Source organism: Phoenix dactylifera, chromosome 14 (assembly GCF_051530095.1).
Source record: "Phoenix dactylifera cultivar Ajwa chromosome 14, Ajwa_hap1_PhDact_Kaust_v1.1, whole genome shotgun sequence".
Lineage (NCBI taxonomy): Eukaryota > Viridiplantae > Streptophyta > Magnoliopsida > Arecales > Arecaceae > Phoenix > Phoenix dactylifera.
This window is the reverse complement of record NC_143203.1, coordinates 22641702-22785880: the sequence shown is the minus strand read 5'-3', so window position 1 is coordinate 22785880 and position 144179 is coordinate 22641702. Positions and strand designations below refer to the sequence as shown.

At 38.1% G+C, this 144179-nt stretch overlaps 9 protein-coding genes, 1 long non-coding RNA gene and 1 pseudogene across 21 annotated transcripts in view; 7 read left to right on the top strand and 4 right to left on the bottom strand.

Moving 5' to 3' along the window:
* Positions 1-9302: 9302 nt before the first annotated feature.
* LOC103705107 (BTB/POZ domain and ankyrin repeat-containing protein NPR5-like) lies at positions 9303-11866 on the top strand. Its single transcript, XM_039132292.2, has 2 exons — positions 9303-10001; positions 10568-11866. The coding sequence occupies exons 1-2, from the start codon at positions 9501-9503 to the stop codon at positions 11606-11608; spliced, it is 1542 nt and encodes a 513-aa protein (XP_038988220.1). The 5' UTR covers positions 9303-9500; the 3' UTR covers positions 11609-11866.
* A 16819-nt stretch (positions 11867-28685) lies between these two features.
* Positions 28686-42365, bottom strand: LOC103705108 (uncharacterized; annotated as a pseudogene). The gene is made up of 8 exons (XR_015973283.2): positions 41676-42365; positions 41456-41580; positions 41306-41372; positions 37302-37405; positions 37086-37188; positions 36694-36989; positions 29521-29826; positions 28686-29455 (listed from the first exon to the last, which is right to left on the bottom strand). The product of XR_015973283.2 is annotated as an uncharacterized LOC103705108 (transcript).
* An 8310-nt stretch (positions 42366-50675) lies between these two features.
* Positions 50676-57000, top strand: LOC103705109 (putative magnesium transporter NIPA4). The gene is made up of 9 exons (XM_039132291.2): positions 50676-51082; positions 51162-51218; positions 51387-51477; positions 51573-51733; positions 51875-52002; positions 52170-52307; positions 54502-54594; positions 55994-56111; positions 56226-57000. Exons 1-9 carry the CDS (start codon positions 50953-50955, stop codon positions 56354-56356), a joined length of 1047 nt encoding a protein of 348 aa, XP_038988219.1. The 5' UTR covers positions 50676-50952; the 3' UTR covers positions 56357-57000.
* Positions 57001-64585: 7585 nt separating this feature from the next.
* Positions 64586-67412, top strand: LOC103705077 (uncharacterized). 2 transcript variants are annotated; one of them, XM_008788674.6, is made up of 2 exons: positions 64586-64761; positions 67066-67412. In XM_008788674.6, the coding sequence occupies exon 1, from the start codon at positions 64586-64588 to the stop codon at positions 64730-64732; it is 147 nt and encodes a 48-aa protein (XP_008786896.1). In that variant the 3' UTR covers positions 64733-64761; positions 67066-67412. The 2 variants fall into 2 exon arrangements, with proteins under 2 accessions (XP_008786896.1, XP_088566521.1); XM_088710395.2 differs by having other exon boundaries at positions 65856-67412.
* On the top strand, positions 64635-80838 carry LOC103705078 (E3 ubiquitin-protein ligase DIS1-like). The gene is made up of 4 exons (XM_088710394.2): positions 64635-64761; positions 75271-75480; positions 77636-78022; positions 80210-80838. Exons 1-4 carry the CDS (start codon positions 64729-64731, stop codon positions 80531-80533), a joined length of 954 nt encoding a protein of 317 aa, XP_088566520.2. The 5' UTR covers positions 64635-64728; the 3' UTR covers positions 80534-80838.
* A 2035-nt stretch (positions 80839-82873) lies between these two features.
* Positions 82874-102064, bottom strand: LOC103705079 (protein LNK2-like). Of its 5 annotated transcripts, none has more exons than XM_008788679.6 (11): positions 101755-102064; positions 93645-94029; positions 93430-93550; positions 93146-93251; positions 92939-93010; positions 92762-92857; positions 90736-91482; positions 90476-90633; positions 83553-83695; positions 83339-83428; positions 82874-83221 (listed from the first exon to the last, which is right to left on the bottom strand). In XM_008788679.6, the coding sequence occupies exons 1-10, from the start codon at positions 101779-101781 to the stop codon at positions 83340-83342; spliced, it is 1944 nt and encodes a 647-aa protein (XP_008786901.3). In that variant the 5' UTR covers positions 101782-102064; the 3' UTR covers positions 82874-83221; position 83339. The 5 variants fall into 5 exon arrangements, 4 of the variants coding, with proteins under 4 accessions (XP_008786901.3, XP_038988217.2, XP_088566518.2 ...); XM_039132289.3 differs by having other exon boundaries at positions 93430-93545; positions 101755-102058; XR_003385277.4 differs by lacking the exon at positions 90476-90633 and having other exon boundaries at positions 101755-102053.
* A 3280-nt stretch (positions 102065-105344) lies between these two features.
* Positions 105345-120793, top strand: LOC103705082 (2-isopropylmalate synthase A-like). 6 transcript variants are annotated; one of them, XM_088710978.2, is made up of 14 exons: positions 105345-106160; positions 107658-107871; positions 107961-108041; positions 110095-110184; positions 110255-110341; positions 112632-112732; positions 115365-115398; positions 115496-115570; positions 117534-117617; positions 117710-117844; positions 119023-119168; positions 119306-119603; positions 120194-120361; positions 120529-120793. In XM_088710978.2, exons 1-12 carry the CDS (start codon positions 105454-105456, stop codon positions 119445-119447), a joined length of 1896 nt encoding a protein of 631 aa, XP_088567104.1. In that variant the 5' UTR covers positions 105345-105453; the 3' UTR covers positions 119448-119603; positions 120194-120361; positions 120529-120793. The 6 variants fall into 6 exon arrangements, with proteins under 6 accessions (XP_088567104.1, XP_088567103.1, XP_088567108.1 ...); XM_088710977.2 differs by having other exon boundaries at positions 120182-120361; XM_088710982.2 differs by having other exon boundaries at positions 105349-106160; positions 117682-117844; positions 120529-120731.
* Positions 120794-124332: 3539 nt separating this feature from the next.
* LOC148700122 (uncharacterized) lies at positions 124333-124750 on the bottom strand. Its single transcript, XR_015973281.2, has 2 exons — positions 124624-124750; positions 124333-124521 (listed from the first exon to the last, which is right to left on the bottom strand). It is a non-coding gene; the product is annotated as an uncharacterized LOC148700122 (long non-coding RNA).
* Positions 124641-129370, top strand: LOC103705081 (annexin-like protein RJ4). Its single transcript, XM_008788681.6, has 6 exons — positions 124641-124780; positions 127868-128013; positions 128128-128343; positions 128430-128639; positions 128757-128846; positions 128948-129370. Exons 1-6 carry the CDS (start codon positions 124705-124707, stop codon positions 129140-129142), a joined length of 933 nt encoding a protein of 310 aa, XP_008786903.3. The 5' UTR covers positions 124641-124704; the 3' UTR covers positions 129143-129370.
* A 6230-nt stretch (positions 129371-135600) lies between these two features.
* On the top strand, positions 135601-137836 carry LOC103705110 (two-component response regulator ORR9-like). Its single transcript, XM_089927163.1, has 5 exons — positions 135601-135896; positions 135993-136084; positions 136207-136284; positions 136419-136489; positions 137254-137836. Exons 1-5 carry the CDS (start codon positions 135794-135796, stop codon positions 137534-137536), a joined length of 627 nt encoding a protein of 208 aa, XP_089783289.1. The 5' UTR covers positions 135601-135793; the 3' UTR covers positions 137537-137836.
* Positions 137837-140711: 2875 nt separating this feature from the next.
* LOC103705083 (hydroxyproline O-arabinosyltransferase NOD3-like) overlaps positions 140712-144179 on the bottom strand; it is a 4998-nt gene continuing 1530 nt past the window's right edge. The window contains exons 2-8 of the mRNA XM_008788684.5: positions 143994-144061; positions 143706-143907; positions 143334-143431; positions 143148-143217; positions 142966-143037; positions 142647-142760; positions 140712-141178 (exon numbers count right to left, since the gene is read on the bottom strand). Coding sequence (XP_008786906.4) covers positions 141113-141178; positions 142647-142760; positions 142966-143037; positions 143148-143217; positions 143334-143431; positions 143706-143907; positions 143994-144061 — 690 coding nt within the window. The 3' untranslated portion in view covers positions 140712-141112. The remainder of the gene's footprint in view (positions 141179-142646; positions 142761-142965; positions 143038-143147; positions 143218-143333; positions 143432-143705; positions 143908-143993; positions 144062-144179) is intronic.

Genomic DNA, 144179 nt, shown 5'->3' with positions numbered 1-144179 from the left:
CATCCATCCTTCTGGATATGTTGCCAATCTTCCGCCAATTCCGCCTCCAAAGTCTACGCTTGGCAAGCTCCAATCTATGTGTCACCTGGTATATAGCACCACCGTGAACAATATTCTAAGATTGGGGGTAAAAGTCCCAAAACTTCTCAAACAAGAAGGGGCTTCGATAATCAAGGCTGGTCTCCATACTAATAAGTAGTAGACAATGGTCATATGCAATTTGTGGAAGGTGGCAAACCTAGTAGTTGGAGAATTGTTGCATCCATCCAGCTATAATGAAAATCCTGTCAATCCTCTTCCATACTCTGGCTCCACCTAGACGATTGTTTTACTTAGTAAACCTCAATCCCGAGAAGACCAAATTAAGCAGATTGTTTAGCCCGATGAACTCCTGAAACTTCTGGAACTTAAGCTTATCAGTGTAAGGCCTACCTCCTCTTTGCCCCTGAAGACCATTAATGCAGCTTAAGTCGCCCACCACCATCGAGGGGATGCCTTGCTCAATTAGGTTAGAGACCTTCTTTCAGAACACAGGGTACTAACTATAGTCAATACTCGCATAAACTCTAGATAAGAGCCAAAGATTATCATTGGATTCAGAAATCACAATAATAACATGTTGGATAAACTTGTGGAACACATCCACCCTAGCAACACCTCTCCTCCAAGCTACAACAATACCCCTACAAGACCTTGGGAATCAATGCCATAGAAGCCCCAAGACGCTAGAAAGTGGCGTTGAACCTGGGTCAAGCTCTTTCTAGATAGATGCGTCTTTAACAAAATGCACAACTTAGGGGCATGCAACTGCACAAGTCTTCAGAAAGTAGTGAAGAAGGAGGGATTACCAGCCCCCCCGGCAATTCCACATTAGAATCTTTATTGATCGGTGGTAAGAGATGACCTCCGAGCTTCATCCCCCATCTCAGCCATGACAATACGGGCTCGTTCAAAGTGGGCTAAGCTACTACCACTGTTTGCACTAACTGCCTCTCCACCCTTAATCCCTCTGACCTAGCGGACCACAGCTTCATGGGAGGATTCATCCACACTAGGCCTCCATTAGGGATCACTGCCATTTTTTTCCTTTTCACCTAATGTACTAATGGTGGCACCACCCACCAGCAAATCTGCTTGGGGAGCATCAGGCCCTTCCGTCTCGGAAGCTTCCAACCAAGCTGCCGGAGGGACTGCAGGGGATGACGAGTCCTGACCCAAGGCAGAACAGTAAGGCAGTGCTAGGATGCTGTCCTCCTTCACCTTGTGGGGAACTTGGCTGAGACGATGATGATCCTAGACTGGATGACTTCGACACCAACTCAGAGCCCCTCCTAAGCCGATGTCCCCCTTTTGCAACCTTGGGTTGCCGGGCCTTCACCGTTGCTAACAAGAGGCCAAACACCATTCATCGGATTCCCTCCTTCGGATTACCCACCGGGTCACTCGTCTCCCCTGGTCGACTAGCACCCTGGCCACCACTATAGGTGCATCCCTGTCGGGCACATAGTTAGCAAAGTTCTTCATTTGAAGAAGTGATTGAACACAGTGTCCTTTCCTCAATATTCGAGTGGAAAGTTCGGTATCTGGATCCAGACCATGTTCGCCTTCACCAAATCCGATCCAGGGTTGAAATCCGGGATCCACGATTTCATGTGCAAGATCCGGCCGGCCACTAACCACCACTACACAAAAAAAGGAAACTTCCGACTCTTATTTGCCGACGCTTATTCCAAGCGTCGGCAAAAATTTTTCTCCGTCAACATTTGCCGATGCTTTTTAAAAGCGTCGGCTAATGACGACGGTTACAAGCGTCGTCGAAGTTAATATGTAATTGACGACACTTTTAACGACGCTTTTTAGCGTCGTTAAATAACAACGCTTAAAAGCGTCGTTAAAAGCGTCGTCGGAATCCAAAAAACCACCTTATTTTAGTCCCACATCGGCGGATCTGAAAAAAAAATAACTGTTTATATAGCCAAACCCAACCACTCCGCACGGATAGAATGAAGGTACCGATCGAGGAGGTTGTTTGTATTTCTGATTGGAGGAGAAGATGCAGACAACAAATGGATTTAAAGAGCGATGCTTTAAAGCGTCGGAAATTAGCGACGCTTTTAAAAGCATCGGAAAATGTTTTTTCCACTGTAGCATACCGACACTTTGAAAATCGTCGGGATGGTTTCTACCGACGCTTAAAAGTATCGCTAATAGCAAAAAAAAATATCACTAATGTCCAAATTTCTTGTAGTGCACGGAGCCGCATTGCGGTCTTCCAAAGAGCCCTCTGCCGTGTTGCCTCCTGGCTCACCCATGCCACTTGCAAGGAATGTGTTCGAATACTAAATGTACAAAAGAAGGCACGAATACTAAAGCACTAGTGCCACCAGACGGCTTTCAAATATATAGATGCATTGCACTTTTCAAGAGGAAACTTTAGTGCATCCATGTCATAATAACTTCACATGTAGCTTGTTGCTTCATTTTTAAGACTTACGTACGAACACGTTAAACATGTCCATTTCTTGTGGTCTCCGCCTGACTTGGACTATTAATAGTCCAAAACGCCCCCTTGAATCTTTAACTATGACCTCTGTGTGAACAATAAAGCTGGTCTCTTTGCCACACTGGTTAAAATTAAGAAAAATACTTCGAGGCTCAACCTTGGTCGATTGTTGCATGGTGCCACGCACTCATCTCAAAGCACTCCAAATTTCCTCCATCATTTCTCTGTTTGTATAGGTCTAAAGCAGCCATTATACGGTCCAACGCTGGATCCATGCGGAGGACGGAAAATCTTGTTTCTTTTTTTTTTCTTTTTTTTTTTTGCATGAAAGATGCAACCCAAGTACTGCTAAAAGTGCTCTCCAAGCTGGCATGCCACATGGCACAAGAGATTCGGTGTTTGACACGACATCTATTGCACCAACTCCACGAATTGTAGCAATTGCTTTTTGCCACATGATCTACAATAGAAATTTAGTACTGAAAAGATCAACTTAAAAATAAAAAATTAGCTCCAAATCATCTCTTTCCATCCAAATTTTAAGCCACCAAACTTTAAAGAAAAGATGACCCAAGGCGCCCGTAGATGATTGTCGCCAAATTTGGAATGGTTAAAGTTGACGTCGCGCCAACCTCTTGGACAACATGGGAGGCACCACTTTTGTAGCCAACCAAGCCATCCTTTCGGTCACATCCCTCGGTGGTAAAAACTCATATTATAAACCTTTGCCCAAAAAAGGTTAGGTTTTGAGGTGTTACTGTTTTTTTTTTTTTTGACATGAATACTCTTTTAAATATGGAATTTTTTATTTTATATAAATACTTTTTCAAAATTAATATTTACATATATATTCCCTCGTAAAATACTTATTTTACTATTTTATTCTTTTTTACTTTTATTTTTGCATATGTACTTTTATTTTTACTATTAGATGAAGATGAATCTTGCAAGCCTGCAAATTAATATGAACCCAGTGGCTAATGATACAGAAGGCATGGTGAGTTAATTTGTCCGAGAATGCATTCCCACCTGAGGCTTCAGGAGTAGGGAGAGAGAGATGATAGTTTCGCTCCTTGAAAGAGCCAGCCGGTGTGGCAGCCATTGATGTAACAGTAGCACCGTCCTGCTTGGATACTGCATTTGAATAGTATGCTTGATTTGCCAAAAAAAAGCTTAAACGCGATGCTCCATGGCAAAATGCTCGTGGGAACAACCCCAGTACGCTCCTGTCACGTATGCTTTCCAAGGGAGGCCCTATGCAACATGATTTTTATGTGCCTTACAACCTGGTGCAATAATTTATATATTTGCAATCTTTTTTCTGGAGGGTGTGTCAAGAATAGACATTTTAAAAAGAAGCTGCATGCCCCCGTATAGCTAGCAAGATTCCTAGACAAAGAATGTGCGACAAAATAGTATGGAAGAAGTTTTTTGTGTGGCTCTGCATTTGAAGCAAATGCAATAGTCTCTCTACTGCGCCGTAACATTGCGAAGACAAAACGTAGCTTTTCGTATCTGGATGAAAAAAATTTATATGAGGAATGAATTTTTTATCAGACGTCGAAAGGATAGGCGGGTCGATAAGATCCCTTGGTTCAGAAAGCAGTAGTTTCTCGAAATGTCGCCTAAGAGAGAGGTACTCGTTTTTTATTGATATGATTCAGAAGATCCATTGATGAGTCCATAACAGATTCCTTGAGAGATTCTTTCGCATTGCTCTCCTTTGTATTCCCCTTGCGAATCTTCATGGAGATGGATTTGTCTTTGAAGTTTCATGAGTGTTTCTACTGCATGTTACTTGATCTTGGTGCCTGATAAAGTGAAAAATTTGTCGCGGCTTGCTACCAGAAACAATATTCTCGTGAAAGAGAATTTGAGAGAGAGAGAGAGAAAGGAACGTCCCCAATGGTCCCTCTGTGTGAATAATATCTTGAGATTGTGGACCCTCACTCATCTACCAAACGTAGATGAATTAAATGTTTGCAACTTTGCTTCAAACATAGGCTTATTGAAACTTAGGATCCGACATTTTACTTCTAGAGAGAAGACACTGATACGGGCATCGATCAAGTCGTTGCAGAAAAAATGATAGGATTTTTTCTTATTTAGTGGTTGCCGGGATCGTTTGGACATGGTAGTGCTGTAGCTTTGGAAGATTTAGTTGAGTTTAGTTCTTTATTTTTTTTCATATTTTTTTAATAAAAAAATATGCCAAGGTGTAAAAAATTATTTTTTAGCCTACTCTTTAATATACAAAAAAGGTTACTGGTGTCAGCGTAATTTTAGAGATCATGTAACTATCTATATCAATCAATACTATTTTTCTTTATTCACATGATTTTATATTTGTCTGTATTATTTTTTTATTAGCATGACCATGTTAGAATGATTTTAGAAATCTATAACAACTTATATCAACTAGCAATTTTTTTTTTTGTTAGCACAATTTTATAGCAATATTTTTTTTTTATGGAGTCTGTATATCAATATATATAACTTTTAAGAAGAAACAGATGTGATGGAGCATAAATATAATTAATTTTTTAAAATAATTTAATAATTGAAATTTTTAACCCCTTATTGGGAAAAAAATAAATAAAAGAAAATAAAACTTCATATTGCATCATAAATTTGACAAGGAATTGATGGGACATCTATGTAGCCTGACATATAGCAATAACGATGCCATATGCACCCCCGATATGTGGGTTTCAACATCATCAAAGTGTATCTTTGAGTCATGGGTCTTTTGCAACACTACCCCTTCTTTTGCACCACTGGCCTCTTATGGCTCGCTAGCTCGACAATGTAATGTAGATTTCGCTCTATACCACTGAAATATATGGTTTAGTTATGTTTTTTTTTAGCTTTCTTGATGTGGTCTTAATTAATGAAAGTAGGTTGTTCCTGCGCTGTGGCACGATCCGAGCAGAGGAGAGACTCTGGTGGGAGTCTTCTTCCTCTCCCGATTCCGACGGAGTCAGAGACCCCTAGAGCAATTTGAGTTTATCTAGAATTTTAAAGAGTTCATTTATTTAATCCTCCTCCTCTGTTGAAAACTGTCCACAATAAGTCGAAGAATCGCCTCCGATCCTTCTCCAAATCTTCTTCTAGATTCCTTGCTGGACCACTTCACCGGACCGAGGTTATTGCCCTACACCTCCTTCTCTTTATTTTCTTGATTTTGTAGCTGCTGCCACATTGATTTGAACCGGCAAATCGTTGGAATATCTTCCAAAACAAGATGCCCTGTTTGGGCGTCCTTCCAAGTTTCGGCCCTACCGAGTGCCGGATTCGGCTGGGTTTTGCTGCCATCTAGGACTCCTGAGAACGTGTGGCTGTTGGTTAGGGAGATAGCCATGGTTCAGGATCAGTTTGATCGGTTCTTTGATGATCTTCTTCCTCTTTTCTTCTTTTTGGCCGACCGGCCACCATCACCAACAATCCTGCAACCAAAGGAACTCCCTTGGCCGCCGCCACCGGAGCTTGACCACTCTTGGTCACGCCACCCCTTAGTTTGAGCAGAGAAAAAGGAGAGACAGACTCTCTCCTATTTTGGAAAAGAAGAGAGAGCTCTCTCTCTTCTTTCTCTATCTTCATTTTCTCTTCCTTTGTTTCTCTCTCTTCACATGGTTCTTTGGACCCAGTCGGAGGGTCCCAAATGTTTCCTTTATGGACATAGATTGACCCCATTAGAGAATCCTGGTCTAGTGTTGCTGCGACTACCCGTTGCGCTAGCATTAGTCGACAATTGTCGAGTACAGTCGGACTCTATCACTATGAATCTCTATTGTATTATTTGTACCATGATCTGATTCTTATATCATGATTTGACTGGTTGGATTGGCCAGAGGAGACCGGCCCAAAACATCGGATGCTGCTACCTAGCCGATCCTGTCTATTTCACTTCCAACTGTTGTCAGCTACCATTAGACCCATAATTGATAATTTCTAATCTATTGCCTTTTTTTGATTGGATATATGTTTCTTGATCGGATAGATTCAATTATGTTGTGATGACCGATTCGAAAAATTAGACATTATCATCTTGCTAGTCTCGTATATCTTTCTATACGAATCTATTTTCATAGTCAAACCTTGATTTTATATAAGGCTACAGTTATTCGGACAGAAAGAAGCCCAACAAGATCTTCTACTCTAGTTCTAAATTGAGGAAGGCCCTGACTCTTTATTTATTTGAAGTTTTAATTAAAAAAGGATAAAGAATCTAGGTAATTCAAATATTAGAAATTTAAAATTAGATAATTACTGAATAATTGATTCATTAATATAGCGAGTGATTGATAATAGATAAGTTAGTATTATATTGATATTAACTTGATTGGACATGTTAATTGTGGATTGGTAGTGTTGTAACTGCGTTGAATTATGATAAAAGTAAGAATTCCTATACTTGGTTACTAGTTATATATAGGTGTGTTTATTGGTTGATACCACTGAATTTGTATCATGAGATTTACAACTATAAATTTGGTTTGGCACGTGATAGCATGTTTTATATGATTTCTAGTACAAATAAATTCATATGGTTATTATACGTATCAGATATTAAAAATATATATATGTGAACAAAGATACCTTGAATTTGAGAGAAATTTATTGTATAAGTAAAAAATTATTTGACAAGAGTAACATTTAAATTAGACGGATAAGATATATTTGGACTAACCTCATCATATGATAGCCTCTATGACCTTATTCATAGGATAGCCTCCATGAGCTTACGGTGGGATAGCGTCCATGAACTTATACATGGGATAGCTTTTACGATCCACGGGCTTATGCGTAAGAAAACCTCTATGAGCTTATACGTAGGACAGCCTCCATAGGCTTATACGTGGGATAGTCACTACGAGCTTATGCATAGGATAGCCTTCACAAGATTACGCATGTAATTTTGTTAGTCTTGGACTGGGTTATGATCTTGGTTAGTCCAAAGCCAGAAGATAATTGATATAAAATCTAAAAATCAAAATTAATGAGAAATAGATGACACAAAGTTCATCGTCTCAATACCAGATTACATACCGGTGCCATACTAGCACGGTGATGATATAGTACGGTACGAAATTTTTTGGCATACCAGTCTTGATATGACACCCGTACCGAGTGCCAGTCCAAACTGGTACGGTATATACGGTACGTTCCGAATCGGTACGGTATATCCCATACGGCCCAATTTGGATCGGTACGGGAATGGCATGATATAAAAAGCTATTGTTGAACAATTGATTATATTTTATATATATATATATATATATATATATATATATATATATATATATATATATATATATATATATATATATATATGCTTCTTTGATGAGATGATAATGAGAACTTATGTGCATATTATATGTATGAGCTTTCTGAGTGTTGATACGATCTTCATTTTATCTGATAATGCTAATTGGTTTTTTTTTATTACTTATGGTGTAGCGGTTCGAAATTTTTATTGAGTTGTATATCTCACCACTCTATTTTTTTTCTTTCAAAGTTACAGATTGTAAGTGGCTCAATAGTTAGTTATGGTTGAGAACATATAAGAAAGAAATAAATAGATAGAGACCACTGATATTGGTTGGATGATTAAATATTGTAATTGGACTTGTTTTGTTATTTAATATGAATTAAGGTCCTCATTGTTCTTGAATATTGAGGTTATGATAAATTTTTTAAGCCCAGCATATTCACTAGAATCCTACCCTAAGGAGTGTGCAACCTTGTCACATGTCCGACCCAGGTGTTGGATTCGAGGCGTGACATAAGATTTTGGTTATAGCAGCATTATAGTTTGACTTGTTGAATCACAATTTATAATCTTACCACATAAGAGAACCAATTGTTTGTTTATCATGGTAGATAAATTATTTTCATGTATGTAATGTTCTGCTCAGTTGAATTCCGCTTTTATTCAAAGGTGCACAACTTCATATTCGGGATAGCTGCTTGGCATTATTTCTGAGCACTGCCCGAAATTTTTTGTATCTAGCATAAGTTTTATGCTTGATTTTTTTGTTTGATTACCATTTTATGTTTAATATATATTGAGTTGGTATTTTACAATTAATAATTATATCACCGAATCTGAATTTTACATACAAGCAGCTTTTTTCTTCTCTATGCATAGGTGTTTTTATTTCACATGCTTATAAACAGACCAAAAATTAAAGATAGAATGGCTAGTAGAAACAAGAATTAGAATAAGACATTCAATCAATAAAATCTAAAGCTAAAAAAGCAGTCATTCCAAGAGGTCCAGTATTATAAGCAGACCCAAAGCTTTTTCTTTTGCTTCTAACGTGCTAGCTATAAGTTCTGGTGCTACAACTTGAGGAGCAAAATGTGAAAGATTGAGACACATAAATTTTGTGTTTTTTTAAACCTTCGACCTGACAGTAAACAACCACTTATTTCGATAAGCACAAATACCGTCCAATTATTCCACCGCTGTATTCAAACGTCATGTTGTCCTGTGACATATGGAAGAAGTGTCAAATCACGTAAATCGTCAATAGGCGCCATCTTTTGACGTACATGCAATGACAGTACATTCACCCCCATCTGAACCCCAAATTCTCACACAAATCTCTCCGGCACACACACGGCCCCTTCTTCTCGGTGGCTCCCACTCTGTCGGCGTCACTCTGCCGCTAGTTTATGCATCCCACAGTCCCCTTCGGCCTCCCAATTTACTTTCTCCTCTCTCCCCTCTCTCTCTTCTCCAATAAAAAAAAGGGCAAAAAGAAAAGAAAAGAAAAAAATCCTCCATCCCACCAGACTCAATCAATCACAGCTGGTGGTGAATCAGAACTAGTGCTATTGAAAGAAACGGGATGATGAGAGAGAAAGAACTCTCGCTCCTCCTCGTCTCCTCTCCCTCCGTATGTTTCTCCTGGTCCACTCTCTATATCCCCCAGCTCTTATCCATTCCTCCTAGAACAAGGGCTATACCAAGCTCATCATCAACCGGAAGATGAGCTCCGAGGAGTCCCTCAAATCCCTCTCCATGGACTACCACAATCTCCTCATCAATGGCCAGGCCTTCAGCGACGTCGCATTCAGCGTGGACGGCCGCCTGGTCCACGCGCACCGCTGCGTCCTCGCCGCGCGCAGCCTCTTCTTTCGCCGCCTCTTCTGCGGCCCCGACCCCCCGCCGGGGCTCAACCTGCTCGACCCCCACCGCCAGCTCGAGCTTAGCCCTCGCTCCCTCCCGGGGCCGACCTCGGGGAGGGTGGGTGCGAACGCAGGGATGGTGATCCCGCTGAATTCGGTGGGCTACGAGGCGTTCCTGCTGCTGCTCCAGTTCCTCTACAGCGGGCAGGTGTCCGTCGTGCCGCCGAAGCACGAGCCCCGCCCTGATTGCAGCGAACGCGGCTGCGGCCACACTCATTGCACCTCCGCCATCGATCTCGCGCTCGACACCTTGGCCATCGCCTGGTCCTTCGGTGTCGAGGAGCTTGCCTTGCTCATTCAGGTCCACCCTCTCTCTTCCCCCCAACCCCCAAAATAAAATAAATAAATAAATTCTTTTCTAGTTATATTATCATGGGACTGGTTGAATTGTATTAAATGGTGAATAATTAGGCTCCTCGTCATTGGCATCAGTCATTTATCAATGAAGTGGCTTGGTTTGTTAAGGTGCAGTCAGAAATTTCAGTTCTCCTCCTTCCTTTCCCCTAGATTGAGCTACGGGTCTCTCTCCCTAAAGTGGAAGTTGCTTCTGCTGCCGCTACTTGATACTGTGTCAGTTTTCAAGAGCTGGGACATTTCCATTTTTGTCACTATCCTTGCTCTTACATCACATCTCGGCTTCAACTTAGGATTTTGCTTTTCCCTTTGCTGTGTATCCTCTTCTTCATCAATCCCAATTTCTTGAATTGGGTTCCCCTATATCTCTCTCCTCTCGCTCTCTCCATCCCTTTCGTAACTTCTACATGTTCCTTTTATATTTTATGCAAGGAAAAACCTAGGATTCTTCCTCTCGCCACCCTAACAAGCATTTATCCGCTTTGGCTCTCTTCATTGATCTTTTGAGTGCAGAAGCAATTGGAGAGCATGGTGGAGAGAGCATCCATCAAGGATGTGATGAAGGTCCTCATGGCCGCACACAAGCAGGACATGCGCCAGCTCTGGACCACCTGTTCCCACCTCATCGCCGACTGCGGCCTCCCGCCGGAGGTCCTCGGCAAGCATCTCCCCATCGACATCGTCGCCAAAATTGAAGAGCTCCGCCTCAAGCCCGGCCGCCGCTCCTTCCTGACCCACGACTCCCTCCCCACCCACCACTACTTCCCAGCCGCCCCCACCGCTGGGCCCGATGACCACCACAAGATCCACCGCATGCGCCGTGCTCTCGACTCATCCGACATCGAGCTCGTCAAGCTGATGGTGATGGGGGAGGGGCTCGACCTCGACAATGCCCTCGCCGTCCACTATGCCGTACAAAACTGCAGCCGCGAGGTCGTGAAGGCCCTGCTCGAGCTCGGAGCAGCCGACGTCAACTGCCCGGCGGGGCCTGCCGGGAAGACACCCCTGCACATTGCGGCCGAGATGGTGAATCCCGACATGGTCTCCGTCCTCCTCGACCACCATGCCGATCCGAACATCCGGACCATTGATGGCGCGACCCCGCTCGACATCCTCCGCAACATGACCTCTGACTTCCTCTTCAAGGGAGCGATCCCGGGGCTGTCCCACATTGAGCCCAACAAGCTCAGGCTGTGCCTCGAACTAGTCCAGTCTGCTGCGATGGTTATATCCCGGGAAGAGGATGCGGCCGCTGCTGCCACCGCAGCCTCCGCTACTGGAGGCGGTGCTAGCGGTGGAAGCAATCCTAACCCAGCCATCTACCAGTCAATGAGTGCTGAAGGGAGCGACTGCAATATTGTCAGCAACACTGACAGCAGTATGCCTAGCCTTAGTTTGGATTCAAGGATGGTGTACTTGAATCTAGGAATGGCTGCTGCTTCTCATTTGGGCCGTAGGATCGGCGATGGAAGCCAGGGCAGTAACGGAAGTGGGTCACAAGGAGGCAGTGAGATTGGCCCATCATCCATGTTTTCTCATCAGGACTTCCCATAGCCACCTTGTAAGCTAGAGCGACTGTTTCCTCGCCCGCCCCAATCTATATTTCTTTCTCTTTATATCTCGGCAAGGCAGGAACTAGAATGGGATTAGTTAGGGTGGAGGAGATGGAATCTTCTTCTCATATAAGTTAAGAATTTTGTCCATTCTATATCGTCGTGAGGTTGTGGTTCTGTTTTCATTTACTTATGTTGGAATGATTGGGGTGGTTCAAGTGCAGTATTAAGTCTAGTATCTAATCTTGGATTTCTTTTCTATTTGAGAACTTCAGTTCCATTTTTTTATCTATTTAATACTGTATGAGTTTTGGCTATGGGGGGTGCACGAGCATGTGAGGCATTCGAAGAAGGAGACAAGGAGAATCTAAGCGGGCATTGGATGATCGAAGAGGTACAAGTACATCCCCCCCCCCCCCCCCCCCTCCTCCTCCTCCCTCCGATCTGTCACCCCTTTTGTTGTTTGTAGATATACATGACATGGGCTATAGATTTATTTTATTAACTAGATGTTTTGGTCCCTACTCATTTCCACACATGCAAAGCATAAATCTCCAACCTCGCTATTTGAGTTGAGTTCATCATCTGCGCCTCTGACTGGATACTACTCCTAATAGCAGTAGGAATCATATCCATTTAATAGGCTGTGGGTTCCTCTTTCTTCACTACCTCTATTTTTATTGCTTGGATATAGGAACTATATGGGTTGAGATATTAAAAAATAAATAAGCTTTTTTTTCCTTCCCAAAGCTGCTGCTCTACTGCCTGAATAGATTTTCTTTGTTGTTTCGACATTGATTTCGATTCATCATGACCATTTTCTTTGGCTCCATGGACTTACTATTATAAGTAAAAAAGACGTAGACATCATTCAGCTACAGACAGGATCTTGCATCGTATGAATGCAACATTGGGGGTGACTACTGGAGTCAGGATTTCTTATTTCCTTCCTTTTTTGTTATGTTGCAGGCTTAAAAACATTCCTCAATATGAGAAGTCTTGTAGACATACCATGTGTTGTCTTAGACCGAATAGTATGCGTCTGTCCTGATCTTTAATTGCCAATTAAATACCCTCCGTCTGTCGTTTTTCCTCCTCCAATCGTCTGCGCGCACTATTTTTATTTTACTTCAGGAAAACATTGTCACACCATCAGCAGAAGACAGGGATTTAGGAAGCTTGACTAGTGAACAGGATTAGATTCAGATGAGGAAATTCTTACTCACTGCAGAAAGATCAATTATTACAGTTAATTTGTATAGGAATTTTAAATTTTGAACTACTTAAGAGTAACCCGTTTTAAGGAAAGTCATTTTGCATTATATGCGTCTGCTGTTACTACTTACAAATTGATGAAATTTATTTTTATAGGATATTTTGGTAGTATATATCATTTCTTCTACATCATCCAAGTGGTATCTTCCTACTAATTAGATTCGCACCCCTGGCCCTTTCTTATTGCATGGAACTGTGAAAAGATGCCTGCATTATAGATTTAGTTGTTATTAGTTTCCATATTTACTATCTTCTGGCTTTTATTTCTAATTTATTAATAAAGTGTTCGATGAACTCCGAAATATCCTCCCCACGGGAAAAGAATAAAGTTGCCGACCTGTATCTTGTTATGCAATTTGTACACTTTAGTTTGCTTAATATGTTCTTGATTGCTGCCTAATTGCAGGGATGATTAAATACTTATTCTTTTTCCTATGTAAAGGGGGGGGGGGGGGGAATCCTTATATAGTATTCTTAGTGGTAAAATGATTATGACTTGGTGTGCTTATTTTCTCACCCTACAGTAAAAACCTATTAATAATATCAGGTACGCAGGAATCCTTATTTAATTGTCCAACACACCAATGAATAATACATGGCTTGCATGAAAAAATGGACTATCTATTACTCAACCGGTTTTTTCAGATAATCAATTTCAGTCAACCATGAATGATTTCTCTCCAAAAGAATAGCACTGTGAAAGGACCAAATTATAAATTTATTGTTGTACTCTTTAATATGCAGTGCTAAAAATTGCGATAGAAACTTAAATTCTCTTCAATGGAAATCTCATATCTGCCCAATTTTAGTATATAAGCATGCTAGGTAATTATGTCTAGCAATGTTACGTATACCACTGAATCGACTTCTATTGAACAATTTAACAATCAGTGTATGTTTGAGAATACAATTAACTTCTATTACTGAAAGTAGCATAGCCATTTTAAGATATGCATCTAACTACATGAGTGTTTATATTTATTTGTGAGGTATGCCGTATCTGCATCTTTCAGCTTGGTTAGTAGAGATCATATCCAAAAAAGAGTGTTGTTAAATTAGAACAATGTCCAGAAATCTGAGTTACGGAAAGCTGGATCAGTGCCTTTTGTTTCCTTGAGATGGTTGGAAACAAACATTCCGTCATGCTTCATCTACTGCATGTCACAAAATGTAAAAATGAGGCTTAAAATTTTCCCTGATAGGCCTAGTCTTTGAGCCACTGGAAAATATGCTCTGCATATCACTAGGTAAATTATTTAATAAAGACATTCATAAGTAACAGGTAACATCATCTTTTTCCCACCAAGATGCATAGCGCATTGGCAGGTTTTGTGGTGTTCATTTTCTGAAACATTTAGAGAACTTGATGTATGTACTTAACACGGCACAAAAGGCAAAAGGAGACTATGTTGAATATATGTATATATCCCAGCTTATAACTAGTTATACAAATTTATTGAGAAAGTCTTCTAGTGTTTGAATAACGATGATTTCTAAATTATGTGAAATTTCAATTGACGTCCAGGTTTAAGCATACATATATACTATTGTTAATCATAAATGGAAAATTCAGATACAGCTATTTTTTTTATATCTAATTGTCTGTAGTTCTTTATATGTATTCTTATCATATATACACATTCCTAGATGAAAGAATCTTAAACACATAGTAGAATTTTTTTATTTTATGATCTAATATGATAACTGTAAGAATGTTATTATCTTTTCTCAACTAACTGTATATAGTTTTTTTTATGCTAGAAACCACCTGTACATAGTCCCTATCTAATAATTGCATCATTGGATGTCAATAGTAGGTTTGCATCATATGTTTCTTGTATCTCTTCTGAATTTGTTTCTTTTTAAACATACCTCGACAGTAAGCTTTCTTAATTTCGTAATGTTTTGTATGTTATAAGCTAAAAAACTTGATCGCACCATTTTAGATAGATTTTATCAAAGATTTTGTTATTTGTCAAATATGATATAGGATTCCTTGACACTCAATATTAGACGGTTTACAAGCGGTTGCCAATAACCTAATAATTTCAAGGGTAGATATGTGAATAGGATTCCATCAAAAGAAGAGAAAACTGCTCCTAGAGACTCTTTTACAGTATTTTTGTCTACTTCTATAGTTTGAGAGATCTTGTAACAGTGAGGGGTTCAACTGCAAGATGTTTGGGTACGTGTGCTTTGGAAGTCAAGTTACCACCTCGAGGAGGCTGTAACCTCTTGAGATATAAATTATCTTCTTCCACGTGAACCATTCAAGAAAACTATTGGCCCCCATTTTGAACACAGTCCGTTAGATCATGCAAGTTCATGTACCTTCTCCTCGTATTGGAAAGGGACTAGGTGGTAGCTACTGCCGCCTGATAAATTAGTCTGGCCTCCGTTATGTTTCCTTCTCCTGTGCAATCTCCTGGCTGATGTCTGGTTGCTCTCTTCTTGTTTGTTCCGATGGTTGTCGTATGATCAGGCTGCCAACATTGTTCTCTCCTTGGTTGTATGATGTTCTCATGCCTTCATATTTTGAAGGGTGGTGTCATGCCCCGAACTCAGAGCGCAACACCGCATAATAACTGTAGGGCGTACCATACAAGGATGCAAGGCTACTGATCAAAGCAATAATAGTATTTCTTCAACTCTTGAAAATTTATTTAATCAATTTAATCAAGATCTAAACAAATAATTCTCATAATAACATCAGTCAAAATATGCCAACTAATTATTATGATTCAATTCAACTAAAATGTTCAAACTAAACTAGTCTAATTAGTCTAGACTAGCAATCCAATAATTGCAAATGTCTTCTTAGCGCACTCCTCCAAGTCTCAAAAAATAATAAGACGGGATCTAAAAAATAGAAAAAGACAGAATAATGAGCTACACCAGCCCAGTAAGCAACATAACACAATAAAGTAGGGTCTAAGCATGCAAATAAATAATTAAATAGCAAGATACTGATCAATAAGAATAAATTAAAATTTGTAATACATACATCTTTTTAAAATTTATTATTATTATTTTTATAAATTGATTCTAGAGATCCAACATCAGGCTATGGCCACATAACCCAGTGGCATGGGTCATATAGCAGATACAAGGTGCACCAAGTGCCAAATAACATATTCCACTATTCTAATCACCAGTGTTTCATTGTCGAAATAGTTTCTCAAATTACTATATATTTATATATATAATAAATTTTATAATTTATCTAGTCATATTTTTTAAATTTTATCTTACAAGAATAATATAACAAATAACATATTTTAACACAATTATTACTGTAATAATAATAACATGCCTGACCTATTTAATCAAGTATAAAATAGAGATCATATTCAAAGTTAATTAACTAATTATATTGTTACCAAAAGTCAGAAAACACACTTTGAAGCAATAGGTTACTTGCCTCTTCTGGCTTCAAAATTCTACTTTTCAGTTAGGTGGGTCAAAGTCACCTATTTTAATATCATCAAAATACCATTAATTTTATTATTATTTTAAAAGCCAAATAAAGTCAAAAATTAAAATACTATTAAGGAAACAGCCTCATACCCAAATTAGATTGGTCAAGTGGCGGTATTCGACTGCCTTGGTCTGTTTGAACAAGGTGAACTAAACTAATCAAAATGAGCTATGGTTTAGATGGCTCAATAAAGATTACTAGTAACTAAATTCTAGGGGTACCTAACAAGAGTGGGGTATTGGGTCGGTATGCTGCCCGAGTATCAAGGTGGTCCAGGGCCTCCATCTTGGGGTCAACTTGGAGCCGAGTAAAAGGGAGTCATGGCTTTACACTAAGATCACTAGGTCTTGCTAAGAGAGAGGAAGAGGAAAAAGGGAGAGAATCTTAATCTAGGTTCAATCAGGGGTCTAAGCTTGGTTGTCAATGGCATGGGTCATCCCTACATCCAATCCACAAGCGAAAGAAGAAGTAGCAGCTAGAAAAGTAAATCATTTATTTATTTATTTATTATTTTAATTTTTTGAAATAAATAAATAAGAATAAGATGGGAAGAAAAGAAGAAATAAGAAGAGGAAGGAAACGGGAAGGAAGAGAGGGAAGAGGAAAGAAGATCCGGCGATGGGTGTCGGGGATCCGGCGGTGGGTCACAGGGGAGCCGGTGGCGACTGCAGTAGCGGCTGGCGGAGGTGGCAAGATCGACAAGTAAGAGAAGGAGGAGGTAAGGGAAGCTCATCGTACACGAAACAGGGGAAAGCAGGGTAACCGTGCTTTAGAGGGAATTAGTGAGAGAAGGTAGGGAGTTCGGTGGCGGCCCTCTACTGAGGAGGCACGCCGGTTATCGAAGAAGAAGGAAGAAGGAAGGAGGATTAATCGCAGAAGGTGAGGGGGATTTAAATGGTTTTGGATGGGAAGGTAGGCTCGATGTTATTGCAATCCGCCCGCGATCCTAACAACGGTTGAGCATGATCCAATGGCTGGCGACCATTCAAACGGCCTGCAGAGTCATCACCGGCCACAACTCCAAGGCCTTATATATCCTGTCAACGGCCAACGGATCGGATAGGCGAACGTTGTTTTTCCATTCCAATCTAATTTTTTTTTGAATTTTCTAATTGAAGTTGGTGAGTGTTGTCGACTTCAATCCAGGATGGGCCCATATGCTCACTGGCGGATGCCTCGTTTATTTGATATGTTGTGTCAAACTTCCTGCAGCTATCTTTCTCTTCTGTTATTGGTATCTGCATATCATGCGGATTGTATCTTCCCTTTGCTGAATTCCGGTTGTCTTCTTTTGTCCCGGTGGCAATAATCCGTTGGGATGTTAGGGGCCCGGGAGAACATGTCGAAAGGAGGATTGTAAGAGATTTTCTTGGCTTGAATGGTTGTTGCGCTATCGGGCTGCAGGAATCCAATCTGGAGAATCTTTCTTTTATTCTAAGTTCAATTTTCGGCGGTCAGATTAACTCTTGGATTTCCAAGAATGCAGATAGATCAGCTACTGGAATTCTTCTTGGGTGGAATAATGCAAGATTTGATGTCTTGAGACGAGATTAAAAGATTCTCCATCACAGTTCTCTGGAAGGACAAATTCCTGAATGAATCATGGACATTTGTACCAGTATACCGACCGACCTTAAGAGGTTCTTTTGGAGAGACCGAAACAAATCAGGTCCAGCTTCCAAGAGTCGTGGATCATTGGTGGTCCAGCTTCCAAGAGTCGTGAAAGCAGTGAGAACCCACAAGCATACAAAAAATATCTCTAGCTTTTATCTTCTTCATCAGAACAACACAGTTCATTGACCTCCCACAGTTCCACTCAAAGGCCAAGACTTCAAGTAGAATAACAGAAGACTCTTGTCACTAGTAGCAAAATTGGACAGATTTTGGAGATCTACAAAATGAGACGGTCTTTACCGATACTCCTCCCAATTGGTCTTGCCGAACTCCTGTTCGGATCATGCACATATTAGGCCTTCTTTTACTCCCCAGAACCTCCATGAGAGCCTATTTAGGTTTGACAAGCTGGTTGAATCATAAACATGTCCAGGAGGTGGTTAAAAAAGCTTGGAAATCAGTAGATCATTCAAGTGATGCGGCTACCAATCATTTCTTAAAACTTAGAGCCACCGGAAATGCCATAAAAACCTGGGGATTCATGATCAAATCTTTGAAGAGGAATATCAAAGATTACCTTGCTAAATTAGATTCAAGACTTGGATCGTAAAGAGGAAAAAACTCTTCTTTCCTCCCAGGAGAGGGAATTCAGAGAAAGCTGTCGAAAAGGAATCCAGTAGATTTATAAAGCTAAAGAGGTATACTAGAGGCAGAGGGCTACGATCAGATGGCCGGCTGAAGGCGATAACAACATGGCTTTTTCCCACAAATTGCATCTTATCATAAAAAGATCCGATGGTCGGAGTTGAGTGGGGTGGAATGCAAGTCATTAATAAAGGGGGATATCAAAAAAGTATTCCCCGAATTCTTTAGAGAAATCTTTGACAAGCCTCTGGAATCCTTGTTGGATTTGGACTGGAACAGCCTCTACTGTACTCCTCACCTGAATCTGGATAACCTCACATCCCCATGCACCCTGGAGGAAATCAAAGAAGCAGTGCTCAGTTTCAAGGGAGACAAAAGCCTAGGACCAGATGGATTTTCGATGTGTTTCTTCCGGCACTTCTGGCAAGTGGTGAGTCTTGATATCCTTTATCTTTTTCAACAGCTTTTTGACTCTAATATTGATCTTGAGAGAATCAGCTAAGCGATTCTAATCTTGATACCTAACTGCAAGAGTGCCCTCAAAATTTGCCCCATTAATTTGATCCACAGCTGCACTAAAATTTTTACCAAAGTGTTGCCGAACCGGATCCAACCTTTTATGAATGACTTGGTTGATCGGTCCTAACCGTTTTTTTTATCAAACGGAGATCCTTACAAAAAAAATTTATTTTTCTCGGCGCTTTTCAAAGCCTTTTCCGATGCTTATAAGCTAATTTCGGTGCCGACGCTCTCATAACACTACAAGAAAAATGGATTTTACCGACGCTTTTTTGCCGACGTTTTTATCGTCGGTTTAAAAAAGCGTCGACAACAGGGGATGCTTCGTGGGCTAAGACGACACTAAATAGCGTCGTCGGAAAATAATAAAAAGGCCGACGCTTTTGAAAGCGTCGTCGGAGGACGATGTGTCGTCAGAGGCCGCACCCCCCCTCCTCTCCTCTCTTCTTCATTGCTCTTTCTCGATCTCAGTTAAATAAAACCAGTTGAATGATAAAAGACGCGTTTGACCCGTTGCCCTTCCTCCCTTCCTCTCCTCTCGGGATAATAGAACAAAAGCAGGAGAAAAGATCCCATCCTGACCTCCCCAAAAGGATCAAGAGATCAAGAGAAGGGTAGAACTAATTAGGTCCTCGATTTAGCCCCACATCGGTGGATCAACAAGTGGTGGTGGGGAATTAGGAGGGCGGAGGTAAGAAAGAAAGAAGACGGGTTCATTGAAGGGAAGGGAGGGAAGGCGGAAAGCGATTGGGGGTTGGGGGGAGAGAGAAGGCGGGGAAGGACCTCTTTTTCATTGTACATGGGGATCTGTACGAGGACCATGGGGAGTTGCCGAGCTCGAGGTCGTCCCGCATTGGCTCCCACTTGTAGCGCTTCTCGGGGCGCTTCCCGAAGAGCTTGAGGATGACGATGACGACAGCCATGTAGACCTTCTCCACGAACAGCATCAGCGACATGGCCAGGCAGAGGAACATCGCGAGGCGGAGCAGCAGGACGATGACCGGTGCCTTGATCTGCTGCCACACCAGCCCCATCTGCTCCGTGATGTCGTCCCGAGCCCCTTGGAACGCCTCCGGGAGCAGCACCGTCGACGATGCCGTCTCCATGATCTCTCTCCGGAGGAGGAGGAGGAAGGTGAAAGAGGAGATTGGGAATGACCGCCGGGGGGCTGATCTGGACGGATTTAAAAGGGCCTTCCCTCTCTCCCTTCTCTCTGTTTTTCTTTTTCTCCCTTTTCTCTATGATTGATTGTTCGTTGCTATGATCTTTGCCGGGGAACTACGCTTTTCTCTACGACTATTTAGCGACGCTTTTGAGCGTCGCTAAAATATTTTTTAGCGACGCTTTTGGAAAGCGTCGGTAAATATTTTTTCCACTCTTACATAGCCGACGCTTTGGAAAGCGTCAGGAAGAAATGTGCCGATGCTTATAAGCGTCGGTAAAGACCTTAAAAAGCGTCGCCAAAGCTTCTTTTTCTTGTAGTGTAAGCGTCGTAAAAGCGTAGGGTAGAAATATTATGAGCATCGGCAAAACTTTTATTTTCGCCAATGTTTATAAGCATCGGCAATACTGATACTAACGACGCTTTAAAGCGTCGTTAGAGTTATTTTTATAAAAAAATAAAATTCAAAAAGCTTGTAAATTATGTATATATTATTTACCAAATAGAGACATAATAAACATCACATAGATAACAACAATCACATGTCACAAATAAATGGATCATTCAAATATTCATATTATCATTTATAATGACATTTACACCATAGTATCATAAAGTTCTACATATTCGGTACGGCTTTTCGTTAATATTGTCACTACGGTATAAAATACGGTCATTCGGACAACTATGTATCTTTTCGTATCCAAGATCCAATTCTTTTACTAATTTTTTGACTTCATAAGAAGATGATGGTAAAGTAGCACCTTCCAAAAATGCATTTTTTAATAATTGAAGAAACGTAGTAAAAGACTTGCTAGACTACCCATTCAAATATTTCAAATGGAATAAATATACAAGAAAAAAAAATCTTCGTAAAATTCTTACAACTCGGATATAATTCTTGATCACAATCTTTTAGCAAGTTATGATACCGAGCTATGTCATCATCAGAGTGTATAGGTTCCTCAACATACATAAAATTATTAACTATATGCTCATCACCTATTGCAGCTGCTTCTTATCCTCCACTAAAATCTGTTAAATTTCTAATATTATATCCAAGAGTATCTCTAAGTAAGCCCCTTATATCATCTTCTGCTACAGAATTTCTTTCCGTGTTACTGGATCCAAAACTAGAGGAGTGTTCAATATACGAGGGTTGGTTATATGGAGACGACAATATGGACTCTCCATGAAATATCCATTTAGTATAACTCCACACCAAATGTTCTTCAATAGTTTTTGGAACGAGAGAAGAATTATTTACACATTTTTGACATGGACATAAAATCTTTCTATTCATATTAGATTTCTCAAAAGTAAATTTAATGAAATTCTAAACTCCATCCAAATATTCGGTAGTGGATCTTGACTTATTTATCCAACTTTTGTCCATTCTATTAAAATACTGATTAAACTGAAAGTTATCTTAAAAATGATAAACAAAATTAGGATACGAAGAAAGATGGCACAAAATTTATTTGATGAAGAGATGAAACTATAATGTGCCAGCATGAAAGTTTAAGATGATGATGGTAACATATTTCAATTAATAGCTATCTGAGCAACCACCTAATCTTTTTTCATGACTTTTTTTCTTTTGTTTTTTTTTATTTTTGCTCAACTAAGCCCTATCATGAGCTCTTTATTGGACATTTCTAAGAATTTCTATATCATCAGTGAGGTCTGTTATACACTTATTAGGCTTTTGGTGCCCCACCAGCGTCTGTACTGTTGTAACTATAGTCTGCTTTGATCTCAGTCTTATGAAACAAATACAACTTCATGGACCACCATTGGTCAAACGTATAGATATCTTTTACTTCTTCGTTTTACTGAAAGAGTGGTCATCAGTGATCGGTAAAATCCGGCTTCAGTAAACGTGATTATGATAGAAAGACTACAAGTAGTATATAGTACAGGACTACAGGGGGAGAAGAGCTCTGGCCTTCAAAAATTAAATGCAAATGGACTTATGTATCCGGAATAGTTATTTGTTATGGACTATTTAGAAGTTTTACTACTATAAGCGGACTTGATATGATCAACTGGTAGTACAAAGACACTACAAAGATAATCCTAGCAAGATATACTTTGCAGCATATTTTTTTTCATTCCTATTGAAAGGCAATAGATAACAAATATATGTAATGGGAGGAGTACAAGAGGACCGCTTCCTGATTTCTTTCTACAAACGTAAACAGGAAAGAAAAACAGACAAGAAAAGAAAACAATGCATGATGATAAAAGTGATTTTCCTAGCTAGGTGCCTGCCTGTTAAAGATGGGGCAACCTTTTAGAGCAGAGACAAAAGGTGGATTGTTATTGTAGGTTTATGTTCACAAGTTCTGGTGAAAGGTTGTTTGTTCCCCTGAATCCAGATTATCAAAAGAACTGCCTAAGTAGATTCTATTAGTATATCCAACTTTCTACAACTCCGGCTAAAATAGGCTATTCTGAAAGAACAACAAGCTCAAGCCAAACATCTCTGGTGAATAACTTATTCGAGATTTAAGACAAGATATGTTTTTATATTTGAGAACTTCATTGTAAGCACACGAGTTTTGAGAACTTGTTAAAAGCCTGCCGACCACACTCATGTTTTTGATGACTCTGTGTAGCAGGTTGAATTCTTAACAAAATAAGACTGTCTCTAGTTACTTCAGTAAAAGGATGGTGCTCTAGCTCAGGATAAGGGAGTTGTCAAGGTTGAATAGTAGTCAAGGGAGCACGGAGAAGAAACATCCTAAATCTGTGAGATTGGGAATATGTTACCATCACCTAATCTTAAACATATTTTAATTAATAGCTAAGTGAATATAATTTCTTCGTGGACTGAAAATGGACTGAAACCTAAAACTAGAGCATAAAAACAAAACAACTAAAGAAAACACCAGCGGCAACAAATCAGTAGTTCTAGAGAAGAACCGAAAAGATGTAGCATCTGAAAATATATGTAGGTACAATCCAGAATTTAAAGATCGAAATAAGAGAAGAAGATCTGAAACCTGGCCTTATCCATATCCTTGCCGGCTCCCAAACAAAGCAACCGAACAAGATCCTCAGGCAGAGGCGAAACTCGATCGAGGCTTGAGGGGAGGTCGGTTGGCGCTAGAGAGGAGGAAGGAGGAGAAAACACCTTAGGCGGAGGCCGAGCTTGCGCGGAAGAGGAGGGAGGTGGAGATCGATCGGGCTAGGGCTCCGGAGAGGAGATCGATCGGATCGGTGGCTGGGTGCCGGAGAGGAGAGAAAGGGAGCTAGGGCTTAAAAAATGAGGGCTATAGAATGATCGAGTACTAGGTAAAGTGGGGAGGTAGCCTCCGACGATGCTTATAAGCATCGTCTTTGGGGTTGCCTTACGACGCTTATAAGCATCATCCTTGGTCCGGCTCAGTTTGGACTCTGACGACGCTTTTAAGCGTCATGTAATCCCTTCCCTTCTATTGCATTTGGCCTCCGATGATCCTTTTAAGCATCGTACTTTGCACGACGCTTAAAAGCGTCGTCGTAGTTTCATATCGACTGATGCTACTAAAAAGTGTCGACAAATTTTGGCGTAGAGCCAAAATTTCCGACACTTCTACCTAACGTCGGCATGTAAATGTCGGCATAGGCTTCTTCTATTGTAGTGATCGATCCTTGATAGCATCCTATGTGCCAATAAGATTAATTGCCAATGGTATTGTTTGCAAGTTAGACTTTCCAAAGCCTTTGATAGAATTGTTCACAACTATTTAATTAAAGTCCTTTTTGTTATATTTTTTCCATCAAAATTGATGCTTCTAAGGTGCAAACTTTCTTCTAAGGTGCAAAATCGCAGTGAATGTCAATGGAGAGTTGGGAGATTGGATCCTTTGCAGGTGTGGGCTCCGATAGGGCAAACCTCTTTTACCTTCCTATTTATTCTAGCGGTAGATCCTCTTTGCAAATTGTTTGACAAAGATGCCTTAGCCAAAATCTTTGAAGTAACAAAGTAACAAAAGAATAATTGGTGGCTATGAAGATTATCCTTTACTGTTTTACATTGATAACAGGCCTCTCAATTAACCATCAGAAGAGTTTTGTTTGTCCTATGGGCTGCAATAGTTTGCATGGAGAAATTTATGCTAAGTTGCTGAATTGCTCCTATTCTCAATTACCTCTTTATTACTTAAGGTTACCACTCTGTGGGGGAAAACCGTCTAAGTCAAATTGAACCTCCTTATTGCAGAAGATAGAAGCTACACTGACTACATGGAAAAACAAGTATCTTTCATTTGGAGGTCGCCTCACTTTGGTCAATGCAGCACATATGGCTCTTTCTACTCACTATATGTCTATTTTCAAGCTCCTCTAAATAGGTAATCTTGAGATTGGATAGGTACAGGAGATCCTTTCTGTGGAACGGTGCATCCAAGTCCAATGGGATCAATTACAAAGTTAATTGGAAAACCGCATGCCTTCAAAAGAAGGAAGAGCTAGGGACTTGGTGTAGAAGATCTTAGTTAATTTAATACTGCTCTCTTAGCCAAATGAGGATGGAGGTTTCTTCCCAATGACAAAGGTATGTGGACGAAGCATGTATAATTTTCCTTTCACAAAAAGATTATTAAACTGTTCATGAATTGGAAGTCCACCCATAGATGTTCAGAGTCTTCAGTAGGATGTCATTGGTGAGCTACCGGCTTTTTAGAATAGGGTTCAGGTCAAGATTGGAAATGGATGCATGTGACACTATCTTGTGGAAAGACGAGGGTTTGTGATGTACCACTTCAAACACTTTTCTTATTGCTCTCTGAGTTGAGCAGGAAGAAGAATATTGGTATGGTTGCAGATTTTTTAATTTTCACTACAAAATCAAGGACTTGGAGAATCAGTTTGCCTGTGTCATCCTTCACCAGATGTTCAGAATGAATTAATAAACCATATCAACGTCCTCTTGTCAATGGTTTCTCCTAACCAAGACAATGACCAACTGATTTGGAAGTTGAATAGCAAGGGAACCTCTGACATGGCTTCCCTTCATCATTTCCTTATCACAAGAGGTGTCAAATGTTATTAATAATGGCACCCTGTTATATTACAAATAATAATAGAGAAAAAGATAAGAGCTGATATAGCGCTTTATATACTGTTATTAATAATTTGTCACAACATAAATAATAACCATTATTTTTCACCTATATATTTTTTGAATAAAATCTTTGTTTCGATATTTTATGCAAATTTTTCATGAAATTTTTCTCCAAAGTAATTGCACAATCCAACCAAAAATATATCCATGAAAAGCCAATGAGAAGATGACGTCGTGGCTTTCACGTCATTACTCGTTATTTTTCATCATTTATTGCAATAATGATTATATTTAATATAAAAATTTAAAACGCTACTTTTGAGACAAATAATGGTCGTCATTGTCATTTATGAAAGTCAGTTTGAAAGAACATAATACGGTACTTTATTTTTTTTCTGAAACGATATTTTTTTTTTTTGAAACGTAACACGGTACTGGAAGGGAGGCAAAGTGATTGCACAGTCCAACCAAAAATATATCCATGAAAAGTCAGTGAGAAGACCACGTCGTGGCCTTCTTGTCATTGCTCGTTATTTTTCATCATTCATTACAACAATGACTATATTTAATATGAAAATATAAAACGTTACTTTTGAGGCAAATAATGGCCGTCATTGCTTTTTATAAACGTCGGTTTACGGTACTTTATTTTTTTTGCTGAAACATAATATGGCACCTTTCTTTTTTTTAAAAAGAAATGTAACACGGTACTGGAAGGGAGATAAAATGATCGCACAATCCGACCAAAAATATATCCATGAAAAATCAATGAGAAGATGACATCGTGGCTTTCTTGTCATTGCTAGTTATTTTTCATTATTCATTACAACAATGAATATGAAAATTTAAAACGCTACTTTTGAGATAAATAATGGTCATCATTGCTTTTTATAAACATCGATTTGAAAGAACATAACACAGTATTTTTTTTTTTTTTGCTGAAACATAATACGGGTTTTTTTTTTTTTTTTTCTGAACTGGAAGGGAGACAAAGTGATTACACAATCCAACCAAAAATATTCCATAAAAAGTCAATGAGAATACGACGACCTGGCTTTCTCGACATTGCTCGTTATTTTCCATCATTCATTGCAACAATGACTATCGAGCTTATAATGCCGAGTCTCACGCGCAGGACCGCCTGCACGCTGATGCCATCACGGACAGGAGGACCACGGCAAACACTAGCAACCGGTATACGACAGTGGTTAGCCAGTTTACGGACCCGTGAGGAGGGCATTAGAGCTACTTGCACAGCACTTCAGATCTGGCTGGCAAGGAATGCCCGCACTCTCGGTGAGCGCAGGGTGTCTCCGAGGTTTGTGGCAGAGTTTGCTCGAGCACAGGCCTCGGAGATCAGACCCGCCTTTCACCCAGATCGACCTTTGACAGCTCGGGACACCTGGGGTTCCCCCTCTGCTTCGGCAGCTCCTCAGTTGGTGTTCTTCACCTGGGAGCCCCCACCCCCGAGCTTCCTCAAGGTCAACTTTGATGGATCGGTTCTGGATGGCGGCACGAGTGGCGGTGCAGGCTTTGTCATACGGGGCCCGCACTCCAGGTTGGTGGCCGCCGGTGGCTGTCAGTTATTCGACACATCTGTTCCTGGAGCAGAGCTGCAAGCAGCCTGGGCAGGCCTTCGACATGCACGGATAGTATTGCGAGCCAGCTCGATCATTTTGGAGGGTGACTCGGCCACTGTCGTCCGATGGATACAGAGGGGATTGAGGGGTGAGGGCTCAGACCACCCCTTGATTCGCGATATTGTGATGTTGTGTAAGGGGGGGGCCTATCTGGCCAAGCATGTATTCAGGAAGGCCAATGGGGCAGCCGATTGGGTGGCTGCCCATGCGGCCCACCACTCGGGGTATGCCCTGTGGTCGGGGGAGGCGGAGCTGCCATTGGCACTCCGCGAGATTTTGTATTTTGATCTTATTGGGTGTATTCATACCCGTACTGTATGAAGCACCCGTTCTTAGCAAAAAAAAAAAAAAAAAAAAAAAAAAAAAAAAAAAAAAAAAAAAAAAAACACTAGCAACCGGTCCGATGACGATGTCCAAGGACTAATGCCAAAGCTGTGCGCAGATCGGGGCCCCACTGAGTACTTGGGGTACTGTTTTGATGGGCACATCATAAGACCACGCTGTGCCTAGATGTCAGAATAGTAGTACATCGGACCGCAGATTTTATGCATAACATCTTAAAATGCAGCCGGTCCCGAGCTGCTCGAGCCACAGTCACCATGGCAAGGATTGCAAATGCAGGCGAACCAACAAGGTTCATGACTCCACGTTATCCACGTGTCTGGTGCTGGATTCGGCCGATGCTTAATTTATGATCTCAATAGTATCACCACAAGCCACCAACTACGTTTAAAAAACATGCGTCGTCGACATGCCACCCAGGTTTCCAAAAGCATGCAGCTTTTTTTTTTTTTTTGGGTGAAAAAAGCATGCAGCTTTGAGAAAGCAAATGGGCCGTGGAATATGTTGGTGTCCTCTGCATGCAGCCAGGAACGCCACAACAACCTCACCTCGAGCAACCCGATGGGTGGATTCCAACTTCTATGAGCCTTTTGAATGTACGGCATCAAAGAAGCGAAACTTTAGCTGCTGAAGTGCAAGCAGATATATCTCTTTTTTTTATAAAAAAAAAAAAACTCACCTCGAGCAACCCGATCATTGGATTCCAACTTCTATGAGCCTTTTGAATGTGCGGCATGAAAGGAGAGAAACTTTAGCTGCTGAAATGCAAGCAGATATATCTCCTTTTTTTTGAAAAAAAAAAAAAAAAAAAGTAAATGAAGGCAGTAAGGTACTTCCCACATAAATTTATTAATTAGTGAGTCTTTAGTACGGCCAGCACTCAGAATCCCCACACCATACTTCAGTCCAATTCATGGCAGCTGGGAAATTCCAAATATTACACCAGCAAAAGCACCATGCAGCTATTAATTCAACGGTCAAATCTCCAAACTATTCTCCAACTCGTGGACAGCGAAGTGCTCTGAACCATTCAATTGAGACTTAACCTTCCTTTCCGTGATTGCTCATCAACTTGTGACTCCCAATACCTGCTGAAAGTGAAATAATTAATAAACAAACTCGTGATGCAAAAAAAAAAAAGGAGAATAAAAATGGAGGGAATGATTTTTAAAATTATTAAAGTAATTCAGGCGATTCCTCCTTCTGGCCAATAATGTTTTGGGCTTGGTCCAAAAATCTCCACCACTTTCTAGTTCTTCCTTTAGTTTGGAAATAACAAGTTTTGTCTGAAAGGATTTAAATTATTTTCTCTAACAATTCGTGGATAGGAAAATTGAAAGATCTAACATAGCCAAAAACGTCAACATTGTGAACAGCTTTGTTATCAAAGGAAAAACGAATAATAAAACTACCAAATTTCTTATGAAAGGAAGTTTCCCTAATGATGACTCTAGGTCACTAGTCACTGAGTGATGTTTTATATCCTAATTAATTCATGAGTGCAGATATGACTGGGCTCTGCATGCATACAGTCATATCCAAAGAGCTGGTAAATTTAACCAATAGTGCCTTATATGTAGCTTCCGCTTTTGTTAACAGAAAAAGGAAGCATGTTGAATCTACCAAAAAGCAATCAATTATAGTTCACAGAAAATCATGGAATACTTGTGCGGTCAAAAATATATACGAGGAAAAAATATGGGACTTGAGGCTTCAGAACGTTTCGTCATCTCTTCCTTCTCTTACCATGCCTTGCTTCACTTTCAGAACTTGGTTCTGACTCCGACCCAGACTCTGAACCCAACTCAGAGCCTGAGCCACTCGAACTCGACCCTTCGGAGCTCTCAGATTCTTCATCTGAATCCGACACAGGTTTCTGCTGCTGCTGCATGATGAGGCGAGGCATATTTGAGGCATATTTTTCAAATATTCTCTCAAGTTCTCTGTAATGCCACCCAGTCCGATTGATGTGAAAAAATTGATGGAAAATCTTGTGTTGTTTGGATTATCCTTAGGGAAAATAGACTCAAATGAATCTTGCATGGTGGGACCATTTAGACGTTCATTTAGCAATCGAATGCCAAGATGCTCCAACAATTCCTGCATTAAAATTACAAGTACTTTTAAATTTAGGAGCATCAAAAACATAATGAAGAAATGGAATTCCATAACCCTGAATATATACCTGGAAGAAAATTTTTTATGAAAATTCGTGAAGATGAAGTTGTGTCCTCCTCCATCAAGCGTATATAAGCTAGAACATGCGAAGGGAGTGCATGGGTTCCAAGTAAATGGGTGAAGAACTTAGCCACATCACGTAGTTTATTAGTTTCAAGTCGATGTATCATGGAATACTGTTGCACAAAGCATTTCTCAAAGTTTTCCTGGTAGACTTTATTGATCATGCAAAACCTCTGCCCTAGAAGCCCATAATAGCGAAGGTATGTTCTCTCTTGGCTGCAACACTCTGCAGCATTATGCATAATTCCATCTTATAGTGCAAACAAAAGAATAGTGGATGAATAAAGAAGGGGTGCAAGTTTGCTAATTCATTTTATTGCTTAGAAAACAAACAAAATATCTGACGAACATACAGTGGAGACATTAAAAAGCATGCAAATAGCAAAGGGACAGATATTTCTCTCAAAAAACAAAGCAAAAAATATAGACAGATTCCAGATCAGACTTGGAATAATAATCATTTAATATAAACCTTAACTTTTATAGGTTTCTATGAATACCTCTTGTGAACTGAAAATCCAAAACACCAATTGCTATGGGAATACGATATAATTGACCTATGCCTGTTTGAACAGCTCAACTTAAACCTGTCTTTCTTTGATAACAACTGATCTGATCTCTACGGGCCCCCCATCTGAATGAAATTCAATGCAGTTCATAGAGACCATACCATCAGCCATAGGATCCCCAAGTGACCAGATCATAGAAATTTAGAAACCTTTTACAGCATTTCTTCCAAATTCCTATTGCCCATAACTCCATTAATGTTGAAGTTTTTCAGATTCTTTTTCGCTACCCTGATCAGATCACGTAGGTCCCTTATCCTTTCCGAACCTTCTGAGCCAGCACTTATTTATACTCTATCTAGTTACCGGGGACAGCATATAATCTTAAAGCTGAAACTTCTTATTTATCCATCCTACCATTGCCCCACCAACATAAGGATTCTCATCTAATGCAAACATAACACAGGCAACAAACCCAATGGTATAACAAGAAGATAAAAGAGAGAAGGGAAGTGTAACTAAGAGGAAGGAGAATATAGTTTGTGGAGTTTGCCACAAAAATCAAGATAAACTAGAGAAATGCATCTCAGTATAAGAATGATATATTTTCTCAGTCAACAGAAAGTCTAGCACAACTTTGCCACCACAGGTTTGCCTCCTGGAGAACAACAAACACCATAATAATTCATCACTGCTTTAAAGCATAAGGCTTAGTTACATGCTTTAGATCCAGCCCTTGAATAATCACAACCCAATGTGCATGTATGCAAGCAATTTGCACCAGAAATTTTTTATTGCTGCTACATATACTAAAAAGATGCATATGCGTATAAGCAGACAAATAGATAAGGCTTGCAAGTGAACTCCCTCCCAAAATATATAACATGGTGCTTGTTGCTTGACTACATGCTCAAAGATTCACTTGTCAATATACATTATATCGTACCATATGACATGTTGTATGTCAGAAGGTTGCGAGCACGTTGAGTGGGTGCATACTTTGTACAAGCTGCATATAGATGGATATTGGTTCAGATCTACCTGTGTCATAGTGAATCACAGCAACATACTACGGCAATTATTACAGCACAAAACAGTCTATCAAATAAGATTTACAGTTATGGATTTTTTGGACATCCCATAATTATGTTTTAATTTCACATATAACATTAACTATTAATCATGGTTTTAAACAATGGTGTTATAACTGTTATATAACGGCCGTTATAATAGGTTTGGGCCACCCAACATTACATTATTGAGGTAAATAACATGGAAACATATAAAGGCTGTTATTTTCTGTTATTTCCCATTAATTCCCATAAAAACGAACCATTCTAACATAATTAACAGCCATTTTTTGCGATTGTACAGTCAAAAATATTATTTTTATCTAATGACAAGTGAAGGGAAAGATAATGCCGTTATTTTTTTATTATTTCTCATTATAACACCATTACAGTAGCCTCTATTTCAGTGAATATTTCAATATTAAAAATTTGAAAAGTTGCTTTTTGAGACAAATATAACCACAATAATGGTCAATAATGTTTAGGTGGTGGTCTGTTATAATGGGATAATGCATTGTTTAAAACCTAGTTATTAAATTTCTGGTTACAGATATTAGTGTTACTAGTCAAAATTAATAAATTTTCACCATGAAATTTTGTCTCTGTTTCAATCTCTTGGATTATTTTATCCTATAATACATTAGTTTCTGGCATTGATTTCTTTGCATATTGTGATATACAGGTTCGTGATGTGTTCATCAGGAAAAAATGCATGTTCCACGTTTCATTTTGACTTAAAACACTACATAGAAGAGTCAAAGTTCTAGTCTGAATATCCAAAAGATTTATTTTTCCTGTAAGGAAAAAAATAGAAGTAGCACAAGGGACAGGAAAAAAAAAAGCAATTAGATATTTAAAAGCTCTACTCATATCTTTACATGAAGCGGCACCCAGAGCACTGAAATGACAAAATAGGCTTCCACCACAACTCTATATCTTTTATCCAAAGTTCCTCGTACCGGCATCGGACCCCGTACCGATGCCACACTAGCATAGCATCGGTACGGTACAGTATTAAATTTTTTTGGTATACCGAGGATCGGTACGTCTGGTACCATCTGATATGGTACAACATACCATGCTTTTATCGATATCTCTACAACTTTAAAGCATATATTTTTCTTGCCCTATGAAGCAGATACTCCAATCTGACTTTGCATGTGGCAGGCTGAGTAAATCTTCTGTTTACAATCTCAGACATCTACAAAATTTGCTCTCTTATATTTGCATCTATACTACTATATGGTGGCAGAAGGCCTTCCTCTTTGTCTGTCTCACTTGGATGCATGGTACTTCCTATTAGAGTGTGTTAGAATGTTCAAAAGGGTAAAGACAAAAGCAACCGCTTGAAGCCACTTCTTCTGCTTGGTTAGTACCCCTTGGACATCATATGTTGTTATGCTTATCTATATTTTGTTCTAGAGTGATCCAATGAGAAAAGACAAGGAATCCTGGCAGTCAAGGCTGTTTTTGAAATTTCTTCTTCTAGTGACAAGAAAAGGTGGTGAGCAGGGTCAGCGGAACCGTCCCTAGCCGCTCGATTCGGAGCATCCCGAGCCGTACCAGCGGCGGACCGGAACGGTTCCGATAACGAAACTGAGACGCCGTCACTGGAGGGGAAGAAGGAGAAGGAAACAAAAGAAAAGAGAGCGAGCAAGGGGGGAGAGAGGAAAGAAACAGGGGACCCGGCCGCGGCCTCCGCCTCCTGTCCGGGCGCCGGCCTCCTCTTTCTCTCCCTCTCCCCCTTCTCTCTCTCTTGTCCTCTCTCCCATAGTCTGCGTTCGCCCTCTCCTATGTCGGTACAGGCTCGGCATGGCGCGGTGCGGGCCCGTACTGACTCGTGCCGCCGGACAAACGGTATGATGCCCAGTACTAACATAGCAAACCGTGGTGGAGAGCATGGCCCACAAAGAAGAATGCTTTTTTCCATGTCTTACTTAAAATAGCCAAGCAAAAAACAACGAAAAACAAAGATTATGGTGATCCCAGTAAGATTATGGTGATACATTTCATTACACAAAATCATTACTCGGTTTTTGATTGGGTCAGTGAAGGTAAGTTTTCTTGAGGTACTCTAGCAATTTAAAGAAAACTTGGTGGTACTAATTGTTTTGATATTATATTCAAGTATCATGTCTCATAGGGTGAGATCAATATTTGCAATAGCATTCCCTTAGCTAGCTTCTTCACCTAGCTTGGCAAACAAGAAGCAATATCAAAGTCTTTTTCCCTATCTTGAAATAAGTTTTTTGTGTCATGATTTTAGCTATTTATATATTATACTTGATCATCTAAACAATCATGTTAGTAAATTTCAGTTATGAAAAAAGGAATAAAATAAAAGTCATACTGTTTTCTAACTTCTGATCAGAACTATCCTTATTCTATCCAAAAAAAATCATTTTGCAAGATCTTAACCATCCAGAGATAGGCAAGGAGGTTCATGTTAGACTAAATTTTTACACAATTTCAGCTTAATTGAAATTTGGATAAAGCAGTAACTCGAACTGAACCTTGGATCTACTTCTTTTTGGGTTGGAACCAATAGAGATAAGTCTTGGAGTAAGCCTTATGCCTGCCAAACACTTCTAGAAAACAGGAGTGCAGAATGGTTATTCCAACTAAAGGCTAGCATTATTATTCATTGGATAAAGCCCTCATTTATTCTTCTCTCTGTTTTTGTAGATAATAGGATTAAGGTAAAAGTACATGTAGTGCCATGTGGCTCATATCAAGTAGTGTTGAACAATTTTTGGCAAGATACAGACCACACGTCTGAGTATTATGTTCTGATATTTTGTCAAGATTTATTTTCCTTAATTGTAACTAGTTATAGAGCAAATGATAATGCACGTGTATTGAAAAGAAAATAAATAAATTTACAAGTTATATAATGAAAAATTTCAATAACACGGTCTAAAAGACCTGGGAAAACACCTGATGTTTGAATATTGAGCCACCTCCGAATAAAAGAGAGATGCATCCATTGGGTTACAAGCTTAAAAATTCCTGCAAAATAATCAAATGATTTAAAATTACAAAATCTTCATCCTTTTAATCTACATTTTCACCTACAAATTTTAACCTGTTCTATTAAATGATGCGTGAACATGTCATAAAAGAAACTGCTTAGACTTCTGTAGATAAGTTAAGACGCAATACATTAAGTATGCCTAAATCCAATAATGAAGTAAATCCTTCCCTTATCAATTTATTAAAAAATCAACCTCGAACCAAATTGTACATCTAATTCATGAATTAAACATGGATCTTGGAATGAGAACATATTTCTTCAATCATACTAGCAAGCCACTTTATAGGTTCTGTTAACTTGATCATTGACCAAGGTTATTATTTCAAACTCTTTTTAGTTATGAACATTAGCCTTTAAAATAGCAAGAGAGGATTTATTTTGGAGGGGGTTCGTAAGAAGCTAGATATGATTTAAACTCCATGAATTTATGATTGTTATAATGAGTGACATATTGCTATTTATGATTATAAACACTTGAGCATTGCAAGAGCCGTCATGTAAAACTTGGTATAACATCTTAAGCAAGGTTTCTACAATGATGATTTGCTCTAACAACACTCACCCCAAAATCATTCCATGTATTCATGACTATTACAAACTTTGTTAAGTTGTTATTTTGATACCTTCTTTTCCTTTAAGAACACAGATGATCTAAATTTGAGAGCAAGGTGCTAACAAATATTGATAACGCCCCAACAATGGTCCATTCCAAAATGTTTTTTCTCCTTATAACAGAAATAATAGTCATTCTTTGTTCATTTGATGCCTTAGATTGGATTTGTTGGCAACAAAAAAGTTCTTAGATTAACTGCTATTTTTTATATCAAGAAATAATATATGATGATGATAAAATAACATGATCATTTAATCATGTCATTATTCACAGAACAAATGTATAAAATTGGCATAAAAATTTATATTTAAAAAAAAGTATTCTAAGTAGATGCACTTGATAATATCAAATGTTATGAACAAGTAACCTCAACGACATAGGAAGGTCGTGATTTGTTCCGATAGAAATTAATTTAAACATCATCCCGATGCACCTCAATAAGCAATTTTTAAAAATCTTTCTTTCCTTTCCTTCTAAACTTTAATCAAATTCTTTGACATAGCTAGAGGTGGATTATCATTTTAGGTCCTGACTTCATAGAAGAATATATATGTCATAAATGATATTATCTCAGATCTCTCTCTTGGTTTATTGGTGAGTTTTAAATTGAATTTCATTTTTATGAGAATCAATTCTTTGGTGGGAATTTGAATTGAGTTCGACCCTCTAAAGTCCAAAGTCCTTAGTCCTTACGGTATTTTGAAAGTCGGTAAATGTACTTGCAGGCATACTTGATTCGAGTGGAGATATTTTTAAGCAGAGATATTTTTAAAGTTGCCAAGCTATTTAGGATTTGTTAGGTGTCTAATGCATAGATTTTTTTTTTTTTGGTGGAAGTAAAATAGCCGATAGGGGTATCCTAAGAAAAAAGACACCCAAGAGTTTGAAGTTAATTAATCCGTGAAAAAGTCAAAGACAATGAAGGTATTCTGGGATAGGGTATTTAAGATGGGGACACACTTATATAGTTTTTAGATATTCTGATATCAAGTACGAAGTTCTTGATACATAAAGTTTCTGGAGGCCTTCATCAAGTACTATAATTCATTTCAAAGAGAATCTATAATCTATGATACATTTTTTCTGAATTAAAAAATAGTTTGAAAGTATAAAGCATGCTTATTCATCTAAATACATTTATCCAATATCATCCAAGTTACAGGGGGCAGGCATCCTGACCATATATTTATTGAAATCGCTTGGCCTGGCAAATCAGCATAATAACATCATCAAATAATATCACAATATGCTATTTTAAAGTAGGTTTAACATGTTCTATTTTGCTTTAAATGGCAAGTAGTGCATAAATCATTCCTTCCCTCCAACAAGTTTTTTGTTTTTGCAAAATACTTTTTTACTCTCCATTAGCTGTTACAAAAATTAAATTGTCCCATATAGCCCCTTATAAAGGATTATATTGTTCATATCATGTTCAAACTGTTTTTAACAATTATGAATCAACAAATCAAACTTCATTATCAACACCGAAGCAAGCAAGCACATTCTCCAAATGGTGATGTATAGGTTATTGCCAATCCAAATTCTAACATAGGGGTAAAGGATACAAGATGAAATGTATCAGAAATCAGACACCATTGGAAACCTTTAGCCATACAATACTGTAAAAAGTAAAAGTAGCTATTGTTTTAATAGTAGATAAAAACATGATATACCATGAAACCAGTGACAGTATGGTATCAAATTCAAAAAGTCCATCCACCTACAGCAATTAAATTACTCATTCTGTGCTCAGAAATCATACAATGAAGTCACATAATGCAGCCAATGAAAGCATGATCACTTTTGACAAGCTTAAGTTCCAAAATTTAACAAATCCACTAGTAATCCTTAATATAGACTACTGCAAATAAATAGTGAAAATTTTATTACTTACCTATTGACCAGGCTCAAGTTTGATTTTTAACAACTTATGACCAGCCTCCTCAAAATCAACACTTGACATGATTGTGTGATAAATAGTTCTCCGTAAATTAACAAGATTTGTCTCGGTCTCATCTTTTATTTTCATTTTCTCTTCTTCCTCCTCTTCAGATTCTTCTTCGTCTTCATTGTCTGAGGCTACGTCAGACCCTTCTTCATCTCCAGAAGACTCCATCCCAAGGATATTTTTCTTAATATTCTCAAATGCCTTCTCATCATCCAGAAATTGTGGATTTGGCTTAAAAACATCTGTCAATTAAACAACATATAGGTAAAAACTTGCAATATATTAAGTGATGCTGCAAATTAGCAAAACATAAGTGAAAAGTTATAATTAATACACACCAAGATTTGTCTCCAGGTCTATCTCATCTTCCAGGGATATCTCATGGGTAAATTACTCTTCTTGCTCCACAAGGTTGAATTCTGGGCGGATAGCAGGAAATCCCTGTATATTGATGTGAAACCATATAAAGTGATTAATTTAATTATACACTTTGACTCAAGTTATGTAGAGACATGCATGATTCAAGCAAACACCTACAGAAAGTTCAACCATACCTGGAATTTGGCTTTCCTTATTGCAAAAAGGCCCTCAATCAAGAATTGAACTCGTTTATCTATCTCTCCTTCATGAAGTATTCCCCGAAAACGTTCAAAAATACCTGCAAAGATCAAGAAGTAGGAAAGTTAGCATGAGAAATGTAGATGTATTGTTTGCAGTACTTGTTCTATCCAATACAACAACAAAGAATGCTCAATCAAATCACAATATGAACTTTTGTACAGCACAGCTAAGTGCAAATGGATGTTGCAGATGGTAATAATTAGGGATACATTCCTTAGATACAAATGATTACAAAACTAAATATCCGTAGCATCAAGGTCCATAGACCGTATTGGTCAGGTACTCCTAATACATGGTACCAAGCCGAGCTGTACCAACTCTCGATACACAGTTATGTACCAGCTCAAAGTACCAGTACATTGTTTCTTGGCCTTTTTTTGTTTATTTCAATTTTTGATTTTTAAGATTATTTTAAGATTTATGAATCTTTAAATAAGCATCAAACTCTGGAACCTTGAGAGCAATAGCTGCTTATCAAAAGTGGGAATTCGCGGAAAAGAGTTTTCAGATCTGAAACTCAGTGTTGCAGGGACTGAACATGATATTTGGATCTGGACATGTGTCCAAAGTCTAACTTGGCAAAAGAAGAAAAGAAAAGGAGATACAGGGATACATAGAAAGAAAATAATTATAACTAATATATTTTAAAATATTGTATAAAGAAAATATTTAAAAATATACATCCTAACTTTCAGATTAGCTTAAGAATTTTAGAATATGATACTTTACAAAGATAGTTTAATGCGTATATTCTACTGCATGGCATGCTTTTGATTAACTGCTGACTAAGTATAGTCAGATCACTGAAGCACACTACTTACACTTCAGGGTCAATTTACTACATCCCTATAGCTACTTTCTTCCCCAAGTTTCTTCAAGGTTATCTTTGAGAAATCCATGTAGGGGTTTCTGGCCTTGCTAGAGAAGGTGTCATCATTCAAAGTGACAAAGGGTAAATGGTTGCAGTGGGATTCCAACAGCATAGTACATCTGTTCCCTTTGCAGAACTACCAGCAGCATGGATGGACTTCATTATGCAGTAAAGGAGCTTAATGCTACCCATATATGATTTTAGGGTGACTCTGCTGCTGTTATTTCTTGGATCCTTTGAGGTCAAGCTACATATGAACATCTACCTCTTCAGAACAATATTTTTCATCTTACCCCAACATCTATATCCCTTCAAGTTATCATATAATTTCAAGAAGGCAAACTCAGCAGCAGAGTGGCTTCCACATGCAGGATCAAATGAAGATTAATCATTTAGGTTTCAGTCTGCTGGCTCCAGCATAGCATCTTAACAGGCAGATGCACTTGGTTGTATTTATATAAGGGAAAGTTAGGGGTGCTTAAACCTCCTTTTAAATACTTTGGGGAAAAAAAAAAGAAAAAAAATTATTTTTGACACTACTATAGTCGGTTGAACTCATTGTTAGAAGAGTCCAACTCCCTGCCAATTTCTAGAAGTTACATTTAAAAGAAAATTAATAAATATCCATGTCTGATGCATAGCCCATTCAACTATGCATCCAACACATATGAGAGTTTCCAAGTAAAACAGCTGAAACTTGAAAAGAGGATTGTCACCTCCATTTGAGCAGACATGAAAATAACTTCTATTGATGTAGCATAATCATTTTACATTGCTTTGGGCTGCTTCTTAAGCACACGTACTATGTACTTTTTCCCTCAAGCAGTAACATGTTTCAGATCCCCGAGTTATGGCATTGCGAGTTATAAACAGATTCTAGTGGTATCAAATGTCAAGAAAAACTTATTCAGGCAATGGTCCGACAATGGAGATCAAATGCTTAGCTTAAAAACTTTATCCATGATTGCTTATGGATATGAAATTGAAGATCAAATACCACAACCATAACCATCCAACCTTTTCGCAACTACTTGGGATTAGTCTTATGAATCCTCATTTGCCAAGTATTGTTATTTAGAGCCATCCATGATGCTACTCATAGCTTATCCATGTCCTTCCTCACAACCTCCATCAATATTATCATAGATTTCTAAGTTTTTCTTATAACCTTCAACTTCCACACAAACTAAAGTACCTCCTCTTACTGGAGCCTCTTCAGATCTTCGTTGTACATGTCCAAAGCATTTCAATTAACTTTCCATCACTTTATCCTCAATTTGTGCAGCTCCTACAGCTTCTCTAAGATATTCATTTCTTAATCTATCCTCTATAGTTTTATAATACATCTATCTTAGCATTCTCATTTCTATTGCACTAAATTATTTTTTTGAACTCTCTTTATTGCCTAGCACTCCAAGCCATATAACATTCCCTTTAGTCTCCAAGATATGCATCAATCGCATAATACTTCAAATGCACCTCTCTACCTCATCCAACTGGCTCTGATTCTATTACCTATATCTTCATCTATCTCCTTATTATTTTGTATAATAGATGCAAAATAATAGAACCAATCACTCCATATCATCTCTTGTCTATCAATCTTAATCGAAATCTCATCTTCATTTCCATTCTCACCAAATCTACAACCCATGTATTGTCTTTGTGCTAGTGATTAGTAAGCCTTCATCATCTTCCGTAAGCCCAATTTAGCATTTAGTCTAGTTCTTTTTTCATCAATCAACATTATATTGTCTACAAATAAGATACACATAACACACGGTACATCTTCTTGTCTACCAGTAGAAAGTTCATCCTATTGTAATTGGAAATATAGTTGTTGTACTACAACCACTCCCAGTTGATAATGCACCACCATATATATCCTCGATCATTTCAATATACAGTTTATGTACACCCTTCTTAAAGCCCATGAAATTACTTTTCTCGATACCTTATCATAAGTTTTCTCTAAGCTAATAAAGACTGTAGGTAAACTTTTTCCCTAAGTAACATAGTTAGCAAGCCAAGTTAGCCCAATATCTCCCATGATTTTCCAAAACTTGATAAGTAATTTCATCTAGTCTTAATGCCACATCATTATGCATTCTTTTTAAAGCTATCTACAAGTTCACTCCTATAGAATGTATGTGTAGAACCTCAACTCCTCCCTAACTGTGCTTCCTCAACAAAGACTTTCTTTAGTAGAATCTCCATTTAACATCTTTTCAAAATAATGTCTCCATCTTTCTTTAGTTTCCTCATCTTTCACAAATATCATATCATCACTCTTAATGCATCTAACTAGATCAATATCTTTGGATTCCCCTCTTTGGCTCTAGCTATTTTATAAATTTTATTATCACCATCCTTTGAACTAAGCCTATGATATAGATTATCATTTGCTACATACTTAGCTTTATTTGCAAGCCACTTTGCATCTTTGTAATAAATATCACTCCTAATAAGATTTTAACAATGACATGAGACTCATTCCCCTCGAAGAGAGTTTTGTATCTGTCTGCATTATTTGAAAACTTTCTAAAGACAGTCTACTTAAGATTTCTGATTTGAAAATCAAAAGAAAAAACATATGTCAAAAAAGTTGGTAATCCAAAATTCCCAGTATAATAAGAATTATTTAGGTACCTTCAAATTTCACTCTCTAAGTAACTGTTAACAAATTAGAATTTGTTCTTTCGCATTATAAAAGAAGTATCTCCACATCAAGCTTTAGGAAGCTAGAAATAGGAGCAAGAACGAAATAAAAGATCCATCTAACTTTTTATTAGTAAAATTGGCTTTTTGTCAGATAACTTTTAAACTTAGACCACTTTCACAAGGGTATGTACTTACTTCCAGATGATACCTCTCTACCTTCTCCCTGAACATAACAACAACATATATATAATCATTTATTTGAATGTAATGAACAACAGCTAAATTATTGATTTCCACCAATTAAACAAACAGAAGAGCATAACCAAATTATCGAGCTAAAATACACCAAGCATGCATCAGCTAAATAAAGTTACCAATCTACACTAAAAACTAAATCCCACTCACCATGGAGACCTTGAGGGGAGAAGTCCTGAAGCAGCGCTCCACATTCTTTAAAAAAATTTACAGCCACCTGCACAAGAATGGAAGATGTAGACATTAGGACAGTTCAACCAAACTTCATATGATGAAAACACTTTTGAAAGAAAACTTTACCTCCACACTATCATCGCTAGGGTTTTCCAACAGCACTGTTAAAAGCTCTAATGCAATAATCTCAAGTGCTACTTGTTGATTCACAAGATGAGCTATAAATTTTGTTGCAGCAAGTAGTTGAGGTTGACATCAAAAATATTTATCACGTACATTAATACATCATTCTTTCCCAATCAAAAGACAACAGAAACTGAAAGGTTAGGAACACAAATGCAGACCTTGTCGTTCCGTTTATAAGCTCTCTTGAGCTGTAAGACAACCCTTTTCAATAGAAGTAAACCCACTCCTGGGAACTTGGTATTCACAACGGCAACTAACGCAGCAAAAACATCTGTGAATCCCGGCGACGCCATCTGCAATTTCATACATGACCTGCAGAACAGACCCCGCCCGCGAATTAGGTTTTCCGAGAAGAGCTCGGGGATTATATTCTTGATGTTGGTGGCGTTGACTTTGTTCACCAGCCCATTAATGCTCTTCCAAAGCGCATCCCAGCTGAGCCTCTGGTAGGCCTCGCTGCTCTTGTCCTGCACCTCACGCATCATCTGTGCCGTCCTGAACGGTGGGATATATATGCCACCAGTCGTTCCCGCAATGGAACCGGGTATCGGAGGTGGTGGTGGCAGCTTGTTTTCAACTTTCTTGGTCTCTTCCTCTCGTGGATGGCCTTCTTCAACATCTCTATCTCTATGTCTTCGATGCCATGCTTGGCTGTCATCATCATCGCAATCACCATGCCATATGTCAATGGTCCTCTCTCGCCTTCGAAGGCTTCTATCATCATCCGACTGGTGCTTCCTGCGATCCCGATCTCTGTCTCCGTTGTTGTCCCGCCGGCGAGGGCTATCATCGTCACGATACCTGTGGCGCCCTTCATCTCTTATCCTCTCTCGCCTCCAGGGGCTTTCCTCCTAGTCGGTCTTCGCTTCCTGTCCCTCTGCCTACCCCTATCGTCTCTACCATCCTCGTCGTCTTCTTCTCTACCGCGCCCCCTTCCGTCCGAGTATCCGACCGATGATTCCTCGTCTTCTGTCCCTCGTCGGCGTGCCCGGGGTGCCGGAGATCGTCCATCGACCTCCGTCCCTTCCCTCGGCCGTCCGAATCCGAACCCTCGTCGCCGGAGCTGCTGCGACGGTCATCGCGGTGTGTCCCTCCGTCCCTGGCAGGAAGCCTAGAATCAGTGCCGCCAGATCTTGGCCTGTCACGGCCGTTCCGGGCGTCGGGATCCTCGCCGCCGCCGCCCGGGACTTCCGGCCGTCCTGGCGACTTCTTCTTTGGTCTTGGGATTCGGAGGACGACGCGGAGGCCTCGAAGGCGGCCATTGGCCGGCTTTGGGCTCTGGACCTCGCCACTCCCTCGCGCTCTCTCTCTCTCTCTCTCTCTCTCGATATATCCGGAGTAGGGCTAGTGGGGTGAACGGGTCTATTGTACCCATTACATAATTAGGTCAAGGAAAGTCAAAATGTGTGAAATGGGCTCCATGGTCCGAAATTTCAAATACACAGTTACTGATAACGAAGCAAGCCTCTCTATTCTTCTTCTTTTTTTTCTTTTTTTTTTATTTTTAAAACAGCAACTCATACCCAACGAATATGGATAAAGCCCATAAAATCAAGAAGAATAAATGAATATAATGATGATAAAACCAAGGAGAGATTTTTTTCATGTAAAATCTCTCGAATGCTGGATTGCGAAGGATGTCATCCATCAGCCGCACTGTTAGCCTCTCTATAGGCATGAGTGGTCCGATAGAAGATGCGTGCAGCCCGCCGACATTACTATCCAAATAAAGGATTCATTCGATCACTATGGTAAAGTCTTTCTCTAAGATGATTCAGTCCGCACCCAGCACACGTCTTGTATAGGAGATGTCCTTCCACACTGCTTTGAGACCTCCGCTTTATACTGAAGCGTCATTTATCTTTTCTCAGTTTTTTTATAATACTTTATGCCCTTCAACTTATTTCCTGATGGATTTGTATCGCTTGTGCTAGGGACTTTGTCTCCCACTCCCCTGGTGTTGTTTTCATATTTTACGACCCGCAAGTATGTGGGGTGGGTCGCTTTGTTTTGGCCAATCTCCTTTAATTATTACAAAGCCTTGATGAAGTAGAAGTGGTATTCTGTCTCCATTCCTAAAAAACAAAAGAAGAAATCAAAGTAGGTGTTAAGCAGCAAGAAGAAGAAGAAGAAAGGGATTTTGGTGGGACCAAGAGGAGATAATTTATGATTAGGCAGCAAATATGAAAGATCGGAAAAAATTAACTTTCACAAACCCATGATAGTTTATATTTCTATTTGGCATCTTTTGTTCTTTTCCTTAACCATTTATCACACACTCTGCTCGTCTACCCCCACCAAAACTTTACCAATTAATGGCCCTTGGCATTGCCCCAACAATTCTAGAGGCCTGTAGTGGATCTAAAAGTAAGTTTGTCCAACCAATGGTGAATGGTGGCTTGTGAGGCTCAAGAATCAAATCGATACTTGACCCATTTGTAATTGGCTTGATTTTTTATCACCCCAACCTGAGATGAAATTACAAAAAAGAAATCATCCAAAAATTCTGAATTCAAAAGGTCCATATATAAGATGCGGTATTCTGGTACCAACTAGACTTCTGCCCATGCAAATATTCAACAATCTCTATGTTGTGGAGGCTTTTTTTCGTGCTATGCACCTTAGTGCACCCATCTAAGTATAGCTCTTTGCATGACTGCAAAAAAACTAAAATAATTGTGATTTGGATGAGGCTTGGCCTGTTAAATAAAAGGGGTATTTGAGCTCGAGCCATTCTAAAGCTAAAGTTCAAATATTCAAACTTTTTCTAAATAAACGGACTTTATAAGCTAACTGTCGATCCAAGCCTGGCATCAAAGGCCCCGGTAGTGGCAAAGGAGAAGAAGGAGAAGAAGGGGAGGGGGGAGGATGAGATCGGAGCTAGGGTCAGGGTTTAGGTTTAGACAGAGCGACGCAAAGAATGAGGGCTCGTTTGGTTCGCGGGAAGTATTTTCCCTCTTAGGAATATGATTCCTGGGAATCAGATTCCTAGGAAGAGGATACCTAGGAAAGTACTTTTGACATGTTTGGTTAACCATGGGAAAGTGACTAATTTCCAAAGTGCTTATGTTTGGTTGACCATCCACTTTCCTAGGAAAGTTATGTATAATTCCTATTATGCCCTTAATAAAAATTAGGTCTTTAATGCCTCTTTAATGCTTCTTTAATGCTGAAGGGTCTTTTTGGGAAAAAATAAAAAAGGAGTGATTCCCACCTCATGGGAAAGTAACTTTCCCATGTTTCTCATGGGAAAGACTTTCCCATGAAGGGCTCGTTTGGTTCGCGGGAAGCATTTTCCTTCCTAGGAATATGATTCCTGGGAAACAAATTCCTAGGAAGAGGATGCCTAGGAAAGTACTTTTGGCATGTTTGGTTGACCATGGGAAAGTGACAAATTTCCAAGGTGCTTATGTTTGGTTGGCCATCTACTTTCCTAGGAAAGTTATATATAATTCCTATTATGCCCTTAATAAAAATTAAGTTTTTAATGCCTCTTTAATGCTTCTTTAATGCTGAAGGGACTTTTTGGGAAAAAGTAAAAATGGAGTGATTCCCGCCTCATGGGAAAGTAACTTTCCCATGTTTCTCATGGGAAAGACTTTCCCATGAAGGGCTCGTTTGGTTCGCGGAAAGTATTTTCCCTCCTAGGAATATGATTTCTGGGAATCAGATTCCTAGGAAGAGGATACCTAGGAAAGTACTTTTGACATGTTTGGTTAACCATGGGAAAGTGACTAATTTCCAAAGTGCTTATGTTTGGTTGACCATCCACTTTCCTAGGAAAGTTATGTATAATTCCTATTATGCCCTTAATAAAAATTAGGTCTTTAATGCCTCTTTAATGCTTCTTTAATGCTGAAGGGTCTTTTTGGGAAAAAATAAAAAAGGAGTGATTCCCACCTCATGGGAAAGTAACTTTCCCATGTTTCTCATGGAAAAGACTTTCCCATGAAATGTGGGAATCATATTCCCATGGGAATACCACTTTCCTATCTCTCTCCTTTGAAAACTCCAACCAAACAAGAGGCATTTCATTACTTTCCCGTTGACCACACTTTCCCCCCTCATTTTCCTGCGAACCAAACGAGCCCGAAATGTGGGAATCACATTCCCATGGGAATACTACTTTCCCTTCTCTCTCCTTTGAAAACTCCAACCAAACAAGAGGCATCTCATTACTTTCCCGTTGACCACACTTTCCCCCCTTCTTTTCCCGCGAACCAAACGAGCCCGAAATGTGGGAATCATATTCCCATGGGAATACAACTTTCCCATCTCTCTCCTTTGAAAACTCCAACCAAACAAGAGGCATTTCATTACTTTTCCGTTGACCACACTTTCCCCCCTCGTTTTCCTGCGAACCAAACGAGCCCTGAAAGTTAGACAAATCACCTCAGCCGGAGCAGCTGCAATATTTTGTTAATCTTTTTTGAACTTCAGGGGTATTTTGGAATTGAAATGGTTATCTCATGAAGCATATATGCAACTTGCAAGGCACAACACGGTTCAAAAAGCTCGTATTGAAGTTTCTAATAATGGGGCAGGCTGCTGGAGGAGCACTCGGAGCAGTAGAACTGGGTGGTGCTGGTTCAGAATGCACCCCGCATGACCAAAGGTTTTTTTAAAAAAAGAGGAAGGGTCTCGTAGCTATGTATAGACTCTCGGAGGCTACATTCGTCTATATAAAAGCGAACAGTGTAGCTGATGAGGTGGTTTCATTCACAGCCCACCATACTGGAGACTTCATTTAGGCTGACACTGATGAGGTGCCCCACGATTTGTCATTTATTATTATTATTATTATTATTATTGGTTTTGCCTATGTACGTACGACGGTACGAGTAGCTGGTGTATCGAAAAAAGAAAAAAGAGGAAAAAAAAATCTCTGTTCAAGCCGACCAAATCCAAATTAGTCCACGGCCGAAATCACTTGCATGTGCCAAAACACTGTAAATGTAGTAAATCATCAAATGTAGTAAGTAGGGAGGAAGAAATAATTAGGAGGAAAAGGCAATGGCTGGCGGCGACGCAGCAACCACACGGTAACAGTAAATAACGAACGGACTCGATCTGATGGAAATCCAACGGGCACCAAATCTTGGAGCCCGCTGGATTGAGTTGACCATGACCACCCTCCCCGGTTCGACCAAGCCGACGGACAGCATAGCGTTTACGTATGGCAAGCGTCAGATCAAAATCAAAAGGTCACCATCTCGCCACAACGAATTGTCGATCGCTTTCACAAGCGTCGAGTGCCAGCTTAAACTATTAAATAGCATTCACGCAAGCCCATGCTTCGAAGCAAATATATCCACGTATGTATATTTTATTTATTTTTTACGATGCCGGAGTAGAGTTGGGCAACGGGCCGTGCCGGGCCGGCCCGGCCCAGGCCCCCCGGGCCCAAATTCTAAGCGGGCCGTGCCTGGCACGGCCCGTGAGGCACGGAAGGCCAGCCCGGCCCGGCCCCCGGCCCCTCTATTGGTGGGCCGGGCCGGGCACGGCACGGCACGGGCCGTGCCAGGCACGGCCCGTAACGGGCGCAAACGGGCGCAAACGGGCCGTGCCAGGCACGGCCCGTAACGGGCGCAAACGGGCCGTGCCAGGCACGGCCCGTAACGGCTCCAGACGGGCCGTGCCTGGCACGGCCCGCCTGGAGAGGGGGAGGGAAAATAGCCGTTTCCAACGGCTATTTTCGGGAAAAAGTCGATTTTACCCCTCCCAACAGTCCAATAACGGCTGAATGGAGGGGTATTTTGGGGAAAAAAAATTTTTGGGCTTCTATAAATAGCCCATTCCTCCCTCATTCTCACCACACCAAACCTCTCATTCTCTCCTTCTCTACTGCTATTATTTCTCTCCTCTAAAGTGCTCTTCTAGCAATTTAATTTTTAGTTTGTTCAAGTGCTACACAAGAGGAGGTTCCTGTTGAGAAGAGAAGGTCGCTTCTGTTGAGAGCACAAGAGGAAGCTCGGAATCTCGGCTCTGCCTCTGCCCTCCGACCCTCTACTCAATTCCTCCTTGCGGTTAGTTTTTATTTTTTGAATTAATCATAGATATGTCATCTTTTGAGGAAAGTCAGTTTGGCATTCCTGTTTCTGAGGGAGAAGAAACTAATCCCCAACCCCCTGTTCCTAGTTCCTCTAGAACTGGTGAACCGAGTGAAGGTCAAACCTCTTCTCGTAAGAGGACTAGTACTGTATGGAATGAATTTGATAGAGTTATGGTTGAGGGAGTCTGCAAAGCTAAATGTAAAAAATGTGCCAAACTTTATAGTTGTAGTAGTAGTGGGGGAACAGGGCATTTAAAAAGACATCAAGAGAGTCATAGGATGCATGATTCTCATGCTCAAACTCAAAGTAGCCTTAATATACAAGGGGGATTACTTGTAGGTAATTTTGCATATAATCATGAAAATCAAAGAAAAGCACTTGTAAAATGGATAGTTAAGGATGAATTACCTTTTAGTTTATGTGAATCTTTTAATTTTGAAGAATATGTTCAATTAAACCTACAACCTGCTTACAAAAGAACTAGTAGGCGTACATTTAGAAGAGTAGCTATGACCAATTTTTTAGCAATGAAACAAAATTTAATAGAAACACTTTCTACTTTAAATGTAAAAATTTCATTAACTTCTGATATTTGGTCAGCATCTGTAGGTAGTAATTGTTTTATTGCCATTACTGCTCATTATATTGATAATGATTGGCAATTAAATAAACGTATTCTTGCTTTTCGTGCTTTTGATTTTCCACATTCTGGGCAACAAATTTCAAATATAATTTATCAAACTGCATGTTCATATAATATTAATGATAAAATTATGTCTATTACTTTTGATAATGCATCTAATAATAATTCTGCTGTTGTATTATTAAAAGACTCATTGCATCCCATATTAGATGGAAATTTACTGCATATTAGATGTGCATGTCACATCTTAAATCTTTCTGTTCAAGCTGGCATGGGCATGATTCAATATGTGATTTCAAAAATTAGAAATGCAGTTTCTTTTATTCATGCTTCTAGATCAAGACTTCAAGAATTTAAGGAATTATGCATAAATCATGGTAAACGTTTTAAAAAATTTAAACTTGATGTAATTACTCGTTGGAACTCCACATATAGCATGATACATGATGCATACCCATATAAAAATTTTTTAAGTGCATATATTAATGATCGTAGATTAGGATTTACATTGACTGAAACTGATTGGAATAAAGGAAAAATTTTGGAAGATTTTTTGCTTAGTTTTTATAATGCTACCAATGTTCTTTCTGGTATTTATTACCCTACTTCATGTTCATTTTTACAACAAGCATATATAATTAGTCAAAAATTTGCAGAACATAGATATGATGATGTTTTAATGCCTATTATTCACCTAATGGAATCTAAATGGAATGAGTATTGGGACAGGATATGTCCTATGCATAACTTAGCTGCTGTATTTGATCCTAGAGTTAAATTAAATGGCGTGCTAATTTTACTTGATGCATACGCTGAAAATATGAATCAAGATGCTGAATCTGCTAAAGATGAGGTAAGACAACTTCTTTATGATATTTATGCTATATATGATGAAAAAATTCGTGGATCTAGAACACAAATACAAACCTCTATTCCTCCTTCTAGTAGTTCTCGTTCGTCATCTATTTTTTCATTCATTGCACAGAGAAGACACACACATGCTTCAAGTTCCTCTTCATCTTCTTCATCTTTAAGTAGTGAACTAGAATTTTATTTACGAAATGATCTTCAGTCTGCATATGATGAAAATCAAATAGAGAATCTAGATGTATTATCTTGGTGGAAGAGTGTTAGAAATCAATATCCTGTTATGTCTGCAATTGCACGCGATATTTTAGCTGTGCCGATGTCCACGGTAGCATCGGAATCCGCTTTTAGTGCAGGTCGGCGTGTTCTTGACGAAAAGAGAAGTAGGATGACGGGCGAAACGGTGGAGATGCTTCTCTGCTTCAAGGATTGGCTGGATGCTGAGGCAAGACTTCAAGATAAAGGTGGACATAATACAACATCCTCTGATGATGATGATACAAACACTACTGAAGACTGAAGACTGAAGACTGAAGACTGAAAACTGAAGAGTGAATACTGATTCACTGAATCACTGATGATTAGTAAGATTTCTTAATTTTTTATAATTATACATTTTTATTGTATTCTGGAGGTCAGACCAAGGTCCAAACCTCGGCCCTTTCTTAGTTTCTTATTGTATTCTAGAATCTAGAGGTCAGACCAAGGTCCAAACCTCCCTTCATGTACCATTTTGATTTAAATTAATAAACTGGTAGGGGTCTATGCCAAACCCCCCACCATTAAGGTGGCTTTATATTCATAAATCAAGATTTCTTAGTGTTCAATATTTATTAATTTATTAAAAAAATTTTATCGGGCCGAGCCGGGCCCAGGCCCGGACCGTGCCAGGCTCGCGTGCCAGCCCAGCCCAGGCCCTTATGGGCCGTGCCGTGCTTGGCCCGCGGGCCTAGACCGGGCCGTGCCGGCCCAGGCCCGAAGCGGGCCGTGCCTGGCACGGCCCGCTGGCCAGGAACCTCTAGCCCAGCACGGCCCTATCAAAGGGGCCGTGCCAGGCACGGCCCGACACTGTAGCTGGCGGGCCGTGCCAGGCACGGCCCGCTTCGTGCCGTGCCGTGCCGGGCCGTGGGCGGCCCGGCCCAGTGCCCATCTCTATGCCGGAGCACTGGTCCGGGCTAAATACCACTTCCATGATCGATGCTTGTACGGTCGCCATTCAATCTTTGTATTGCTCCACGTGCCACGTCATGGCAAAGCTCCAAATCTATCCAACCGGACGCGCTTATAGCTGTAGACCCCGCGCGGTGGCATTTACGCGAATGACCTTAGTGACAAGGGCATTTAACTTGGAAGGACACGTCATTGTTTGGTACATACCTTACCCAGACAAACCAAATCTAACGAATAACCAAACTTGGAAGGACACGCCATTGTTTGGTTGCCACGTGTAAAGTCCAGTGGGGCCCTTATCGTTCCACAGATTTATTTGCAGATGCCGGATGCCGTGTTCTGAACCGAACAGCTGATCAGTGCCGTTCGCAATAATTGCTCTTAAAATAATATAAAATGGCGATTTTAGCCCTTTTTCTTCTCCGACCACTCCCATCGGCTACAGTCCCAAATCCCAAGCTCCCAATCGTTTCTTCCTACTCGAATCCCTGAATAAGAACAAAAGGAGCCGAGAAAAACAAGGAGGAAATAAAAGGGAAGCCTCCTTAGTAGCTTCCTTTCTTTCCTTCTTTCTTTGTTTTTTTTTTTTTGTAATATTTTTGTTACATTATATTTCGATAGAATTAGGAACCAGGAAAAGGGTGTGTGTGTGTGTGAGAGAGAGAGAGAGACAGAGGAGGGTTTAATCGGTGTGGTGTTGGGGGATGGGATTTTCGACGGACAATCTGAAGGGATTGGTGCTGGCGCTGCTGTCAAGCGGGTTCATCGGGGCGAGCTTCATCGTCAAGAAGAAGGGCCTCAGAAGGGCCGCTGCCGCTTCTGGGATCCGAGCAGGTCATTCAACCCCAACATGAACTCATCTCACTCTCCCTCTTTGAATTCATCACGAATTTTGATGTTCTCTGCGGTGCAGGCGTCGGTGGATATTCTTATCTCTTGGAGCCCCTCTGGTGGGCTGGCATGATCACAAGTAACCCAACCCCTCCTTTCTCCTTCTCGTATAGAAACTAATTAACTTCGGTATCATTTAATTTGTAAAATAGTGTCAATTCATTAAAGCTCATGGGTTTGGATCGAAAAAACTTGGATCGCTGGTCGTTGGGGCATGAATTAATGCCGAGGCATGTATCTTGTTCAGTGATTGTAGGAGAAGTCGCGAATTTTGTGGCATATGCGTTCGCCCCGGCAGTTCTTGTTACGCCTCTTGGCGCGTTGAGCATAATCGTTAGGTAGGTCCTCCACTGTTTGTGTACTAGAATTGAAGAGCTATGTGGATCATCTGTGACTGCTAAGGTGCTGATGGCATCTCAAATGGCATGTGTAGCGCTGTGTTGGCTCACTTCATTCTGAAGGAGAAGTTGCACAGTCTTGGGATTTTGGGCTGTGTTATGTGCATTGCAGGATCTGTGGTGATTGTCATTCACGCACCGCAGGAGAGAGCAATCAGCTCGGTTCAGGAAATATGGGAATTGGCCACTCAAACAGGTAAGCAGATTTCTTCACTCTGTCTGTTTATATATCTTAGGCAACGAAAAAGAAATTGGAAGAAGGCACAGCTAGTGAACCAATGACATATATATATATATGATTAAGTTTTGTCGCATCCTTGCCTTGGTTGTTTTGCAGCTTTCCTGCTGTATGTGGCTTCGGTTATTGTATTGGTCTTCGTGCTGATTTTCCATTTTTCTCCACGCTATGGGCATACGAATGTGCTAATTTACACAGGCATTTGCTCTTTGATGGGCTCTCTCTCGGTAATGATTCTATTTGGTAATACTATGTTGCTACTTTCTTGTTTATATACTATACTACAATTTAATCTATAACGTGCACACAAAAGAGAAAAAAAAAACAGTTGAGACTCGATGTATCTTGAAGTATAAATATACTATTTACTCTCTATGATTTTTTATATATGCAGGTAATGAGTGTAAAAGCTCTGGGTACTTCCCTCAAGCTGACTTTTGAGGGTATGAATCAGTTAATTTATCCCCAGACATGGGTTTTTATGCTCGTAGTGCTTACATGTGTGATAACACAAATGGATTATCTTAACAAGGTGAGTAATGGCATAATATATATATATATATATATATATATATATATATATATATATATATATATATATATATATATATTCGCCTTGTATATCGTGTGCTTATAATTATGCTGGGATTTCCTCTTGTGGATGTTTTTGAGTTTAAAACCAATTTCTTTTTTAATATAAGCATAACTGTAAGAAGTAAATTTTTGAGTTTGGAATTATTAAGTTTCTGTGTAAAGATTTTGTGTATATGATATTGTTTCTTTAATTCATTCAATCATATTTTGATTCATCCCTGTTGCTTTAAAGCATCTTTAATCTTTGATTACTCGACCTTTTTTTAATTTAACTCAAAATGCTGCATCGTTATACTTTTCTGTAAAGAACAATAACAAACTGTCTTTTGCATTATCCCTTGTAATATGATCACCTAAATTTTCAAACTGACTGATATTTGGTTTCAGTTTTAGGAACGAAAAGGAGGTAACAAGTGATTTTAATCATAAAGTCGACTCATCTTGAATCTAGCCACACGAAAAATGTGAATTTTAGTGGGTTCAAGCTATATCATATTTCTATATATGGCACCCTGCCAGCCTAGTATGGCTTCACACCATATAGGCCAGAGTGAGTAGTGGATGGAGGTACCGTGTGCTGGTGCCATGTCGTGTCAGCCTGGCAATGGCAAAGTATGTAAATTGCCAGTGCTTGCCATGAATTCAGACTAAAGTCCGTTCTTTCGGTACTGGACCTCGTACCAGTGCCACTCTAGCATAGTATCAGTACGGTACGATACGAAATTTTTTTAGAATACCGAATATCGATATGCCATCTGTACCGGATAACAGTACCGAACCGGTACTGTAGTGCGCCCCCATACGGCCCAAACCATGATTCGGACCATGAAGTGTAAAGCATTGACATGCAACTGGTAATGTGCCAGTGTTGTTTGCTGGTAAATCACTTTTACGACATACATGATGTCATATTAACCATGCTGATCAGTATTTTAATCCATGGTGTGACTCATCTCGATAGGCTCCTAACATGGTATGTGTTATACTATATTGTATGTGCCAGAACTTTTTAATCCCGATAATTCATGATTTATTCAAGTACCAAACTATCATACAATACAGGCATTTCATCACGGTGTTCAATACATGCCAGTGTAGTACTTTATATCTATTGGAGTATTTCCATTTCAGTTATGTGAAAATCCCCTTCTGTTCTGTTAGATTCAGTGATAGTTCCTCTATATCTGATCAGGTCTAACGAATCAATGGATTTTAATATGATTAAGGTTAGGTACTGAATATTTTTTTCTTTCTGAACAGTTATGTTGTTGTATTGTTTAGAGAGGGCCCAGTCTGTAGATTTGCTTGCATAAATGGACTTCTCGACATTATGAGCTTCTTTGATGAACTATTGTATGATGAAAATTATGCATCACCTAGAATATTGATATTAATAACATCTACTGAATGAGTAATAGTCTCTCAAACAGTTTAAGGAGGTGATTGCAAAATCATGGTGCAAGTAAACCGAAAAGTTTTAGGTAGCCGCATTGCCTTCAAGGTATGCAGTGGCCAGGATACGGTACTGTTAAGTCATATGAAGGAGGACTATAGGTTGCAAGACTGAAGAAGTATCTGATAAATGTATCTCATTGTAAATCAATTTGATATTCTGTTTTTATATGTTCATGCTTTTAATTTTATTTCTAGTTAAAGAATTAGGAAGTTTATGTGCATGCATCACATTTTAACTTTTTTGAAAAACTGAAACTAATTCATCGGTTTAACTGTGTAATTGTTAATAAGTTGAATGCCATTAAGTGGAAGAAAGAATTAGCAATTGTTCTCCATGGAACTCATAAAAAAACAAATTTTACATGTACTTTTTCGATCAGTCTTTATCTAGATATTACACAACCGTATTTGAATACTCCGCTGGATAGTGGCTTTAATATACTCATGACTTGACCAAGTTATCAATTGTGGTTTTTGGAAATTTTTACCCTTTTTTGTCTTTGGTAATATAGTTTGGTTTTACATCATATATCTTATCTTGTTATGATATAAAGCTATCTCAATCTTGAGGCTGATAGAGTTTTTATCTAAATCCAGAAAATAGAAATATTTATTTTAATTTTCTTATGCATCTGTTATTGTTTTTAATTTGAGTTATTTTTTTTTATTATTTTCAGGCTCTGGACACCTTTAATACTGCCATTGTGTCTCCAATATATTATGTGATGTTCACTACACTTACAATCCTCGCGAGTGTCATAATGTTCAAGGTATTGTTTGATAGCTGTATTAATTGCAGGCTTTTATAAAGATGTCAAGTGTAATCATTCAATTTAGCACTGATCGTGCAATTAGATATCTTGGCATCCACACTGGAATCTTGGTGATGTGTGTCATCAGCTTTAGTTTAATAATGTAACTGCTTGATTCACATTTACAAAGCTTGAGAAGTTTCATATAAAATTTTACCATCTGTCTTAGTGTCTTTTGTTCAATGCATTGTTCATACTCTGGCAGTTGCCAGAATTGTGTTCCCTTCAATTTGAAATATCTAAGCTAAACACCACTTGCAGGATAAGCTAAACACCACTTGCAGGATAAGCTAACATGAGATCTAACCTTAGTAGGAAGAATGCAGTTCTCGTCACCCCTCATAAATCAACTTATATCCTGCTAGTTTATGGTGATCAAGGATGACTGTAGGTGTAACAACCCAGGACCTCACCCAAAATGGCTAGCCGAAAGGTATTATTTAGGTTCCTTGATCCTGTATATGTACCCAAGATCTACCCAGTGAATAACCGATGTGGGACTAAATATACGCCCGCACGGGTCCTCACATACTCCCCCCGTTCAAGTCCTGACGTCCTCGTCAGGCTAAGGGTTCATATCTATTCAAATCAAATCACAAATACCACGATTGACCCGTGGTCAATCCCAATGGATCCGTGCTGCAGTGTCCCCTAGTCCACATAGATTATGAGCCGGATCCACTTTGATACCATTTGTAACAACCCAGGACCTCACCCAAAATGGCTAGCCGGAAGGTATTATTTGGGTTCCTTGATCCTGTATAAGTACCCAAGATCTACCTAGTGAATAACCGATGTGGGACTAAACACACGCCCGCACGGATCCTCACAGTAGGTCTGCTGCAGGTAGGATTGACATGTTCCTGTGTTTTTGGCAGCAATTGACAAACTTATCATTGGATGTTTGTATGACTTAACACTTGTATATCTGGAAATTTTGTGAAATTGTGCCTTGATATTCATCTTCCTAGGAGAATTAATGGTCAGGCTGTCCACTACAAACAATTGATAGTTTGTTTAGCATATTTAAAAGGCAAGTTGTCATTTGATGTCTCCGTTTTAGTGAATACAGCAGCAAGAGCATAGATGCAAGAGCACCTTTTTGACACAAGTAATTGTGAAGATATTTAATATGGGGCTATGTAGTATGCACCTTTATTCATTATGTGCATAAGATTGTCTCTGTAAATCAGATAAATGGAGACACCTCGTAAGCTCTCACCTTATTGTGACACAATTGATTTTATTACATCAGCCTCCAGTTAGATTTCTTTTTCCCCATTTTTCTAGCTTTTTGCTGGGCTTTTAGATCATTGCTTAGTGAGTCACTAAAAGTCAAGTTCAAACTTGATTGCAGGATTGGGATGGACAAAGCATGGGAAGCATCATTTCTGAAATTTGTGGCTTCATTGTTGTTCTGTCTGGAACAATTTTATTACATGTAGCAAAAGACTATGACAGGAACTCCTCAAGAAGTGCGTAAGCTACTCTGCCATATCTTTCGAGCTAATTCGATTTTCTGCTTTGCTTGCTTTCGAACTATTGCTCATTGTATAAATCTGTATTTTATTATTTTGAACATCATGCAGGTATGTATCCACCATTATCCCCGTCATTGACTAGTAGGCTTTGTGGTGGAAATGGGGAGTTGCTGAAGCACATTGATGAGGAGATGGGATCTTCAGAAGATATATGCTTGAGAAGACAAGAGCTATACTAGCAACTTGAAACAAAGAATCTGTCTATGTGAACATACTGGATCTCCATATGAAGATTCCAATCCAGTGACTCAACTTGTTGAATTGAGTTGATTGGCAATTGAAGAACTGATGAGCATTCATACCATGGTGCTTCTTGTGAACTGCCACTTGGAGGTTCATGAAAAGTTTTGTGCTGATTGCTTGGTGGGATGAAGAAATAATGGCTGGACCTCAGCTTTGCGTTCCAATGTATACTGTAAAGTACTCAGAGTTGGTGAGATTCTAGAAATGTTATTAATTTGTTTGTGCATACATGGGCATTCAATTGCCATATCAGGAGGGTGGAATTTTTCAGCCTAGCATGGATCAGAAAATCCACAGGACAGGTATTGCTATGTTCAAGATTGAAGGGATAACTGGATAGCAGGATCGGACACAGGTTCTTATTTGGTTTCACTATTGCATGTATAGAAACCATTGAGGAATATCTTATGCCAGTTTTGCGTTATTATTTCCGCCAAATATTCTGGATAGTCTCAGATGGATTTGCTTATTGAATGTGTAACCATTTCAAGCAATGTGACAACGATGCGACCCCATGATTGAATTCAAGGTCAAACTAAGCTGCTACATGAAATATAAACCACTTTATGGTCCTTAATAATCTCTTATGGACTTATAACTTATTGATCAAATGTTTGATGCTTATGTTGGTTTCTATGAAAACGAAAATTCACCATGTGAGTGACAAGTGCCCCTTTCAATATCTATGAACCTTAATTAAGGACTAGTTTGGTATTGTTCTTGTTTTTTTGCTTTATTGTTTCCTACAAATTAGCCAAATATCGTATGGAGATTGATGTTCTGGATGGCTTTGGACAAAATTTCTGTTATTCCTTGCTTTTGTTCTCTCTTGCTTTTAATATATATATATATATATATATATATATATATATATATATATATATATATATATATATATATATATATATATATATATATATATATATTATCAGCAGACCTGCTCATGACTAGCTGGACAAAGCCATCGGGTTAAGCTTTGCACTTCAACACACGTCCCGGCTCAAGCTTTGCACTTCAACACACGTCCCGGCTCAAAACGTTTCAGTGAAACGTTCTCCTAAACGGCGTTGTGTCTAACGGATCTTCAACAAACCAGCTAGGCAACAAAATCCTAACAACCTTCTGACAACTCTGATCTCTCTGATCTCTATATATACTCTATCAAGTAAACCGATGTGGAATGGGCAATGAAAATATATTCTTCTTCTTCTACATTTCATCTTCTTCCTCTGTTCTCTTCTCAATCTTCATAATTGTTATCATGGTATCAGAGCGGGACGACCTCACTGGGACGACCTCAACTGATACATCTAGTCTTCCTCCTACAAAATGAAGGGATTCTGAAGCTTATGCAGTCTCCAAACTTCAACCTCAAAGTTGTTCTTCCGATGGCCTCACCTGGATCAATAGATGCTACCCAATCAAATGAAGGACTTCGAGCAATGGAAGATCAAAGCATTCCTCCTAAACTGAAGTTTCTGCTGAATAACATCTCTAATTTGGTATCCACTCCTCTCACACATGACAACTTCCTCACTTGGAAATCCCAAGTTTCAAGAGTTGTTAAAGCCAGTGGATACTTAGGTTTTTTAGATGGTTCTTACATCTTAACTTCATCTACAACTTCACTTGATAATTCCTCATATGAAGCATGGATCCTTGTGGATCAATTCCTTGCTACAGCCCTGTCTTCCACCATTTCTTCCTCTATTCTTCCCTATGTGATAAACCTGGAACACTGCTACCAGATCTGGGCAGCCCTTGAATGTCGACTTAATTCCTCCACTAGAACACATATCATCCAACTGAAAAATGAATTACATAACATCAAAAAGGGAAATCAGTCAATGTCTCAATATCTTCAAGAAATACGGCTGAAAGTCGACGCTCTAGCTGCAGCAGGCTCTAAAATAGACTCTGAAGATGTTATTCTGCACATTCTCTCTGGGTTATCCACATCTTATGATGCTTTCGCTACAGCCATTCGTACTAGATCCTCATCTATACCATTAGATGAATTATATGCCCTCCTCAGCAATGAAGAACTTATTCTTCTCAACAAAGAGAAACAACAAAATTCCCAGGATGCTTCTTTTGCTCTCCCTGCTTTTCGAGGACGTGGAAGGTACAACTATTATTCTCCTTCATCTCGTGGCAGGGGAAGAGGACGGCAAATGCCCAGATCTGGACCCTAGATCAATTCTGGCAGAGGCAGAGACAACAGACCATCCATTGAATGCCAAATCTGCAAGAAGTTTGGACATTCTGCTACCCACTGCTGGTACAGAATGGATCCAAATTTCAATGGGAGATTTCCAGCCACTGCTTGGTCTTCATCAAGTCATCAAGCTCTTGCTACTACCCAATCTCCCAACACTGATGCTTGGATCATAGACAGTGGTGCTACCAATTATCTAACAGGTGACATTTCAAATATACCAAATGCCACGACTTACCAAGGTACAGATCAAGTGTTTGTTGGAAATGGAGATAATCTCTCCATCAGTCACACTGGTAATGGCACCCTTTACACTCCTAAATTTTCCTTTCGTCTCTCAAAAATCCTTCATGCTCCACAAATCTCATATAACCTGCTGTCCATTCATAAACTCGCAAGTGATAACAACTGTGTTATTATTTTCGATTCTGTCAGCTGTGTTATAAAAGACAAACACACCAATCGAATCCTTTTTCAGGGTCACTGCAACAATGATGGTCTATACAAACTGTCCTTCACATTCCTTCAACAAAGTACCACATCCATTTCATCCCACAAAGCTCTCACATCGTCAACTCACCCTGCTGCCAACTGGCACCAGTGTCTTGGTCATCCAGCATCATCAGTCCTTTCCCAAATCGCCAAGAGAATAAATCTACATATTCCATCCAAGTCTACTACTCTTTGCACACCTTGCAGCCTTGCAAAGAGCCACAAATTGCCTTTCAATACAGTCGGAATTTCTACTAGTTCTCCCCTTGAACTAATACACTCTGATCTATGGGGGCCATCACCAACAACCTCACCCCAGGGATCTCGGTATTATGCACTATTTCTTGATGATTTCACTCGTTTCAGTTGGGTATACCCACTGTCCTCAAAGTCTGATGTATTCGACATTTTTGTAACCTTCAAATCAATGGTTGAAACACAGTTCTCCACCAAAATTAAACTGTTTAGATCTGATAGTGGGGGAGAATTTGTTAATCGCAGATTTCAAACACTCTTTTCTTCCTCTGGAATAATTCACAGTTGTCCTCTCCTCACACCCCCGAACAGAACGGAGTGGCTGAGAGGAAACACAGGCATATTCTCGAGACAGTAAGGAGCTTACTCATTCAGTCCTATGTCCCTGCACAATTTTGGGTTGAAGCTCTTTTAACTAGGGGTGCAAATGGGTCGGGTCGGGTCGGGTCCTAGGTGACCCCGATCCGACCCGGTTTTTTGTTCGGGTCCCAATTTTGGACCCGGACCCGACCCGGTTGAAGATCGGGTCGGGTCCGAGTCGGGTTCGGGTCGGGTCCGGGTCTGATTCGGGTCGGGTCCGGGTCCGATCAGGTCCAATTTTTTTGTGCTTTTGGAAAAAAATTTGGGCAAATCTAATTTGGTCATATCATAATTATGAGGTGCTGGGTGACCATGACTTGAAAGACTTTGCAATTGAGCTCCAGTCAGAACAAATGACCCATGACTTACTAACTAAGTCGGTCTACAAGCCAAATTTCATATCACACTATTTTTTATCTATATGACTGATTGGACGGAACTTGGTGTCTCCCAGCTCCCCTCTCACGAGGACAAAAAAAATCCCAGACCTTCTTCCAAAATCCAATTCCATTACAGAAAACTGGCACATGACCCATATTCAGTTGCAGTGTTCCCTCACTTTCTCCCTTCAAAAGTTAAAAGAAACAAAAACCAAAAAACAGAAGGAAAAAAAAAAAAGGCAGCTACCGAGACACCAGAGGTCTCAACAGTGTAATAGATCGAGAGAGAATCCTGACGGCCGACGTTCCTTTGGATTCCGTGAACCTATGCTTGTTGCTAACTTGCTATCCTCCCACACTGACCAACAGTACCACAACCCACGCCAAAAAAAAAAGAAAAAGAAAAAAAAAAGAAAAGACTTCCTTTTGCTTTTCCTCTCTCTCTCTTCGGGTCCATTCGGGTCGGATCGGATCCGTTTGGTAAACCCAGACCCGACCCAGAAAATGATTCGGGTCCAATTTTAGGACCCGACCCGGACCCGTGGGTCCTAAAATTCGGGTCGGGTCGGGTCTACGCAGGTCGGGTCGGATCGGGTCACGGGTCGACCCGACCCATTTGCAGCCTTACTTTTAACCGCTGTTTACTTAATTAATAGGCTACCAACACCACTTCTTTCCAACCAATCACCATATGAAAAACTCTTTAATCGCCCCCCAGACTACAGTCTACTAAAGACCTTTGGATGCAGCTGCTTTCCATGGCTAAAACCTTACACCACATCCAAACTTGAACCATGCTCCTCCCCTTGCATCTTCTTTGGATATAGCTCAACACATAAAAGTTATAGATGCTATTACCCTGTCACAGGCCGCATTTTCATCGCCCAGCACGTCCGTTTTGATGAACACCACTTCCCATTTGCTACAGCCAAAACAGAAACCTCCAATCAACCAGCCCTACTACCATATCCACTTCTTGTTCCAGCTACTCATACAGCCTCTACTCCTCCTACATCTTCCTCACCATTAAGCTCCACCAATCAGCATAACTCCCCCATTATCCCTACATCATTCACAGAACACACTGTCCTGATTCCTGTTCACCCAGCTCCTGCTCCAGAAACAGTGAACCTTCTCAGCTCCCTGAACAGCAATCTCACACTCATCCAATGATCACAAGATCTCAGACGGGAACACTTCGGCCAAGAAGGATTCTATCTTTGCAACATGAAGTAACTACTCCAACTGAACCAACCTGCTATACCATTGCTTCAAAGGATCCACAGTGGAGGGAAGCAATGTCCCAAGAATTCAATTCTCTGCTGGAACAAGGAACCTAGGATCTTGTACCTAGAACACCAACTCAACATATTTTAGGATGCAAATGGATCTACAGAATTAAACAAAATTCAGATGGATCAATTGCCCGCTTCAAGGCCCGACTGGTTGCTCAGGGTTTCAAACAGCAATATAGTCTAGATTTTTTGGAAACCTTCAGCCCTGTAGCTAAGTTTCAAACGGTTCGGGTTCTCATATCCATGGCCTTATCTTCCGGCTGGATCATTCGGCAACTCGACATATCCAACGCATTTCTTCATGGCACACTTGATGAGGTAGTGTTTATGGAACAACCCAGGGGGTTTACAGATTCTACTCTATGCAATCATGTTTGCAGGCTAAAAAAGGCCATCTATGGTCTCCGTCAAGCGCCAAGACAATGGTTCTCCACACTTTCTAGGTTCTTACTGCACCTTGGATTCAAGTTCAGCACAGCAGATCCCTCCCTGTTAATTCTACACAAAGATCATACTGCCACCTCTGTCCTGATTTACGTTGATGACATCTTGATATCAGGAAATGACTCAACCGCCATAACCAATCTCATCAGCACTCTACATCAAAGATTCAAAATCAAGGATTTAGGTACCCTGGCTTATTTTCTGGGTATCAGGGCTGAATACAGCTGTGCAGGGGTCTACCTTAATCAAACTAAATATGCCACAGATCTTCTAAACAAGGCAGGCATGATAGACAGCAAGGCAGTGCAGACACCCCTCTCTCTCAAACATCATCCAACCACTGTATCTGAACCATTTCCCAACTTGGAACTCTACAGAAGTCTTGCCGGTTCTTTACAATACCTCACATTAACAAGACCGGACATCTCATTTGCAGCAAATTTCCTCTATCAGTTCATGCATCATCCACAGCAAACTCACTTTCAAATGCTGAAAAGGGTACTCAGGTATATCAAAGGAACAATTCACAATTCTCTACACTTTTCACCCGGCAACTCAGTCTTAACAGCCTTCTGTGATTCAGACTGGGCAGGGGATGCTTCGGACAGACGCTCCACAACAGGATTTTGCATTTTTCTGGGGACAAATCTCATTTCCTGGTACGCAAAAAAATAACCAACAGTTGCAAGATCTTCTACAGAAGCAGAATACCGTGCTCTCGCTGTTACTACCACCGAAATTATTTGGCTCCGGCGACTACTTCAAGATTTTCAGATTACAACAACTCTACCAACTGAGCTATTTTCTGACAATATTTCTGCAATGCTATTGGCCTCCAATCCAGTCTTCCACGCTCGAACGAAACACATCGAGGTGGACTACCATTTTGTTCGAGAAAAAGTTCGCTCCAAGGAGATTCACTTATCCCACATCTCCTCCATAGACCAGCCAGCAGACATTTTTACCAAATCCCTCTCCTCTACAAGACATTCATCTCTCTGTTCCAAGCTTCATATTCTAAAAGAACATTCAGCTTGAAGGGGGATATCAGCAGACCTGCTCATGACCAGCTGGACAAAGCCATCGGGTTAAGCTTTGCACTTCAACACACGTCCCGGCTCAAATGTTTCAGTGAAACGTTCTCCTAAACGGCGTTGTGTCTAACGGATCTTCAACAAACCAGCTAGGCAACAAAATCCTAACAACCTTCTGACAACTCTGATCTCTCCGATCTCTATATATACTCTATCAAGTAAACAGATGTGGAATGGGCAATGAAAATATATTCTTCTTCTTCTACATTTCATCTTCTTCCTCTGTTCTCTTCTCAATCTTCATAATTGTTATCATATATAATAGTATATTTTATTTTCTTATCAATAGTTTAATTAATTATATCCCCACCTCATGAGTTAGCCAAACACATTAACATGTCATTGCACGCTTAAGAAAGGCAAACTTTGTCTATTTTCTTTTTTTTTTTTTTTCGGTACATATAAGGCGAAGCTAAGAAGAAAAGTATGCAAACAAGTCTATCAGAAAGTTAAAAATTCACCTTTTAGCAGACTAAGGGCTGGGGGTAACCATGCATCAACTTGTTTAGAGTTAATAGGAGGCGGTGCCTGAAGAAAATTACCCCAGAACCTTTGTGACTTGTGCAACATGATAGGCACCCGCACCCCATGGGAATGATGACCCTCACATTGTCATGCCTTCCTCGCCGCATCAGCCACCTCATCGCACAAAAACCAAAACTTCTCAAACCTAAATGGGTGAGAGCTGCTATGGTGATGATCTCTTAATAATAATAATAATGATGATAGCCAATGATCCGAAGCAAACCGAGCTAAATGGCGCACCTGCTTCTGGAAATAGATTCAACTGATCTCCCAAAGCAAGGCCTCTATCTATTCTTTTCCATACTCTAGCATGTGCGGTGCCAGGTGAAGGATAGCTCTTGATATCCTAAATTTGGAATTCTGGTTCGCTGAAGAAAATATCTAAACTTCCAAATATCACGTTTAAGACCAAACTGCTCCCCATCTCTCTTATCTTCGCATGTTTCGTTTGCGCTCTCTCTTTTTATTTTTCTTTCTTTTGTTTAATTACTAGATTTAATTTTGTTGTCACGATGGTATCTCTTATTATGGTGAACCCGAAATCATCTTAAATCGATTTTCTGGATGCAATCCAATCCAATCCAATTGCCACATCTTGATCTTAGTATTTAAAATTGAAAGCTCAAAGGCTAATGTGGCCATGTTTGACCGTTGACAAGTACAACGTCTAGAACCTTTCCATCTCTAGATCTCCACCCTCCGATCTAAATCACACAGTCCCTTTTTGTTCCTTCCTTTTGAAGGAGTCCTAGACTAGACGTGGCAGCTCACAGAGAGAGAAAATTAAAAAAAAACTAACTACCGTTACAAATTCCGGATATCACAATGAGATTTCTTTTCCACTCTAACCACCTTCGCTTTTCTTGACTTGCTCGTCCTTCATATAATATTTTAAGGAAGCTGCCCAAAGAATAAAAGAAACTACCCATATAAAGTAATCTTTTATTGTTGCTTGTACCAATCTTTCCTATCTGGCTCTTCGTACCAATAACAGTTTGATTTCAATTGAGATCTTGGAGTTTGGGCCTTGAACAGGTTGGTTTCTGTTGAGAACTGGATTGGAGGAAGAGATTGGTCAGAATACAAGGTGGGATTGGGGGTTATGGCAATGCCATGGGGCTTGGCTGTGTACATAATGAACATGGTGTGGATGGTCCTTGATGGCTGGATCTCGTCGTGTGTGACGGTCGCCGACGAGATTGCCCGGGCACTCAGGGCCGGCGACATCGGCCCCTTCCCGGTCGGATGAGTGTCCGATCATTACCAAGCTCTGTTCAGGTCTAATTCCAATCCTTCGTTTGTTCTCTATATATGTTTTGACTTCATTCATTCTTCTATGTTGTGTTCTTTCTTGGTTGACTATGGCAAAGGATAGATATGCTTTGATTTTGGGGTGGGAGATGATTAGTTTGATCTGATAGGAAGGAGATGATTAACCACTGAGAGATTTGATATAAAACAGCAGGCTATTTGATTGTTGCCCTTGAGAAATACATGCGTTTGTGGAGAGTATTGATTGCTCCAATAAGCAGCTAATAATTCGATGGTATGAGAGAAGTGCCTAATCATTAGGGCCTCTATAGTTTGGCAGTAGTTCCAGCCATTAGGCCTAAACCAACCATGGAGAAACTATGTATGATATGATGGAGCTGATGTATGATATGTTTCAATCCATCTTTATCGTTTTTGGGTAAATTTTTTTATTGTATTAGGCTTTCCACTTGTTGCTTTCTGTAGACTGCACCAGATATAGGTTCTTGGAGGTTAGGGAAGGAGGAAGGAGGGGGAGAGAGAGAGATCTTAGGACATTGATGTGGGTGTTGAGCTGCAGATTTGGAGAGATGTTTCAATTGGAGCATAAATGGATGAAAAATTTGCACAAGATTGATTGTGTAGAACTGTTTATATTGAATCTTTTCCTGCTGAAGGATCATTTACAGGTTGTAGATGGAATTGGTTCTCCAATTATCAGATCAAGAGGTAGTGTTGAGTTCTTTAGGTAGAGATCTATTTTCGGCAAATACTTTCAGAATTAGTGTTTCTTTAATTAAGGGGCCAGCTATAAGAAAAATGAATAATATGGCACTAAAATTATATTTAGAGATTGAAACTGTCCTCGTTGGCCTAGAAACAGAGGATGTGGTTGAAAAGTAAATGGAAGACTTAAGAATGGCACTCAGCATATGATGCACATGAATAATTTTAAAGGAAGAGGAAAGGGGGAAGAAGAACCTTTTAATATGTGAATCTTATCTTGTTTGCAGATGAAATGTTTATGATAAGAATTTTTCTTTTTTTCACTGCAAGTTTTAGCATTTAATTTTCTGTGATGTAATAGATATGCTCACATTTTTGCTGCTTGACTTATCTAGTTTCTCGCCATAAAACATCAAATGGAGAGAATCATGATCATTATGTGTGAAAGAGTTGTTGATAGAGATTGCGTTTATCACCCCGTGCAAATTCTGGTCAGGGAGGTACATTTGCATTATAATTTATACATGGATGATTGTTGATTAGAATATAATTTTATATATTAACTAGCTAGCTTATGGATGGGGTAAATCACATGTCAAAGAAGGATTTTAATAGAGGGAAAATAGAGGCATTAATTTTAATAGAGGGAAAATTGGGGCATTAATTTTGTTTGTCTGAACACAAGATTTTTTTTGAAAAAAAAAAAAAGACTAGAGAACTTACTAAACCAAATAGGATGAAATCTAGTAATGATCTAGTGCAAGGTACACTGAACCGAAACCAGTAGATGTACCGATCGCCTACCGGACCGGTCTTTGTTTATTTATTTATTTTTTTTGGGTTCACGGACGCGCCACAGGGCATTTATGGCCCGCGTGGGGCAGTGCGGGGAATCGCACCCACATGCCGTGAAATTGCACCGTGCGGCAAGGCGCTCTGCTCTGAGGGAGCGTATAGTACCGGCCGGTTCGCACCGATACGGACCGATACGAGCCCGTTATGCAGCCGGTACGCAAGCGTACCGGTCAATACCAGCCCGAAAATAGCTGGAACCAGTACCCGAACAGATGGAACTGGTATCCACGCTGTTCAGGTACCGATTTTAGGTCGGACCAGTCCGTACCGGGCCGAACCGGCAGACTATGGTCTAGTGTGTGGGTATATATCTATTAGATCATGCAGTACATAGCATGTGTTCGACTTCACTAAACTGGTAGATTCTAATGCATCTTAAAAGGTCATGTTTCAATATGTATTGCCAACTTCTTGAGTGAAATGTGTATTGCTAATGATCATTTTCCATCTCTTCATGCCCTAGAGTATTTAATAATACAAATATATACAATAATTCATGGTGAAAAGTGTTGATTCTACCAATATTCTTTTTAACTAAATTTTTTCCCTAAATATGAATTTTTGTAAGATTTGAATTTAATAATAATAGTTTGTGATTGGTCAATTTCAGAACTCATGCTTGACATGGAAGAATAATCGAGATAAAATATTTCATCACTTCATGGAGAATTTTGCTCAACTTCTTTAATTTTTTCCTTGCAAAATTGTTGCTTTAGTATAATTTTACCATGATTATTTTTATTGTTGCAGATAGACTGGTTATGTTACGACAATGCCCCAAAATGTAAAGCAGATGTTGTTCATGAGATACTTTTATCATGAAAGGAAAAATTAATAAACTCAGCTATGGTGCTCATTTTATTTATCTATTATATGACGGGAGCTCGTGATTCAGCTTAGATGGTGATGATATCTTTGAAGAAGGCTTTTAAAAAGATTAGGAAATTAGTGTTAGCAGGTTCTTTTTACCTCTTTTCTATTCTTTTCATGTAAAGATGAGTGCATAAGATGGTGATCATTCCCTTTATTTTTTGAATTATTCAAAATACCATCCAATAAGCAAAAAATAATATGAAATTATTGGTTCTATGTGGTCCTTTTTTGGGGGAAGGAGAAATTGTGCTTAATAAATACGTGGAAGTTATATGGTCCAGGGCATAACCTAAATGTCCCTATATACATGAATGATATAAAAGATTATTAAGAATGGCTGAATGATATAAAAGATCACGGCTGAAAAAATTCAATGATTAAATTATCACAGAGAATTGATTTTATTTTTGTTTTGTGTAATATCTTTTGAAAAACACCTTCTCTTTTTTTTAATCAAAAATTCTCCTAACAAAGCATGGTGTAGCAACATTATTTGTAGTTGTGAATGTCTTTGAGAGTACAGTGGGACCAACTTTGTCTTACTTATTATCGTTTAATATTTATGATCTACTTATATCTATTTAGCTACTTCCTTGCTTGCATGTAGCTGCATCGTATCATTACACTAGTTATGGAGCTTTGAATGGCACCTCTTTGTTGAAAATAGTTGGATTAGGATCCAGAAGTTGGAGTTTTCAAGGGGAGGGCTAATTTATAATATAGAATTTGTTTCCATAAATGGTTACATTTTATATAATTGAATCAACTTGATAACATGATTAAAAACATTATAGCCATCGATAATTTGTATTTAATCTGATAACATATATATTGCATTTGCATTAATGTATTAGTAGTTAGTTTTATCACTATAAATCATTTATTGAATCACTAATCGGCAGCAAATACAATAAATCATGTTATTCAAAGAATTAAAATGCGATTTTATGAAAAAAATGGTCTTCAATTTCCTATAACTAAATCTAGCTAGTAAAATTTATGAGAATAAGTGGATAATGTTACAAATATCAACATTTTTCTTTCATTTGCAAGTGGCCTTTGGCATCTCACAAGAGTTAGTTATTAACTTAATTTAGTAGTTCTAACATATTTTAAGTGTCTTAAAATGTACTCTTTTGTAATATAATTCTTGTAGTGAAGCATGGTCTTCAAATATCTAGAGTTAAAAATTGATAATGTCTATGTACATAGTTTAAAATATTATAAATTCGTTAGTATGACAAATCAAGATGGGGCTAATTGGGGTATATTAGAATATTGGATCTAAATGGATGCCCATTGGTTTAGTTGATAAATCTATTGAGGATTGGGCACCGATAATTCCGTCTAAATTTTTTTCAAATTTTAAATCTCAATCTTGGGTCAAATTATGTCAAATACTTATATGCCGATAATCTAGATGGCTTGGGTGGAATGTAGATCGTTTGAATTAAATGCAGATTCCCCTCTTTGCAATGTAATGGAGCTCGAAACATGTTGGCGTGGCAAGTTATTTTTGGGTTCTTGACATTACATGTTCTATTCATTGAATTAAGATATATGTCGTATACATTTTGAAATCAAAATTTGCACTCATAGATGATTATACTGTAAATTGAAGTTCAATGTTCATTGGCAATAATAATTATGCTATAAATTGAAGGCTGAAAATAATAATTTGCCTACGTTAATAACAGGATTTTAGAAGCACGATGTTTCATTGGAGGGTTAACTATAAATTGAATTTAATAATAAATGTGATTAAAGATATGATATAAAATAATCTTTTATTAGACATATTATTCAGAATTTGAGATTATAGAATAAAGGTCTACTCTTTATTCAACCTCTTGGTTCTGCCATTTTTTCAGAGTCTATTCTTTATTTTTTTTAAAAAGGCATGATTTTGATGCATTCCCTTCTTCTTAGATCCAAACACAAAACTATTCTAATTCCTCTTTTGAAGAATGATTACATTAGGAAAAAGGATACGAGAGAGATCCCACTATTCCATTTATAATATATGATACAAAATTTTATTTTTATTTATTTCTGAATATGCAATGCTAAAAATAATTCTCTGCACCAATGTTATTGACCAAATACTTTTAGATTAAAGTACTAGAAGATAATATTTTCAAGAGGTAAAAATTAATAATAGAATATAAAGGGTACATTGATTGTTAGGATGTGAATGAATATTAAGGAGATTTGAGGGGGGGCATGAGACACACCAAAACTAGTAATGGCTTGCTTCATCTCAGTTGACTCTCAAAATAAATTGAAACCCATGCAACCTCTCCCTTATTAGTTCATAATTTTGTATCCTAATGAACCAGACTCTCTTTTTCATCTCCCTACCCTTACCCTAACCCCATCCAACCTCTCTCTTCCAATCCTCTTTAAACCACTCTCCTCGTCTCTTATCTTTGTTATATAGATGTGTTTAAAAATGAATTATTGCATGTGTCTATGTACACGCATACACAAAAACTATATATGGAATATTGTTATGCATTGTATTTTTGCATGCTCGGAAAATTTAGGTGTTAGTATAATATCAGCTAAGTTGAGGGCTAAAGATAAGCTAACTAGAGCCATTGAAAATTTGCCAAATGATGAATAAACCATTATCCCTCGAGCTTTCCCAACTAATTCTACTATGAAGACCAATACAATAACTTTCCCCAGAATGCAACTAATCTCAAAAAAGAATCTCTTCTTAAAATCTCAAAAGGCGCTAAGTTGGAATCCCATTCTAAAGATTCTTATGGCCCTGAAAAGCGCAGCAATAAGAGATAACTAGGAAATTAATTTTCGAAGGAAAAAAGCAAAAATCTTAAAGAATATTTTTGTTGAAATTCCAAAATTATTGACATAGAAATTGATTTCCAACCTGTGGATTAAATTGTTTTTTTTTAGTTGTTCATTAGATTTTATTTAATAATTTCTCTTTGTTTCACAACTATATCTATTTTATACACACTTGTATATGATATAGGGATGATTCAATTAAGAGCCTATTTGGATTATTGGGCAAAAAATTCTATAAAATTTATAGGTTGAGCCAATACAACTAACAAAATTATAGAGCTAGGTTAGGAATGTATTTTATGAATACCAAGGGGTAGATTTGAAGTAGGTCAGCTCGAATCTCATAGGAAGAAAAAATAAAAGATTTATTAGTTGCACTGGCCGAACCCATAAATTTTATAGAATTTTCAAGCCAATCATCCAAGCATATCCTAAAAAAAATTTTGTATGCATTTATTGAGTAAATCATATATAAAAATTGATTTCCGACCATTACTATAGGTATTTCTGAGCACAGCACAAAATAGGAATTAAGGTCTTAGAAGTTATTAATAAACAAGAAAAGTTAGCGAAAAAGATCACCAGTCGGCAAAATCTAAACATCAAATGACAGCTAAACCAGGGATCCAAAAATCAATCTGATTTGAAATTCCATCCTTATGCCAAGGGCAGTGATCGATTAAGCATACATCGGACGGTGGATCGGTGCCTCTGCATAGAAACACTACGCGGACGTCTTTACCTTACCATCACGGTTCACTTTCCGCATTTAGGAAGCAAATCCCTCTCAAACCCTTCCGCTTTTTGGCGCCTCCCCTTCTTTAAATGCTTCGAACCTACGCTTTAGCGTCCCCGCGCCGTGCCGGTTCAGAGTCCCGGTGGACCGCCGGAACACCAAACCGCGCCTCTCGCTATCTACCGTCACCCGACCCAAAACATTTGGCGAGGGAGAATTCCGGCGATCGAAGCCTTTAATTGGAAAAAAGTTCTCGTCCCAATGCGTGCAAACCCTACAGATTGCGGTTCAAACTAGGGTTTTGATCCTGTTGCGGGGCTTCTTCTTCCTTTGAAAGGTACGGATGGAAGTAGAGATTTGCTGATTCTATCCAATTTCTGATTTTTTTTAGTTTTTTTATCGTGTTTGATGGGGCATTGGCTTAAAGATTGGATTTTTTTAAAAAAAAGTGGGTTTGCTTTTCTTTCTGTGTGATTTTGTGGTAACGGTGGCTGGCCTTTTTCTCAGATTTGTCCTCATCTATGACAGTCATCCACTCCTATTTCTAGAAAGATTTGATGTTTAACTTTTGTTTAGTGTTTTTTGGGTGATATTTTTACATCTTTCTCTTAATCCTTTCAAATAAAAATTTAAAAGACCTTTCAGAGAATCGGGTGCGCAGGATTTCCACTTTACTCTTTTCGTTTCTCTTTTTTGTTTAATTAGTGGATCAGTTTTCATGGTCTTGATCTCATGTTTGTGCTAGTTCATCTGTATATCGTCTAGTCCAATTACCTTGATGGGATTTGGGAACTTCAAATCATCTTTTTGCTATTTTCCTATCTTTAGGTCTTCAACTTCTTTTAGATTGTCTAGTGAGATTCCTCTAAATTATCTTTTTGTTAATAGAATTTGTGGCAGATGCTACATTGGGTAGACATTAACAGTACGTCTTACTTTTGCTTATGGTTAGTTGTTGCAGCCCATTTTAGTTTTTAAAAAGTTGAATGTGTGCTTTCTAGTGGTTAGCAATGGCCACGAATGTTGTTTTACTGTGAATTTGACACCATTACTATAGGTTTTGGTCTTTCTGTGTAATCTGTGGATGACTTGTTTGGCTTGGAAGGTTGAGTTTATGTTTTCATAGTGTCATTATAGGATCGTGCTCATCATCCATTGAAATTATAACCATATAGTTTAAAAGGTCGTTATGTCTTCCTCTTCTAATTATTCCAGTGTTTTCAATTGCTATTACAACTTTTCAGCATCAAGATAGCAACTTCTGGAGTGGCTTAGAAATATACGTAAATTATAAAGCAGGTATGATGTTTCACATGTTAAAAAAACTAGCCTTTTTGCAAATATTAATTGTTGGACAAGATATTGTTCTTTTTTTATGTTTAGGAGAATATTTAAAGATTAATGCAAGAGTTCACAATGTACATGGCAAGCTGGATCACTTGAAATTTACAATAGGCTAATAAAGAATTAGGAGTTATAAATTGAGTTGTGTTGTTTTGAGTGATAAAACATGCGAAGTATTGTAAAATCTTGATGAGAAAACATGATGCATGAACCAGATCAGGCACGAAAACATATGGAGGTCGAGAAGCTTGATGATTGGAAAAATAACTCTCTAATTTGTTTAACTTGCTTAAGGATTTTTGTCAAGGAAGGAACTAAATGGCTGAAGAAGAATAACCTAGACTCCTAGGAGCCATATGAGTGGCAACTATGAAATTAGCCAATAATCATTGAAATTATCTTATTGGTTAGCTTAGCATGTTTCATTAAAAGCTTTATAGTTGTATTAGAAGTAACTTAACTGAAAGCAAGAGGAACGAGTTTATGTCCATTAAATATTTATCATTCCAACTTCCAGGCAATTGAAGGAAAGAAACCAAACAATTGAAGAAGAGAACCCTAACTTAAAATGGGAGCAAAAGGTAAGCAGGAAAGATATGAAAATTAGTAGGCTGAACAACTTTATGAGAATTTAGTTAAAAGCAAGTTGAAAATATAGATGCTAAGTCATCATGCCCGAAGTTTCAAAACTGAGTATCGGTAGTAGAAAAAGATTGCCAAACAAAAAGACCATAAGAAGTAGTTTCAATAGAGAATTCAAGCAGCAAGAAGAGACATTGGAGATTAAAACTCAAAAGCAAATTCTATCATAGGGGACTGCATTTCAAGATTGTCCACTTATTTGGACTTAAAAACCTCCTAAAGATTGTAAACCTCCATTTGTAAACCTCCATGTGGCTTGTGTCTCTAGGGAAGTGTTTCTCTATGATAGCCTTAAGCTGATGCTTGAGATTTAATGGTAAAAATGTGTCCTGTGTGAGTTAAGTTGGAAACTTCATTCTACTTGTCCATGATATAGTCATTGGTACTCTTTATGGAGGTGCACATACTCAGAATCTTCTTATAGGACAGAGTTTGGGCTCTTTTTTTAAGAGAGGAGGGGGGGGGGGGTGAGGTTATTTTCTGTAGGATTAAGTGGCAATTTGTAGGGGAAGCAATTAAAAATATTGAAAAGAAAAGAACATTTATGATGCTATATTACACTGAGGATGGGTTGGGCCAATAACTAAGCAAACTGTACTGTCTTGCGTCTCTTTTTTTTGGCTATTTTGCCCCTAAATTTCAACCAGCTATTTCTTACACTCATCTACATACCATTTTGATAAGCAAGACTTTCCTCCTTTCTATATTAAAGTTCATCCCTAACTTTCAACAAAATGCAGAAGAAATTTTTGCATGAACATAAGGATTAAATATAGGCCTGAATTGATGGAAAATGACCAAAGGATGCTATTGATGCGAAGTTAGGGGCGAATAGTTAGTCTGCTAAAATTTCAGTTAGACTAGTTAGCTATCGTTGGCCATCCAAGTAGGAGAATTATGGTAGCAAGGGGCTGCATCATGTTGGATTTTGTTTGTGTCAACAGAACCTCGGCTTGGACCATACTTGTTTATAATTGAGTTGAAAAGAAAAATAAAGGCATGTGCACCCGTACATGGAGCCTTATCAACCTATCAACCTAATAAGAGCTTCATTTATTTGTTATATACCTTAAAAAATGAAAAACAGAATAGGTCCAAGAAGAGGAAATTTAGAGTTGGGCACCCGAATCAAGTGAGTGAGTGAGAGAGAGAGAGAGAGAGAGAGAGAGAGAGAGAGAGAGAGAGAGAGAGAGAGGAAGGAAATTAAAGCTGAGAAGAGAATATGATAATCCTTACTTATGGTCTAGTTATCTCTTCAGTATTATTTATTCTTTCTCTTCAGTATTATTTATTCTTTCTCTTCAGTATTATTTAATTCTTTCTCTTCAGTATTATTTATTCTTTCTCTTCAGTATTATTTATTCTTTCTCTTCATCATAAACTGCAATGTATACAAGAATGGTAATTTTTTGGCTGTCTCTTTAGAATTTTTATATAAATTTCAGACAAACGCACATTAACGTATGTTTGTGATGATAGATGCATGGTCAAATAAAAACAACCATATATCATGGTTCTAATATTTGGTAGAAACTTCTAAACAAACTTTCCCCTCACACTGGACTGACTCAAAACTGGGGTTATTTTCAGTGTTTTTTTTTGAAATTGATTTATGAGGCTGACTTGTTGCATAAGTGGATAATTGTGCTACTCTTTTGTTACTTCTTCTTCTATTACTTCATGGAGCATTTTAATAAAACAAAACGTGGGTTTGCAAGTAGACGCAGAAGCATTACAAGTTGAGTTACAGAGAAATTTAGAGAAGTTTTACTATTTTCCTTTCCCCCCTCTTCTCCAGTAGGTTTGACTACCCTAGAACTCGAATCTCATGGACCATATGGCCGTCATGTCCTACATTGGCATCAAATGGAAAAGTTGATGTGATATCAGATCTTTTATTATTTCAAGCAGCATTTTAATAAAATAAAACTTGGGTTTGCAAGTAGATATGGAAGCATTGCCAGTTTAGTTACATAGAAGTTTAGAGAAGGTTTTTTCCTCCCGCATGTCCACTAGGTTTGACTCTTCTAGAGTTTGAACTCATAGACAATGTGGTTGCCATGTCTTCCATTGTCATCAAATGGAACATAATTATGTGACGTCAAATGCTGTGAAATATGGTTTTAACTTTTACATAGATACATTTTAATTGTTTCTGTTTGAGACATCACCAAAACTATATATCCAGAGATCACATTTATAACCCCATGATGACTTTATGATGTTCATATGCTTAATGAACATTTTGTCATTACATCATTAAAAAATAAAAATTGAAACTCGTATTGAGAAATATCTTTGCAATGCATACTAATTGTACATGCAATGTAAGTGTTATTTGTTAGTTAGAATAGCTAATTTCAAATGAACTCTTCTAAAAGCTATTTCCAAATTAACTCGGCGTGTTTGTCTGAATCAAAAATGAGACCATCTTGTGCATCATTTCTCAAATATTAACAAAACACTTTTTGATTTAATATTGTGAAATTTAAAACAATGATAAATCAGAATGTAAATTGGCGTGGCTTGTTTTCTTTTGGAAACAGGTCTTACAGTTGTCTGTACTGGCAGTCATGTCATCTAGTGATCCTGAGTCTAGTGATCCTCAGAATATTGAAGATATGATGGATATCAATGAAGATGCTGATGACTATGCTCAGCATTTATCAAAGCCGAGCGTATCTGTTGCTAGCAGTGTCTATGAACTCCTAGAATGTCCTGTTTGCTTGAATGCTATGTATCCACCCATCCATCAGGTTTGCTTTATATACAACTCTCTTAAACATCTGTTCATTTTGTTTTCCAAAAAAAAATTGTTCATTTTCGCTTGTTCTTTATGTTTCTTAGTTAGTCTGTTAGTTGTTGTTACTTGGATAGTTTCCTCAACTAGAAAATCTATTTTCTATATTTACTATATATAATACGAAAGTCTGTGAGTCTGGCTGCATGTGGTTGGACTCTAAAGTGTTCATGTGTTTAGTTTTATATATTTTTAGATACTGCTGCTTCTCTTCAATGGGCACTAAATTTTTAATGAAATATAGGGAGACTATTATACATAGGAACTTCAGCACCTTTAAGATTCCAGATTAGAGTGGCCCTTCAGAGAAATCAAAGCCATCAATACTTTCAAATGCATTGATTGTGGATTTGACTTTTCATTGCCATGCATTAGTTTTTATATTTTTGTAAAATTAGATCCTTTATAATAAACATTTGAGCTTGTGGTGTTAATGCCTTACCATTTGTTATGTGCAGTGTTTGACTGAATGCGGAATCTTTGTGATATCATTTGCGTTCCATGTTATAATAGTGTTTACCACTTATAAAGGCCATATAGGTAAATTCACTAGAATAACGAGAATTGATGGTTATTGTCTTAAGTAGATTTTTATTAACCGATGGAGGACATGGTAGCACTTTCCTGAGGAGAGTAGGACTGTCCCACAACATATCATATTAGTATATAATACTGTTATTTGTATAAGCTGTTGCACCCACAGGCAACCATTTACATGCTTGGCATTACGCACCGACATGGCCACACACACTTAGTGATAGCATGCAATTCATGGGTCTCACACAAAATTCACCGGGCATGCTGCTATTCATTCACTGATGTTTGTGCCTAAGGCCAGTAAAACAGGACATGTTGTTAGCTTGCTTTACTTGAGTTGATAATTTTCTTTGAATCTATCCTCAATATCTCATAATTACTTACAAATCAAAATAAGTCATCAAACAAGTATTTCTTGTATCTAGTCTACCTGTCAACATAATGGTACTGAAGTAAATTGAGAATTTTTCATGGATTTTCTGATATGATTCACCCCGTTATTGTTGTTGCACACCCATTTTCACTCTAGTTTTAATGCACACTAAATTTGATGAGACAGTTAACTTTTTTCTACATATTTCAACTATAATTTGCAACTGATGCAGGAAGTGTTAGGGAAAAGGAAGCAGATGCATAACTGCAAAACCAAGTGGGCAAAGAGGAAAATCCTTAAAACAAGTAAAAGAAAAGGATAGAAATCGTTGGAAAACAAAAAAAGGAACCTGTACTGTACTTAGATTACCCTAGACTCCCCTGGCATTATCTGTTATTTAGGGGAAACTGGATTGAAGTGGATTAGTGTATCCCCAACACTTTGTTGATAACTACAGTTTCAAATTATTTATTACAGCAATACGTTCTTAAGTTGGTATAAAACAAAAGAACAGGGCAATTGTTTTTGCTCAAGGTCCTTTTACTAAGACAAATATCATCGCTGCCTCTTGAGGCTGTTTGGATGGCAGCCTCCTAAGTCCTATCTCAATGTCATAACTACATACGAATGGGGAGGGCTGCTCTAAGAAGAGGTGAGGAGAAAAGTTGGTGGCATTGTGAAAGACTGTCAATCCTGCAGTTCTAAGATTTTTTTTTAGGATACCAAAAACCACTTCTGATTGGGTTTGTGTCCTAGAATCATGTAATTGTAGATACATGGCCTTAGCCAAATTATTCCCACATCTCTCTCTCTCTTGCGCGCGCGCGATCATGCTTTCTCTTTTCATCCCTTCTGATCTGTGTGGTAGTTATCAAATGGACAAGGGAGCTGTGCATCAAATTGGCATCCTATGTCATTTTTATTCTCAACTCTTTGTTTTCTTCTGCTATATCTGTTTGCTGAGCCTGCCTTACTGATGGATTAGACAAAAAAGTTTTTCTATTTATATTTTGGTTTTCCATTATCTTTTCTCTTAATTTAATTCTATGGTTTTGTTTCATTGGTTCTTTCAAAAGACTGGATTCTTTCATATGGTATATGATTTCAAGCATAGCTTCCATACTTGTGCATATAATGATATTTTTAGTGATTCTTTCAACAAGAAAAGATTTGTCTGACAGTGCTTCTTGGGTTTTTTCAGTGTTCAAATGGTCATACATTGTGTTCTGGATGCAAGTCTAGAGTATTCAATAAGTGTCCTACTTGCAGGCATGAATTGGGTAATATTAGATGTCTTGCTTTGGAGAAAGTGGCAGCTTCTCTTGAACTTCCATGCAAATATCAGAGCTTTGGTTGTAATGGGATTTATCCTTACTATTGCAAGCTGAAACATGAATCACTATGCGTATATAGACCCTACAATTGTCCATATGCAGGATCTGATTGCACTGTTGTAGGTGATATTCCTCATTTGGTGAGTCATCTGAAAGACGATCACAAGGTTGACATGCACAATGGAAGCAGTTTCAACCACCGATATGTCAGATCAAATCCAGATGAGGTTGAGAATGCCACATGGATGCTAACGGTACTGTTTCAACTTTTTAAGGATGCTTCTGATATGCAATGATTCTTCATAACTAACTTGTCATTATGTTCTCTTCTGCTCTTGTTTAGACCATGTTACCCATGCTTTCTTTGACTGTTATTTTGTGAAATATAACTTGAACATTCCAAATGTTCTATTTATTTGGTTTAACAGCTCCACTATATGTATTTGTTGTTGATGAGCCATATTTTATTTGGGCCCATTACCCACAATCACATCAGACTGCATGTTCCTATAACTAGGAAGCGTCAATGAACCAGTAAGCTTAGTTTGTTTAAGCCAAGCTTGAACCAGTATTGGTGAAACCTGAACCTTAAGACGGCTCTTTCAATTAACTGAGTCTAGCTCAGTCAGGATGGCCATGTCTCTGCTTGAATTGATGGTGGTATGCTGTATATGCTTAAATATGAGTTTAATTTACAAACTGCAGGAGGAGTAATCTATTTGTAGAATATCCTCATCGAAATCTTTCTTGGAGTGTGGCTGTCAATTAAAATATTGGTTTTGATTTATGTTGTGATAAATGCAAAGGCTGAAATATTTATGTAGAAATCATGTCTTCCAATGACGACTGTAACTGAGCTAAGCAGTAAAGTCTTGCTTGTGATTATTGTTTGGTTTTGTTGAGCTTGGGCCTAATTTTGTGGAGTCATAGCCAAGCTTTAAAGTATGTATATTTAATGAACAAGGGTGGACCAGCTACTTTAGACTTTGTTCAATTAAGACTTAATTCTTTTTTAATTATCAATATGACATTGATTTTAAACTGTAGCAAGTTCTAGGTGCATAACCAAGATTTAAACTTTACAGTCCCGATTCTGATGCCAGTACCTGTTGAGGACAGGATCAGTACGGCACCTGTATGCTAGCATACCACATAATACAAGGTACATAAGGTGTCCTGCTATTGCACAAGACCCACTTTTTATATTGATTTGTTATTTTTTAGGGTTTGTTTAGGTCCTTATTAGAGTTAGGCAAGCTTTTAGGATCCATGATTGTGCTTATTAGTGCCAATAATGGCACTAGCACCAAATTTTTCAGTTTTTTTTTCTTGATGGTGCTGGATTTGATATATTTGTTCTCTCCTTCCTCTCTTTCTTCCTCTTTCCTCTCATTGTTCAAAAACAAACAACAGAAGAAAGGCTTCAGGAACCTTGTAGGTAGGTGTTCCTTTGTACCGGGTGAGATCGGCTGGTGTTGGTCCTGTCTTGGGTCGTACCAAGCAGTACCAACTGGGTTGCCCCTGGTCGCTCCGAGGGACCGTAGAACGGAAAGCGCCTTCTAAACAACTTGGCAGAAGGGAAGGGGCAGACTGGCTTGTCCGCACTGATAGGACAGCTAGCCTTCCTTCCTTTACTACCACCGACTGAACCAGGGTGCTGGTGGCATTCCAGGACCTAGCTACTCACAGGTTCAATTCAGGACTTCCAGTATAGACAGTCATATTCTGGTTCATCGATCTTATTGCATAATAGTTACTCAGATGATGTAAAGAAGTAGGGCTGGAAATGGGTTGCATTTGGATCCAGATCGTGTTTACGTATTATTTTGTATTTCATTATGGCTGCATGATGGTTGTTGAGGTGATCATTAGTAGGACTGAGGAAACGGAGTGGGCTGTGGATTCAAATCATCTCCTTAGAATGTAAATCAAGTTTCATACCTGATTCAAGTCTCCTCATAGTGGACAGTTTTGGATGGTTATTATTTCCTTTATTGAACAAGTTTGTACGTTTTAGTCTTACATTAATATAGAACAAAAACAAAAGGAAATCTACACTTAGCAACCATACTTCTTAGGCCTGTTTTCGAGCTCTTTAATGTTTAATTTCAGGCTTCTTTTTAATTTGAGTTCATCCGTGTCTTCACTGGACTTCTGATCTGGAACTTGTTTGGGTTTATAACCCCTGGCGTTTTGCTTCACTTTCTTTGGACTTATTATGAATCTTCTGTTCTATTTATATCACTAGTCATTCACATCTTTGTAGTTCTCATTTTCTCATATATTAAGGTATTAGAGGTTTTCTCTCTTTTTTGTTTTTGGTGGTTTGGGGTTGCTAATGCGAAAATAAAGGGTCTCATGTCATCTTTTTTGTGGTATCATGTTATGTTCTATGTATGTTAGTAATGATTCACATTTTTTCTGTGGTATGGTATCATCAGGTATTCAGTTGCTTTGGCCAGTACTTCTGCCTTCATTTCGAGGCTTTCCAGATGGCCATGGCACCTGTTTACACAGCATTCTTGCGCTTCATGGGGGATGAGTCTGAGGCTAAAAACTATAGCTACAGCCTTGAGGTTGGCGGTAATGGACGCAAGATAATATGGCAAGGGGTGCCTCGAAGCATAAGAGACAGCCACAAGAAGGTACGTGATAGCTACGATGGTCTTGTTGTCCACCGAAACATGGCCCTTTTCTTCTCTGGCGGCGGCGATAGCAGAGAATTGAAGCTGAAGGTGACAGGGAAGATCTGGAAGGAACAGTGAGGAGTCTCTCATCTAGATGGTCCATATACTTCTGTCTTTCCTGATCAAGTATTCTTGCATAACTGAAGGCAAGCTCAATTTGCTTGCAGGGATGCATGAATATTTGAGTGGAAAAACAATCTGTTACATTATAAAGCGTACACATGCTATGCCAAGGATATATTGAACCTGCTGCTGATTGTATTTTATCATGCTCATCCAAGTCAAAACTCGTTTTGTTAGAGAAACATGGAAAGATTGTGCTTGCTTTGGAGTGTTCTTTAACATATGCCCTGAATGAAATAGGTAATTTGTTCCAAAGCTCATGATGCTATTCTTCTTCTGAATCTTGGTATTTGGTGCGTCATCGAGCTATTTTTTGGGGGTTCTGGAAATTGTGGATCCATTCTTGTTCAGATCAATCTATTTTACAAAGTCTGTCCTTGGGCTTGTCTGGCTCATATCAAGTTATGGTCAATCTATCTATGCAAATGTCAGATGTTGATTGGACCTGCAACCAACATTAGCAGGTCGCATTACAGATTGGTTAGAGTCAATGGAGAGCCGACCAGGTATCGTCTAGGGTTCTTAAACCGGCGCATCCACCACAGTGTTAGTTCTAATTCATAATACCCAGAGAAATATATTCTTTCGAGAAAGGTTCATGTGCCAAGTTTACACGATAAATCATGTAATTGTGCAATACGGGAGAATGGAAGCATAAGGGGAATGCAAGGACAAAGGCGAGCGCAAGAGTGTAATATACCTTTCATACAAGTAGCATCATCTTAGGTTCTTATTTATTTTAAATTTTATAACCTGTACTTTTTTGTAATCTGATATAATCTTGCCTGTTTCAGTTAATTCTTCTGCTCATCTTTTATGACATCTTTATGCCTGTATACTTGCATTTGAATCCATTTTTAAAATGTGATTTTTGCACTGCAGTTATAATTCTGACCATTCCACCACTAATATGAATACATCGTTGGCCTTTTTGAAAGCTCAATCTCAAGTTACTGCCCTTGTGCGATGCTTTTATCTAGTTCTGTAAAGAGTACTGAAGTCTCCTTTGATATATGATGAACATTGGCAGCTATCCAATAATCCATTATGAGGTAGTTCTGGGGCCTTTCTAGTGTTCATTTCTTCCACTATATATCCATTATCAGGTAGTTCCAGTGTTCATTTCTTCAGTATCCTTCCCTTTTAAGGAGATCATGACATGTACTATGGAGGTGGGGAGTCGTAATATCTCACCAATGAGAAATTTGACTGGTGAGGTGGATGCTTTGGAGAAAAACATAGGCCACCATATATCTCATAAAGTTTTTACCAAAAAAGAAATATCTCATAAAGTTGATTCTTGGGTTCTATAAGATATGTATATCAACTAAAACCCAGTTTAACATTTTATCGAACATAAGGACTCACATTATCTACCAAATTCAGGTTTTGTAAGTCATGATTTTCTTAAAATGTAATAAGCCGGCATCATTAAAAGAGTCGATGTAGTGGTGTCATTTTATACACATCCTTCCTGCTTCGCTTCAATAGATAACATCAAAGTATCAGCCAGTTCGTTCTCCCAGAAAGATAACATCAGAAATATCAGCCAGTTCATAGTCATTATAATTCTAAATAAGCAACATATAATTGTCTCCAGACACATTAGTTGTAAAGAAGTTTTAAGGCGGAGCCCAGGAAGTTTGTTATTATCATACATATCTTGCATACTCTGCACCCACGCCATTCGCATTGCAATATATATATATATATATAGATAGATAGATAGATATAGATACATACATACATACACATAAGATACTTATTACTTCATATTACCATAATAAGCATAAGCATTGCCTTTAGTAAATATAAAGAATAGTTGACTCAAATTATTTGGAATTAGAAAAGTCAGTATAGCCATTTAACAATTTTCGCATTGCAATATATATATATATATATATATATATATATATAGAAAGATAGATAGATAGATATAGATACATACATACACATAAGATACTTATTACTTCATATTACCATAATAAGCATAAGCATTGCCTTTAGTAAATATAAAGAATAGTTGACTCAAATTATTTGGAATTAGAAAAGTCAGTATAGCCATTTAACAATTACCACAAAACTGATTTTGTTTCCTCCAAATTAACTGAAATGGAATCCATGAGGTTTACCAGTGCTGCAGATTTCACTCCCGCTTCGGGCAAAGACTACTTAGAGAATTACTCTACCTGCAAGGAGTTACCCGAGCAATGATATAATACCATATAAAATATCAAATAGAGAGCAGTCAGCATCTAAGTTCTAGGGGAAAAAAATAAAGGCCTCAGTCATAAATGGTACATATAAATACTAGTTGGAAGATGGATTGGCTGAAGGATTCTAGTTAACAAAGACGATGGCCAGCCTTTCAGCAGCCATCTCCAGTATGCTTGTTAACATACACAATTTAGGTATAGAATTTATCTTACACCACTTACAGTGTGCACAGAAACACAAGGAGACCCAACTTCTATAGTCCAGACAATGAAGACACATCCGAAGCATCTTGAAGATCTACAAAGCCAAATGATACATGAGGTGCTTATAGATATGTGAAGACATCGGCATATGAAAGTTTATTGCTGAATAGACTGCTACAGTGCAAGAACACCGGCATTCCCATTATGATCCAACCAGCTTGCTCTGAGAAGGAAAACCAACTCATTAACAGAAGATGAGTCTCATCAAGCATAAAAAGAAATACATAAGTCAATGTGCTAGGTCGGGAATTAGTAAGAACGCTTTCGTAATACATCTTACTTCAGACTGAAGGTTGCACCTCCATTTCTCCATTATTCTCAGGATTTTCCTCAGAAGTACTTCCATGAGCACGTAGAGGCATCTTTGAAGCTGATCCCCATCATGCAATATGGTAAAATTCCAGATTTTCAGTTGGAGATAAGTTTTAAATGTCAAGGTTTTCCATTTAAGAGCATACAAGAAGTTTCCTGCTCGAGCTCAAAGAAAGCCTTACCAGGGGTACAGGAAACGGGCGATTGTGGTACCTCATCTTTCACAGGTCCCATACATGATTCTGAAGGCTTGTAAAACAGCAAATGAGCCACAGTTCGGTCTACGGGATTTGTATTTGTTTCTGCATCTGGCAATTTTTTGCATCTGGAAGGAAAAGCAATGTATTACTCATAGGAAATAGATTTAGGATAAAGTTCACATCTGGAAGTTTTTCATGCATTCAACATGGACAAAACACAATTAAGAAAATGTTTATGCATGTCATGGAGCACATTGTTCTTAAAATTAGCAGATACATTTAATTCAAATACGTAATAAGAGCCACGTAATTTCCATATTACATGAAAAAAGAAGAAGATGAATTTGAAGATGATACAGGACCAAATTGGGATGGCCTGTGTTGCTTGACAGGACCTAGGAATAGGATAGTTTAGGGTTTAAAGCCAGTTTTATAGCTTGCTGTCCAAGTCCTGAGAACAGGACAGAAAGGAATTAATACTAGTTTTCTTAGGTGAAAGAAGGATCAAATAAGCCCACCCCAGGGTTCTAATTGCAATTGGAGAAAAAAAAATCTAGGGTTTTCAAGGCTCAATTGAATAGCTCGTGACAAGGTCATAATCAGATTTCAGCCATCAATTTTTCAATTTAAACAGGCAGCAATAATTTTAATGTCTGAACAACCAAAAGATAGAGAAATTAATAATGAAATCCCAGGTGATATAATAGCCAGATCCTAATACATCAAAACCAACAAGTATTTCGTGGCCGCGCTTAGATACTAGAAAGTATCTAAAGGAAACAGAATTCTAATGATAATCTTTGAAATAATAGCGGAAAACAATTTAAGAAAATAATATAAAAAGCAGAATAGTAGAGAAAAAGCAGAGGATAAGAAAAAAAGGAAGAGATACAGAAAAGAGGGAGGGGAAACAGCCTGCTCACAGTCTTCTTTACTTCATAAAACTTTTGAACAAACATCACCTTGCAACAGACCCTTTCTGGACTCTTTATAGACTCTAACAAAACCCCTAGAAAGCTCCTAATTGGAGTCATCCAGGACACTTACAAATATAGAAAGAAATGCCTCAAAAATCTCACTAATCAACTACCCATTTGACTCTTAGTAGGACTCTTTATAGGTAATAGTTAGTCTAGCATATACTATTTATATGGCATTTTAATGAAGAAGCTTGGACAGTTGGAACTTTGTGACCACCTATGGACCCAAAGGATGCTCCAACATCAGAATGCATAACTACTAAATGCAAAAACTATATGAAAGTTTCTGATGAAGTCAAGAAATATTCCTGTTGTGTGAAGGGAAGAATTTAGATGCATAAGTAATACATACAAGAAACATATGCCAGCTTGTGAATCAAACGGTTTACGACTTCAATTAAAAAATTACAAAAAAAAAGGGCAGAGCCTTTATTTCATTACCAAACAGGGGCACCCCCCCCCCCCCAAGCAGCCCCTGCAGAGAATATCAGGAGAGGAGGCCTTTTGAGCTCCCCGCCTCTCCCTCTCCCAACATTTTTCCCCCCTTCTTCTCCTCTCTCTCCCTATCCCCCGCCGGATCTCCCTTTATTGGTAAGCAGATGGAGGAATGGCACATTGGCAACCTGTATGGGTCTCGATATCGGTACCGCATTCCTTGGTTGCATGAGAGATTATGTGATTGGCAACGTTAAATAGCATCTAAAGCCCTTGATGACTAAGCCTCAAGATCATTTGCTTTTCCATTAGTTCAGACTTTTGGTTTAGACTTTAGATGATCCTTATAGGCTTCCCACATTCATCACTATGACACCAATATCTTCGCCTTCCCCTGCAAAGTAGATATCAAAGTGCCACCATCCAAAAGGATTATTAGGCCTGCTGTGGACTGATTTGGCCACTTCAGATAGGTCTAGATAAGGTTTGGGAGCAAGATGTGCCATATCCAAGACTTGATCGTAAAGCCCAACTTCCAAAGGCGATAACTTCTCCATACAATGTGTGATTATAGTGATCTTTTTTTTTGAAATTGAATAATTTTTTACAATGTACGAGGGTGTATCCACACTCAAAGGGTACGCCACATCCCACTAATGTTGGGGAATGAAAATGTTTATGCCTCAAAATGGACTGGTCAAAGTAAAGCTTTCCTTTTCAGGTAAGACTTTGATCAAACATATCTTCAAATTTGAGAGGAATTTGTTGACATGACAGAAGATAAGGTTAATGTAAGAGTCAAGATCTAACTTAGGATAATTTTCATCTTAACATAGTTACTACTCACTATTCTAGAAAAAAAACTGTAACCACTTCTCACTAATAAGATGAATCCAACCTGGAGTTGGGGACTCAAACCTTATTAGTACAATAAGAAGCATTGTCATCAATTCGAGGAATAAATTAAGGATAGCAAAAAGGATTTCAAACCCTACTTTTACAATTCTATTTTTTTCTGTGAGAGGTCCATATTGAGTGGATCGAAGGAATTTCTTCCTTCTCTCTCCGATCAGATCATGCCAACTCTAGATAAGCTAGCAACTGGAACTCGTCCAACCCTATGTTTCTTCTAAAGCTGGTCTGAGCAGCAACTTGGGAACAGTTAGGATTGGCGATCTTTCTTCTCATGCCCCTTGAGTTTAGGATCTCGAGTCTAACTAATATGGATAGGAACACTATAGGAGACGAGACCTATCCAAGTCCACTAAAGATTTTTGTGAAGGGGGTAGGGATTAGAAAAAGGGCTTTGGGGGCATAGTTTCCTCTCTTGGTGAACCTTACAAAAGAAGAAAGGAATAAATGGCAAAGCATGATTTTATTGATCTAGTGAAGGAATATCAAGTGGGCAATAGCACAAGCAAATCAGCTCTAACAAACTCAAAACTACAGAAATGCATGCAACTTTTACTAAATGCAAGAGGAAGAAATGTTATAGTATCACTATGAAATTCCTGACCTACAATTACAAGGAGGCTACCAAGCCTTTTTCCCCTATCGTTTGCCCTTACATCGACTCCACAACCACAAGTGGTTATATTGCCGGAAACACGTCTCTTAACTGAAGCATTTTGAGTCCAAATAGTGCTTTGCTCGAATACCAATATTTAGAAGGTCAGGAGCTATTATTGCACTTTTGAAACCAAATTCTAAAACAAATGACTAAATAATTTTTAATAGATTTCTATTTATATGATGACTGGTAGGCCTCACTATGGATATTGTATGATGTATGTGGTGGACATCACCTGTTTGAACAAATTTCTACTTGGGAGGTGCTTGGATGCATTGGGCATCCCAAAGCTGGACTATAATGTCATATTTTAAGTTGTTGATAAACATAAAGCATCGAGTTCACTAAGGGTCCCAATGTCAGGCTCTTTAAAGAATTCATCGCTACCAATTACCTAACTCACTAGATTGCTTGGTGCAATAACAGGCTGGGCCGAGCTAGGATACAGAAAGGTTGGACAAAGCCCTTTGCCCTTTGAATTAGCTAAGCTTATTCCCAAATGCTTATGTCAAACACCCACTAAGGATATCACTTGACCACTACCCCTTGTTATTTTGTTCGAATAAGTTCTTTATTCCCTCCTAAAACTTCTAAATTCAAGAAATTTTGGCTTTGTTTCCATAAATCTTGTGATGCACTCTAAAATGCTTGGTCTTCTCAAGGTATCTCAACAAACAAGTTAACATGATGTTCCATGAGGTGAAGAGGACTTAAGGCATTAAAACTGTCAGTACTGGTAACATCTTTTAAAGAACATAAATCAAAGAGGAGACTAAACAAATTTCAGATGGAGGCAACTTTAGGCACAAATGACCTAGAATTATCTCATCTTGAACCTCTTTTTCAAAAAAAGAGGCGTCCTAGTGCACGAGGCTCTTGCCACTCGGAGTTTGGGGAGGGTCAAACATACACACTCTTTACCTCCATGTGCAGAGAGGTTGTTTTCATGTTTTGAACCTATGACACCCAGGTCATAATGGAGCAACCTTACCCTTGCACCAAAGCTCGCCCTCTAAAGGCATTATTTACGTCAAACTAATAAGGGGGCTATTAGCAAATGGTGGCAACAACAATCAACAACCACAAGGTGGTTCTTTTGGCAACATAAGGGAAGGTTTATTCATAATCAATTATATCCAATGTTAAAGGCGATTACCTAGGTGCCTAATTGAACCAGGCAGCCTAGGCCAAGTCAACTCAAGCCCTTCCTTATTTAAGCCATCATTTGGGATGCCAGAGGAAGCTACGACCAACCCAGCAAAAGCTGATGGGCTGATCAACGACTGCCATTAAGCCAATCAATGGAGCCAGGTGGTAGTAATGACTTGGCAATTGCTTATGCTGGCAACGTGTACATGCATATTTTTTACTTCCTTTACTTTTTTTTTAAGGTTTCAAAATCGCCGGAACGAGATAGTATGACTTGTATGTACAACCTGTATGTATAGTTTCAGTGTGAAACAGACATCAGTACGGGTGCTAGTATGCTGAAATAGCTGTACCAATATGGATCGCCATACCAATTTATACTAGTCTGAACTGATGCATGCTAGTCGATGTTGATGGTTTTCCATTTTTTGGAAGCTATCGGTTTCAATACATGCTATCAATATCAGTAGTCAGTACCATATCGTTTCGATGGGAAAATGGTATGGGGTTCTGTACCAAGATTCAAAATCTTGATTTTATTCATTCTTCTTCTTTAGACCAGTCTTCGTCGTCTTCTCCTTCCTTTGGTTTTTTATTCGTCTCTTTCTTCTACTATTGCTTCTGCATATGGTCATACTTCCCGTATTTTTCTACTTTCCCGGCCTGCTAGCCTCTATTTTACTTGCCTCCTCTTCTTCCTTCATCTACTTGCTAGGTGTTACCTGCTTAGCTATAGCCCTATTGCCCACTAGTTATTGCACAAACCACCAATTAAGCCATGTAATGCTATTTGAATCATCTAAGTCTTGGTTCTTGTAGAAAGAAACAAGGCATTTTCTAGATTGCAATAGAACAAGATCGCAAGAATGAGAATGCTTAGTTACCCACTATGAATCTCGACATCCTGTCAAAATGCCAGGCATATCGGCCTTGAACTAGCATAGGTGGCTCCATACGTTTTGACATTTGTGAACCGGAAGCATCGCACTTGATCGAGATGGATCAAGCTTGAATGAGCCACGGATGATTGCTACTGCTTCAAATCGAGTGAGATACCAGCTTCCCTATTTTGTGTTTCATCATATGAAGGTAGGAGGGAGTGAGGCAATGGGGAGCTCTTCAAGTGCCATTCGGCAAAGTTTGCCGTCTCGATACTGGACCCGTACCGGTGCCACACTAGTATAGTATTGGTACAATATGGAGTTTTTTTGACGTACCGAGTGTCGGTGCGCCATCCATATCAGTACCGAACTGGTATGATACGGTACACCTCATACCGCCTAGTTCGGGCCAGTACGGCGTACCTTGCTTTTCGGATTACTTAACCTTGACAATTTTTCACTAGTAGTTTTTAGTTAAGAGATAAATAGCAAATAATCTAAGAATGAAAACTACCGGTTGGCACCATTATAAGAGTGTAAGATATAAATACCAAAAAACTTAAGAAGAGAAGTGATGACTTATGACTCTTATTGTGATTTAAAAGAAAGTTGATTGCCTCATAAACCCTTTAATATAGTTTAGGCCTTAAAAAGGCATAGTACTAATGACAAAGTCCATCTTTCCAATGAATCTAAGATAATGGTAGCCAAATAACAACATACATAAACACAATCATCATGCTTTGTTATAACTATCTAGGGTTAGCTTCATGCATCCTTTTTGGTCAATCCTTGCCATAAAGGCCCACCTACTGTTACAAGCTTTTCCTAATGTATCGATAGAATATCCATCCAAGTCAGTGTAGGTCTTCGAGTCAACATTCACTATAATACTGTTTCAGGCAACTCTCTGTATCCTGGCCTCCTTATGTCTTCATTGCACATGCCCATGCAATCACCAATGATTTTCCATCATTCTGTCCTAAACAAGCCCAACTCCTGCGTCACCACTAATTTACTTACTCGGTCTATCATTCCAAGTTTTACCATAGATCAATCTCAACATTCTCTTTCTTGCCCTGCTCATTTTTTGTGCTTTAACCCTCTTTATTTTCTAACACTTTAAGCCATATAAATGCACATGCTTTATCACCATTTTATATTTTTTTCCTAAAGTCACCAAGCCATGCATCAACCAAAAAGTACCCTGAGAGCATATCCATCCAACAATGACCTATTATATGTCAACCATCTCCAATCTTTTTTTTACTTTGGAGACAAGATAAAAATGGTAAATCTTAGCCATCAAGAATAAAATATAGCCATGACCAACAAAGATGTCTATTTTGCCTCATTCAAAACATCTAGAGAAACATGATGCATCCAGTGATCTATCTCGCTCATTCCCTGAATAGTAACTAAGAGGTAAATGACTAATTTAAAAAACAATATATGTGCCCATATATATATAAAAGAAGCATGCTTTGCACTTGAAAAGATCAAAATATTCTAGAACTTAACAGTACAGTTTCTTCAAAGAGACATGAAAGTCCCTAAGATGGAACATTCTGACATTATATTTTGACTATGAAACTTGCATGTGCTCTGTAGATTTTATGCCTCGAGAGGAAGTAGATGACTTGATGCGAGCAGAATAACTAATAGATCAAAATCAACCATAAATGTTATTCATAGGTCAATGTAAAGCATTCAAATAATTTCTCTGCAGTATATTTAACATTGGTTATTAGGATTAAAAAAATTATAATAGGTTGGTTGTGAATGACCCAGGAATATTTTGTTTTTCTGACACCACAGACATACAGATATGAATTGCCCTGTTATCAAAAGTCAGAAGTCAAAACTGGGTCTATGTTCTGATATACAGACCTATTTTGTCTGTTTGTTTCCTGGTTTGCCGGAACTTCATCTTCATCTTTGTTACTTTTGTTGGTACTACTTCTATCACCAGCACTTTGTCTTTCCATTGCACTTTGGGCTAAACGAAACAAACTATCTCGAATACAAAGTCGGACGGTAATGTCCAACTGTTGTTAAACAAGAAAAAAATATATATATATAGGTCATAAAACAGAAGAAAGTTGACTCCCATGTTTTAAAAGCAACTCCCAAGTTAAAGACAATATTACCTTCCCCAGAGCATCTTGAAGCTCATGGTATATGGTTTCTTCCAAAGAGTGATCGTCAATTGATGTCGAGATCCTCTGGGACTCATCTTGGTCCGGTAGCATGCTCAAATCTGATGCTGATATCTTATTTCCACTATCATCAACTACAGCAGAGCTTGTAACAGATTCCTGACATTGTTTCTTTGGTGAACCTGTTTGAAGGACCAAACTGTCATTACCAGTAATTTGATGACCAAATTGCTGCTGCTGCTGCTGAATTGCAAGCATTGCCTGCATTTGCTGGCGTCTCCTCAGTTTTTCTATCTTTTCTTGAGGTGTCATTGTCAATGGTCTTGAAGAGATATCTGGTGGTTTTGCTAAAGAATTTGAATGCTTTGAGGAATCAGGAAAAATTTTACAATTAACAGCAACTGGTTTCACTTGGTCCCTCTCAGCATGAGTATGTGGCAGCAGTGGAAAGACAGGAAAGTGATATGGAAAATATCCATATCCAGATAACAGAAACTGATTAGACGGGCCAAGGTGTCTCATGTTCTCAGCACCACCAACCTGCCTTTGTTGAGTGGCAGCAGGAGATTGAAAGGTTTGTAACGGAGTCTTGACCAAAGTATGCATATTTGGACTAGGAGATTGATGGCTCTGGCTAACATTATGGGACCAGGCACTACTTAAATTCTGTTTAGTTTTAATCTTGTTTCTTTCTTCTGCTTTCTTACGAGACTTTAAAAGCTTCTTCTGGCCATCATTCTGCAAAGATTGGCAACAATCAGAGTTCTGTCCAATGCACTAAACAATACGCAGTAAGCAAACTCTTTAAATATATACACACACATACATACATTGGCTGATGTATAGAAATTGAAAAGAAAACAGAAAAACAGAATAAATAATAAATAATACTGCCAAATAAACAATTTGTGATGGCCTATACAAGAATACCCTTGACAGAATTAGAAATAGCAATATGGCATGGCTAAGGCTGTGCACCAGCATCAAACATACATAGCAAGAATTAGCTTTGAAAAACAACTTAAAAAAAGAATTCAAGAACAGAAATAAATATGAGATATGATGGGTTTTCAACTGATACTGGATTAGAAAATTGGCAGCAGCATACAATCCTTTTCCCAGTAAAGGAGGGTGAGCTATAGAGTAATTTCTAGGTCAAGAATGCTTCATCTAAGCATTGAGCATATTCTACAGCAACTGTCAACCTGACATCAGCCCTCCACAAATCAATGCCAGACTCTTAGCCAAGGAAACTTTATAAAAGAAAGCAACCTGTCATGGAACCTAGAAAAACGAACTGGTGTTGAAATGCCTACCTAGCTGGTCAAAGTCTAAGCACTTATGACCAGATAGGAATTCTTCAAAATTCACCAAGCACTAGGAAAGAGTCTATAGACAAAATGGGAAAATGACAAGGTCTAATATAGGGAACTGCATTCATTTCTAAGGAACAAAGTATCAACCAAAAATGAAAGAGTCAACAAACTAAAATTAAAGGACATATATACATATATGGAAGATACTCCAAGGTAATAATTATTGTTAGCATGTCCTAAAAGAGGGAGTGCAGAAGACATCCTTTAGAATTCAAATTCTTGTACATACTAGCTCCAAGGACTCATTCATAAATACAAATGCAGGCATCATCAATCAAAATACCAAGATAACAGATCTTCCAGAATTGAAGAATCCAAAATTGTCACAGCCATTTAAACATTCATTTCCTTACAGCAAACCTAATAAAACCAGGTTAGTTTAAGGCACTGCAATCCTCAGTGCATGTGTCAAATTTATATCCAGAGCAGTGTCTACAATCAGCAAATTGATTGAATGATTGTAAAATAGGACTCTGAGTGATGAGACTTTATAGACATAAAAACAGTATACATGTTCAAAAAATAAAATAAATTAAGCTTTAGTGGTTTTGGACCAGGAATTTGATCAAATGCAAATGATTTCTGTTCTATAAGATTAAACTTAGAATATATTAGATACTGTGATTTCAACAGTAAACTACCTTGTCTGGGTACTGGTTGCGTGTTCCACAACAGTCACTGGTAAGATGAGTTTTACATTCAGCTTGCTCCTCAGTTTTCACAGTATTATCTGCTGTCTGCCAAAGCATATAAGAAATGTAGCCAACAGGCATACCTGCAGGGGCATCTAAAGACCATGGTTATTTTAACATACGTACCTTCTCTTCTGACTTTCTGTTCCCACAGGAAGAACCATGATCAGAAGTTTCTTCCCTGCTTAATGGCATGTCCTGTAGGCCAAAGGAGTTGGTATTATTTTTATTGCTGTAAAACAGAGGCACTACTGCAGATAACATGAATAATTAATGATTTGGTATCACTTTTTGTTCCTTGTTAATAGGTTACCAAAAAACATGGAGACTTACAGGCATTGGAATTGAATGTGCAGTCCCACTAATTACATCTGAAGATGGACAAAGATATTCCTCGGCATTGCTGATCATTTCATGTCCAAATATGGAATCATTATTACTGCAGAAACATACATGACATGTGAGTACAATATTCAGGTGAATATCATCAATCTAATGGAAGAAATGTTGAAATTGTATTGATAAAATATAGAAATCATCACTTAAAATATAAAGTAGGAATCCCCAATGATTTATATGTAAACAGTTCATTTCCAATTCATGTTGACACGCATCACCTAAAAATTCTGTCAAGATCATCAAAGTCTCCGATGTTAGCCCAATCACAATCAAGAAAACTGTCACTATCTTTATCTCCATGATTGTTGCCAAACATTTCAGATTCGCCATCCAGCTGCACTGCACCACCAGTTGAGACCACATGATTTATTTAAGATAATAAATAATAGCAACGAGGAACGCACTAGAACGAAAAGAAAATATCTCATGCTACCTCTGACTTCGTTGAGGTCGGATGTTTCATTGAAATCGTTCATCAGTTCTGTTGCTATAGAATCCCGACCATTCTCATCATTGTATCCTTTACCAAGTGCAGCACTTAAAGAAGGCAAATCAGGCCACGAATCCATGTCAAGTCTTGGAGCAGAAAGTTCTTCATTTGTTTTGAAGGTGGAATGGTTTTCCAGGTTACATCCAGCAAAATCATTTTTAACTCCAGCAGTGTGCTCAGTGGACCTTAAAACAGTGTTAGCTTCTTCACTTTTCTGTTTTTTGTTATAATCTCCAAAATTAAGCAACGTACTATCTTCAGTGCCCTTGGTATAAGGGACTATATGGTCTTCATTTTCACTAAGTTCACCCCATATGGTGTGACCTACCTGAGAAGTTAGAATAACAACAATATGAAACTTAGCATATACTAGAGAAAGAAAAATCAAACTACAGTGAATAATACTGTTTTTTCTTCTTCCTGACCATTGTGAATTAGCTTGACCAGGAAATGCGTACAAAATAAAACATTGAACAGAACTTGTACATGGGCACATGTAAATGCACTTTTTCAAACAAAAGATCCTACAAACAATTTGAACATGTAGGATGGAGTTTGGAAAGAGATAAGATTGGAATTCACTGGAATGCTTAGAAATGGTCTGATAATTTCACTTAGAGTTCACAGTTTGAATTCCATCCCTTGGGTTCAAGCAAATAGCTCAATTTTCAAAACAAGACTTGCAAGCTCACAATTTGAAAACCTGATTACTAAAAAAAGAAAAAGATAATAGCCAGATAGCAAGCCATGATAACAGTCAAAAGCAAATAAGATCAGATGAATATGTAACCCTTGATGGGATCCACACTTGTGAATTGATGAATATTTATATATAGATTATAGACGCAAACACACATAAGTTAGATCTTTCTACAAAACATTACATCTTTAATTCACAATTGCCAAATATATAAATACTACATATACAATCAAAACATTTTTCATGTTAGACAAGATCCTTTTGTTCCAAAAGTAAACATATTCGGAGAAAAAAAGAAATATAAAACTATAAGAAGTTGTTAATAGATCAGCTGTCAACTTGGCATTGTCAATAGATCCAACTAGGAACCACCAAACCCTAAATTTTGACAAGCCAACCCTAAAAACCTCAAACAACCATTAAAAGCATCAAAAGAAGGAACAATGCAAAAAATAAAAATTTTGGTGAACAACTGAATCAGCGGACACCAGCCCATCTCAAATGTCAGGATGGTACTATCTGGATAGCACCCAACCCGACCCTAAAGCAAAGCAGGTCCCAAGACCAGGATTTAAAATCTTGCACTGAACCATAGCCAGTACATAGTCTACAAGGGGACAATCAGTAAAACAACCAAACTATTCGAACCAATTTGTCAGTTTGGTTGCGCAGGCTATGCACCAGCTCTCTCCCAATTCTTCCCAGCTTCATTCCTAACTGAATGCAGGTAAGAATTATGCATTTGGAGGTATAAAACACTTAGATTGAATTTCAATTATCTGGGATTGTTCAGTTTGTGCATTGGGAAAAAAAATAATACCATTTCTTACACAAGATTGATAGATTTAGGGTAGACAAACAGCAAAGTCATAAATTTAAGCTTGAAACAATACAATATCCATCACGTTTGGGGGAAAGAAATGAATTTCCCCATATGTATTCAAAGAAAAAAAATATATATTGTAATCCCTAAAAAATAAAGGAAGATCGAATAATTTAAAATTTGACAATTTACAAGCAAGAGATCAACCAGAAATCTACAAGACACATTAATCCGAAATTAAGTATAAAAATCAATTAGAAAATTATTTAAAAAAATAATTTTGAAAAAATATGTTCATGTTTTGATTAATTAGTTATTTATTAACTCATCATATATGCAAGATAAGAAATAGGATAAAAAAGTAATTTTGAAATATGATCATGTTTTGATTAATTGGCTACTTATTCGCGAATCATATATGCAAGAAACTTGTGAATGCAACAATTTTCACTCTATTTTTAGATTTTAATTACTACAATAGCAAAATTTATAAGAAGAATAATGACTTCAAAAAATTTTAATCTTATATAAACCAATAACCATACTATCTAGCCTAGTCCCAACTACAGTGTCCTTCGTATATCATTACTTGCCAAACATTTATTCAAAGGGTTACTTTTGGTGTTAGTACAAGCTTGTTGTATCCTTCCTCACAATTTTTATCCATGTTATAGCTTCTCCTTTCCCTTTTTAAAACTTTAAATACAAATTCAGGTTCCTCTTCTTATCAACCTCTTCTTCTATTTCACATGCCCATACTTCCAATTACTTCTCCATTACTTTATGCCTAATTGGTAAAACTCAATCAAGTTAAGGCTTGATATATATTCTTGACCCCTTCCCTAATAACTTAAGCTTTTCGGGTCTACTGATCAATTAGTAAGCTAGAGGTCATAGGTTCCAAATCCCCACTTAGGCTAATTTTTCTTTAATTCGCCCAAAGTTTGCAATATCAGTAGTGGGGACTGCATCGAGACATTACCGATTAGGTACAGTACGATCAGTATGGTAGAATATGTATCCCATATCGAGATAGCCCCCGATTCCTTTTTTTTCTCACTCCCGATCATGGTACCATTCGAAATTGGATGGTACGGGTCAACACCTAGTGGAATCGAGCAATTCTACTTGGTCCAAACTGGTTCTGAAACTAAACCAGCAAACCAAGCCTGCTTCACATTGGTTCAATTCGGTACATCTTGAATCAAGCAGTTTGGGTCAAGCAAGTAGATCTGCAGTATGCTGACAAGTAAATTGACACCATTGAGAAGAGGTGGATTACCAAATAGGCAAGAAGTTGCATCTAGCAGGTAATCAAAATGCAATCCTCAATACTTGTTTATTCTTATAAAACATAATCATGCAATTATTTCTTTGCTAATTAAATCAATTACATGTCTTGGCAGGCTATTTCCTCAACCCAAAGTTCTAATATAGTATCCTAGGAATGGACACAGATGAGAAACTATTGACTGCCATGCGCAATATCATCTACAAAATGGAACCCGATGCACTCATTGTTGTCAGATGCTTGGAGGAGAAAAGTTAATTTTAATAGAAATTAGAACAATACTTTATTGATCCAAGCAGTTATATAATATCATAATATCATATGTATTTCACAGATTATGAATCAAGGTTTTCGGATACCAACACTAACTCATCCAACAACCATTGTTGTATGATAAGTAGCATCTAATATCCAATTTATTTGATTGCATATGCAGCTGAATTATGATTCCATGTTTTACTGTCATCTAAAAAGCTTAAGAGGTTAGAAATCCGGATCCTCTCACATATGGCCTCCTTTAGTGGTTGCAAGCGCAATTGGTTAATCTTTTTCCTTAATACACAACAAATAGAGGAATCGCCTAACACACAAGAGACTAAAATGACATGGTATACGTACTCTACAATCTACAACTCGGATTAAAGCAGCCAGAGCTTGATAACCAAGGATCGCTTCCTCAGCCAACTAGTATCGTAGCACAGGAGGCCAGGGTGGATCCAAAGCCATGGGCAAAGTTACACATGTCATGCTCATCACCAGTTGATGCCCAGCACTAAGAGCAACCACAAAGGTTAAGGGGAAGCCAATTGGAATCGCGAGATGCCTAAGACATCTACCCAGAGATATGTCATGGAGATGCTACAAAGAGGTCACCATGGTACTAGTCCAGTTTAAGAAATAGTACTAGTTAGAATACTAGGCCTATTCGAGCCAACCAGCAAAGCCATACAAGTTGAGGTAGCTAGGGAGGGAAAGCAATTTCTCAGAGCAGCAAGAAAGGGAAAAGAAAGAAAGATGTAAATCGATTGGAGAGAGTTGATAAGAAACTTATTCACTCAGATTTTGAGATCATTGAGCCCTCGGGGGACTGGTTGTTAGAGTTGATAAGAAACTTATTCACTCAGATTTTGAGATCACTGAGCCCTCGGGTGACTGGTTGCTAGATCATCTCACGATACACGCAATGATACTAATGACAGTTCGAGCAATGATGCATCCAACGACCAAGGATATAGCAGTGAACATGGCAAGAGTGCATACAACTCCTAGCCACCTGGTCTAAGTCGATTCACTAGCAAGGTGCATTACGCTTATACCATGCAGGATACGGAATATAATGCACATCATACAACACATGAGCAAGACAGGTCTCTCGAGGTGGTTCAGGACATGGCACTGTTGTAGTTGATATAGCACATTGAGTAGAGTACTTGAACATATCTAAATCCGCATCGTACATTGCATTCTATTTTGTACAACTTGGGTATTGACTCGTATGCTTATCCTATGTTTAAGACATCGTATTTGAGTTGCTACTACCATCCATAGTCTCGACCACACTATGGATCAAATTTCACAGCAGCGATCTTCCCTCTGATGGGAGTGGGATAGCCAACACAATATTAGAAAGAGGATCAGTATCAGGATGGCCATCCAAGAGGCTCGGTTTATCGGATGCAGGGATTGGACACAGTATCTGGATTGTAGTCATATCCAAGATCTTGACTATGAACAAGATCGCGATGCATATATTTTGCAATTTAAATCAATTTGATATATGTATTTTCAAATTCAAATATATGCATTGTCTAGTTTAATTACTATTATTGAGTCCATTAAGCAATCATATCGTCTCTTTGGATCAATATGAAATAAAATAGTACTAAAATATCCTCAAAATCATAATTTAAAGATCCATAAATCTTAAAATTTCTTTAAAACCAAAAATAAAGAAAAGCAAAAAAATACTAAATCAGTACCAAACCATCGGTACCATCCATTTTGGTACCTTACTAGTACCTGCAGTACTACACCTGGTGCTGATGTTGTAGATCTTAATTAACCAATTTAATTTGAGGGTGAAGTGGGCATTCTAAAAGGTTGGTAGAGCTCCATTTTTCACCTATATCAGAGTAATTTATTCCAAAGTAAAGTGGGACATGAGTAAATTAACTCATTTATTCTAGGTTAAATTATTCCACAACCAAACAAAACCTAAGAATCAAGAGAAGTCCCAGTTTGTTTACAAATTGCATGAGGAAGATATAACAGAAGTATGATTTTGTTTACAAGTGTAAGGTGCTTTATTACAATATTCTCACTTCTTACTTATATATCTCTCCCCTTTTAATTTCTCACTTCTTACTTATATCTTCTACCTTGTCACCTATGTTTCTCTATTCTTCCCAATCCCCCTCCTTCAACTTTGTCTCATTACTTTTGTAACAAAAAGAAGCTCATTGGAACTCTCTCTACACTCTCAATCAATAACCTACTTCTCCTCTCATAGTATGAAATCAGAGGTAATTGGAGGTTTCTAGCATAGGTAGATTGTAATGAAAAGCAGGACTCACTAAACATTGGTTATAGTTCGGAGTTGCCAAGACTTGTCTGGCAAGGAAGATGAAAGACAAACCCATGAGCATGCATCTACATGTTGCTAAATTGAGAATGAAGATGAGCTTTTGGCAAGGGGTTTGTTTGGTCACCCAAGAAAGCAAGGCCATAAGAAGGACCTCCACAAATTATCAACACAATATTTTTCTCTCGATATCTTGTGAAATATGAATAGGTTAAGTTGCATCCATTCAATTAGTAAATGACAACAATTTTGATTGGTTTTGTGGACACTGTCGCAAGAAAGGCATCCTACAGCGTACTTTTGACTATTAGGACGCTCCAGACTTTTAACATAATATATGGGTTACTAAAGGCTGGTTTGGGGGCACTTCCTACCTTCCCGATCTAGAGGATGGTTTTTATGGAAAGGTCCACACGACCCAAAATAAGGCATGTGCATCATTGCCAGCACTTGTTGGCTTATTTGGAAAGCAAGAAAACAAGTGCAATTTCGATGGAAATAGATAGCATGTAAACCACTATTCTTAAAGCTTGGAATATGACTATTGCCTATTTTTAGGCTCATAAAAACCTGATACTGGCCCACAATCTAAATGGGTTAGATTGGAACCCTCCCCTCCTATTTATTGCAAAATTAACATGGATGGTTCAATAGTTGCAGGTGCTCAACTTGTTGGTACTACAACCTTGCTCCAAAATGAATATGTTGTGCCATCAAAGGCATAAGGTAAGATTCTTTAGATTGACTGTCCTCTCCTTGTAGAGGCTTGGGCCCTTCAGGAGGCTCTCGCTTTGGCTCACTGACTTCATCTTCATTGGGTCCTATTTGAAGGTGATTGTCTCACACTGTTGTCTACACCCTTGCCGCCACTATGTGCAACTGGTCATACCTCGCCCTCACCACCTCCGTGCACCCTTCGAGGCTTTCAAAACTAATCTCATGCCTCCCTGTCTGTGGCCTTTGCCTGAGAACACCGCACACACAGGTGCATTGCCAGGCCCTATGCCTGCCACCGGTACCTCCATGTGCCCACAGTGAACACATGGAGCGTCAACATTACCTTCCGCTCTGGATCCAGTCCCCTCTGGCCTAGGTGAACCCCCCCCCCCCCCTCTCTCTCTCCCCCCTACCTCTCCTTCTTCCTCATCCCCCTCTCCCTATCCCTCCCTCTTCGACCCTCTCCTTCCTCGTGTTCCGGTACATTGTGGTACGATATAGTACGGACTGGTACTATACCATACCAATCATCGACCGACACTCCTATCGGTACCGGTTCTTCTAACTTTGACCCATTCTTTTGAAAGCTATCATAAGTGAGGACTTCCTCATGACAAGAAGTTGAGGTGGATTCATAGTTTTCTGATATGGTTCAAATTCATGGTCTGTTTGTGAAGACACAAGAAGACCATCATTCAAGAATATATCGAAGATTTCACTATCAAGTCCTTGTAAGCCACTATTTTTAATTTCTTACCTCCTTCCAAGAACATAAGCAATTGCAAGAAAGTTGTCCTAAAATTCCAACTCAGCATTGAACCACCACAAAACCTAAATAAGCTCCCCCACCCCCCTAAACATGACTAGAAAATAGAAAATCTCAAAAACAATATTTAATTGTGCAAACCAGCACCATCAAGGTCCCCAAAATCGTAGCTTAGCTTATCTCCCAACTCCAAACTAAAGCACCTGCTGAAACCACTTCCTTCACCAAAGCATACTCATAATCATTTGATAATTCCAACTCAGAAGAATTAACAAGATTCCAATGTCATTTCTCAGTAAGAATTAGATATGCACTAGTTAATTTTCTCAATTTATGTCTTTCTTTCATCATGATTCATTCTAAAGTAACTGACAGCTCCATCCCTCCACATTGCCATTCCTAAGCATAAACTAGAAAGGAGTTTACACTGCCACTTAAGCTCGTCCCATCAAACTTTTTGACCACCAATTAACAATCATGTTGCTCAAGCCTCAAAACCCTGATAGCATCCCACAGTACCAGACGTGAGTTGGGAACTTCTCAATGAACACATGCAAAGATAATGTACAAAAGCTATCCAGGGAATTCAGTAACTGCTCATAAATCCTCTGTAACCTTCATATAATATCCCTAAGACACTACCAAATAATGCAGTCTAAAGTACGATAGAACCGTGTATTAGTTATTTCTTTTTTTTCGCTTAATAGCCCTTGCAGAGCTCTGTATGTTCCTTTCTAAAGTACGACCAATTTTTTAAAACTCATTTTAATTATGCCTATTCCTAATTTTACTAAATTTTATAAACCCTAATGTGATTTTTTTCCAGCAGGAAAACTACAGATTTCCAAGAAAATGACATTCTATGAAAATAAATACCTGCGACACCAATCACAAAGATTCAAAAAAAAAAAACCATAATATAATGAAAATAAAAATAAAATGGCTGCAAATCAAAAACCCTTTGTCCAAAAAGAGTTAGCAAATCATCCAGCAAACAAAAACCAACTCGAGAAAACAAAAATTCTCGAGAAAAACTTTAAAATTCTGGGGAATTTTTTTTTTCACTCTATAGTTCCCCAAAACCAAGATCCACCAATCATATAAAGAAATAACATCAAGAACGATGAAACGAAACGAAAGAAAAAAGAAAAATAGATGGAAGGAGGATGAAAGACCTGATCTGGGTCGTTCCAATCAAACATCTTCGAAGCAGCAGCAGCGGACGAGCTCCAACCCCGAACCTAAACCTAAGCTCCCAGGTTTCGATCCAAACATCTCAAAACCGCCGAATCCACCGCGGAGATTCCAAAACGCAAACCAGTCGTTGTTTTCTCCTCCTCTCCGCGACTTGGGTTTCCCCCAAAGCTACCGAACCCTCCAGAAGGACGAGGGAGGGAGGGGGAGAGAGAGAGAGAGAGAGAGAGAGAGAGAAAGAGAAGACAGAGGCGGGGGGGGGGGGCACAGGTATTTGCCTGGCGCGAGGACGCGCCACGTGTAGGGTCGCATCTAGGGTTGTGGCGGAGAGGGGGTCGATCAAATGCTGCGCTCTGATTGGCTGCAGCCGCATTTGCGTTTCATCTGGAATAAATTTCCGTTGCATTCGCAGTGGACGGACCAAGGTCTAAACTGACGGCCGTTGCCCCGTTACATTTATATACAGAAACGGTGAAACTAAAAAGGATACAGGCCGTTAAGGGATTGACAAAATCCGCTGTTATTTGAAGTTCTACTGTTTCTCTAAATAAGATAGAATATTTTTTCAAAATTCAAAATTGTTACTATTTTCTCTTCAAATAAGTTTGTACCAACTGAAAAAATAATAATTTCTAAATAGCAGTCATTAGGAAAATACCAATGTTATTTAACGGTCATTAAAATAATCATATGAAAATAGCAGTTTAAAATTCAAATTTTTATTATTATCGATACTGTTATAATGGCGTTATAACGGTTGTAACGTCGTTAAGCGTTCGGCGGAATAACGCCGTTGCTGAAACCTGTAGCCGGGCTTGTGGACTGCATCTCTCGAAGGTTCCAGCTTGTGGCGCGAGCCGTTCTGGATGTCGCTGTCGGCGCTGGCCGTTGGATTACGTCCCATGCTTATCTCCACCGCTAATAGTTAAAAAACAAAAAAATAGAAGGGCGGTAATAAATTAATGGCTCTGCGTGCAGTTAGTTCTCCGCATTGTGGATGCTTTAGATCCGGACCGTTCAAAAGGCAATATTTTAATATTTCAACATAGATGATGGGGGCCACGTATGTCACGTGTGCCTGTCACTCTATTACGTGATTGATTGATGCTGCAACTAGGTGAGTAGGTGCTATGACCTACCCAACATTTGTCGGCCAGTAATCAACGCTAGAGATAACTTAGGAGTCCACATGACACCCACCGTTGATTGTGATAATTATTTTTTTTGGGCCTGGTCAAGAATTACACTATAATATAATTCCATACATTATATTCTCTCAAAAGATTTGTTTTGCTTCAAGATTTTTCTAAAATTTTCTTTTATACTTGTCAAAATAAATAGATTTTGTTCTTGTCGTCCCTAAGAAAATGTTAAAATCCCCACTGTTTGGTATAAATGAAAATTTTTAATACCTTTTGACTCTAGTTTGTAACTGACTTATACTTTCCTACTCATGATTGGCTTATATAAATAAAATTTATCGATATTAATATCTAAAAATGTATTTAACTCATATACTAATGCTATTAGAAATTTAGAACGTTTAAATGAGCTATTCATGTACCATGTTTGGTTAAAGATGGAGATGAGAGAGATTAAAACAAGACCAACGTGCTCCCCGACCACTCCAACCTAAACCTGGCCCTTGCCTCGTCCAAATGGTGCTATTCTCACTAGAATCCAATTCACATGGATGGATGCACGTGGCATCACCATCCTTGTCGTGGCCTCAGCCCGGACCATGTGGCAACTTTCTCCACGAAAGCGTCGCATGTTCTTCGATAGGCCATGCAAGGGAAGGATGCTTTCAAAAATAATAGTTTCTGCAAGAAAGTAAAATGTTTAGTTGGATCAGATCCACCGCTAACCCAGTAGATTGGTTCAACCACGAACTGACATTCACAAACATGCATGTGTTGCTTCTTTTTTCTCCATCTCTTTTATATCTGTTTTTATGTATGTTGGTTCGTAGTTAGAACGATCCACCGTTGAGCTAGTAGATCTGGTCCAATCATCAATTTCTCTTTTATTTATACTATGAACAATCCGTGATCAACAAATGAATCCATGCTGCGGTATTCTCAAAAAAACTAGTTGCGATGTGTTATTTAGATTCTTTGATCCTATACAAGTACTCAAGATCTACCTAATGTATAGCCGATATATAACTGAATATACACTCATAGGAATTCTCACATCTTCATTGTCAAGCCTGCAGAAGTCCTTTCTTATGATCATGCAGTCATTTGTATATGCCAATGGAAATAGCATGTTGGAAAATATGGTTATGAGATTTTATTTTTATTATAAATTGATATGAAATATGACTTAACATGTGTACTCCAGAGCATGTATTGATTGAATAAAGTAATATTTTATTATTAATTATTTACTCATTATGTAAATAATATTAGTATTATTTTGATAAATATAATGTATAGTATGATTAGTAGTTACTATTCATACTATTATACTATTATTCATTAATATGGTATTATTTTATTATAATATAACTATGTATTATTTTATTTATTAAATATTATTTATTGTCCGAAAATTATTTAATTATAATCATTTGTCTATTTAAATTATAAATAATAACAATATTAATAGTTTTAACATTATATTATTATTTCTAATTATGAATAACCAAAATAATAATTAAAAGACTTTACATTTTTGTTTTAAATAATAACATTATTGAATATGCAATATTACTAATTATTAATACTAAATAGGAACACTATGGTTATTGTAATTATATTGTTTATTATAAAATATATAATCTTAATTGCGAGCAAGGAAAAAAAAGTAGAGCTAAAGTAGGAGATCTTTTTTTTCTCTCAATCTCTTTCACTTTGTAGTGACTTCTGAACTAGCGTGGCAAAAATTCTTTTATCCCTTTCTAGTTACTTTGGATGAAAATTATCTTAAAGATTAAAGTAATTTTTATCTTTTATTTTTTTTTTTGTAGCCAAACATTGAAAGTGGACCAAAGAACGTTTTTTTTCAACTATGTATCTTGATAAGTTTAGCCAACGATAATCTCAGGTATCAGGGCAACTTTCTTGTGGCATCGATTCTATCCGGATCCAATTTCTAATTCTACCATTAATATCCATAGCTACGATTTGTTAAAGTTTGTAACTTAATTTATATACCGATTGTACTTACGCGTGTTTGCATGTGTAACCTAACTTGACGCTACAAATTTCTTGAATAGTCCTCTCACTCAAGATATCCAATCTTCCAATCACAGCCCTTGATATATGACATACATGATACATGATGATCATGACTGTGAAGGCTTCCACGCGACATCATACGATATGCCGTTCCGTGTATGAAATCGACTCATTCACGGCCGTACACGGCTGTGTCTGACACTCTGAATGGATCCCATGCAATGTATCGTGTGGCACGGAGAAGTTCCACCTCACTGAAGACCGGTCCAAATAACCCACTCGGGTCCCACGGGACCATTCGCCACGACGCGTACACGTGTGAGCGGTGGACATGGAGATCATCCAGTATCGTCAACTCACGCGTGGTACGAGTGAGGCGGCTGACAGGGAAGGCACCGCATAAACCTAAAACCCTAATCGTATCCCTCGTTCTTGGTTTTTCCGGGTAGTCCTCTCCTCCTCTCCTTCGTTTTTTCGGCCTCCAAGTCTTCGTCCATGGCGTTCTCCCTCATTGTATCAAGCCCTAAACCCTTCTCCCCTTCCAGTAACCCTAACCCCAATATATCCCGCTCCCATATCCTCTCCAATTCATGGCTCTCCCCTCCCTCCTCTCGCTCCAGCGTAATCCCTCATCTTTCTGGCTCCTCCTTCGTTCTTCTCTCCAAGCCATGGACTCGTTCCGGAGCCACCCGATGCTCTCTTCGATCCCGCCCTGAGTACATCCCCAACGACATCCCCGACCCTCGCTACGTCCGGGTGTTCGACACCACCCTCCGCGACGGGGAGCAGTCCCCCGGCGCCACTATGACCAGCAAAGAGAAGCTCGTCGTCGCCCGCCAACTCTCCCGCCTCGGCGTCGACATCATCGAGGCCGGCTTCCCCGCGTCCTCCCCTGACGACCTCGATGCGGTGCGGTCCATCGCCATGGAGGTCGGGAAGCAACCGGTGTCGGAGGACGGCCACATTCCGGTGATCTGCGGCCTGGCGAGGTGCAACAAGAAGGATATCGATGCAGCATGGGAGGCGGTGAGGCACGCCAAGAAGCCGAGGGTGCACACGTTTATCGCCACCAGCGAGATTCACATGCAGCACAAGTTGAGGAAGACGAGGGAGGAGGTGGTGAGGATCGCTCGCGAGATGGTAGCGTATGCCAGGAGTCTCGGGTGCCAGGATATCGAATTTAGCCCCGAGGATGCTGGCAGGTTTTTTCCTTATCTACCTCTCTGTTAAATAATTCCCGTTTCTTTTGAAAATTTTCCATTTGAGCTGTTTGGGTTATAATTTTTGAGGTCTGGAAACATTTTGTGCGGAACTTTGTTAGCTCGATTCTTTATTAATGCCATGCCCCAGACTCTATACTTACTTACCAAACATTTGACTTTCTTTTCCTGTCATTTGGTCTACTTTCCTTGGGATCTGGCACTTAAAGAACCTTTTGAGTGAGATAGCAATCTTGATTGCCTTTTCCTTGTAAGATTGCTGTGATGTTGGACAATATTAGCGTGGAAAGTTGAAGTGTAAACCTCAAGGCAGTTTGAAACATAAGGCTCAGATGATTAATTAAAACAATCAGTATGAAAATGCGAACATAATGTAAGATAATAGCTCAGAAGAAATTCGACCAGCAAAGTTAAAATAAATGCAAGATCAGTGAAATCTCAATCTAACTTATGCGAATATCATGTACTCTCAGTTCCACTCAACAACCAAAACATCTCTGCTTATATTTTTTGGTTCATATGTGCTCCAGGAATGAGTCTTCCATTTTGAGGGAGAGGTCTGGGTTTTGGCCTACCTTGACATGCTCCAAGAATGTGAATTTCGCTTCAAGGCGGTTGGAAGAAGTTTGGGGGAGGGGGAGGGGGTGAGAGAAGAGTTTGTATTTGGTGTTGTGTGGAGTTTCCCTGCGGGCTAAGAAGCTTTTATTGGAGACTTGGGATATTGATTTTGTGGAGGTGCATGCCTCTTTTATTGTATTGGGCGTCCATCTTTAAGTGAATGCAACACTCCTATTGATAAGAGGAATGGAGTGCTGCAAGGCTGAAGCTCAAGCCTATGTGAATCCTTGTGGTGGGTGGAGTGCTGAAAGGCTGCTTTGTCGCTTTCAGAATAGTAGAAAAATTGAAATGACTGAGGTAACATTATTGTTCTTAATTATCTATAGTGGGAGAAAGGGAGCTGGTCTAAAAAGAGAGAAAGCAATATTTATTACATACGTCTTTTGTTATTGTTTCTTTGCCGGATATGCCTAACCACTGTCTAGGCTGCTTCTTTTGAGTCATTGACAAAATATTTCTTTCTCATCATGCATGTGGAATTCCATAATTCTCATATGAGGTAATTTTGTCAGATACCTGCTGTCTCTCCTTTGCAAAATAAGCAACATAAAATAGATTTATTGGTGATTGTTAATAAGTTCCGCACTCTCTTGGATAAATTAAAAATGTCATTATCAGTTCTGTCATAACTTTTTTTGCTATTGATTTAGAACTAGTCATTGTTGAGTTGTGCTTTTGTTTGTATGATTGTCTGCATGCATTCTAAAGTGATCTACAGATACAGTTTTTGTCAGTTATAAAGGTTTGCTTAAATGAATCTGAAAATAATTAGCAATTACTTTTAGGGAAAAGCTGTTGCTTTTCGACTTAAAAGTGCAATTTCATGTCACATTTCATTGCAAACTTCCTGGTTATCTTCAGGTCTGATAGAGACTTTCTTTATCATGTTCTGGAGGAAGTTATAAAAGCTGGGGCAACTACTGTGAACATCCCTGACACTGTTGGCTACACTCTTCCTTCAGAATTTGAAAAATTAATTGCAGACATAAAGGCAAACACTCATGGGATTGAGAATGTAATAATATCAACACACTGCCAGAATGACCTTGGACTTGCAACCGCAAACACATTAGCTGTATGAATCTAACTTTGTTAATGTGGCATGGTAGTCTGCTTCAACAATTGTTCTCCTCTTTACTCACTTCTTGGGCAATCTGAACACAGGGCGCTTATGCAGGGGCAAGGCAACTGGAGGTCACTGTCAATGGTATCGGTGAAAGAGCTGGAAATGCTTCTTTAGAGGAGGTAGGAGTTAATGTGTTATATATCAAGCTGGTCTGATAGATCTTAGATATGCCTGATTGTTAGTGGAGTAATCAACGTAAATATTGAGTTAGCATAATTTAGGATATATGGGTTGTAACAGCATACCATTCTAGGAATGTAGAGCAACTTCTATTTGACATTTTTGCCTATTCCCTGCATTTATCATTCTATCTTGCACTATGTTTTACCACAAGTGTCTTGTTCCTTTTGCAAATGTAAAGATAGATTCCCAATGCATTTTTTGATCTGCTTGAGACAATTCATAAGGAGTTAATCAACATATATACTGCGAAAACTGTGCCTAGTTTATTTTTGCTATGAGTATATGGAAATATACATTTGTGAAGGATTGATGAAAGCAAAAAGTTCATTTACTATAGGGTCACAAGCAAGGGGACAATTAACAATGAAGGTTTTGTGAAAGTCTAATAGAGAATAAACAATGAGGCCAAAAGGAAATAAAAAAATCAATCAACCAAACACATCTGTGAGTGGACATCTTTTTTGAATCTACTAATAGGGGCTCCTTGGAATTCTCAAAGCTAAATTCCAAGGACAGGAAGATGATTTTGCTCATCGTAAAACTTCAGAATCATCAAACTCCATGTCATTGAGATTTCCTTTATGTTTTCCCCCTTACTGCCACCTTATTCATAAAAGGTAAGCCACACAAGTTTTCCTTTCTTGGATGGGGAAATGGGAGTATGAAATTTTGGGAAGTGGACTAGGAGAAGAGCCAAGATTTTTTGGAGGTACATAAGTGGCAGCTGAGAGTCTCATACAAGGAGACATAGTGTTCAGGAAAAGTTTTATCCTATCCATCCTGTGTCTTTAGTAGTCATGTTTGAGGAATACCTTATAATCATGATCAAAATGCAAAAGTTGGATTTTGAATAATCAAATTTAGTCCAAATACATCTGCTTAAAGTATGCTACTTAATGCCATTTAACCAAAATTACTAGAAGGATCTGTCTGCCAAATAAGGTGCACTTATCTCCGTATAAAGTTGACCATTCCCCGCTTGCTATTTTAGTGTTATAAAACCATGTGATTGACCTCCAGAATTACCTCCTTCATTGCTTTTGTTTGTAATTAGTATGCCGAGTAGTAACACGATCTATTGTATGTTGATGTTCATCAACCTTAGCAGCCCATTACATGGCAACTCTGTGAACAATTCTAAACCAACGATAAGAATAAGAGGCAGTTGTAAATATAGGATGATGTGCTGATGATATTTAAATTGTGGAACAATAAATATAAAGCTGACATCAAGTAGGTGAGATAAAGATTTTCTGGTTATTGGCTGACATACTTTTGGAATGACTTAACAATAGTATGTGATTGTTTTGTGATTGATATTTGTCAGAATTGGTTAAGAGTTTGTTTCTTTTAGTTGATTAAATGAAAAAAAATGTTAATTCTAGATTTATTTATTTTTTTTTGCGTACGTGCATGTGGTGACTGATGGTGTATCATGTGCCAACTCAGTTTTATTTTTTATTGCCTTCGTAGTAAGTTACATTGAGTGTTTGGACGCCTGAATTTTGTAACGGTGAATTATGAATAGTTAATTTTACTTTTGTCATCTTATAGATAAACATATAAGATCTCTATTAAAAACATGGTCTGCCGTACCACCTAGTATGGGGCGTACCATACTGTATCGGGACAAAATCGGTATGAAACTTAACTTCAAATCGGTACAAGCCCCGTATCGCCTCATACCGAGGTGTACCGACCTGTACCGAGGTATATTGAGTTATACCAAGATGTGTACCGGCCCGTACTGAGGCATACCAACCTATATCGAGGCGTATTGAGATAAAAATTGAGAAAAATGAGTAGAAAGCTATTTTGTTACATGGGTGTATTTACCGGTTACTGATAGGGTATCCGGTACTGAGATTGCGGACCTTAATCAAGAAACTGTTATTTGTCTGCTATCTTAAACTTGCAGTTGCTAGTCAGTTTTCGTAATATTTCCTACTACTTATAATGGTGTCTCCCCTTGGAATTTACCCTATGTAGGTTGTAATTGCCATGAAGTGTCGTCAGGAACTCATGGGAGGGCTATATACTGGAATCAACACTAAACATATTGTTATGGCGAGCAAGATGGTATTCTAACTAATTGTCATGGAATGTTATATATTACAAGTTACTTAGAATGTAATATTTGTGATCCTAGGTAGCAGAGTATACCGGACTGCATGTACAGCCGCATAAAGCTATTGTTGGAGCCAATGCTTTTGCTCATGAAAGTGGTATTCACCAGGTATGTGTGTGCAATGACATTCGATTTAGAGTCTATTTGAGCCATGAAAACAGAAAGAGCACCTTATACTCTTGAAAGATTGTTGTGTTGGATGCTTCTCTTATATGCTTCTAGTCCATTATAAACTTCGGAGATCAGAGTTTCCATTTTCTTTTATAAAGATATTGTATACAGACTTTTATATGTGGGCTGATGAATATATGATTCATTTAGAATTAGTAATTCCCTTTTCTGTTTTTCAGTTATGGAAACATATGCGCTGTTTAGCCTATTTGTAGTTGCAAAAGATGAGCAAACACATTTGAGATAGACTCGCTAAAATTCATGTTCAAGTAGAATCATTATTTGCCATATGCTCTGTTGGATATATTTTTGTGTTGTGACATTCATTCTGCAGCATTTAGTTTTCTGTGGTTCTTTCTTCATGCATGATGTTTGCATTTGTCCAATTGGATGAAGGAATAGAGGATCTTATGATCACCCATGTCTGTCACGCAAAGCTTTTGTTGCACTCCTGTGTTGAGTGCTTCTGTGTGGTGAGATAGTTGGATTCACAAGCAAGCCTGAGATACACTTATAATATGCTTAGCATGTGCTTTTTTCATAAATGCATGTTGATTAGGTGTCTGCAATGTATATGAATCATAGAATCAATTGTGTGGGAGTTATTATCTTAATAACCATGCTAGGTAGATGATATTGACCAAAATATATATTGCATCTTGTGAATCATCTCAGATTCTAAATCTGGTAGCTGACATCCTTTGGCAACATCTCTGATCTAACATTTGCTTCATTTTGAGGAATGATCGAAGTATCACATGCTGGTAGTGTTCAAGCCTGACCCTGGACTAATATAAGCAATTGATGCCATTTGGTGCTAGTTTTTGGCATGCACTGGCACGAGATAATGCCAAGTACTAGCATGCAACCAATGCTGTGCATCATGAAGGCACTGGCACCTTAGAGTACCTTTTTTTTTTTTTTTTGCTAAGTGGCACTTGAATTCATGATTTTTAGGCTTCACACGTTTTTTTTTGGGCTCCCTCGTTAATGTTTATCTAAAGATAACTGATGTGGAGTTCTTATCCGCATCTGATCAAGGTGAGTAGGGGCAGGACATCTTCCTTATTTTTTTTCTGACTCATCTTGTTTTGTGATCCTGTCTATTTCTTCATTTCATTTTACCTCTCCCGTCCCATAATATGCAGACTTGTCGTGATTTTTGTTGTCAAATTTTTGTGTTGCTCATCTTGTCTTAGTTCAACTAGAGCTTTGAGTGCTGAAATGCTGGTAAATTGCATGTAATGGCTGCTTCATCCAAACACAGGATTTTAAAGTTCAGGTTGCTTGATGCTTATGACTCAGGAAGCCTAGATGTTTATAAATTTAGAAACTCTTTTATGTCTAATATATGTTTTCCTTGATAAAATACCCTTTGGATGATCTTGATATTCCTGTCCATCCTAAATGTCCTGTAGAATTGCAGTATTTGGCAAGTTGGCAAGTTTGAAGCATATCCCGGGCAAGTAAAAGAGTACATGTCAAAATCATCAGAGCAGAGAAATTTTTTATGTCATTTCTTAGTATGGGTCTCTTGACATTTCTTCCTCCTGGATGACATCATCAAACTATCCACAGAACATGTGCTCCCTGGATCCAAGGAGCATAGTCTGCAATCGAAGAACTCATTGAATGATGTTTTGTTTTTAAATGTATTGACCTTAAAGTTTCTTAAGAGCCCAGAAGACACGACCTTTGGACAACTCTTCTTAGCACAATGTCTGAAGATTAAATATCGTCAGTTAGCACCAAAGAGGACTAGCAATTTAATATGAAGATTCATTGCCATTTATTACATATCTACCGCCTATATTTCCAAAAGAACCTAAATGATATATACATATTAGAAAAGTGCTCTATTCTAATGATTATGGAATACGCCGATTGCAGATAAACTTTTACTAAAATTTTGAGCAGCAATAGGTACACAATCATCTACATTTTTTAAGAAAATGATGGACAAGCTTTTTTAGCATAGAGTTACTTGGCTGTACATCAAATTTTGATATTTTAATCATAGATACTTTTGTTTCTTATGAAATTTTAATTTTATAGTTTGTGACAATAACTACCTTCAAAGTGATTTCTTGTTGGTGGGACCTTGGAATATTTTCTTGTTCTTTTTCAAGTACCTTGCATAATTACTTAGCTTGTGGCTGAAGTTAAATGCGGTGCTAAAATTATTTTTAATATCCGCATGATTCCTTTCTCACGTAAACTTTTGTAGGATGGAATGCTTAAACACAAGAACACCTATGAGATTATTTCGCCTGAGGACATTGGATTGTCCCGTTCTAATGAATCTGGTATTGTGCTCGGGAAACTTAGGTATGAAGGTCTCTATTTGTGTTCTCCAATGTAGAAAATGAACCTTGTGCTTGCTTACTAGATTGATTTTTTAACTTGTGATTTGCTTTTTTTTAGTTGATCTATTTATTGAGTACTTATCTGCTCCATTTTTTAAATTAGTTTATTTATTTGTTGAGCACTAATCAACCCATTTCAAAAATTTTTATTAATGTACTTTTTGTGGATTATTCATTTTTGCTTTTGTATGCAAGCTAGCAGTTATCATAATTCCTACAGACATTATTTGTTGTTGTTATAATTATCATAATGCAAGCTATTTTACTGCACTTTTTTTCACCTTTTGGTTTACAACTGCGAATTTTCTCATTGTAAAGTTGCATGTATAACTGTGCATACAATGTTTTTATTTCTGTTATGTGTATATTTTTATATTTGTTTTTGGCACCATTGAGTTTGCTTTGAGGTTTATTATTGTTTAAGACATGTAGTTTCAGCTCATAATGCAATGCTAGTTTAGGACAAATTTGGTGGATAGAGAGGATCATTCTTTACCCTCTGAGAGTACAAATCTACTGAAAATGTTGTTAATATTTTTGGGTTTTTTTAAGTAAATGAATATGTTTCAAAACTATTCTAAAGGGTTCCTAGCAACCAAACTTTTTTGGAAATATACCTAAACAACTAAGAACATCTTGAATGTGGGTTTAAAGGAATTTGGCAAAATGACTTGGCTGATCCTATGCTGATGGACGACCGAAGCTGGCATCTTACCTCCTTCCATTTAAGAATTGCATCAACTCCAGGAAAAACAGAACCAATAGATTAGGGAGATTATTGCAAAATATCTTGCATTTTTTTTTCCTCTACTTGATTGCATGGCATCTTTGTTCTGTGCCATAAGCTATAGAATGAGTTGCCCTCATATTGCTAATTTCTTCATAACAAAATAATGCCTAAATCAAAACTTGGTGACAATTTACTCTTATACTTGTCTATTCTCATTATGCTTGTTTTGAGCCTATGTCAAACTAAATCAGGTGAAAACTTCGAAGAAGAGTTACTAAACAATGAATTAGGACAGGGCAGTTAGCTTCTAACTCAAGAATGATTAAAATTATACCAGCAAAGTCATCATTTGGGCTGCCATCAATTTATATCAAAAATATATGAAGGGCCGAGGCAAATTCTTTTTTTTTTCTTCTAACCCCTTGAACCTCATGTTTAACATGTTAATTTGTAAGATAAATTCTTAATAAGTACATCATGAAGTTTCCTTCTAATTTTCATTATTATTTGATCTATATTTTCATTAGCATTTAGATGAAATTCTAGAAGTGATTTTTCTGGGAATCTCCTGCCATTTTGTCCACCTGTCTTAAATAGAGCTGAAGTAACAGAAGGAGCTTCTTTGCAGAATCGCTTGGCTCTTATTTCTAATTACATTCTCAACTATCATATAATTCAGTAAACTTGCATGTTTGATCTTATCAATTTTTGAATCTTTATATTAGGGAGTGCCTTTGTTATTACAGTCCTATCTTCCTTTCTTGAGCCTCAGTAACCCATTCTTTCTCATTAATAAATAGCATGGATTAAGCTCCCCTCTTTGCCCTCAGGGGTTTGTTATCTTTTAAATCTACTTATGGTTGCACTTTTTTGTGTTAACTTTATTTATATTGTTTTTTTTCACTGGTGTTTTAATTAGGTAGCTTCGAGAACATTAGTTAATATCATTTCTACCGTTAATATTCTGTCTCACATGGAGTGGTATCAATAATTAAACTTGTGTACTTTAGAATTTGTTTCCTTTTTTTTACTAAAATGAGAAACTTCAGAGACACAGCAGAAAAATATGAATTTTCTAGTTTTGTATGGCAGGTTGGACTGTGTTATTTCATCTGCAACACTTAGGAACTTATGCAGGATTATAGTTACAATTATGATTTTTTTTTTTTGATTGTTGGGGTAGAGACATTTCCCGGAAATTATATATGGGTTCAGAAATAGTGAAGGCACAATAATCCATAATATTGTAACTAAATTTAGGTAGCAACTCAGCACCTAAAACAGCATTGGGCATTGATCCTGATGCTAGAACATCTACATGATTATGCCTTTAGATGTGATCAGGGCTGCTGATGGACAGATATGATGCAAATACCACTTTCTGTCATGATGCAAGTACCACTTTGTGTCATGGAGCAAAATTAATCTTACAACTCCTTCTGCTTTAGTCACCCGTGTTGTATGAAATAGGGTAGGGCCATAGGAGGGTATCAAAGAAAGCCATATGCATACCCATCACTGGGAAGATACAGACAGCCAGTCCTCCAGCTCAAACAAAAAGGAATGGAAAAAGATGTGCATGAGTGTGTGCGTGTGCAGGCCTGTCTGTGTGCTATTTGTGCTTGCTCCTTGTGCTATAAATCCTTTTCTTTCTTGTGCTAACATGAAGCTTGGTGATTTTATGTTAAATATGATTGTTTATTTCGTTGATGTTTTTGTTATAAGTTTTTGTAGTTCCGCAAGGTTGCTGCCTTCCTGGTACTGCTTATATCTTAGTTCAGTCTTTTTCTTGTTGAATTCTGTTGTTTTTTTTCGTAATGAAAGAATATAAGATACAGTAACACTTTATATTCTTCCCTTGCAGTGGACGCCATGCTCTGAGATCTAAACTATTGGAGGTACTATTTTTTGTGGTTTTATCTTGTTACTCTCTTTTTTCCTCTTGCAGATTTTAGATTTACATGCATATGATGTATTTGCTATTTATATATGCAGTTCGGTTATGATATAAATGGGAACGAACTCGAAGATGTCTTCAAGCGTTTCAAAGAGGTTGCAGAGAAAAAAAAGGTGAACAGTGGCATAGTCTTCATTGGCTGATCAAATTGTTAAGTTGGTTATTATATTGTTTTGCAATTGAGTCTCACAGCATTCTGTATAAAATTAAAACAAATCATACGGAGAAAAATGAGAATCGAAATCCTTGGGCCCGAATGTTGAGAAGACATACACTTCCATAGTGGAATAGTTTGTTGGAATCATTGTTTAAGAGACCTCTTCTGTGCCTGTGATGTGGACATCTGCATCATGGGACAGGTGCCAGGTCATCTTTGAGATAAAATTTTATAACTTTGAAAGATAGGAAGAAAGATTTTCCTATGAGTCATCCAGCTCTCGTATAAAGGTCTGAAGGCTTCGTTTTGCACCATTAGAAGTTTCAGAATCTTTTTTTTTTTCAAAAGTCGGATACTTTGGGTTATTGAATTATCTCTAGTTGAAAATTGTCAAAATATCCCCATATAATGTCATGGCACTATCCCTAGAAGAAGCCGTCCTCATTATGAATTCTAGAATCCATGTCACAACCCTGCTTTGTCCGCTAATGACATTTATATTGGTGATTGGTTGAGTTGAATTATGGGTTCATATATCGACATAAGATGCTAACATGATCTGCATACATTTGTTTCGAGACTTAAATTTACTCACAGTAACTAGCAGCGACATTCCCTTCCTTTTCTTGATGCTCTTGTTTCCTGCGTTCTTCAACCATTGCTGCAAAAAACTCTTTGAACTGAGTAGTCCCTGAATTTCTGGCTTTCACCTTTCTGAATCTGAGTTCTAAGTCTTGCAGTAACTGCCATGGTTCAGACATGCATCTCCATATTCTGCACCTATCCATGCTCACATGCTTGGTGTTTTTTTGTATCCCTCTTGTTTGGCAGGCATCTTGATTAGTGCTTTTTAGTGAAATGGTTGATATTATCCAACATCTCATATGTTTTAGGTCTTTTTACCCTTGTATATTCTAGGTAAATTGGACCTTAAAAAAAGTCCTCGGTTATTTACTATGTTATTTTCTGTGATCACCATCTTCTCACAGGGAAGTCCTATCTAAAAAGATAATAGATATTTGGGTGACAATTGTAATAAAAAAATATGAAAAATTGCTGATATGTTATTTTAGGAATTCTGAACTACATTGCCAGCAGAACAAGAGAACAATTATGAAGATCTTTTGTTAGACAATAATACTTTAGCTAGAAGGTCTATAAGTGGGTTTCTTTTCCTCTAATGTTATGTCAGCTAGAACTCTCTGTTATGCATATCATTTATTAGTGCATGTCACGATTTCTAAGACTTGTATTTTATTAACTAATACATACTTGATTATACTAATCCATGCTTTTTTTTCATTGATAACTATTCATGCTTCTAAGATGCCCTATTTTGAGCCTTAAGTTTATTTTTTACTAAATGCCATTTGTCCCATGAACTAGCTGTTCTCATGCAAGTTATTGTAACAATTTGAATGATTTACTGTCATAGGTATCACTTGCTATCATAGTATGCATTTTCACTCCCTTCACAGCATTTTTCCTCTTCTTGCATCTTCTTGTCATCAATTTCTGTCCGCCGTCTTGTATGCCACGTTGAATCAATACTTCTGGGAGAAGTAATTTCTTTTAATATCTTGTTCCCATTGCCAGATTGCCACTGTGTTGCTCTTTAATTTTATCGATTATTTCAATTAGCTGGAGCAAATAATTACTGGCATAGGTAAAACTTTCTGGGGAGGCTGCCTGCTTGTCTTCAATCATATTCTTAATTGCTTGTCTAACTTTGCCTTGTGAGATTTGTAGCTTAGGCACTTCCCAAGGGGTTGGGATTTCTTGTGTTACAGCAGTCTAAGCAGCTCAAGAGATGCCTTCTATCATTTATATGAAAACATTATGTATTGATATCTACTGTAATTAATGACTATGCCTATTTTTACAAAGACATCACTGAGGAAATTCTTTTCTGGTGGCAGCGTGTATCAGATGAGGACATAGAAGCACTGATAACTGATGAGATATTTCAGCCTGCAGTCATTTGGTCTCTTGGAGAGCTACAGGTGACCTTATAGTTGATTAGTTAATATATAGTTCCACTCTGAAATCAACTTTGTGCATGGGCAGATTATATTAAAGATGTCTCAGCATGCAGGCTACCTGTGGAACACTTGGCCTGTCTACGGCAACTGTAAAACTAATAGCGTCAGATGGAGAAGAGAAGATTGCCTGCTCAGTTGGAACAGGTCCAGTGGATGCTGCATATAAAGCTATTGATAGCATAGTCCAGGTGAGACTTGAAATGCTGACCTTTTTCTTTAAGCTGTCTATTAGGTAGTGATTATTATTGCGACTTAATTATCTATTACTGATGTGGGAAATGAAATTGAAATCTCTTACAATAGATAATGATATGAACACGAATAAAGGGCGATGGTGATTTGCATTTCTTTTCTATTCTTGACCGTATCAAGGAATTAGGAAAAGAAAAAAGAATGCACCTTGAGAAACTATCCATGTTTTTTTATTTGAAGAGAAAAGGAGGGTGAAAACCCCTAGATTTGTTCAACAAAAATCAACAATGAAAAATGTTGATAAAGGGACCAAGCCCAGCAATGAAACAACAGGTTAACCCAGACAATTACACATGCAATGGCAGACTATCCACCTTTCCCAAACATTGAGCAAACCTTACTCTATGTCAGGAATTACCCAGTTTCCTCCGGTCATTGAAGGAAAACAGGATGGCCTGAAGGCCCACCCATATCGAGGCATTTTTACCTAGGAAACTCCTTGCATTCCTTGCCGACAAACTCCACACTGCACTGCCGTAGCTGAATAGTCCAAGCACTACATATCTTTGCCAAGACATGCTTCCTTATCGATAGGAAAAGACCATTGCTGGTCTCTCTTCTATACCAAGGTTAATGTGAAGTGGCTGCCAAAAACTTCTAACAAATGAACAGTATAGGAAATCGTGGTCTTCTGTTTCAGTGATAGATCTGCAAAATGCACAACTGATTGCTCAATGACAATGTTTCTTGGCCAGGACTTCCCCATGTAACTATGATTTCTAATCACTAGCCAGATATGCACCCTAACCTTCGAGACACTGGAAGATTCCACAGAGCCTTACCCAGACCATCTCTAGTACCAGAGCTTTGTGCATAGCCTTACGGAAGGGATAAAGGAGGGCCTCCCCACTGCATTGAGAAAACTAATTATAAGTTTTTTATTTTTTAAATATAATTCTTTCTAAACATGAGTACCAGGTTTTATGCTTATTAGTAACCATAAAGTATCCCAGGCTAACTCTGTGTAATTTATTATTTTTTATGAAATTTGCAGTTAGTTCTTCATGACATATGTTGGTTCTATATGTGATTCTAGGATTTTCTAGAACTAGACAATGGAATTAATTCTGATTGGTGCCTAGCCAACTTTGGGACACTATGTTAACACCTGCAGGTACCAGCAGTTCTTCGAGAGTATGCCATGAATTCAGTCACTGAAGGCATTGATGCAATTGCCACCACAAGAGTGGTCATAGGAGGAGATAACAACTCTATGGCTATGCATGCCTTAACTGGAGAATCTGTCCGCCGTACTTTCAGGTCTCTCTCTCTCTCTCTCTCTCTCTGTGCACGTGCATGCATGTGTGTGTACGTGTGTATATTATTCTAGAAACTATCCACTGTATGCTTGCTTTCTCATCTTCCTTTCTGAAAAAAACATCTTTCCTTTTCCCCAGTGGAAGTGGTGCAGCAATGGATATTGTTGTTTCGAGCGTCCGGGCCTATGTAAGTGCACTCAACAAGATGTTGGGCTTCATGTCTGCTGTGAAGGCTACCACGGAAAGCCCTCAAGGCAAAACATCCCGAAGTTCTGAATAAACTGTGTTGCCTTTGGAGACCATAATGTCTGTTCTTTTCTGCACAAAGAAGGGATTTAAGGCCGAAGAATATTCACTATTTTACATGAATTGAGTGTCAGAGCATCCAATCAGACATACTTCAAAGGTGAAAGGGTTCCGGAATTATTGGCGAAAGGTTTGTCTTATCAATTTCTTACCAATTTCCCATCATTTTATGCCGATCAAAAGCCACAAGCATGTTTCCAGGACATTGTCTTTATTTGATGTTTTTGTCCGTGTATCTCAAGCCTATTTGTTCTGTCCTATGGGGTGGTTGCATAATAGCTTTCAGTTGTTTACATGAATGTTTGACCTTGCTGACTGGGCTTGCAATAGATGCAGTACTATTTAAGCAGTCCTATGTTGGCAACATCTTTTTCCTTGAATTGAGTTTGGACTTCCTTTCACAATTCTTAGGCTTAATCTTTGAAATCAAAACGTGGGGGTCTCTGAGATTGCCTTTCCAAGCTTTACATTTTGTATATTATTGTGTTGTGACACTGACTGCAAATTCAGTGCGACATTTTTGTACACCAGTTGTATGACTACCGGGACAGTGTAACAAGGTTTGGCATGAAGTTTGGCTGCAAACATGATCTGCTCATCTCTTTAACTATGACTGGCTGGTTCGAGTAGTTGATTTTGTTTGGCTTAACCAATCAGCCTTTCATTTAACTATATTTTCCTGCTTCGATTTGATTGAGTTTTGTTTAGGGCTATGATCAGGAATGGCACATCAGAAATCACTGCTTCCTGGGAATAGACGAGAGTAGGTGGGTTGCAGAAGAAACCATACCATACTGAGCTTCAACTGTCAACTGTTAGCTATTTGGTCTTTGCTCTATCAAGGGGGTTCTGGTCTCTTAATCCGTGAGCACTACGTTAAATTCAGAGGTTGGTTGGTGTTTTTGAGACAGTTATTCCTAATTTCTATGCTACATTGATAGTTCAGCTTTTCCTTGCATGGTATTTGCTGCATTTGCTGAGTGATGATCTATTTAAGTTGCCCCCTGAATAAACTATCAATAAGCATGAGCTTACATATGGTGCTTTGGTTTCAGGGTTAGATGTATTGGATTGTATACCTGAAATTAGGGGACTTGGCTTTTGATGGTGATGCAAGAAGTAGGTCTAGAAGTCCCTTGTAATTCTCTAACATCAATATTTTCACCATTCTAATCTGTGCAACTTTGAAGAGAGTGAGGAATATGTACTGCATCTTATAGATTGACAATATATCTATCAGTTTAGTTTAAATATTATAGTGGAAAAATGACCTGTGATTGTTGTAGAACGAATAATAGGAATGAGAGGACAATGATCTCAATTTGATGATGCCCACATACATTGTAATTCAGCATGAAATATCATCACGGCCTTCCTGTTAGGTTTGGAATCCCTCTCTAGATAGGAGTTGGTTCTATAACTATCATGGGACTCAATGGAGCCATTTTACAAGTACTCTCTCATTGTCATGGTGAAATAGGTAGACTTGCTGCTCTGCCGAAGCAGTACTGGAGCTGTAACTGCTTTGTAATGTCATGTTGCAGTCATAATGTATACGTATTGGCCATTTAATTGTTTGGTCATAAACCATCAAAACAAAATTGTTTGGTCATATTGACCATTTACTTAGAAAGGCTTTTCTTAGGAAGGGTACTACTGCTGTTCGTGATTTCCCACGCTTGGTAAATCAGGAAAATGTTTGCAAAGCTAATTCATGAGGTGAATTAGGTGCGGAGTACTTGTGAGGAATTCAATAGTATCCTTTTGGCGACATGGGATTGAAACTTTTGCTTGCAGAAAGAATCTCTATAGCAAAAAATAATGCATGATGCATACTACCGAAGGGGAAAGTTTGGAAACAAAGGAAGTAAAAGCTCTGGATCATTCTCGCCTTTAAGAAATCTGTGATGTTCTTCAGCCATTTTGGGAAAGTTAGGAGCATACATTTTCTGGAAGGAACTCGTGCAGTTGGATAACCTCTCTCTTAGCAGCTCATTTCAAGTTGTACTAAGCATCTCTCAAGCAACATGTGGCTATCTCAGAATTCAAGAATAGGAGGAACAGTTCCTCGCTTGTAACTCAGGAGACCACGATCCTTTTGAAGAGAATGGAGAACGGAAAATCTATTTAGTCTATTGAACTTGGTTAAGTCTGGAAGGAAACCAGAACTCCCAGGATGGAAGCTTAGTTCTGAATCTTCCGATCAAAGATTTACTGTTCAATTATTTTATTCTTTCTTTAACAGGAGGGGAGTTAAGTGCCCGCTTTAACCCTTTTTTTCTCCTTATTTTTGTTTTTGGAACACTATAGCGTCCGAGAAAATGAGAATCTTTGTGGCTTGTCATTAGGATTAGACTTCACACAGTGGAGGTGCTTGCGAAGAAGGGGTGGCATGTCAGCTCAGATTGTTGCTTTTATTCATTTATTTATTTATTTTGTGACAACAAATAGATACCGTCAATTATATATATATATATATTTGGTTTTAATGGCGGCTTACATCCGATGGGTGTGAATGTGGGTCAATTATATATTTTTGCAATGTTCGTTAAGCCGATATGGAGGAAAAAATGAAGGGAAGAATTAAGTTCAGAGGTTATCCTCCTACGTTTCTCTTTGGTCACTCTGAAGAAAGGTAAAGGAATAATAGAGCTACCTGGGAGGCTGGGACAAAGTTGTACTTGCCATCACGGTGGAAGGACAGAAATAATAGATTTTTTCTGTTTTTTTAACAGAAAGAAGGACCAGTTGAAGCCATTGCTATATAAACTCTGCACCTCTTTGAAGATTGGAGCTGTATGGGAGACTCTAAAGTCTAAAGTTCAACAATCAGATATTGTGAAACTCTATCTCTGCAGTCTTTCTCCTTGGCTTAATTTTTTTGTGCTTCTTTCTACTCCTTTTTTGTATATCTTTATTTTTTTACTAAAGAAAAGGTCCGGTCGTATTATTTTAACTCAAGTTGGGCATGTGCATTTGAGTGGAAACATTGATAGACTATACGAGCGTAAGCATTATAATTACCAGGGTCTAGATATTTTTAAAAATTTACCCTCCAAATATGATATCCAGAATATCTGATTGTTAAGCACAGAGACATGATCATTGGAACAAGTTTCATAAGCTTGAGATTATTTAAAATTATAATATTCTACAAGTCAGCTCTATAATGCAAGCAATGGCCACTTCATCAATATAAAATATGCAAGTCATGTCCGGTGCTCTTTGAAGGTTCTGGTGGAGTGGTTGTTTGGTGTGCGAGGTGGTTGGCATTACCTTCGTTGCTCCTTTCCCTGCGCCGGGAGGGACGGAGAGCGCCAATCAATTTAGCAGTGCGAGTTAGAAGTATTATTTTTGGCTGCGATTTAGGCAAAAGATATGTTGTTGACTGATTTCACCAATGATGCTTACATTTGGTGACGACAACGGGATTTGAGATGGATTTGTGTTAGGTAAGCTGAAAAAGTCTATCTTCTACGGGTTCATACTAACTAGAGGTTTAAAATTACATCCTTCCACAACCACCACCTCTTCTTAATGTAATCTTATCAGTGTGGTTGTGGGATGGGCTGGCTTGGGATGAGGTCTAGGGTGATATGAGCCTCAACATCCTGTGTTGGATCTCTGGCATCTTTTACTTGTTTGCCTCATAAACCTTGTCATTGTTTATCTTTTTCATCTTGGATGAGACTCATAGGATGTCAAACTAAAACTAGGATGGAAAGAAAGTTACATATAAAAGACACATGCCCCTCTCTTCCACTCATTTGTGAAAGATAGTTTATATAAATTGAGTACAGATATATAAAAGCTAAATTAAATTAATTGCTTTTAGTTTTCACACCCAAGTAATACTGAAAGAACCACCTTATGAGAACAACCCATAGGATAGTTTATATGTCATGGATTTTTCATCAATATGACATCAATTAGGTTTGTAAAAGGTGATACTTAAATATCTTTTTACAATTTACGCTAATGGAAAATACATGCCCCCCTTGCGAGCTGTCCTATGAGACTCATCTCATAAAGTGGTTTGTTCTTTTAATTACCAAGACATGAAAAATATGCTATACTAATAGAATGCACATGTAAAGTTTAGAGTACAATATTTTTACTTTTCTCAATTGAGCAACATTAGAAGGACCACTTCATAAGACCATCCCATAGGTTAGTTGATCTTGCATCGGCATGTATCAGCTAGGTTCACAAAATGTAATAACAAGATTTAGGTCTCTGTTTTTTATGGAGCCAGCTTGATATCATGCTAATGAAAGACAGAAGACTAATATGTTGTAAAAGATAATTTAAAGTGTTTTTGATGATGGCGGGCTGGCACTATGCTCATGAAAGATGCATATTTCATGAACTATTTGTTTGATATATAACCGGGTTCTCTGCAGTGTGCGGTTACACCACAAAATTTTATGCATCCCTGAATGGACATCATAAGAAAATGGACAACCATCAAATAATGTATACAATGTTTGTGGACTGCTTGGTTTGATAGCTGTCCATCTTCTGGTGGTAGCCATTTATGGTTGCCCAGCACTCTATGATACCATGTATATTGTCCGCGATGCCATGCGTGCACCATGGAGGAACCATTCTTGTTCCAAGTCTTAATTTCAAAGTAAAGTATACAAGAATTAAATGCATACATAAAGGCTTACTCTTTTTTTTCAACTGCTAGTAGAGGTACCCATTTTACACACTTATGAGACAATTAATGTTTAACAAATCTTTCATCAGCATGATACCAGTTAGTTCACAAAGGATAACATTTATCACGAGTTCAGTTGTATCACGAGTATTTCCTTGAAGCGTCTCATGAAACTGGTGTTCCAACGCATGAACTAGCGCAAGAGTCTGATGTAAAATTTCATTCCATCCGAGATCAACAAAAAAAGTAGGCAGCACCAGCAAACAAAACAGGAAAGACAAAAACGGGTGGAAGAACGTAACGTAACCAAGTAGAACGTTATGAAAGAGGGAGGCGTCCACCTGGCTGTTACTAAATGGAAGCATTCAATCTCTCCTTTGAAGACCTGAGAAACCAACGGGCGTTACATTGGAGTACCGTCGGTTTCATCAAAGAGATAAAATAAAATAAATAAGAATTCAGCATTATATAAAGGGTTCTTCCCTACCTTGCAGCACTACCAAGCTCTCATCTTTCATTTTGTTCCCTGTCCAAGTCTTTGAGTTGCTGTTGAGAAGAACAAAGAGAGATGGCTACGCTTACGGTTCCAGACCCCATCCCTTCTCCAGCTGAAGATGCCGAGAAGCTTAGGAAGGCCTTCCAGGGTATTACTTCTCGCTTCATTCCTCATTCTTCTCTTCTCATTCTTCTATCATCTTAGTTTGGTGTTATTCTATCTAAGAAGTTCTGGGAGAAGCTAATGGATAGGATGGATAGGACATCTTTTTGGTCGCTGATATCCCTACCTTGATAAAGCTCAGTATGCCCGAAGGGGTGGAGAGGAATGGATCGCAGATCGGGGATATCCACATTTCCATGTCTAGAAGTATTATGGATTTTTAAATCTGATATTCCTGACTACGAAGGTGGGTGGCTGATGCCAAGATGAAGTGGGATGTTAGTTTATCTTGGCCAAAATAGATTAACTTTATGAAGACATTAACTTTAATATTCGATAACTGAAATTTTATTTAGAGTCGTTGAAAGGAAAAAAAGAAAAATCTGCCAATTCGTTGATATGATATTGGCCCCTATTCATATCGTTACAAACTAATATCTCAGTCCAAGACTTCTTCTAGGATAAAAAGAAATTGGCTTTGTCTCTTTATGCAGCCTGAGTTTTCTTTTCTTTTTCTGTTTTTCCTTTTTTTTTGTGATGAGGTTAATATTTTCTTCATGGTATCAAGAAAGGCTTTAAGTTCCAGGCCATCCCTTCCCTGTGAGTAAATGGGACCGGGATGGGATTGGGACTCCAACACTCATTTCTGTTGGGGAGAGAAGAAGAAGAAAAGAGTAAAGAAACAAAAAAGAAAATATAAAGAAAAGAAAAATAATGAAAGGAAAGAATAAGAAAAAAAAGGAAAGAAAGAAACAAAGGTAAGAAGAAAAGGCAAGAAAGAAAAGCAAGAAGGAAAACAAAAGGAAAGACAAAAAGGAAGAAAAAGGAAAAAAGAAATTAAGGAAGGGATTCAAAAAGGAAAGGAAAAAAAGAAAGGTAAAAAAGAAAGAAAAAAATTAAAGAATGGATGCATGACCAGACCGCTTTGCGGAATAGGGCGAACAACGGGACATCCCATTCTATTGAGAAATTAGGACACCTCCGTTCCATGGAATTTAAAACCTTGGTATCAAGAATGCTTTCTGGACATGCCATTATGCTAACATGCATCCATGCCCATCCATTGGGTCTTTGGATGTACAAAAATATGGAGGTGCATGCATTCATATGTCCCATGGCGTGATGAATTGACGGCTTGGACTATAAAATGTCGGATTTGCTTTTGGTCCGACCTACTCCATTTTTTTCTTGCAACATATCTATGATGCGATATGATGTCACAAGCACCAATACTTAAAATGAATGTTATGTGGCTGGATGATTAGTTCCTGGGTGCCAAACTAAACAGCCTCTGATATATCTTTTCATGTGAGTTCATCAAGGCATAATCACATAATAGAATGTGATATTTTTTTTCATCATCTATTAACCCCATGATACAATTTAGATTGTAGGTATCAGCTCTCCGACATGAACAATTATGAGGACATGCTAATTAGACTAACATGAAATGGATTTTTTTTTCTTTTTTCGGTTTTTTTTTGTGTGTGTGTGAGAAGCAAAGGTGCAAAAATTTTCAAAGCTATTTTCCCCCTACAATCTATATTTCTTCCAACACACCATCTTAACCGATATAAACCAAAATCTCAGTTTATTCATCTTGCTATCCGCCATCCATCGATATGGTGACTTCAAGTTTTGAAATCATTGTTTCCAACCATTAGATCAGATCTACAATTATTTTTCACAAAAAAAAAAATCAAGAAAGTAAATACTAAATATCGAAACTCTCTCCTTTCAGAAAGGAATGCCATATGTTGGCTAATTGCAATAGCCTGACACAGTTTCTGTGTTTCTTTTCAAAAAGAAGGGAAGTTCTTAGGTTGGATGAGAGCACAATATTATTCTTTCTCCAATACAGTTTTCACTAGCTCACTTGTGCTACCTCTCTTTCCTTGAACCTATAACAACTATAGTTGTGGACACCTACATAAAAATCTCTGTGCATACCTTCAGGTATACTGATCAGTCACCACTCATCAGTAACCTCACTAAGATGACCTTTAGGCCAAGATTCTTTTTTATGGCAAATTCATGGTTGGCTTAAAATAATTCAAGCTTACATGTTTTGGATCCAGTTTGGTTCAGGGATAGCCTAGTTTTTCTTGAGGCAGATCCTTGTTCTGCTCACAGAGTAGCCTGGACCATTCGTTTGGGCCACATATTGCACAAAAGAAATTATATGATGTGTTCATGGCATGCTGTGCATCATGTCTTGCATTAGATGTTTAGATCTTCCAACAAGAGTTGGACCCAGCCTGCTTCCATGGGTGTTTCTGTTGGTCACTACAAGCATATATATATATGCATGGTTATGATATTGTAGTTAGTTTGACCTATTACTATTAACATGAGAACCGTGCCCCTCCATACACAATGTTAAGGAGACTTCATTTGAAAGGCCATGAAACTGGTCCACTGCCAAAGTAGATGGCAGATACTTCAACTATTCTGATAGACCATGCAATGTACTCTTCACCACTAGAACTTAATTGGAACCCACAATTATCAGTGAACCATCCGCCAATTCTGAGAATGCAATACCGATCAGCCTTGACGTTTAAATGCTCGATCGGTAGCAATGCAGAGTAGGTAACTTACAATGATCTCTAGTGGCATCATCAAGGATGTTGTGAACTGCACAAGTGGGATAACAAATATTTTAATTCACAAGAATACAGGTCATTTAAACCCTTTATTAATTATTAATGGTAGTACTCCATTGGGACCTAAAGCTAAAGTTTGTAGGACTAATAATTGCAAGCAACCTGGAATGCACTCAATTATTCAACTTATTTTTCAGCCATTCAGAGATAAAGCAGGTGTACACTCGAGGTACAAGAGAGAAATATCAGAGAATAAGGTACTAAAGGTTATTTTTTCTTTTCATTACAATCAAATTAGGTACATCTGTTTTGGTCACTATAACTTATGAGTCATGAGACATAAATTGAATATATGATCAACTGGAAGCAAATTAATAGAGCTCTTTCTTATCATCTATAATTTTTTTAAAAGAAAAATTATCATATGCTTAAATCCCAACGAAAGGAGTTTTAATTTGTTGTACTAGGATGGGGGACTGATGAGAAGGCAGTTATTGCCATATTAGCACATAGAGATGCAGCTCAGAGAGAACAAATTAGGTTGGCCTATGAAGAACTTTACAAGGAGAATCTCATCACGCGACTTGAATCAGAACTCAGTGGACACTTTGAGGTATCCACCTTAATATCTTATCTCTGTCCTGTTTATATAATATGACATCGTATGCACTATGGCCTTAAAGATACATTTTTATTAGATGTAGTACATTGAAATTTTCTATTGCAGAGAGCAGTCTACCGTTGGATATTTGACCCAGTTGAGAGAGAGGCTATTATGGCTAATGTGGCCTTGAAGAAGAATGTGGATTACCAAGTGATCATAGAAATTGCATGTGTGAATTCCCCCAAGGAGCTTCTGGCAGTGAAACAGGCCTATCATGCTCGCTACAAACACTCCTTGGAAGAAGATGTTGCTTCAAACACAATTGGAGACTTTCGGAAGGCATGCTCTTAAAAATCATAGCATATTCATATTATTTTTATGTTACGAAGTCTCTCATGTTTTTGTGGTTCATGATCAATTTGCAGCTCTTGGTTGCACTGGTGAGCACGTACCGGTATGATGGTGAGGAGACAAATACAGGTTTAGCTAAATCAGAAGCCAAGATTCTTCATGATGTTATTGAACAGAAGATCTTTAATGATGATGAAGTAATCAGAATTTTGAGTACTAGAAGCAAGGCACAACTTAATGCCACCTTTAATTGTTACAAGGATGAGTATGGCTCTATCACCAAGGTAAGCTAATTATCTAATCTAGTACTTTAGTACAAAATCCTTCGTTCAATTAGCCAATCCCAGTTTACATTTTTTTTACAATAATAATAATATATTTCTTTTATATACAACGATAAGGCTTTGGCTGGTGAGTCTCCGAATGAATTTGCTTTGGCACTACGCATAGCGATCCGCTGCATCACCTCTCCTAAGAAGTATTTTGCGAAGGTGAATAACTATGATAACAGGAGGGATTTTTCATCTTTACCAACTTCACTGAATAATCCTTGCTCTGTTGTTCTTAATTATCTAGATATTTATGATTTTAGGTTCTACGTCATGGAGTCGACTCAGGAGCTGACGAAGATGCTTTAACTCGCGTGATTGTCATGCATGCGGAGAAGGACCTGAAGGAGATCAAAGAGATGTTTCATAAGAGAACCAATGCTGCTCTTGGACATGCAGTAGCCAAAGTGACTTCAGGAGACTATAAGAGCTTTCTCCTTGCTTTAATAGGGGATTGAACATGGTGCCTCTGCATGTGTTTCTACCCTTTATGCCTAGTGGTCTTCTTCTAGTTTATAAGTATTGTGGAAACATGGGCTGCTTTCCTTTGGGTATGAGCTGCTGGTCTTGAGACAGTGAACTGCTTTCTGGTGCTGTGTTTTTTGTGTTCATGTTGAACTTGGACGTATTTCTGTTTCTCTTAATATTTTAGTGTCTATGTGCTGTTAAATATTTTTGCTTCAATAGTTTGTTATGTTAATGCTGCCTTCCATGCTTTTGCCCGTTAGCTTTGAGCTACTCACTGCATTGTAAGTTCCCATGCCTACTTTTCAAGAGCCAACTGCTGTTTGATATTTTTCACAGTACTAGGATGATCTGGAAATAATATTTATAAGTGATCCTATTTTAACTATGGTATTGACTTTGACTTTGAATTAGGTTATGAAGTAAAGGATTCATATTAGCCTTCTGGAAGCATTCTTAATATGTAGAAAGAAAACAACTAAAAGTACAAATCATATATTAGAGTGTGCTTTACTCTCAAAAAGAAGATATTATCGAAGTATGCGTACTATAGAAAAGTGCAAAGAGCTTTATTATTCTTATTTCTGCATGGTTCCAATTTATAATCAAAGGTTTCTTCGACACAAATACTACTGGCCTGTGCCGAATTCAGACAAACAAATATGGATTTTTCAGATCAGTTTCATTAACAACTTTTCACAAAATTTGGTTCATTAAAATTATTTGTTATATTCTTACATGGTTTGGAACTTGAGTTTTTAACTTTTGTATGCAATTGCAAGTTCTCGGAAAGCTTCATATGCAATTGGTGTGGCTTTGAAATTTGATGCAGCACCTACCAATATAGAGCTGTTGCGCATTCTATCCGTTTACAGTGTAACAGTGTGGTTTACCAAGGCTTTTCAAGCAAAACTGGGCATCTAATTTGAAAAGTAGCACTACTAGCATAATTATGACTTTAACAGTGCAATCAGAAAATGTAGATTAGGACTCAAAGTAGATGTAGCCTCCAAATATTTTACTACATGGTGCGATCTTTTGCCTATGATGCATAAATAAGGACCACTAAAAGCTTTTTTTTTTTTAATTTTTGCATACAAGACTCAGCTTCAGAATCTGAGGTGCTCCCTCCTACAAGCCTAGCAATATGGAGGATTGTGGTTGGTGGCATTTGATCATGATACAAACCATGACACAATCATTTCAGTGGGTGATTGAGACAGGCATAAGATGAATCACGATCGCAGATGTTTGTGGCTGAGACAGAAGCTAAATAAAATCTCGATCGATGCTCTACAAGATACTGAAATCTCAATGATCTACCATAAAAAAATACCTTGAGATTATCGATTTATAGTGGTCAATGTATCACATATGGAAGATACTGAAATCTCCTGCAGATAATTATTACTTTATTTTTTTTAAAAAAAAAGGAAGGAGGATTTTTTTCGAGAGAAAGTTTATTTTGTATTTAAAAAAAAGAAACTTAGAGCTATTTTTCTCAAAGAAAGAGAGACCTACCTTTATGATATTTATCCAAATCTAGATTGTTAAGAATCTACACCCCCCCCCCCCCCCCCCCTCCTTTTTATTTGACCCTTTTCAAATCTTCTAATTCTCAACAACAATATCTGGTTTTAGGGGGGTCAGATGAATAAATTCTTCGTACAGCAACATTTATTTATTTATTTAAGAAGAAGAATGTTCATTGATGCATGAAGACATTGAAGAGTGCGACAAAAAGATGAATGTTTGAGGATCCGGCGGCTGGTACAGATTCACGCTTAGGGGGCCAGAAGGATCTTCTCATATCCTCAGATGTCTTGGTCTCCTTTGTCGTTTGGCTCCTCAAAATCTCCAGGGCCCAAACTGATACATGCGATGATTAACTAAGAGCAAGACAAGATGGCATGTTCTTCACGTTGTGCAGTAACAAAGTGGGATCCACTTAGCCTATAAGATTCGCCCAGAAATTATTAGTTGGATCATATCCATCCTAAGCTGATGGATCATTCCAATCATGAAGCAATATGCAAAAAAAAAAAAAACAAAAAAAAAAGAAAATGAACGTAATCCATACATATTTGTGTGTGTTGCTTCGCGATTGAACTTGTCCACCAGCTCAGCAGTAGATATGATTCAACTAAAATTTTATGCTAAAATATGAGGTTGAGGAGCAAGTACCGGTGGCAATAGGCTGCACCCTAGATAAATCCAAATCCGAAAAGGAAAGCTCGTCTGATTTTGCTGAGATTTTGAGCTATTTGGCTCAATAGGATGAAAATAAGATTTATTTGGCTGGAAAGTTTGAGCTCGAATTGGAGAAAGGAGGGTGGCAAGGCAAGATTTTATGAATAAGCACTATGCTTGTGTGTCCCTCCGAGAGAGCAAACTTTGATAGAGATAGCTCAAGTCCTATGATACCTTATGAATCGTTGATCTCTAGTTATTCCCGGCTGGAGAAAATTATTTGATATTTTTTTTTTTCCGTCTCTTTTGACATCTATCCAATGATAAGGCAGGATAAAAAAAGCCTGATCTCGCTTTTAATCTCAACTCCAAACTAATCTCTGAAACAGAGGAGCAAAAAAGGGGATCATTCCATAAATAAATTTCACTTGGTTCGCTTTTGAATATTTGTTTCAAAATAAATAGCTCATTCTTCCTTTTGATACTCGGCAAGACTGAGCTTATTCTAGGCCTTATTTCTATCTTTTCTCGCATGTATGTTTGTTTTGGATTTAAGGTGGAACAAATTTTCTTTAACTTGTTTATTCTAGTTATCTTGTCAAAACCCCCTCCTTTATTTGATTAGAAAACCGATGCACATCAGGAGGAGCGGAAAAGAAAAGCAAGAAGAGAAGAGTAGGAGGAGGAAAAAAAAAAGACAAAGAAAATATTTTATTCAATCATCCATTAACTCTAATCAAGTGCATGGATCCATATATAGAATCACAGAATGATAAAAAGACTTATAAAAAAAACAATTTTATAAAAATTCTAAAACGATAATACGCAAACAAGTCTAATCAACATAAAATAAAATAAAATAATATAAAATCAATTCAGCCATAAAGAAAGAGACCGGACCATTCTTCTGGGATGAACATGGCTTGTGTACTAGGAGTCCGATATTAGTGTCTGCACCAAAAATTAATTCAAAATTTTTATTTTTTTTTAAATTATTCAGAGTAAAATTTTTCCATCCTTGAGGATGAATACTGCACACTAGACGACCTAAGCAAAAAATACTGCACGCTAGATTGAGACCACTCAAAAAAAGTTTCAGCTGACTCACGGACTGCTTTTATACTTTAGCTTGTGGTATGGCCTCACCTTTTTTTTGTTATTATTATTATTATTATTATAGCAAAAAAAAAGTGAACAAGGTTTTTTTTTTTTTTTTTTGGTAGAAAGGTGACCCATACATTGGGTGAGGACACCTCCGGTCAACGACCATCATGGCGGGAAGGGGTGGAACCCACTCCAATGACCTCGTGGGGCCCATTCCAAATTTAAGAGAGCCGGCATGACAGATTCGGTCTTCTCCGCAAGAAAGAGGGAACTAAACTTTTCCTAATCTGAGGGCTGATGTTGCCATAAAGGCAAGAATATAATTTCCATTCCCACGCTACGCAAAGTAGCGATAATTGGGACTAAAAATATAGGATCCGATCCGCCAATTTGGTGGTCAGACTATTTTTTTTTGCCCCCCCTTCCCCTTTTAAGTGGGCATGAAAGCTTATTATACAGCAATTATTTACCCAATACCCGTTGCTTATTATTTTATTTTATGTTATATTAGTTTTAAGAAGAGGTCAGATAGGAGATAAGGTTTAAAATATCTATAATTATATTTTTTATGATTATCTATTATTTTATAATATAACATAATTATGCATCAATTATTTTAATATTTAAAAGCTAAAATAATATTTTTAGGTTTATAATACCGGGTGAAGAAAATAGCTGTCTAATATTTTTATAATTATCTAAAAATAACAAATATTCAAATCTATTCGCGCCTATTAAACATATGGCTAGCCCCCATAAAAGAGCTGATGGGAGGCAAAATGGATCGTCCTGCACTAGCGTGGAACAACCCAATTTCTGCCGAACAGACCTTAGAGAGCCGAGCAGGCCAGACCTCAGTCCTGCTGAGAGCTAGATTGACCTCGAACTCCGCCGAAGGCTGAGTCAACCTCGATCAAAGGCCAAGCCGACCTCAGCTCCGCCGAAGGCCGAGCCGACCTCGCTAAGCACATGCCGTGACCTCTAAGCCTGCCCGTTCTCGTTCGCAGCTACACCCACGTGCATGCCTACACCTGCACATGTGGCCGAAAATCCTAGCCTAGCCAGCCCCTTTCCATGAATCATTGCTTGCTGGCCATACCAACTAAGGATTATGCCTTGCTGCCCCAGCCATGCTTGCTGTTAAGAGCCATATCCTGCTACATCTGCCAAGAGCCATACCCTGCCACACCAGCCAACACCATGCCATGCACAAGGATTGCCCAAACCGTGTGCCTCAAGTGAGCCCTGGTCTTGGCCACACGCCACCTGAGTAAGACCATCTCCTCCTGTGATGAGGATGGACCATACCTCAGCCACCTGGGCATCCTTGTGAAGACTATAAATAAGCCATATAAAAAACACTCGGAGACTTTTTTTTTTCTTCAAAAAATGCCGGATCAACTCTAACCTAGCCATTAGAGGGTCTTCGCCAGAATCTTCAGCCAAGACTTTGTGCAAGTACCCCGGAGCGTAGGAGGTGGCCCTCCTTTTCTGTCCCGATCGGCATCTTCTTGGCTTCCTCTAGCGTGGTCATCCTCAAGCCAAATTTCAACCCCAACAAGAGCCAATCCAATGCTCTCTCTTTTTTTTTTTTTTTTGTCTCTCTAAAAATCTCTCTTGCTATAACAAATATTTAATCGAGATTTTATTTGTGGCCCTGGAATTTATATCATGCTTTGATGTAGTCGTGTCAATTCATGAAACACATCTTGCACTGCATGTCCCTCATATCAACAAAATTATATTACTGTTTTCTTAAACAAAAGCTACATTTACGTTACTCGATTCTTGTTTAAAATGATCAAGAAAAAAAATATATTTTGCATCATTATATTTATCCATACTTTTCTTCTCACGTGTGAATGGCTGACACCACAGTATTCCAGATCGTATGGAGCAATGAATCGGTTGAGGAGTCAGGACTTGGATCTTGTCAAAATTTAATCAGTTGGACGGGAGGGACAGCGAAGGAGAGCGAAAGAAAGAGGAAACGGGATCCGGAGGAAATCGCACGAAATTGCACCCCCAAATCACCCAGATACGATCTTATTTTCGCTCAAGTTGGAAACGAAAGGGACGGAGCCGACGTCAGAGAATCTCGAGCCCGGATTTGGGTGGCCCCCACCACTTTTGCCTCCATCCGGCCGGGCCTCCTATCCCGACTCCCCGCCCCAGCTCACAAATAGTTTTTTTTTTTTTTGGGGGTGAAAACTCACAAATAGTTTTCACTGGCCCTCAGACATCCACATCTTAACATGTTACCGCACTGAAAAATCGAAAGAGGAAAAAAAAAAGTTTTTTTTTTCATGAATATCACCCTAAAAATTTCAATTTGCATGGATCTTTTTTTTAAAAAAATTTATATTTATTTTGGTATCTTTGTAAAACTCTATTTTTTACAAATATCTCTAATACAAAGATTCTTCTAATATTATTAATAAAAATCATATTTATTTTAATTAAAAATAAAATAGAATTTTGAAATTATTTTTTTGTTCTTTCTCGCGATTGAGAATATTTTAGTCATTTTATTTTGAAACCGTTAATTTTTTTAATGGCATTAGATGATGTGGATACATTAAAAAAATAAAAATAAAATAGTAAAATAAATATTTTATGAGAATATATATATAAATATTAATTCTGAAAGAATATTCATGCAAAATTTAATATTTAAGAGGATATTTATAAAAAAAATCACTAAAAAAAAAGACTCACTCAAACCGGCCTTGATTGGGCCTTGGTTTGTGTGAGGGGCCCCTAGATTGGAATTAGATTTTGATCAAATTATAGGCTATTAATTTAGATCAGGTTAGATCATGAGAGTCCAGTTTGCTAGGATTAAATATGCAATTTGGACATGTTATTAATCTTTGATCCAGATCCAATTCATTTCTGTGAAAAATCTAAATCATATGATGGACAAAATGAAAAAGGTAAAAAAAAAAAGTATGCATTACTTGATTGAAGTCAAGTCTGGGGGACAATTTACCAGATTTGGGTGGTCAGTAAGGAAGAGAGGTGACTTGCAAAGGAAAGGGACAGGAAGAGCGCAGGCAGCCAAGGGAGCAGGGAAAAGAGAGAGAAGGTTGGGGGGGGGCCCTTTCCTGCCCTCCAATTCAAAGTTTTAAAGGGTCAATTGAGGAGGATTTTAGGGAAGATATGGAGGAAATCTGGTCGGATCTTGCTTTCCATGTGGTGGGATTTGGGTGGGGCTTCGTTACATCTGCCTCCCTCCCTTTCCCAGGGAATCCATTATATAGAGAAAACACCCCAATAACCCAACCCCACACCTCCTCTTATTCCATACCCCTCCCTCTTCTTGTTCTTCTTAGGAGTACTCAGCCACCATGGCTGTTGCTGCAGAGACTCAGTTCCATGTCTTAGCTGTGGATGACAGCCGTCTTGACAGAATGTTGATTGAGAGGCTCCTCAAGACCTCATCATACCAAGGTATTCTGAAGAAGAAAAAGAACACAAAAAAAAAGAAAAAAAAAAAGTACTCTGTATTGGTCTCCTTTATAAACCTCATGTTCTGTTCTGTTTCAGTTACCACAGTGGATTCTGGAAGCAAGGCTTTGCAAATTCTGGGTCTGCAGGATGATCAGACCAATTCACCTTCTGTTTCTTCTGACCAGCATGTATGATGATTTAAGGCCCTGTTCATGTCTCTTTTACTTTTGTTTTTTAATATTTTAACAATTGGGTGATGGATGGTGTAGTGAATGATAAATTAAATTCGTTTTGGTGCTTTGGTTCGCAGGATACAGAAGTAAATTTGATCATCACAGACTACTGCATGCCTGAAATGACTGGCTATGATCTTCTCAAGAAGATTAAGGTACCTGACATTGTTGTTCAGATTAGCAGTCTTTGGTTGCTGATTTATTTTCATATTAAGGGACTTTTTTAGTCTAGTTCTGATATTACTTGCAATGAAAATGGCTTATGAGGATTATTTGATTGCTGAATTAGGAGTCATCATCTCTAAAAGACATCCCAGTTGTGATCATGTCATCTGAGAATGTGCCTTCCAGGATCCACAGGTGAGCATAATAACTCCTTTGATAATTGTAAATGATTTATGCACTCTCTTGGTATATTTTCAAGAGCTATTGTTGTCGAAAATATTTAATTGTTATGGTCTGCATAAAAATTTAATGATCTCTAGTATGATGCAATCGGAAAAAAAAAAAACATAAACAAAAACATGGAGGATTTAGTATAACAGAATTTCTCTTTTTTAGCTGTATGCTGATTTTGACAGAGGGATAGATTCATATAGAGATGGGGATTTCTCCCTCCTATAAAATCCCTTTTCTTGGCCCAAACTGCAGGAACTATTTGTATGTGAAAACATCCTTCCTATTCAAGTTAATAATTTGCTTGCTGGATGCTAAAGGATCTGTCAAGATTTTATACTCTTCCAAATCCAGTTAACTTTTCTGATGAGGAAATAGAATAAAGAGAAAATCTCTATGTCAGATAAATCTGGGCTCTTTTCCTCTCTCTATGTCACCCAATATTCTAACGAGAACCAAATCAACTAGAAGTGGCTGTGGAATCTACTGTCGTATAGTCTTGATGGCTTCAAAGTTTAAAGATGCCTATGAAATTTCTGTAGCCAAATTCTTAAAGAATGCCCCTTCTTCCAAGCTGTTCATTCTTCTGAAAAACTTCCTGTAGCTGCTGCTATGTTTCTGACCTTCTGGGATCAGAAGAATGATGGAATTAAAACACCCACTTGTAAATTGCTTAAATTATTTTAGTGCCAAGAAGTAATGGTCTGATGTGTACTATTTGTGGCCAGATGCTTGGAAGAAGGAGCAGAAGAATTCTTTCTCAAACCAGTACAGCTATCAGATATGAACAGGCTCAAACCCCATATACTGAAAGGGAAATATAAAGAGCTGCATCAGCAGCAGGTGCTGCAGAACAGCAGTATCACCGGCAGCAACCATAACAGCAACAAAAGGAAGGCCATGGATGATGAAATTTCACCCGAGATGAGTAAGACCAAGACTCACAAGCAGCCTGACAGTACTGTGATACCTTATATTACTTCTTTTTCTTTTCTCACCTCCTTTGAATAGAAATCCTTAAAAGTTCCACTATCTCCACTATTTTTCTTCTTGATGTAAGATTATAGGATTGCTTAAGAGAAAAATAGATTACGGGGGAATACTTACTTATAATGTATTCCAATTTTGTCTTGCTTGGAAATCAGAACTGCCAATAACTTAGAGATGTAAATAATGAACAAGGCAAATCATGGAAGGCTGTATTGGAAGACTGGGTATTGGAGTTAGTAGATGCCTTGTACTTAATTATTTGATCCATCCTGATGATGACAGAAACTGTTTCTTCTCAGAAAGAACAGATAAACTTTTACATTTGAGCTGTTTACATGGGGGCTTATCTATATCATGGTTTTAGTTAGGCTGTTATCTCTCAATATGCAACTCACAGACATCAGGTCTAATGTGTCTTCACGACTGCCTTTCCGACTCCACCTCCACCCTTGTTACTCTCCATGAAGAACTTCTGGAGCAGACTATTAACAAGGTTTTCATTCCACCGAGCTCTCCACCAAGACTCGGTTTGCACCACTTCTTTTTATGAAATAAAGAAAATCTGAGCCCTGTTATCTTAAGTTGATACAAACTGATAAATCTTTGAGACATCAAGCAGTATGATAAAAATATGTCGGCATCACCTTTCCAGAATAAAAAAGAGAACGAGTCTGAATGAGTCTAGATACTGGCATGCAGCAGAATTGGAAATTTAAATGAAAAAAAAAGACTAGATAAGTTTAAATTGTTCATGCACCTTTTCTTCAGTTTTTTGTTTTAATTTTGAATTAAAGAGAGGTGAACACAACCACCTTTGCTTACCAGACATGAAGCACTTTCTCCACTGCATTAAGTGCAAGTTTTCATGAGAAACAAAAGAAAAAGATAAAAACTGGAATGTATTTACGCTTGCTTGATTCCAGAAGCTAAACAATGCTGAATAAAGATGATGCTGCAATTCATTTAGACCCCAGAAACTCTTCATCAGCTTCTGAGGGAAAATGCCATAGTCTTGGAGAATGTCAATGCATGATGTAGTTCTCCAATCAGCAGGGATTCAACATCACTCCTCAGTACACGAAGTTTGATTGCAGCTCCACCTGCATTACCCCCACATACAATGTTTCAAAAGAAACAAAGTGGGAGCTGTTTTATTTGAAGCTTCAGATACTCTATTGTTCAACATACCTTGCTGGAAGAAGATTTTAAATTAAGATTCGGTGCGACATAAATCAAGAAAGAAGAGCAGATTGAAACGATAGAACAAAGAAAATCATCAGTCATCGAGAATACTTCAAGAAGTAAAAGTCGGTCTCAGACTCTCAGTCTCAGTTCTGGCCCAGACACCCAGGCCGAACAGGTTTCATTTTGTTAGTTTCAAACTTTTCATGGTTTCAGCTCCATTTCAGGCAATTTGATAATTATTAAAAACCTGTCAATCAAAATTAGGAAAAATTAGAAAGCACCAAAAATTAACTAAGATATAAGGGGAAAAAAAGACAAGTTTTAGAGTATATTATATTGTTCTCGCATTTAGATGTGCCATTAAATGGTTTGGCACTAAAACAGTAAAAATCTTTTAACAAAATATATATATAAAAATCATATTAGGTTCCATGTTTTTTTTCTGACAACAACTTAGTATATGACAATCTAAATGTTTACGAGACTTGCATTGTAGGATAGACAAATCTTTTTCAAAAACCTTCCTCTAATGTTCAATGCTCCCAAGTCTTGACAATCTGCAAAAAATTCTGAGTTTTAATTTGGGGTGACTCTTTCAACATTGAAGGAAATGAAGACAGGATAAAAATCAGCATGGATACATATACGCAATCAATTTGGCCCCAAGTTAGTTTTAGCAAAGATCCAAAACTGTCTCCAATTTCCTATTAATTTTGGTCGAAAATAAAGTTCTCATTTTCGGTTTAGGCGTTTCAGGCAAAACTTTTAACCATGCTCTTCAAAGTAAATTAAAAGATTACTTGTCACTTATATATGATAAATCACCACAAAATATAGTCACATACAAAAATTATGCATTACTATGGTAAGCAATTGATGTAGCAAGTCCTAATCCTACCTAGTTTCGGCACTGGACCCTGGCTTGAAGACCATCAAGCTGGGTCAATGCTGTACCCGGTTTGAGCTGGACAAGCCAGGCTTTAAACTGGCAGAAGCATAGAATTTAGGGTCTTGAAAAAAAGAACTAAAAAGACTAGGTGTAAGCCAGCATGATTTCTCCTCCCTTCTTCTCTCTCCTCCTTCCCTCTTTATTTTATTTATTTATTTATTTATTTTTTAGTAAATGAATTGAAGAGGAGGGGGGGGGGGGGGGATCGGACTACCAGCGTAGCAATCCCCATTGGGCCTCCTTTCCACCAGAAAATATTCGATACATGTCGTAAATTTTGTGTGTTTTCTCCGACCCGTGAGCTTATCCCACTGGGCTCATTGCCTTCACATATGGGTACATTACCCCAACGCTACCTTGGTACAAGTGGAAGGAAAGCATAACCGCCAACGAGCAAACCAGGCATGGGACATCTGGTCCCCTAATTTAATCGACGCCCGCGCGTTTCGAATTCGGGCAACTCGGGCAGAATTATCGCCCCCTTACCGCATTAGAAAGATTCTAACCATGTTTTTTACCCCAAGCAAATAATTTCAGCTAGTAACACCAACCCAGCTAAATTCTTCAAACACTACTTCAGAAGCACAAAGGGAGTATGATGTCACATTGGAATAAGGTAGTGCTTTTCACCTCGCATTGTTATAGAGACGTGGTAATCAGAATGGTGAGAAACAGCAGAAAACTCTCTCTTGTGATGACGCCAGGAAATTAGATTTTTCAGTTATCCAATTACAGCTTACAAGCTGATATGCAAAATTCTATTTGATGTTGTGTATGATAATGTCTCGACCTAGTCTAGTGGCATTACCAAACTTTCAATAATTTGCAAAAACAAAAATAAATTGCAAGACAGACATAAAAAGTTAGATTATGTTTTCGATTTAGTTTTCCATGTTCAGTTTTCTCAGCAATTTTATAGAACTACGAGCAAACCAAACATATGATGCTAGTTGTTTATAGTTCGATCGAGTAGACCAGAAGCACTTCCGGTGCATCCGACCGCATGACCATCATCCGAACGGCTCGTAAAAGTCCAGAATATGCACAGCACCACAATCCAGCTTTGAATGCCAGTAGTTGAGTACATTACTTTAAAAAGAGTCCAGAACCTACTTGTATACTCACACAAAAAAAAAGTCCAGCTTGTAATCAATGTTCCAACAAGAATGATCTACTATATAAAACTCAATCCCCAGAAAAACAAAAGAGTAAATAAAAAGAAAAAAAAAATCCCTGAAGAAGCTTGAACAGTCAAACTGCAGCAGAGCTTCTGTTGAAAACTTGTCCTGTCTGTTAACGGAAGAGTATCATTTAGACATTTAAATCATCAAAACTCCATACTCTCCTGCTTTCATATCTATATCAAACTGTTACCCTGTCATTCTTGTGTGGTTTCTTTGGGTATTTGGTATCTAATGGAGACTACATGTGTTGAATTACTTCTTCGCGCTTAGATACTGCAATTATCTACCATCTTCCCATCCGGGGATGTTAGCAGTAGCCTCATTAACCATGTTAACCAGACCGACCTGAAATTGAAACAAAAAAGGCATGTAAATGAATGAAAATCACAAACAATTCGATGGAAAAAATGATTTAAGAAAAATCTTACAAAGAAACTAACGTCAAGTTTAATTTAATTGTTGCATATGTACTCCTATAAGCTTAATTTCTCTGTCATAGAAAGCTCATATGAAAGCCGGCAATTGACCATGCCATAAAAGCCTGAATATATAGACATAGAGCTCATAATGACTACTGCTGATCAGCTGCAACAATATTCATCCAGACTGCAGGAAGTTTTGGAGGCATCATAACTATGCTGTCTATGCACTTGAGGAAACCTATAAACTTGCCCCAAAAGTTAAAGAGCAGTTGCGGTCAAATAGGAAGCTGTAATTTCTCCATCTCATCATTGACATATATGTCAAAGACCTCTAGTAGCCAAAGAGGTTCATGTCACAAAATGTATCAAACTCCGGAAAGAAGCAACAAGCTTCCCTTGAATGTCGCTCTTTATTGCACGTGAGAGATGTTTGACAAGCTTCCTAGAAACAATCCCAACCTCCTCGCTCACCAATATCACTCACCTCATAAACAGATATTTCAGGTCCTCATGAGCAGAGTTGACAGCATGCCACCACAGGCATCAAGAGGTGACATGACTATCATATCCCTGAACTACTGGGGGACTTAATAGTCTCCAAGGTAACATTAACCAGAAAAATGAGACACCACTAGGGTATTCCAACCACCTGCCGCTCCATAAGCTCAAGTGCAATAATTATAACAAATATTCAATCTAAAAGAATGGTGCAGATTGTGCTGTGACTACTAGAGATGGCTGCATGATAGAGAATGTAACTTCAAGGATTCAAAGAGATGGAAACATGCACCAGAAGAAGCTAAGAAATCCCAGCCTAAATGCCTGACATGCTTTAGAGTTTATTGCAGCTTATTGAGCCAATGAATCACAACTTGCAAGGCCATGGTCCTTCTAAGGTATGCTCATAAACAATGCTAAGAAATGCCTTTGTTATCCTTAAAAAAAAAAAAAAACAGAAATGTTGGATCATTTTGATCACATTAGGATATTTGTGGCACTGTATATTTAAGGATGCATAGATAGAAATGCAAGAAAACAGAGTTTATTGAAGCAGTCACATCACAACCTTTAAACAGTATGCCTTGAAAAAGTAACTTATTCTAGACTAGGTCAATGAAGTAACTGATATCAGATTTCTTCTACTCTGTAATGATGACAAAAACACCATAAAAGCACCCCTCTATGCAGATCATTTAGCATCATAGGCAGAATTCAAAAGAAAAATTGATATTTCAGCATGATTCATGGGAACTATTCTAGAGATTTACAATATTCACAAAAGCAACTTGAATTTAAGTCATACTAGAATCATGAAGTGTGGTCTAAAGAACAAAAATCACAGTACTCAAAAATGTTTTGTACTTTGAGAAGCCATGCAACTATGGACATACCACACTTTCAGGAACTCCTGGAGGAGGTAAGGAAAGGTTTCTTGGTGGTGCATTGCGAGTATATGATCTTTTGTCAAATCGCCATTCCCCAATTTTTCCATAAGTTAATTTGCCCTGAATTTGCACCAAAAGCATGTTTGGAAGTTATGAACCTCCATTAATATCAAAACGATATCTTAAAATCATGTATTAATACTAGAAAGGATTAGCATCACCATAAAGATAAATGGTGAAGAAGTAAGATGGTCTTAGATAGAAACATAATAGCCTCTATAAGAGTACCAGATAGATAAACTAGATGTAGATAGAGTTTGGTTACCTCTAAGGAATAGTCGCATCCATAAGTATAATGAATAATAAATGTGTTCCCAACCTTTAAGTCCCAAGGAGGCTGAAAATTAAATATTTCAAAGTTAGTCATGCACAACTCAGAGATGTGTTACTAGAATAGCTTTATTCGATAAAGAATAGGCAAATTGGATAAGCACTAACATACATTACCTGTATCATAAAATCTTTACGAAGAATATGCCGCACACCATGCAATGCAGATGCAATTGCATATGCATACCTTTTGGTCAACAATGAATCAACAAATAAATGCCAAAGATAAATCAGCAACATCCATAGCTGATAAAACACATTGAAATGAGATAAAAGCATATAAAAAGTTCTAGTTGTTCTCACATTTCCAATACCCATCCAAATGCTTTGTCAGTCTCTGGGTCATCTTTCATTTGCAATGAAACATTCATCCATGTAGGAGCAATCTTTTCTAGCTCGGACTGACACAAATAAATAGTTTACCAACACGCTAAATATATCATGACAAAGTATAACAACAACTAAAGTTTTATAGTCATACAAAGAACAGGGAAAAAATAAAAAATAAACAACCTATAGGAAATTGAGGAAAACAAAGTCAACCTCTGGTTATTATGGGTTTTAGACTCCGAAAAGACATTTATTTTGCATTTCTATTTGAATACAAGCAGTATATGCTGGTACAAATTATTTAATCTCGACTATTAGATGTTATATTTGCAATAAGAACTTTACCTTCTGAATAATCACAGGAGAATTGCCAATAGGGTCAATAGCTGTCAGAGGGCCTTTATCTTCCGGGAAGAACTTCCTCACTACCTTCTCATTTTCAGATGGTTTAATATAGAAAAATGGGAACCCTGCTGGGTCACTTCCACGAGCCAAATTTGGCAAAGGGTTCACGAAGATGTGATCTGGTTCTGCCATCAGTATATAGCTGCAACGATGATTAATTATGCAGGCCTTTCAGACTGACTGCATGAAAAATAAAGAATAAAGCTTTGTAAATATAGACAAACTTACTCCTCCTTAATCGTTGCTTTTTGTAGCCATTGCACAAATGCCCATGGTCGGTTCAAAACAATGTAACCCTGAATCCAGAATTTTAATAGAGTAAGTCAAACATGATTTTTGAAAATTGGTGCTTCAACTTATCACTCTTTCTTTCCTAAACATTTTGCTGCTTAGCAAAGGAATTATACTGCAATC

Coding starts and splice junctions, on each gene's coding strand:
- LOC103705081 (XM_008788681.6), top strand. CDS start 124,705: ATGGCTACGCTTACGGTTCCAGACCCCATCCCTTCTCCAGCTGAAGAT. Junction 128,014..128,127: donor AACTCAGTGGACACTTTGAG/GTATCCACCTTA, acceptor TTTCTATTGCAG/AGAGCAGTCTACCGTTGGAT. Junction 128,640..128,756: donor AGTATGGCTCTATCACCAAG/GTAAGCTAATTA, acceptor TACAACGATAAG/GCTTTGGCTGGTGAGTCTCC.
- LOC103705109 (XM_039132291.2), top strand. CDS start 50,953: ATGGGATTTTCGACGGACAATCTGAAGGGATTGGTGCTGGCGCTGCTG. Junction 51,083..51,161: donor CGCTTCTGGGATCCGAGCAG/GTCATTCAACCC, acceptor TCTGCGGTGCAG/GCGTCGGTGGATATTCTTAT. Junction 51,219..51,386: donor GTGGGCTGGCATGATCACAA/GTAACCCAACCC, acceptor TATCTTGTTCAG/TGATTGTAGGAGAAGTCGCG.
- LOC103705082 (XM_088710978.2), top strand. CDS start 105,454: ATGGCGTTCTCCCTCATTGTATCAAGCCCTAAACCCTTCTCCCCTTCC. Junction 110,185..110,254: donor TTGTTATGGCGAGCAAGATG/GTATTCTAACTA, acceptor TTGTGATCCTAG/GTAGCAGAGTATACCGGACT. Junction 112,733..115,364: donor ATTGTGCTCGGGAAACTTAG/GTATGAAGGTCT, acceptor CTTCCCTTGCAG/TGGACGCCATGCTCTGAGAT.
- LOC103705107 (XM_039132292.2), top strand. CDS start 9,501: ATGAGCTCCGAGGAGTCCCTCAAATCCCTCTCCATGGACTACCACAAT. Junction 10,002..10,567: donor AGCTTGCCTTGCTCATTCAG/GTCCACCCTCTC, acceptor TTTTGAGTGCAG/AAGCAATTGGAGAGCATGGT.
- LOC103705078 (XM_088710394.2), top strand. CDS start 64,729: ATGAGTGTCCGATCATTACCAAGCTCTGTTCAG. Junction 75,481..77,635: donor TGTATCCACCCATCCATCAG/GTTTGCTTTATA, acceptor GGGTTTTTTCAG/TGTTCAAATGGTCATACATT. Junction 78,023..80,209: donor ATGCCACATGGATGCTAACG/GTACTGTTTCAA, acceptor TGGTATCATCAG/GTATTCAGTTGCTTTGGCCA.
- LOC103705110 (XM_089927163.1), top strand. CDS start 135,794: ATGGCTGTTGCTGCAGAGACTCAGTTCCATGTCTTAGCTGTGGATGAC. Junction 136,285..136,418: donor ATCTTCTCAAGAAGATTAAG/GTACCTGACATT, acceptor TTGCTGAATTAG/GAGTCATCATCTCTAAAAGA. Junction 136,490..137,253: donor GTGCCTTCCAGGATCCACAG/GTGAGCATAATA, acceptor ATTTGTGGCCAG/ATGCTTGGAAGAAGGAGCAG.
- LOC103705079 (XM_008788679.6), bottom strand. CDS start 101,781: ATGTTTGATTGGAACGACCCAGATCAG. Junction 93,551..93,644: donor CGACCTCAACGAAGTCAGAG/GTAGCATGAGAT, acceptor CTGGTGGTGCAG/TGCAGCTGGATGGCGAATCT. Junction 93,252..93,429: donor GATCTTGACAGAATTTTTAG/GTGATGCGTGTC, acceptor ATGTTTCTGCAG/TAATAATGATTCCATATTTG.
- LOC103705077 (XM_008788674.6), top strand. CDS start 64,586: ATGGCAATGCCATGGGGCTTGGCTGTGTACATAATGAACATGGTGTGG.